The sequence below is a fragment of the Xenopus laevis genome, chromosome 1L, assembly GCF_017654675.1.
Source record: "Xenopus laevis strain J_2021 chromosome 1L, Xenopus_laevis_v10.1, whole genome shotgun sequence".
NCBI classification, from domain to species: domain Eukaryota; kingdom Metazoa; phylum Chordata; class Amphibia; order Anura; family Pipidae; genus Xenopus; species Xenopus laevis.
The window spans coordinates 11,114,878-11,259,056 of record NC_054371.1 but is presented as its reverse complement, the minus strand read 5'-3'; the positions used below and the strand labels follow the sequence as shown (position 1 = coordinate 11,259,056).

At 41.9% G+C, this 144,179-nt stretch overlaps 3 protein-coding genes and 2 long non-coding RNA genes across 18 annotated transcripts in view; 1 reads left to right on the top strand and 4 right to left on the bottom strand.

Moving 5' to 3' along the window:
• Positions 1 to 21,015, bottom strand: part of LOC108697270 (dysferlin) — a 179,708-nt gene extending 158,693 nt beyond the window's left edge. For 3 of the 8 annotated variants that reach the window (XM_041586944.1, XM_041586953.1, XM_041586971.1), the window contains exons 1-3: positions 20,811 to 21,015; positions 4,992 to 5,047; positions 1,705 to 1,796 (exon numbers count right to left, since the gene is read on the bottom strand). In XM_041586944.1, coding sequence (XP_041442878.1) covers positions 1,705 to 1,796; positions 4,992 to 5,047; positions 20,811 to 20,898 — 236 coding nt within the window. In that variant the 5' untranslated portion in view covers positions 20,899 to 21,015. Of the gene's footprint in view, positions 1 to 1,704; positions 1,797 to 4,991; positions 5,048 to 8,454; positions 9,506 to 20,810 lie in introns of those variants that run through there. The other 5 variants (XM_041586949.1, XM_041586967.1, XM_041586956.1 and 2 more) reach the window with 3 other exon arrangements.
• Positions 5,180 to 6,058, top strand: LOC121401575. The gene is made up of 2 exons (XR_005966373.1): positions 5,180 to 5,513; positions 5,862 to 6,058. It is a non-coding gene; the product is annotated as an uncharacterized LOC121401575 (long non-coding RNA).
• A 5,395-nt stretch (positions 21,016 to 26,410) lies between the features above and the next one.
• Positions 26,411 to 104,382, bottom strand: znf638.L (zinc finger protein 638 L homeolog). 6 transcript variants are annotated; one of them, XM_041586923.1, is made up of 27 exons: positions 104,241 to 104,382; positions 60,402 to 60,876; positions 58,917 to 60,371; positions 57,318 to 57,379; positions 55,611 to 55,649; positions 54,511 to 54,797; positions 53,761 to 54,203; positions 53,058 to 53,198; positions 50,502 to 50,615; positions 50,368 to 50,402; positions 50,038 to 50,075; positions 45,594 to 45,668; positions 44,894 to 44,938; positions 44,401 to 44,453; positions 43,641 to 43,769; positions 42,623 to 42,754; positions 41,768 to 41,809; positions 41,491 to 41,628; positions 39,826 to 39,951; positions 38,729 to 38,766; positions 35,095 to 37,471; positions 34,326 to 34,388; positions 32,768 to 33,647; positions 30,543 to 30,815; positions 29,942 to 30,013; positions 27,505 to 27,623; positions 26,411 to 27,428 (listed from the first exon to the last, which is right to left on the bottom strand). In XM_041586923.1, the coding sequence occupies exons 1-27, from the start codon at positions 104,330 to 104,332 to the stop codon at positions 27,384 to 27,386; spliced, it is 7,788 nt and encodes a 2,595-aa protein (XP_041442857.1). In that variant the 5' UTR covers positions 104,333 to 104,382; the 3' UTR covers positions 26,411 to 27,383. The 6 variants fall into 6 exon arrangements, with proteins under 6 accessions (XP_041442857.1, XP_041442864.1, XP_041442867.1 ...); XM_041586930.1 differs by lacking the exon at positions 104,241 to 104,382 and adding exons at positions 66,283 to 66,391; positions 71,146 to 71,384 and having other exon boundaries at positions 58,917 to 60,876; XM_041586933.1 differs by lacking the exon at positions 104,241 to 104,382 and adding exons at positions 66,283 to 66,379; positions 71,146 to 71,384 and having other exon boundaries at positions 58,917 to 60,876.
• A 20,148-nt stretch (positions 104,383 to 124,530) lies between these two features.
• cdc25b.L (cell division cycle 25B L homeolog) lies at positions 124,531 to 139,867 on the bottom strand. Of its 2 annotated transcripts, NM_001127884.1 has the most exon segments (16): positions 126,234 to 126,444; positions 126,564 to 126,675; positions 126,785 to 126,918; positions 127,336 to 127,434; positions 127,607 to 127,669; positions 127,871 to 127,966; positions 128,205 to 128,387; positions 128,516 to 128,587; positions 128,734 to 128,877; positions 128,963 to 129,079; positions 129,892 to 130,002; positions 130,262 to 130,298; positions 132,102 to 132,143; positions 135,779 to 135,830; positions 137,171 to 137,265; positions 139,116 to 139,402. In NM_001127884.1, coding segments are annotated over 16 exon segments (1,689 nt in total). In that variant the 5' UTR covers positions 139,307 to 139,402; the 3' UTR covers positions 126,234 to 126,303.
• LOC108697345 lies at positions 135,831 to 137,164 on the bottom strand. The gene is made up of 2 exons (XR_001932416.1): positions 137,062 to 137,164; positions 135,831 to 136,928 (listed from the first exon to the last, which is right to left on the bottom strand). It is a non-coding gene; the product is annotated as an uncharacterized LOC108697345 (long non-coding RNA).
• Positions 139,868 to 144,179: the final 4,312 nt, after the last annotated feature.

Sequence of the window (144,179 nt, the reverse complement as noted above, 5' to 3'; positions counted from 1 at the left end):
CATTACACCATCACCCCACAAATGTGCCATAAACATCTTGTTGCCCCTTGGTAGTATTGGTTTTTTTTGTTATTAGCACTAGTCCTATACATACATAAGATTATGCCATACAATCGCTAGCCAGAGCATTTGGCCTCACATCAGGACGCCAGTATTGCACTGATCTGATTGGCTGACCCATTTGGAGTACTTGGCACTTCTGAGCTGTCCACTGACCTCCCAAGAGCTCTCATTACAGGCCATCCGAGAAGACTATGGAACAATAATAGCTACTAATGGATTTATTTTCACATTTCCATGTTCAGTTAATTAGACAAAGTCAGGAAACAACGAGCTGACACTTTTACCATTAAAGCCCCACGGTAATGATCTTGTTTTGCAGGTCGATACAGGAACAAGTTAACAAAACAGCAGAGAACAATGGTGTCCCCCTATCGGCTGAGACATCTGGGACAAGAAGCTGGACAGAAGGAAAAACCCAAGTGACAGAGAAAGAGAGAGCGAGAGGAAGTAGAATTTGAGATAAAATTCCTGAGCTCAGAATGAGATACTGATCACCCATTGCTTAGTGGTTCCAGCCCATTGTATTTTAGCTGGAGGGCATCCTTGGGTAGGACTTAAATAATATGCTGTCCCTACTGCATCCTTCTGGCCTGTTGTGTGGAAACCATTACCAGTTAGAGTTAGTGTTTTCCTGGTTTAGGAATATGGGAACGATCAGCAAAGATCTATGTTTTGCATCAGGTGACACTTCCTAATGGATAGACTGTTTAGGAATCAGAAAGTCCCATTATGCCCGGTAAAATTGGAGAGTGGCACCTATAGGTCTAATGGCATTAAAGATCTGTTGATGATGTTCATCTTGAGTTGCACACTTTGTAAGGTGAATAAATGACTGTAACTTGCCCTCAGGTTGCTTTAATTCTATATAAAGGATGGAGCAATCTCTGGCGACTGTATTTCTTAATTATTTATAGTCGTCACACGCCTTACATCTTTAGGGATAAATCTATAGGTTGATGGTGTTATTTGTGGTCTCAACCACAAGGAGAAATTGAAGCAGACTCACAAAAATGAGGCTTCTCTTATTTGCATTTTATAATGCCCCAAAGGAGAGATGAAGAAAGGCAGCCATTTCTGTAGAGTAAGTTCCGTCAGGCTCCTGTTCTGTCATATCAAACCCTTATTCCTAAACCAAACCTCAGTGCAGATAGTTAACCCCACTATCACTTACCCCTGAGCAGAGCTGACATCAACTTTATGGATCACCTGGTGACCCAGGAAATATTTTCCAAAGACCCAACGCTGAGAGGATACAGTTTAGATTCAATGTATACAGTAAAACACAGACCAAACAAGATGTCCATCAAAAGGTGCCAGAAGTTCTCTAGATCAGTGGACTTCAAACTTCATGAGTTGAACCCCCTTTTGAGGCCCAACATTGGTCCAGGGTCCCACTTCGCCAATAAACAGGTTACAGCAATTGGGGTAACAGATATTAAGCTCCAAGATTATCTAATGTCAAATATTTGTTCAACCAAAATCTTGGTAATGGCCTTCCACAGGTATCTAGTGCAGAAAGGCATTCTACCCAAATTTGTCTCTTAGAGACTCCCAACTAAGGCTGTTGGATGCCTAGTGGAACCAGCCGACAGTTATATATGACAGCTGTAACATTACAGATATGTTATTATTGTGCATTACCTGTTCCTTCCCATAGTTTCATGGTCTTTCACTACTGCGACAAGCTCGGAGCTGTTGTCCAAGGGAATTCCCTTTAAATCCCACTCAAATCCCTGGAGAAAGATAAAAATGCAGCACAATTAATACACACATAGATTTACATTTTATTTATCAATAAAATGAATCATTTTCAGGTTTTTCAATGAAGAATGTGAGGGTGCGTGGGGGGGGGCAAAGACACAGACATTTTTCTATGAGTCTTCAAAACATTAAAGATTTTTATAATCCAGAGCCAACACTCAGGAACAGCTGCAGTGACTCTAACTGGGACCAGTCTCATGTGTCATAACAACCACTGGGATATAAACAGGGAAGATTCTCAAGCCTGGGACGACTACACAGAGGCGCCGGAGGTGGGTTTCATTTATGTGCACTCGGGGGAGGGCGGTGGCCCCTGTAGGGGGGTGTGGGGGCCCCTGGTGGGTCCTGCACCCACCAGTCTGACCCTGGATATTGGGGTGAGGGCCAGATAATCCTATAGAACGAGCTAATTATTATACCGACCGATAAGTCTTCATTTGAGTATAATACTATATGTATTAATACACCATACTCAAACCTATAGTGAAATGTATATATTATGTTCTTCGACCTCTTCATTAAGTATGAAACTGGAGAAGAACTCTTTTTACATCTCTGTGCTATTAATTGTTTAATATAAAATTTACTGCATAATCTTCATTGTAATTCTTTATTAACTTGTTCATTCACTTATTTTTTTCACTTATAAATATTTTTATTTTCACCCATTTATTTATTTATGTATTTATTTATTTATTGCCTTTTTCAATTTTTTTGCTTATTTCTTCCGTTAATCCTTTCATCATTCCTATCAAGTTTTGTATTGATTTTTTCATTGCTTTAATTTTTCCATTTTTTTCCTTTCAAATTTTGTGACTATCTAACATCCTTAATCTATCGGCTAAATTAGCCTTTACTATGTAACCTTGTTAGGAATATATAGTAGTCTAATGAACCTGTATGTTAATAATAATAACGGATTGTGTTAAGTGGTAACATGTGTTACCTTTTGTGATTGGTCACAGCCCCTTTATATTCTGTGTACAGGGGTGTGCCATTTCGCCTATGAGTAAGTGCCCCAACAGGCACAAAACGCGTTGTCCCAGTAAATTTTTAATTTTTTAAATTCATTGGCCCTTTATTTTTGGAGGCACTCACAATCATTGGAATGTTAGTGAGGGACCAATGGCAGATTCATCCTCGTAGGGGACCCAGGTACTTCTGATTGTCTGTACTTCCTGCTCCTGAGCTGCTCTCTTTCCCATGGTCAGGCAGGGGGAGGGGCTAATTCATCGATCGCTATGGGTAGTGTTAAGCGGTAGCTCTGTAGGGATTAGTGCAATGGAAAAAGAACCAGGAATTTATTTGGGAACAAGCAGCACTGCCATGTCCAGTGAGCACAGGGTATGTACAGGGTATCAGAGCCGTGTAGCTGGAGGGGAAAATACATTTAGAGGGTATGGTGGGTATGTGCATAGGTCACAAATAAACTTACCTGTAAGTAAAATCACCGGTATTTACACTCAGTAGTGCCCCCCACCCCCAATGGGACCAGTCTCTTCCCATTAACAGTCGGCAGATGTTCCCCAACGTTGTATTTGTGACTGTAGTTTATGGGAACTTTATTATTATTATTGTAGAGCTGCACTGCCCAACAGAACTAATGTGCATTAAAGGGGTGGTTCACCTTCAAACAACTAGTTGTTTGTTTTTTAGACAGTTCACCAGAAATTACAACATTGTAGAAATGTCAGTTTCCACTGGAGAATATTCACTTAAAGGGTGGTTCACCTTTAAACAAATAGCTGTTTTCAGATAGATCACCAGAAATGACAACTTTTTCCAATTACTTCCTATTACTTTATCTGTCACCGTTTTTCTAATATTGAAGTGTAAAGTGTCCTTTTTCACCTTCTAAATGCTCTGTAAGGCTACAAATGTATTGTGTATTTTTATTCCTCATCTTTCTATTCAGGCCTCTCCTATTCAAATTCCAATCTCTTATTCAAATCAGTGCATGGTTGCTAGGGGAATTTGGACCCTAGCAACCAGATGGCTGAAATTGCAAACTGGAGAGCTGCTAAATAAAAAACGAAATAAGTCAAAAACCACAAATAATAAAAAATGAAAACCAATTGTAAATTGTCTCAGAATATACCCTCTCTACATCAGGGGTCACCAACCTTGAGCCACATTCAAAAATAAAAAGTTTGGAAAGCAACACAGGCATGCAGAAATTTCCTGGGGTGCCAAATAAGGGCTGTGATTGACTATTTGGTGGCCCCTATGTGAAGTGGCAGACTACAAGAGACTCTATATAGCAGGACACCTGGTTTTATACAATCAAAACTTGCCTCCAAGCCTGGAATTCCAAACTAGGCATTTGCTTTGAGGCAACTGGGAGAAACATCCAAGGCTCGCGAGCAACTGGTTGGGGATCACTGCTCTACATCATACTAAAAGTTAACTCAAAGGTGAAAACTCCTTTAAGGTTTTTCAGTACTTTAGCTTTGCAGATTGGTATTTAAGCAGCTATCAGGTTGCTGGGATCTTTTTTACCCTAGTAACCAGGCAGTGGTTTTAATGAGAAATGAGACTGTGAATAGGAGAGGGTCAGCATTAAAAGAGAATAAGTAACAATAACTATAAATTAAAGCCTTATAGAGCAATCGTGCTTAGCTGCTAGGGTCAGTGACCCTCATTGGAAAGCTGAAAAGAGGCAGAAGAGGAAGTCAAATAATCGCTAGGAATAGGGCATTCTATAACATGCTAAAAGTTACTAACGGTCAGTCCACACAAGCAGATTCGGGGAGATTTAGTCGCCTGGCGACTAATCGCCTCTTCTTTACTGCCTTCACGTGTCTTCCCATTTGCTATAATGAAAAGCCGCCTGGGTTAAAGCACACGCTTAAGCACACACTGCGCTTCATTTTCCCGAAAGTCGCCTGTAGTTTCCACGTGAGTCAACTTCGGGCGACTTTGGAAAACGAAGCGCTGCGTGTGCTTTAGCGCAGGCGACTTTTTATTATAGCGGATGGGAAGACACACGAAGGCTTGGATTGTAGCCCAGAAGAAAAGGCGATTAGTCGCCAAGCGACTAAATCCCCCCCCCCTGAATCTGCTCGTGTGGACTGACCCTAAAGGTGAACCATCCCTTTAATCACAGGCCAGGCTGATCCAGTATCTGAGGCCCCACCATTATAACGTGTCCCCAGTGAGCCTCTTACCTCATTCCAAATGGGATTCAGATTGTTCTTTATCACTTTCGTTTTCTTCTTAACCCCTAGAGGAGAGGAGAGAAGACCCATGAGATTCTTTCCCCCATACAATAAACACAAAGAGGAGAAATAAAGATAAGTTGTGATGATTTGCTTGAACATATTGATTGCTACCTCGCAGCCAAGGTGTCGGCTAATTTGGTTAATACAGTTGGTCCCTATGCAGAATAAATTGTGAATAAATCGTGGTTTCTTGGCACAATATTCCACCGTTTCTCCGTCAGTTGTGTGTTCTGCTCATACTTTTCCTTTGCTTTATCTCCTAGTGCTGGGACACAACTACCCCTGAATTTTCTGGTTAAAAGCAACAAGCGCAAGTGAATGAGCCAAAAGTGTCGTACAAAATCCTCTGGATGTTTTTTCCATTCACTGAAGCTGATCCCTGTGCAGCCAAATGTAAAGCCCAGAAGCCTCAGCATGAAGGAAGAAACGAGACTTTTTGTTGTTGTTGGGCCTGGTGTTTATAAAGAGGTAAAAAGTTATTGCGCTTCAAGTCCTGAATGTCAATTAACTTCTCCAAAGCCTCACTTTACAGCAGCGCTAGTCCCAATGCCTAGAATTGATACCCCATTCCAACACAAAGCAATGGATTTAGTTGGACCATTAGAGAAGTTCACTAAGAAGAACCAACGCATACTAGTAATAGTAGATAGTAATAGTAGAATGATAGTAGTAGATTAATAGTAGAGTGCTCGTCCCAAGGTACACCCTGTCCACATTAAAACACAGGCCTGTCATATCAACCAATAAGAGGGACTCTACCTTTAACTACAAGCCAATCAAATTGAACTGGCTAATTACTTTGCCTTTTATCCACAGGTTATTGGTATGCATCTGAACCTGTTGCACTTGGTCATATGTTTCTTGGTTTATCATTTGCGTCTCCTCTCACCCGACCCAGGTGCAATACACACCCAGAGATTGCCTATGACTAAGCATGAAACGTGTTAGGCTCCATGTGGGGAGTTTTTGAAATTTTAAAATGACTCAATAAAATCACATCTTTTATCTTTTAAGCATGCATTTGGGATATTTTTTGGGAAACAATGCAATACACACCCAGCCAATCAGACAATAACTGCCTGACTTAATCTGGAAACGCAGACCAATATAATGGGATGGGGATTTTCAGTGTCAACAAGGCCAGGGGCAAGGACCTAGTGCTTTAGGACCCAGCGTGAGCCTTGTTCAGTATTAATTATCCTCATTGCTGGGATTGACGTGAACGTAAACTGGACACACAGGACCATGATACTTCTCTTCTGCAAAGGACATTGCTAATTATCCATCAAGAGAAATCAATGCGTAAGTGCTGCTCACGGGGAGGGGGAAGGATACAGCCCACAAGAGCACTGGCGATAGATGATGGGAGAACATTAATGGGGTAAGGGATGGACAAGCTGAGTCTATAACAGAAGTTAGCAGGGTATATATATATTCAGAAGTGGGTTGTGGGTTGGGGGATGTGCCTCAAGTATAAATGGGAATGGGGTGCAGTTGCATGGGGAGCAATAGAGATCTAGAAGGAGTAGTGGCCTCCATGCAGACATTGTCCCAGTGCCCCAGCATCAGAGTGATTAGTTCGAGAGGGGGACATATTGTATAACAGCTGCACATACATGAGAGATGTCTAACCTGACAGGGCATGCTGGGAGTAGTAGTTCAACACTGGCTAGTTGCACACTCTTAATATAATACACATTTCTTCCAGACTTCCTGGGCCTCCTGTAACCCTCATCATGTAACCAGCATAATGGAGACTCCTTGTAATGCACCAACGGCACCCACTGTTCATTCTCTTGTGATAACGAAATACTGGAAAATACCCAGATCTGATAATAAAGTGACTTTTTTAATCATACAGGATAGAGCCCATTAGTTCTGTCCTTCACTCCCCAGAGGCGGGGGGTCCGGTTTCTGAGAAGGGGGCACCTCCTAGTTGTGAAGGTTTCCTGGATGCCCACTCCTTACTGAGAGGAAGAGGAAAAGGAAGGGGCCAGTGTTGTAGGAATAACAATAGCAGTGGCAATGACTCACTCACTTTACACATTGAGCAGCTCCGGCCCAAACTATATATGGACATGTAGAGACGCTCACCGGCTCCTGCTAACCAGCACCTCAAATAAAGTGGATTCTGTTTAAAGGGGCTGTTACAAGTCAATTTCCAGCATTTTTAGGCAGAAGGAATGTGAGCAAAGTCACTGGTTTCCAAAAACATCAGCTGTAAAGTGGTAGGATAATATATACATGCATATATATGACCTCACTCGTTTTGTGCACATTTTAACTTCCCCTTTACAGCGGGCGCTAATTCAGAAGTGTATCATTGTATATCATTGTTTATCACTGGGCCCTTCTCCTTTATAAAAGCTTTTACTTCTGCTAAATGCCCTGACAAGGGAGAAGCAAGAACTCCTAGAGAGAAGTGCGGCCGACCCTCATTCCGGACACAAGAGCTCGTTCCTTTGGTTTCAGTTTTCTTGGGTTTTGGGTTTATGTGCCACCGTCATGGGACAATAAAAAAAAGCCACAAATATCCAATTAAAGGGATAACCCAAAGAACCATCAGAAAAAAATTGAACTGAAGGCCTTGGCCAAAAATGGTTCCTGGGTCTACGGAATTATGATTGGTTCATTCTTTTGCAGGCTGCCATATTGGTTATGTCAATGCCCCTTATAAATGTGGCAGCCACTCCCAGCATGCATTGCACTTCTCTGTCTGCTGTGAGTCCATAATGTCGTAAAGTTCAGCTCTTGGGGTGCAGAACTAGGATTACTGATTGCTATAGTCATGCACTGACCCAAAAAGAGGGGGTTCAGCAAATGACAACAGGGAGGTTAAGGTTCTTTTTGTGCTTTTATACTTAAATAAATCGACTTGAAGAAGAAAGTACTGAGTTGATTGGAAATGATGGGATACAGGTTTAATGGGTCCAGCTTGGCCTGAGGGCATTATGGGAGGTGCTCTGAGTTCCTATTACTTCTGTCCACTTAATGATATTGTTAATGATTAATACGCAGTTCATTAGGAATGCAATGATTCCAGTAAGCCTGGGATACTCTGCCAGCAGCTGCTTATGTTGCTGTTGCTGAACTAAAACTCCCATCCCCAATATATGTGCTAAAGAGCCCAAACTAGATCTACAACACATCCTTCTACCTGTTGAACTACAAATCCCAGCATGCTTTAGGCTCTGCATCCTACAGGTCACAAAGGACCATGTATAACTGGTACACAGCATTCCCAGCCAGCCTGAATCCAACACCCAGTGGTTACTAAACTATCCCATAATAACATGTAGAAAGATCATGATGATATAAAGGAACACATAGGAATCAGCATGGCTTGAGAGCACAGGCAGCATGGTATGTATAACAATATATACACCTGGTTAGCAGCTGTTGCACTCACCTCTGAAGGTTAAACTGGTAACGGGGTCGCTGTACCTGACCCCTTTCTCAACATTGGGGAGGTTGCTGGCCCTTTGTACCAAACAGCGCAACATTTTGTCAACAGGCAGAGGGTCTTGGGGCAGAAAACTGTTCTGTCAATCCTAGTGTTATCCCCAGGTCACAGTAAAAGTCCAAAGTGCTCAGCAGAACCCTGCATCACCCAGCGAAGAACTGCTCTGCAGATCCCAGTATAATCAGTCTCAGTGCTCTGCAGATCCCAGTATAATCAGTCACAGTGTTCTGCAGATCCCAGTATAACCAGCCACAGTGCTCTGAAGATCCCAGTATAACCAGCCACAGTGCTCTGCAGATCCCAGTATAATCAGTCACAGTGTTCTGCAGATCCCAGTATAACCAGCCACAGTGCTCTGCAGATCCCAGTATAACCAGCCACAGTGCTCTGCAGATCCCAGTATAATCAGTCACAGTGCTCTACAGATCCCAGTATAATCAGCCACAGTGCTCTGCAGATCCCAGTATAATCAGTCACAGTGCTCTGCAGATCCCAGTATAATCAGTCACAATGCTCTGCAGATCCCAGTATAATCAGTCACAGTGCTCTGCAGATCCCAGTGCAATCCCCTTATCACAGTAAAGGAATAAATAGCTCTGCAGAAACCAGCATTGCCCAGCACAGTACTGCTACAGAGGAGGGTATCAACCCCAACACAGCTTGGCAATTCCCAGTATTAGCCGGCACAGCTCCACAGATCAGAGTGTAACACCAGAGACAGCTCTGCAGTTCCCAGTATATCCCAGTACAATTTTGCAGATCCCAGTATATCCTGGCAGGGCTTGGCAGATGCCAGTATAGTTCCCTGTAGAGCACAGTCCTGTATCCCACTGCTCTGGTCCTGCACATCAGGATGGAAGTACCAGGGACCTAGGGGCGGGGTCTGAGTGTTCAGGACATGAAACTGGGGTCCCAGTCTGAGCCAAATGCATTGAGCAGGGGCCCTCCCCCATGTGCGGTGCCTAGGAATGCTTCATACAGGGGCTGTCCTACACAAGCCTCAGCCTGCACCAGCACATCCTCAAGCCTTCCCTACACTACAGACAATATACACTATATATACAGTATATATCCCTCCACCGGGCTGTATGGGGAGCAGAGCCCAAGCACTGACACATCTGTCTGTAATTATAGGTCAGCCATGAAACTGGGGGAGCCCTGGCACCCATACCTTCTGCCCTGTACCCCAGAAATGCTGCAGTGCAACAACAAACTGACTTGTCTTTGTCATTAGAAAGCAGTAGACATGTACAGTCCCTCTTATACTCTCTCAATATCATCAATGTATCAGTCAGTTCATTATGAATTGTACTAAACTGCCTGTAACAGTCACGTTGACACTACCATTTAAAATGCAAAGTATATTCCAGCCGGAAGAACGATAAAACGGGAAAAATATCATGCAAGGTTTATTAAATGCATGTCTCACTTGTGTGTGTGCCTTTAAATATCACACCTCTGAATATCCTAATTATTTACAATAGGGGGTACATTATCCCTTATAATACATGAGTGATACTCAGAGTTCCCTGTATAACTCAGCCTGCAGCCTTGTGTCTTTATATGGTCACAGAACAATCCCTCAGTGACTTCTAATATCCTTATCATTTACAGTAGGGGGTACATTATCCCTTATAATACATGAGTGATACTCAGAGTTCCCTGTATAACTCAGCCTGCAGCCTTGTGCCTTTATATGGTCACAGAACAACCCCACAGTGACTTCTAATATCCTTATCATTTACAGTAGGGGGTACATTATCCCTTATAATACATGAGTGATACTCAGAGTTCCCTGTATAACTCAGCCTGCAGCCTTGTGTCTTTATATGGTCACAGAACAACCCCTCAGTGACTTCTAATATCCTTATCATTTACAGTAGGGGGTACATTATCCCTTATAATACATGAGTGATACTCAGAGTTCCCTGTATAACTCAGCCTGCAGCCTTGTGCCTTTATATGGTCACAGAACAACCCCTCAGTGACTTCTAATATCCTTATCATTTACAGTAGGGGGTACATTATCCCTTATAATACACAAGTGATACTCAGAGTTCCCTGTATAACTCAGAATGTACTGGTACCATTATTTCTGTTCGAACGTCAAATGACATGTTTTAGTTGTATAGTTGTGAAATTGTTAATAATGAGTTTCCTATGATCCCCTCTGCTGTTCTAATTATCCTCTGCATGGATTTTTGTTCAGCTGCGGAATTATTTCCATACCATACTGTTATATAACAGCTCAAGACAGTCTCAATGATGCCACGATACAGAGATGTAAGAACGGAGGGAGGAAGACGAGCTTTCTTTGACTTCTGCAAAAAGTACAGCCGCTGATTTGCTTTCTTAGTAATCAAAGTAATAAATGACTCAGGCAACAAGGACTCACTGTAGTTAACAATATGGCCATTTCCAACAGTCTTTATAAGCAGAAATATACAGAGAAGGAATGCACCCAATACTCTGGAAATGGAATAAAAGTTACACACGTCCATATAAGGGCGCAGGGGGCACTGCCTTTCCCAACATGTAGCCAACATGCGCCATCTAGCTGCACTGGGGTGTAAGTGCTATTGATAAGCTGCTGGTTGCTGCCTGCATTTAGCTGAAACCTCAGGATATTTGTGGCGTAATATGGATTCTGCACAATTTCCCGACTTTGTTGGGTCAGAACCAGCAGCTGAAGACTCGGAAGCCACTAATGTATGAGCCACTCTCTGCTTTAAAGCAGAACTAAAGCCTAACTAAAGAAGTAGGAAGAAATGTTGTACATGATGTTTTGTGCTTCTGTACCAGCCCAAGGCAACCACAGCCCTTTAGCAGTAAAGATCTGTGTCTCCAAAGATGCCCCAGTAGCTCCCCAACTTCTTTTCTGCTGATTCACTGCACATGCTCTGTGCTGCTGTCAGTTACTGAGCTTAGGGACCCACTCACAATATACAGTACACATAGAATAGAAATGTCACAATATAAGGCTGATTAGTAATTAATACAGATAATTACTACTTGGCAGCACAGAAACCAGTGCAATTAGCATCAGAATTGAATAATCAGCAAACCTGTAGCATCAGCTTATATTACAGCCAGGGAAGCTCATTTTCTGCTGGATAATTAGTGACGAGCCCTAAGCTTAGCTTCTCAACAGCCAATCAGAGCCCACTGAGCATGTGAGTGTCACAGACACTTTCCAAGATGGTGACCCCCTGTGACAAGTTTGAAGTCCTGGATCATTGCTGCTATTGACAAGCTGAAACTTCAGCCTCGTGAAATAAGTTCACTATATAAAATAGGCCATTTTTAGCCACATTTATATTAAGGGTTTAGTTCTCCTTTAAGAGAGGTAGCCTTGCCTTCTGCCCAGTAATGTGCCAGTCTGGCTGGTGAAAATGATGCCAATAGTAGTAAAGGGGTTGTTCACCTTTAAACAAACGTTTAGTATGATGTAAAGAGTTATATTCTGAGATAATTTGCAATTGATTGTTATTTTTTATTATTTGTGATTTTTGAGTTATTTAGCTTTTTATTCAGCAGCTCTCCAGTTTGCAATTTCAGCCATTGGGTTGCTAGAGTTCAAATTCCCCTAGCAACCATGAACTGATTTGAATAAGAGACTGGAATATGAATAGGAGAGGCCTGAATAGAAAGAGGAGTAATAAAAAGTAGCAATAACAAAAAATGTGTAGCCTTACGGAGCATGTGTTTCTATTTGATGGGGTCAGTGACCCCCATTTGAAATCTGGAAATAGTCATAAGAAGAAGGCGGATAATTCAAAAACTATAGAAAATAAATAATGAAGACCAATTGAAAAGTTACCTAGAACTGGCCATTCTATAACATAATAAAAGTTCACTTAAAAGTGAACCACCCCTTTCAAAGGGAAACAAGATAAAAAAATATATATGAAATTCAGATGTGAATAGTGCATTCCTGGCCATGCAGTAAATGACCATGTAAATGTCACCCTTTCCTGGGCTTGTAAGGCAGAATTCCCCTCTAGTATATATCCTAGGCACTAAACTGCTATTATTGGGGAGCACTAGGAGACCTGAGAGCTACACCTCGTGCCTCCAGTTAATGGGTCCCCAGGAATACTCACTGTGGAGTCCCACTAGGAATAGAAATCCACACAATTGTAACAGAGAATGAGTATGGGCATCTAATGCAGGAGCTACGGATATTATTATCTCCTGTAATAACGCCAGGTGCAAATTAAAGGCACAGTTCAGTCTTAAAACTCTAGCACTTGCACCCTGGGGATTAATATTTATAAATGAGCCCTAGTTGCTCTCCTCTCTAGGGATCACACTCTTCTTCCTGGGTTGGACCATTGAGACAAGGTCCCTATGATAAAACTATGGACAACAAAGGGCTTTCCACTGGCTTAGACCGGGGATCCCCAACTTTTTTTGGGAGAGCAACACAAGCATGAGAAATGTTCCTGGGTGGTGCAAAATAAGGTCTGTGATTGGCCATTTAGCAGCCCCTTTGTGAAGTATCAGCCAAGTGTTACTCTTGCACCAACAATAAATCCATTGATCTGGAACTGAATGAAATCTGAGAGGCGGCACAAACACACGTCTAACCTTGAGCCAAGGCTGAAAAACACCCTGAAAATAATCATAATATTTGGTTCTTCGGCCATTTACGCTGCACTGGCTTTAGATTAAGGGGCTGATTCACTAACGGTCAAATATCGAGGGTTAATTAACCCTCGATATTCGACTAGGAATTAAAATCCTTCGACTTCAAATATCGAAGTCGAAGGTTTTAGCGCAAATACTGCGATCGTACGATCAAAGAATTATTCCTTCGATCGAACGATTAAATCCTTTGAATCGAACGATTCGAAGGATTTTAATCCAACGATCGAAGGAATATCCTTCGATCAAAAAAACTTAGGAAAGCCTATGGGGACCTTCCCCATAGGCTAACATTGACTTCGGTAGCTTTTAGCTGCCGAAGTAGGTGGTGAAAGTTTTTTTTAAAGAGACAGTACTTCGACTATCGAATGGTCGAATAGTCGAACGATTTATAGTTCGAATCCTTCGATTCGAAGTCGTAGTCGTAGTCGAAGGTCGAAGTAGCCCATTCGATGGTCGAAGTAGCCCAAAAAATACTTCTAAATTCGAAGTTTTTTTACTTCGAATCCTTCACTCAAATTTAGTGAATCGGCCCCTGGATGAGGGCCATTTAAATAAAATATAAGTTACAAAAAAAATATAGGCCATTTATATAAAATATAAGTTACAAATAAATATGGTGCATTTGTAGGTGCGAGTGCTAGAGCATGAATGGGTGCCACAGCATGTCTCCTTGGTGCTCATTTATCCACTACTTGGGGCAGTGACCCGCTCTGTATCTCATGTCAGGGGGACAGGGCTACTTTGGATTTCCCTAACATTTGCACCTCTCTATACATGCCACATCATACCTCCCAACTGTCCCTTTCTTCGGAGGGACAGTCCCTCTTTTGACAGCTCAACCCGCAGTCCCTCATTTGTACTGGAAAGTCCCTCTTTTCTCTGCACTGAACAGCCAGAAAAAGAAACAAAGTTTCTCACTTAATTGGCTTTTAGCAGAGAGCCCAGAACAGCTAACAGGTGCAAATAAGATAACAATTTTGAGACACAAAAACACAGTTTAGATAAGGAGAAATATTTTCAGACTTTCATAACCTGCCAAATTTTGTAAAACAAACATGGTAATTAGGGGGTGTGGCCACAGAAAGGGTGTGGTCAAAAAATTGCTGCGCTACGTGCGGAAATTTTTTTTTTGTCCCTCTTTTTACTTCCAAAATGTTGGGAGGTATGGCCACATGGGTGTAACTATAATGGGTGCAGTCCCCATGGCTGCAGGAGGGGGTCTGGTGGTGCAACATTACTGATAGAATGTATCGGTGCAGGTATTTCATAAAAGGAGCTTTAGTGAAGCTGAAAATATACAGTCAATATCCGGAGACAAGGGGGTCTTTCTGGGGATTATGAAGTGGAGCCCCCAACCTATTCCTAAATAAACACACGGCGAGAATAATTCCCATTCAGCTCTAAAGGAAATGTGTGTCCATGCTCTGGGCAGTAACGACTGACATACCAGTGTAACGATGTGTAATTATTGCTCATGCAATACAGACCCCCAGCTGGTATTACACTGAGTGTGAGACATTGTGCAGGAATTCCAGCTGGTGGGAATGGCATCTCACTGACCCCCCTACTCATTTGCTTCCATACAAAGAAGTGGGCAGAGGGCGGGGCTAATAGCAGTGATGTCATAGGTCAGCACCAGGCTGGGCACATGATAAAGAAGAAGGCATTACACGTACATAGCAGCTGAGGTTGAAATAAAACACAGGTTTAACCTTTCAGTAAATGCAAGAGCTGGAGGGCCCCACCCAAAGACTGACCTTTAAGCTTAGTGAGTGAATTAAGAGATGAGTTTACCCTTTACCCGGGGGGAATGTTCTGTATGTCCAACAGGGGGACTCTGGATTCATGGGTTTCTCTCTGACCATGGGGAATAGAGCAGCCCAGGAGCAGGAAGTACAGAGAATCAGAGCTGCCCGGGGAAGTACTGGGGAAAGATGGGATTCACTTAACCAGAGGGAGATTCCTGGGATCTCTCAGTCACTGGGGGAAGATTGGATTAATTTGCCAAGATCAAGGTTCCTGTCTGACCATGGGAAAGAGAGCAACCCAAAAGTAAGAAGTACAGAAAGTCACATCTCTTTGTATCTAAGTACTGAGGGGAAATTGGAATCAGTTATCCAGAGGGTGGTTCCTGTTTGACCATGGGAAAGAGAGCAACCCAGAAGTACAGGGAATTTGAGCTCTGTGGGTAAGTATTGGAGATGGGATTCACTTACCCAGTGGGAAGTTAATAATGGGACTCAAGAGGGGATTTAGAGGTGTGTCCATGATAATTAAACATAAATAATCACTAGTTAACATGAGAAGCAATGGTGTCAATTGCATTGCAATGGGTCTGACGATATATTAGTCCTATATGTTATATGTTGTACTACATCTCCCAGCATCCACACCTGGATTCCAGCATGTGCCCCACCCCAGCAAGTGTACATGAAGGCTGGTTTGACAGTGGGGAAGCTTTTAGCCCAGCAGATACATTACATGCCATATGGAGACCACAGATGAGACTCACGGGTGACTAATGCGCTGTAATACGACTCCCCAATCCCAAACAGCTGATTCTATTTCCAGTATCAACAAATAACCTGTGCCTGCCTGTCAGTTGCCGCAATTAATGTGCAAAAACAGACCAATATTTATATACAGCCATATTGGTAGAGGCACCAGCATAGTCAGCTTCTCCCTTTTGGAGAAGACTTTGTGCTGTCCATCTCTTTTGACAGCAGGAATGATGGGTGAGGAAATGACGCTAGCTATGGATGGAGAGAAGAAGAAGACGATGGGTCACGGGTTGGGTTGACAGCTGAATTCTATAGGGATTTTTAAGGGTAAGCTAGAAGCTGACCTCATGGAGAAGCATAACACCACCGTCAAAAAGTCTCCCTTAGTTCTGTTGGGGAAAGAATTCAAGGAGAACTTAAACAGTAAAGGCAAATGGCCCATAAAAGATTCTGATTCCTTGAGTAGGGACATAGTCTTCTTGGGGTAGTTCTTACAATAAGGGAAGCCATGGAGAAATGGATGGTGGGGAAGAACTTGCTCCTCTTGGATCAAGGTAAGACTTTTCATGGAGTTCACCATGAGTTACTATTGATGACCTCAGTAGATGGACAAAAGTTTTCTATAGGGGCAAAGAGCATTCCATTAACAAATGGCTGTCTGGATGAGGAATTCTAGGAGGGGACAGTAGGAAGACACCTCTACGCCTCATGGTTTTGGGTCAGCCAGGAGAAAACATGTTGGGTTTTGGAAACTGAACCAAGCTTTCTGCTCAAGAACCTTTTTGTAGTCCCAGAACCAAGTCTGGACTGAGAATTAAAATAGGCCCTGGCATTTCAGGTACACAGAGGCCCAATCAGCCCACGTAGAGGCCCAAACAGCCCCCACCAGCCCACTAAATACTGACTTTCTATGGCACTTTATAGCAGCCCCTCTGGCATTTGCCAGAACCCAGTGTCGGACTGGCCCGGTGGGAAACCGGGAAATAACACGGTAGGCCCTGACCCTCGTGAGCCCCCGCCGGGCCAGACCCCCTCTCCCCATATCTAAATTTTGTGGGGGATAAAGTTTTCGGTGATGCAGCTTGCACATACGCGCTGAGCGACGCCCTCACACAGTAACTCCAAGCTTGGCGCATCACAGTAGGGGGCCAGTGGGGCCCTGGACCAGAAGTCCCGGTGGGCCCCCCAGTCCGACCCTGCCAGAACCCACAGATTGCCAGTCCGGGCCTGCCCAGAACAGATGAAGGTCCTTGGCATAAGGAAGTTGGACGGTGGCTTGGAAATAGTTCAGAGATGGAAGGGGTGGGATCTACCCTATAGAGATTTCACATTTCGGGGGCAGGCCCCTTCGCCTTTGTATTGGCCTGTCCCTTGCAAGTTACATTTGATGTAATAAACGTGCAGGGGTCTCACCCCACTTTAATTACCTTTGTGCGCTTGGTATATTGTGTTGCCTTACTAGTGGGAGAGGTGCCGAACTCTGTAACCAGCACCAGGCATTGTTTCTTATGAGCCTGGGTGGAAGATGACATTGGTTGTTTCAAGTCATGTTTTTGTTTATCATGTGTTTGTTTTGTATCTAGAGCCTGTTTTTCCAGATGTTATAGGGAGACAGGGGAACCACAGTGGAAAGGGGAATAGCTGTGGTAGGAGAAGACAAGATTGTGATAATGCTTGGTTTATTATTTTAGGGGCAACATGAAATATACAGAAAAGGAATGTTCTGGGCACACAATAAGCTATACCCTCATACTGTACTGTCTAAGGGAATCAATATGGCACCTCCTTTCTCCCATATGTATAAATACAAATATACAGAGAAGGAATGTTCTGGGCACACAATAAGCTATACCCTCATACTGTACTGTCTAAGGGAATCAATATGGCACCTCCTCCCATATGTATAAATTCAAATATACAGAGAAGGAATGTTCTGGGCACACAATAAGCTATACCCTCATACTGTACTGTCTAAGGGAATCAATATGGCACCTCCTCCTCCCATATGTATAAATACAAATATACAGAGAAGGAATGTTCTGGGCACACAATAAGCTATACCCTCATACTGTACTGTCTAAGGGAATCAATATGGCACCTCCTTCCTCCCATATGTATAAATACAAATATACAGAGAAGGAATGTTCTGGGCACAATAAGCTATACCCTCATACTGTACTGTCTAAGGGAATCAATATGACACCTACTCCCATATGTATAAATACAAATATACAGAGAAGGAATGTTCTGGGCAAACAATAAGCTATACCCTCATACTGTACTGTCTAAGAGAATCAATATGGCACCTCCTCCCATATGTATAAATACAAATATACAGAGAAGGAATGTTCTGGGCACACAATAAGCTATACCCTCATACTGTACTGTCTAAGGGAATCAATATGGCACCTCCTCCTCCTATATGTATAAATACAAATATACAGAGAAGGAATGTTCTGGGCACAATAAGCTATACCCTCATACTGTACTGTCTAAGGGAATCAATATGACACCTACTCCCATACGTATAAATACAAATATACAGAGAAGGAATGTTCTGGGCACACAATAAGCTATACCCTCATACTGTACTGTCTAAGAGAATCAATATGGCACCTCCTCCCATATGTATAAATACAAATATACAGAGAAGGAATGTTCTGGGCACACAATAAGCTATACCCTCATACTGTACTGTCTAAGGGAATCAATATGGCACCTCCTCCCATATGTATAAATACAAATATACAGAGAAGGAATGTTCTGGGCACAATAAGCTATACCCTCATACTGTACTGTCTAAGGGAATCAATATGACACCTACTCCCATATGTATAAATACAAATATACAGAGAAGGAATGTTCTGGGCACACAATAAGCTATACCCTCATACTGTACTGTCTAAGAGAATCAATATGGCACCTCCTCCCATATGTATAAATACAAATATACAGAGAAGGAATGTTCTGGGCACACAATAAGCTATACCCTCATACTGTACTGTCTAAGGGAATCAATATGGCACCTCCTTCCTCCCATATGTATAAATACAAATATACAGAGAAGGAATGTTCTGGGCACACAATAAGCTATACCCTTATACTGTACTGTCTAAGGGAATCAATATGACACCTACTCCCATATGTATAAATACAAATATACAGAGAAGGAATATTCTGGGCACACAAAAAGCTATACCCTCATACTGTACTGTCTAAGGGAATCAATATGGCACCTCCTCCTCCTATATGTATAAATACAAATATACAGAAAAGGAATGTTCTGGGCACACAATAAGCTATACCCTCATACTGTACTGTAGAAGGGAATCAGTATGGCACCTCCTCCTCCCATATGTATAAATACAAATATACAGAGAAGGAATGTTCTGGGCACACAATAAGCTATACCCTCATACTGTACTGTCTAAGGGAATCAATATGACACCTACTCCCATATGTATAAATACAAATATACAGAGAAGGAATGTTCTGGGCACACAATAAGCTATACCCTCATACTGTACTGTCTAAGGGAATCAATATGGCACCTCCTCCTCCCATATGTATAAATACAAATATACAGAGAAGGAATGTTCTGGGCACACAATAAGCTATACCCTCATACTGTACTGTCTAAGGGAATCAATATGGCACCTCCTTCCTCCCATATGTATAAATACAAATATACAGAGAAAGAATGTTCTGGGCACACAATAAGCTATACCCTCATACTGTACTGTCTAAGGGAATCAATATGGCACCTCCTCCCATATGTATAAATACAAATATACAGAGAAGGAAGGAATGTTCTGGGCACACAATAAGCTATACCCTTATACTGTGCTGTCTAAGGGAATCAATATGGCACCTCCTCCTCCCATATCTATAAATACAAATATACAGAGAAGGAATGTTCTGGGCACACAATAAGCTATACCCTCATACTGTACTGTCTAAGGGAATCAGTATGGCACCTCCTCCTCCTATATGTATAAATACAAATATACAGAAAAGGAATGTTCTGGGCACACAATAAGCTATACCCTCATACTGTACTGTCTAAGGGAATCAATATGGCACCTCCTCCTCCCATATGTATAAATACAAATATACAGAGAAGGAATGTTCTGGGCACACAATAAGCTATACCCTCATACTGTACTGTCTAAGGGAATCAATATGGCACCTCCTTCCTCCCATATGTATAAATACAAATATACAGAGAAAGAATGTTCTGGGCACACAATAAGCTATACCCTCATACTGTACTGTCTAAGGGAATCAATATGGCACCTCCTCCCATATGTATAAATACAAATATACAGAGAAGGAAGGAATGTTCTGGGCACACAATAAGCTATACCCTTATACTGTGCTGTCTAAGGGAATCAATATGGCACCTCCTCCTCCCATATCTATAAATACAAATATACAGAGAAGGAATGTTCTGGGCACACAATAAGCTATACCCTCATACTGTACTGTCTAAGGGAATCAGTATGGCACCTCCTCCTCCTATATGTATAAATACAAATATACAGAAAAGGAATGTTCTGGGCACACAATAAGCTATACCCTCATACTGTACTGTCTAAGGGAATCAATATGGCACCTCCTCCTCCCATATGTATAAATACAAATATACAGAGAAGGAATGTTCTGGGCACACAATAAGCTATACCCTCATACTGTACTGTAGAAGGGAATCAGTATGGCACCACTTATGTATGCAGGTCAGTATACAGAGAAGGAATGTTCGGGGCACTGAAGGAGCTATATTCTCCTTACTGCCTACTTTTAGGAAATAAATGGAATTCACTTATCAAATAAGTTTATTTGCATCTGTTTTCCAAAGCCCCATGTCAGTGACGGGGATGTAGCAGCCAGGTTATATATATATAATATATATATACATATATTAGCCATAAAGCTACATGCCCTGGTAGGCTCTGCTGTTTAGCACAGTCATTCCTTATGCTGGGACACATGGTTTGGCTGTATGGCCTGGGTGGCAGTTATGCATGGGGCTGGTTGGGGGGAAGGTAAACCTCCTAAAATCCCAGCAGCTGCTGCTGCATAGCCATGCGTGAGTGTGTGGCAGCCCCTCTGTAGATTAGCTCTATAGCTGCCCCAGGGCACAGTACTTACCTTGGAACACCACTGAGCAATAGGAGTCACTGATGTCTGTGTCCGGGGTTTGTACATTTTCAGCATGAAGGATAAAGACCCTCAGCATTGTCACTGGCCACTCAGCTCCGGCTGATTTAGCTCCCTCTGTACTGGATGCTGTCAGCTCCCGTCCCCTCTCTGCCTCCCTCCCAGACTCACTAGCACAGTCAGCTGCTGGCAGACTCCCCCAGTCACATAGTCGGCCTGTTAAAGTGCCACTGCCCCTATTCTGCAACACCCCCTGCACTGCTAAATGTCATCTCATGCACCAAGCTAAGCACATCAAAAGGCTTGAAATATCTTTACTGATTGCTTCCAGAGACAAATAATGTTTAGAAGAGCAATAAAAAAACAACTTGCTACATTCTCTTTAAATTTCATATTATTTTATCATGTTTTAATAGCACCGATGTATTCCCTAGCGCTGCACAGAGACTATATATCATTCCCATCAGTCCCTGCCCCAGAGGAGCTTACAATCTTATGTCTTATATCACACACACTATGGTCAGTTTTATCTGGAGCCAATTAACCTGCCTGTATCTTTTTTGGAGTGTGGGAGGACATTTATTGTTACAGGAAAGTGTAATAAGGTTTTAAAGGAAAACTATACCCCCCCAACAATGTAGGTCTCTATAAAAAGATATTGCATAAAACATATGTAAAATCTTGTTTCATGTAAATAAACCATTTTCATAATAATATACTTTTCTAGTAGTATGTGCCATTGGGTAATAAAAAATAGAAAACTGCCATTTTAAAAAATAAGGGCCGCCCCGAGATCGTAGGATTCACTGTGTACACAAATAAACTATACATGAGCCAATTAACAGACAGAGTTGTTGTCTTTCACTCTTCTTCCTGTTACAGTTAGAGCTGCAGTATTTCTGGTCAGGTGATCTCTTCCTGTTACAGTTAGAGCTGCAGTATTTCTGGTCAGGTGATCTCTTCCTGTTACAGTTAGAGCTGCAGTATTTCTGGTCAGGTGATCTCTTCCTGTTACAGTTAGAGCTGCAGTATTTCTGGTCAGGTGATCTCTTCCTGTTACAGTTAGAGCTGCAGTATTTCTGGTCAGGTGATCTCTTCCTGTTACAGTTAGAGCTGCAGTATTTCTGGTCAGGTGATCTCTGAGGCAGCACACAGACCATCACGAAATGGGGGTTCATGGCAAGAGATGTAAAAGGGCAATTTTTACTTAAATATATATACCAGTTTGGTAAGATTCTTTAATATGCCACTTAATATGATATAAACTATCTGTTGCTTAAGTATTCATTTTGGGGGTATAAGTTTCCTTATTTTCTTTCATAAAGCAGCAGTCCTGCCCTACTTTATGGCAGCTGAGATTCTATCTATCTGTATAACAGAACATTCTGTCCCAGTGGCTGCACAGATCCTATCTGATCCCCATTGTAAGCAGCAGTCCTGTCCTGCTTTATGGCAGCTGAGATTCTAGATATCTGTATAACAGAGCATTCTGTCCCAGTGGCTGCACAGATCCTATCTGATCTCCATTGTAAGCAGCAGTCCTGTCCTGCTTTATGGCAGCTGAGATTCTAGCTATCTGTATAACAGAACATTCTGTCCCAGTGGCTGCACAGATCCTATCTGATCCCCATTGTAAGCAGCAGTCCTGTCCTGCTTTATGGCAGCTGAGATTCTAGATATCTGTATAACAGAGCATTCTGTCCCAGTGGCTGCACAGATCCTATCTGATCCCCATTGTAAGCAGCAGTCCTGCCCTGCTTTATGGCAGCTGAGATTCTAGCTATCTGTATAACAGAGCATTTTGTCCCAGTGGCTACACAGAGCCTATCTGATAGCGACTGTAAGGAACAGTTGGTATGCATGTTTTGTGCAAATAGCATTCCTTGAAACCATGTAACATGCAGGGTTCTTGAGTATGACTATATATTGTGCATTATGCATAAAGGAAAGTATGCAGTGGGTAACCTGACATCTAGTGGTCATTCTAAGGCATTGCACCATTGCTTACCGCTGAGTTGATCGTAGACAATCTGTAATTAATTGTGCTGGGTGCCACATAATGCAGACGTTTAGAATACCTATTTTTGCCTACCACTAACATTATGGACATACAGACTGAGCCTGCAGTAATTGGGACAAGACAGCTGCATAAAAGAAACATAATGGCTACTTGGAATTTCAGTCAATAATCTTGCAGGGCATTTGTGAATTTGGACATTGGGCAGGTACACTGGCAGCAGTGATATACATAATGCCCCCTGTTATAAAACTTCCCAGGCCAGTTCCTTGTGATTAATGGGCAGCTGGCATAGAAACTGAGCAGAGACTGTGGACAACTACAAGTGCCTTATTGGTGGCCTACATTACATGATTTGTATTCAGGATCTTGAACAAGCTCTGCGCAAGGTTGTAAAGGTGGCCATACATGTAGAGATCCACTTGTTTGGGGACCTCGCCAAATAGGAGGATTTCCCCCCCGATATGCCCACTTTGAGGTGGGCAATATTGGGCTGTGGGTCCACGATCAGATCGCAAAGTTGAGTATTCGTGGTCGGATCGAGGACAATACTGATATGTTCCTCATTCGGAGGGATTTTTAACCCTGTCCGATCGACATCTGGCCGACTCAATCGGGGGAGTCCGTCAGAGGGCCCCATACACTTAATCTGTCATGAGTTTATATCTGCCCGTGAATGGGGACCTTTACTTCGGTACTTGGATCTTCTTTTATCCTTCCACAGCTTCCAAGGCTTTACAAGCATTTCCACCTAAAGCCACTGCCGGCTCTCTTCCCTTCATTCTCTGGATCAATGATCCCCAACCAGTGGCACTTAAGCAGCCATTTGATGTTGCTCCCAGTGGCCTCAAAGCAGTAGCTTATTTTTGAATTCCTGGCTTGGAGGCAAGTTTTGGTTGAATAAAAAGAAGACGCACTGCCCAATAGAACCCCCTGTAGGCTGCCAGTCCACATAGGGGCTATGGAATTGCCAATCACAGACCCAGAGGGACTTTTTCATGCTTGTGTTGCTTCCCCATTCTTTCTACATTTGAATATGCCTCATGGGTAAAAAAAAAAAAAAGGTTGGGGGACCTGCTGTTCTAAATGGACAAGCCAACTGTAATACCATTTACAGCCTCTTTATATCCAATCCTATACTTCTTACTGTTCCAATAACATAGCTAAGGTCTATTCTCACTTGCTACACCCGTTACCAACCAATGGAAGCTTCTCATTTAGTTAAACACTTTGTGTTGGAGATGGTCATGTGGTAAAGCTGGTAATCCTCTCATGTGGGTTTCAGTCCCAAAACGCCCCTGCACATCTCTTCTTCATTTATTTTGAAGACATCATCTCTCCATGTTTTAGGGAACATATTTAATATAATACTATTGGCTTTACTCCAATGAATCCAGAAACACATGGATCACAAGCTAGGGTTGGCACTGCACATAGATTGCTAATATTTCACTGCCACCCTGAAGCAAATTCCTAATCCTTATTTATGTAAATTTACCAAAACACATCAGGTAATGCAAAGCTGTCATATTATTCCACTTTGTAAACGTAACCTTTAATTTATGATAGAGGTGGGTGACCATATACCCACAGCTGCCTGTATAAAACAAAACGTCCATTACTTTGCATCCATTGTTATTTGTAAAATCTCAGCAAGTTGTTTGTATTGTAGATCATGTCAAGAGTCAGGCTGCTCATTAAAATCGCACCTGTTTGGGTTGACCCGAGTGTATTGCAGGACTTCTTCATCTACAGAGCACTTATTCAATTTCAATCAGCTGTTCTTCCTGTGGTGACAAGCATGGGGATGGGCTTGGTCCTAACAGATACAGTCACAGTTTTCCTTGTTCAGGCTTTTCGTGTTCTTGGTCAGCTATCAGAACTGTGGATAGGACATGGCCAACCATGGAGCTGGTACAGGAGCCTCTTCTCAGGAGTCTAGTGATGTGGTTGGCTGCTGGGTGACCTTTTTCAGGCGTCTGAGGAAGTCGCAGACGAAACGTGTAAGGCTAAGTGATGTCAGAGCAGAGCGCCCCATTGACGAACACAAGGAAAAGACGATAAAAGGCGATTTTCATTAAAAAAAGTGTGTTTTCCGGTCATATGCCAAAGCGGAGCTTGAATGGAACATCTACATAGACATGCTTTATATTATGGATATTTTTATATTAAGGGAAGCTAATCTTATTTTTATCTGATGGTGGCGTTGCAACTGGAAGAGGATTAACACATTTGTGGTGCACATAGTAATCTCCATAAAGCACAATACGGGGTGTTACTTACCAAACAATATTACTCTATAATTATTTCTTGTTTGTTCCTGTGCCATTGGAGCTGGCTTTGTTTTTAGATATTGTGACCTGTGCAGAGGCACTCTTGCATAAAACAAGTTTACTTCTCCTTTAAGTATCACAATACTGTTTTCTCAATGGAAATAATGGATGAGCATGCGGGTAGGCAGGGCCACCACCTGTGAGAAACAGATAAAGGAACCCTGGGGAATTGAAGCTCCAGCATTGGTGCACATTGGCTGTCACCATCCAATCTGTGAAGAGCATTAGATTATGTTGTCACAACGCATTAGAGGCTGTATTTGAGCTTTATGATAGTTCTTGTTTAACTACAAACCTCTATATGGTATTGCATTATCTTATTGTGAAAATGCCCCTAATAGCATTTAAATGACCAACTTTTCAGTACTTTGATTGGACTTTGTGAATAAAGGTGGCCATACACGGGCCGATAAAAGCTGCCGACAGACCGTGTCGGTAGCTTATTGGCCCGTGTATGGGGCCCCCCAACGGGCTTCACCGATCGAGATCTGGCCGAAAGTCGGCCAGATCTCGATCGGATGGGACGAAAAATCCCGTTGGATCGCAGCCGCATCTTTTCGTTGATGCGGTCCTGCGATTCGACTGCCCGTTACTATTCGTTAGGATCCGATCGTTGGGCCCTAGGGCCCACGATCGGATCAGCCCAATATTGCCCACCTCAAGGTGGGCATATTGGAGAGAGATCTGCTCGTTTGGCGACATCGCCAAAGGAACGGATCTCTCCGTGTATGGCCAAATTAAGAAAGCTTTTCCTCTTTTTATTTTTTAGGATTCGGACTATAAGGACTTCAAACTTTATTTTTGGAACCTTATGTTTGGACTTTATTTTTTGAACTTAATGTGAATTTACATAATTGGAGGTGGGGGATACTTGTGTGTAACACATTTAAGGATGGTGGTGGGGAAGGGGCACGCCCCCGAAACGTTCTATTGTTGGCTTAACATTAAACACGGGAGGAATCCCTAAAGCAATCTACGTGTGCTGGAGTTAATTGCATTTAATGAAGTGTGGAGGGGCCGTCTTCCTATACCCCAAGCACCGTACAGAATTAGTGGAGAGGCCAGGTGTGCAGGTGCAATCTACTGCCTAAATCATGTGAAACTCAGAGTAGTCATGACACATCAGTAGTGAGCAGTGGTTACGGAATAAATCCCTCGGACGACTGATGGCAGCCCAGTGAGCAAACGCCACAGAATTTCCAATCACACACAAAGCACAACATTAATAACAACTGTTACAATTTGGTGAAGAACTAGTTTTATTTAGAAACATACTTTTTCTTTCTACACAAGTCGGTGAAAGGGCTATTTACAAAACAATGCAAAGTAATCGCAAGCAAGAACATTCATTAAGAATGTTAAATTAACTTTTCATAAAGCAAACGTGTCCCAAAACGGAAATGCGCGGCTGCCCTTGAATTTGTAAGCAATCCCGGGCAGGCCTAGCTGGTGCTCTCAGAATGGAATTCCTCCCTGTGCTCAATATGAGTTTCACAGCGACAACTCCCAGCCAGAGGCACCAGAACTCGCGAAACAAAATGGATCATCTTAAAATTATATCATAAAAATGTCGATAATATTTTCCAACAAAGTACACAAGACACTGTACAGTTACAGTAAGTACACGTGATGACATCATGAAATGGCAACAACATTAATCAGAGAAGGATACGGTAAGTGAAAACAATCAGATACGTGTAGACCCGCTGTTTCAACACACACCATCCATCATGTGATAAGCATTCAATTAATAGAAAATAGAAACAGACTAGCACCCGAAACATGTCGTGAGTGAGAATACACCAATAAAGGGTGATTGCAGACTAAGTACTGCTGGTTCCTGGTCTGTTTCTAATTTCTATAAATTGAAATGGCAACATCATCATGTATTTGGAAAAGAGAAAATAAGACTAGTAGTCTTGAATCTCTCTGACGTACCATGTCTGACAGGTGACTAGAGCCACCAACACTCACCATCTTAACTCCCAAGGGTACAGGGAATATTTATTGATCACTAGAAACGTCAGATAATTAAAAAAAAAAAAAAATCAGATTATCATTTCAGTTCCTATTTACTTCGGTCTACAACCAGTGCAACTATTTTTTATGTACAATATTAACAAGTGTTCTGAAAACAGGTTGGTGAGAAATGAAAGCAAAATGCACCGTGGGCCCAAAATGCTTCTATTTCCGTCATTGTGAATTGCACATTCTTCATTGTTTTGCATCTGTGGATTCTTCTGCTTTGGCCATATGTTTCTGCAGAGGAAGAAAGCCGAGTTAGCCAGCATTCACAACCAGGCATCCTATGAAGGAAGCAAGATACAAAACCTACCTCTACAGACTGATAATGTCGGAGGCTTTTACAGTGTTTTATCTTGGTTGGCTCATTAATGTAAAACAGAGAGCACAGTTCACAGAAGAAACCTGTCTGAGGGATGAGAAATTCCATTCCTGGGGGAAAAAAAAGAAAAATGTTTTAGTGTCGATTATACCAGTTTTAAATCTATACAATAAATTGCATTTTCCAGTCTCAGTACATTTCGTGGAACATTTTATATGCACACCTGAATTCTTCTATGTATAGTCTGTAACTTTATTTACAAAGAAGGCCCAAAACAAGTACAATGAACAGATAGTTCCAGGTGATTACTCAGTGTCAGACAAGTCACTATTTGGAATTGGTTATGTTTTGAAAAGACGAAAGGCCCTTTAAGGAATAATGCCCTCCAGTGGCCAACGCGGGTATAGCACCATGGCTACTAAACACAGGGAAATACTTAAAGGACCAGTAACATCAAAAATTTTTATATAAAAAATCCATTCTATATTCTTAAAATAATGGGCATGACCTAATAAATTAATATAACACACCTAGCGTGTTTTTTAAAAAAAATTCAAAACACCTTTTCTCAATTACATTGGAAAACGGCGATCTGTTCACCATGGCATGCGCACTCCCGACGCTGTTCCTGTACACAGAACCGGAAGTAAGGAGCCGGAAGTCAGAACACAGGCTGCGGGGGACAGAACGGATGCCGGCAGATGAGAGGGAAAGGCTGCGGGGGACAGAACGGATGCCAGCAGAAGGGAGGGAAAGGCTGCGGGGGACAGTATGGATGCTGGCAGAGGAGAGGGAAAGGCTGCGGGGGACAGTATGAATGCCGGCAGAGGAGAGGGAAAGGCTGCGGGGCACAGAACGGATGCCGGCAGAGGGGAGGGAAAGGCTGCGGGGGACAGTATGGATGCTGGCAGAGGAGAGGGAAAGGCTGCGGGGGCACAGAACGGATGCCAGCAGAAGGGAGGGAAAGGCTGCGGGGGACAGTATGGATGCTGGCAGAGGAGAGGGAAAGGCTGCGGGGCACAGAACGGATGCCGGCAGAGGGGAGGGAAAGGATGCGGGGGACAGTATGGATGCCGGCAGAGGAGAGGGAAAGGATGCGGGGGACAGTATGGATGCCGGCAGAGGAGAGGGAAAGGATGCGGGAAAGAGCGATAAATTGAGAAAGGCTTGACAAAAAATCCTGGGGGGTGAGAGAGAGACATGCTGGGGGAGGGAACATAACTGCTGGGCAAAAGAGTGGGGAGAGAACGTAACGGAATAGCAGAGTTTCTGTCAGCGTGAGCAGAGAAAAGCATCCAGAAGTGATGTCACAAACCCGGAAGTCAGTCCCGGAAGAGACACACAGCAGCACGCACGTAGGGGAGAAGAGGGAAACAAGCGAGAAGATCGCGGCGACCCCTTGGACTCCGTGGGACAGTGCCAGTTTGAGTTTTCTCCTATGTCTTATCCAAACAGCAGGAAAGATCAGCATTTTGGATGTAAGTAATGTTACTGGTCCTTTAATTCAGAAAAAAAGCCACATGCATTTTTCCAGTTAATGAAATTGATCTTAAGAGCTCAACAGTGGTTTTATTTAGTTTCTTTATATTATCCTGCCTCAGCTACTGATGTTACTATAATTGTACAACTCCTTTGTCCAGCCAACTTGTATCCCAGAAAACCATTTGAAAGCACTAGGGTACAGTCCTGCAGCGGGTCGGGTACCCGTCAGTTAGCCGCAAAAAAGCGGGCACCCTGCGGAATAAGGGGAGGATTTTCAGGTGCGGATATAGCCGCGGGTCTGCGGGTCCCATCTAAATTTCTTATCTTATGTAATATTGTCTATATTTTACTCCTTTTAAAGTTTTACAAAACTTGTTTCTGTCCTGCCCACTTTTGATGACGTCACTTCCGGTTTGCAGCAGCACCACTTTCTGTTTGACGGTGGTCGGCGGGTGGCGGATAAGGCAGTTGCGGGTCTGGGTTGTGTAGCGGATCAAAGTGGGTAAATATTCAAAGTGGGTAAATATTCGGGTTGTGGGCTACAGGTTTGGGTTGCACGCAGGACTCTACACTAGGGATGTACAGAATCCACTATTGTTGAAATCTGGAATCCTTTCTGAAAGATTTGTCAGCAAACCGAATCCGGACCCTAATTTATATATGTAAATCAGGCAAACGAGGGGGATAGGAAACCGTGCACGCAGCACGTGGTTAACATTGTTTTGACTTCCTGGTTTTTGAGACAAAGTCACATGATTTTTTGGATTTGCTTCGGCCAGGCACTTGGATTTGACTGAATCCTGCTGAAATAGGTCAAATCCCAAACTGAATCCTGAATTTGTTGCATTCCTATAAAGCACATTACGTCAGGCAATAGATATATTCAGTGTAATTAAAACATGCCCTCAATCAATGAGCAAAGATAAATATGTTAGTGTTCCCTTACCTATCGGAACAGATGGATTATATGGGGCTAATTTTGGCCTCTTTGTTTCAGATGCGGTTTCTTTAGATTCACCTGCAAAAACAACTATGTTAGCTTAACGCTTTCAAATAATTCTCACAGACTTAATAGCCAGTAAAAGGAAGATCTATCAAGCAGAGAATATAAACAGCAAGACAAATACTGGATGTATATGCAGTTACATTTATATATAACTTTAAAAACCACTGGAAATCTTTTTACTGCTTTTTGACTTGATGGAAGCCTGATCCTGAGAGGGCATTAGCACATGTTCCTTGCACCAACACAGACAAATTGATGGAATAAAATCAAAAAATAATTATTATGGTAATAAATATAAAAATCTAAATTGAATTTAGTGGCCCATGTTAAACACAACCCACAATTCAATAGCTTCTTATTGGGGGAATGTAAAGGCGAATGTAAATGGAGGCAAATAGCTTGAAAGCAATGGTGGCTTAGGCACGCTTAGATAGCACAACCTATAGAGAAGTTAGGCAAGAAAAGCAATAGATATATGTAATAGAGAAATTCCCTTACAGTATTTATGGCACTTGATGGTGCTGAAAACCCTAGGGCTCACCTGCACTGGCTGCTGCCTTCTCTGAATCTGCCTTTTCTGGACCAGAACCAGCAGTGTTTTTTCCTTTGCCTGGACTCTCTTTAGAGGCCTTTGCTTTTGACTCCACAGGGCTCTTTGTAGCATCTGTTCCCCAGGATGCAGTAGAGGAAGGATCATCTGTAGAATCCTGGGTCTCTTTCTTGTCTTTTTTATTCTTACTGCTGTCTGAGGGTCCTGTGGGACTGTCTTTGGGCAGAGTCCTTTTTCTGGGTCTACCTCTTTTTGGGGTAGGCTCTTCAGTGAAGAAGAAAAATACACACTGTTAAAACTGATTCGAAAGAGAGGTGCAAAAATAAAATCAGATCTCTCTCCCATCTCTTTCCCAAGAACTGCTGTTGTCACAAAATGTATTATATTAGCAGCTAACAGCTTAATTGCTTTTGAAATAATAATAAAAAATAATAATAATGTCAAATGCAAAATGGCTCTTGTATATTGGATGTATATGCATATATTTTTTAATAAAAAATTTACATTATTTCATCTCAAATATATTTGTAAACTAAACATAATAGAAGATTGTATGCCTCAGAAGATTCCCCAGTAGCTCCCATCTTTTTTTCAGTAGATGCTTTGGGTTGCCGTCACTTACCTGAGCTCTTGGATTCACAATATATAGTACATAAACAGTAATGCAGTAAGCAGTGCATTGTGTAACAGCACTTACTAATCATATACAGATTTAACCATTTTCTACTAGATTTCTGACAATTTCTAAGATTCTCAACAGCAGCTCAAGAGCACGCTGAGCATGTACAATGCCACTGACACAACAGATGGCCTAAAAAGATTCAAGATGGCAAGAACGTGTGAGCCCTTTACTGTTATAGGGTTGCTGAGCCTCCATGATGAAGATTATTTTTACATGGACATGGGATCTGTTATCCAGAAAGCTCAGAATTATGAGACGGCCATCTTCCATAGACTGCATTTCAGTAAAAGTAATTTAAGTAATTAAAATTATAAAATGATTTCCTTTTTCCCTGTAATAAGAAGACAGTACCCTGTGCTTAATTTAAACGAAGATATTATTATTATTCCTTATTTGAAGCAAAACAATTCTTTTGGGTTTAATTAATATTGAAATAATCTTTTTTTAGTAGACTTAAAGGGATACTGTCATGGGGGAAAAAAAATCAAAATGAATCAGTTAATATTGCTGCTCCAGCAGAATTCTGCACTGACATCCATTTTTCAAAAGAGCAAACAGATTTTTTACTGTATATTCAATTTTGAAATCTGACATGGGGCTAGACATTTTGTCACAGCAGCAGATAAGATACTTTTGTAACAATTTCTAGATAAGCAAATAAGTAATTGTAACAATATAAGATAACAGGTAAACATGTTTTTTTGAAAACGCATCAGTTAATAGTGCTACTCCAGCAGAATTCTGCACTGAAATCCATTTCTCAAAAGCGCAAACAGATTTTTTTATATTCAATTTTGAAATCTGACATGGGGCTAGACATATTGTCAATTTCCCAGCTGCCCCAAGTCATGTGACTTGTGCCCTGATAAACTTCAATCACTCTTTACTGCTGTACTGCAAGTTGGAGTGATTTCAGCCCCCTCCCCTTTTCCCCCCAGCAGCCTAACAACAGAACAATGGGAAGGTAACCAGATAGCAGCTCCCTAACACAAGATAACAGATGCCTGGTAGATCTAAGAACAACACTCAATAGTAAAAACCCATGTCCCACTGAGACACATCCAGTTACATTGAGAAGGAAAAACAGCAGCCTGCCAAAAAGCATCTCTCCTAAAGTGCAGGCACAAGTCACATGACATGGGGAAGCTGGGAAATTGACAAAATGTCTAGCCCCATGTCAGATTTCAAAATTGAATATAAAAAAATCTGTTTGCTCTTTTGAGAAATGGATTTCAGTGCAGAATTCTGCCGGAGCAGCACTATTAACTGATTCATTTTGAAAAAAATTTTTTTTCCCATGACAGTATCCCTTTAAGGTATGGAGATTACAGAAAGATCCCTTATCTAGAAAACCCCAGGCCCCGAGCATTCTGGATAACACGTCCCATACCTGTACTTTGTAAATAAATAGAAATATTTCTTGTAATTCACACATTTCCTTTTTTCATGGGACACAAGGGAACAACTGAAGTGTTATTAGGATAAAGTATCAGAATTTCTTCTTATGAAAGTTTCGCAGCACGTGGTAACTTACTTGGGTTAGTAACTTTACTTGCACTTTTGCCTTTTGCTTTTCCTCCTGATTCAATATTCACCTCTGAAACAAATGTGGAATCTTCCTCCTCTTCCCCAATTTCATCTACAGTGACAAACTGGTTTCCTTCACTAAAGCTAATGTCTACTATAGATTCTGTGTCGTCATCTCCTTTGACTTCATCCAGGGTTAACAGAGGCTGCTCTTTTGGGTCAACTGTCACTTGGTCCTCAACTTGTGGATCTTCCAAGATTTTAGAAAGGTCAATTTCTTTATCATCCAAGTCATTAAGTTCAGCTTTATTCTCTTCATCTTTTGGGTTTGTGGCCTGCAAAGATAAGGATTCTGAAGTGATTGGTTCCTCCTCTTCCCCCCCAACTTCATCGAGAGTAAGAAGTTGTTCTTTTACAAAGTCCTCTGGAGTTTCTAATGGAGCACGAGTTGTGGCAGAATCACGAGTTCCATCTTCCTCTTCACTGATCTCATCTAAAGTCATAAGCCCTTGGGGGACTTTAGCAGAAGGCTGATCAACTTCTGCATGGACTTCATCTACTGTTAGCAGGGACTTTGATTCTTTTGCAAGGCCCAAAGAATCATTTGATTGAGGTCCAACAGTGCCATCTTCTTCATCTACAATTTCGTCAAGGGTTACATAGGAAAGGTCCTGCTTCGTTACATGTGGATCCGGACTCCTTCCTTTTGCTTTTTTAGCTTCTAGAGGAGATGGCTCATTATCTTTTCTTTTCCCTTTCCTAGAGGCATTTATTCCATAAGTAGCATCGGTCTGCTCTTCTGCTTTTTTTGCATCTCCATGCTCCTCAACAATCTCGTCTACAGTAACAAACTCATCTAAATTAAATGGGAACTCATCCTCCTGTTCCTAAAATAAAACACATTGAGAATGATAGCTTTTGCTCTTTATAAGACAACAAACTGTTTATAAGCAGCGTTTACAAACAAAAAAAACGGAGGGGTAATTAACAATACCCACATAAAAAAGGCTGCCATTAGGCTTTTTTTTTTTATTTATTTTCTTTGCAATTTGCCAACTACATGGGGCATTGTTCAAATAGCTACAGGCTATTTTGGAGTTCAGAGAGCTACGGACTGTGCCTTGAATAAAGTGCCGTTGCAACTCCTTCAGTTAAATGGAGTAGGAGAAACAACAAAAGTGCTGGCTCTTTCTGACCAGGCAATAAATAATAACCCAAGATGACGCCTACACACCAATATTACAACTAAAAAAAAATACACTTGTTGGTTCAGGAATACAATTTCATATTGTTGAGTGAATTATTTGGAGTGTAATCAGTGTCATTGAGAAATAAAAACTACACCACAAAAATCATGACAGCATCCCTTTAAAATGGATATTATCAGAACTGTTCAGTACTCAAACTGAAAAAAAAAGTTTATTACTCTGTAAAATATAGGGTTGTTTTGAGAAGCACATTTGATTGCTCATTTGACCATATGACAGGGAGATATTATTTTGATGCTTGGTTGATGTAATTGGATTTTCAATGTGATAAAGGCTCATTTTAGAAGAGATTCTCACCTTTTCAGATTTTTTTCCATGACTAGCACTTCTGGAGCTCCTCTGTTGTTTTGTTAAAGAACTCTGCCAAAAAAAAGTTAAACAATTCAAGCACAGTACATGGTTTGCAGAGTGTACAGCTTAGCTTAGCCTGGAATCATCACTAAACTGCATTAATCAAGGAATAACCAAAGTGACCAAGTCATTCCACACTATGCGTTTTCCACCTTTTACATTTGATTCATGCTCTTTTACTATTGCCTTTCTTGTCTCCAATTTACTTATCTTCTATGTCTTTCCCTAACTTCTTATTTGCCACCTTTTTCTCTCTTCTGTGCCACTTACTCTTTCCTCTACTTTTCATTCCTCATCCTGTTTTTTCTACTGATCTTTTCAACTATATTCTCTTTTTTTTTTTGGACCAGGAGTTTCTTTTTGGATAGTCAGACCTCCCTTGTTGCACATCACTATTGTAGCTTGAAAACTACAGGAAAGATTCCCAGCCCTCCCAGTTATGGGTATGCAGATTGCCTTCTTTCTTGTGTTTTGGTTCTGGACCCTGTAGCCTACTGGAATGAGATTAGCTGTGCACAGATAAGGAAGGTAGAGGTTGGGAGGCATTGGAGTAGAGGTGTGAATAATGCACACAATTTAAAAAAAAAACAGTTACATGCATTGTTAATTAAGATAAAAGCTCTATAGGATGGTCCAAATTTTGAGCACACAGGGAGCAGAAGTGATCAAAAACTCAAATTTGGAAAAAATTGAACAGCCAAAAATTTCTACCCACCTTAAATCGATCCTCCCGAGCACGGTCATCCCTAGTGCGTTCCTCTTTGGAGCGGTCATCCCGAGGGCGGTCCTCTTTGGATCGCTCATCCCGAGGACGGTCCTCTTTGGATCGCTCATCCCGAGGACGGTCCTCTTTGGATCGCTCATCCCGAGGACGGTCCTCTTTGGATCGCTCATCCCGAGGACGGTCCTCTTTGGAACGGTCATCCCGAGGACGGTCCTCTTTGGAACGGTCATCCCGAGGACGGTCCTCTTTGGAACGGTCATCCCGAGGACGGTCCTCTTTGGAGCGGTCATCCCGAGGGCGGTCCTCTTTGGAGCGGTCATCCCGAGGGCGGTCCTCTTTGGAGCGGTCATCCCGAGGGCGGTCCTCTTTGGAGCGGTCATCCCGAGGGCGGTCCTCTTTGGAGCGGTCATCCCGAGGGCGGTTCTCTTTGGAGAGGTCATCCCGAGGACGGTCCTCTTTGGAGAGGTCATCCCGAGGACGGTCCTCTTTAGAGCGGTCATCTCGAGGACGGTCCTCTTTGGAGTGTTCATCCCGTGGACGGTCCTCTTTGGATCGGTCATCCCGGGGACGGTCTTCTTTAGAGCGATCATCACGAGGACGTTCCTCTTTGGAGCGATCATCCAGAGGACGGTCCTCTTTGAATCGGTCAGCCCGAGGACGGTCTTCTTTAGATCGATCATCACGAGGACGTTCCTCTTTGGAGCGATCATCCCGAGGACGGTCCTCTTTGGAGCGATCATCCCTAAAACGATTGTCCTTTTTGTTGCTTGATCTCGTTTCTCTTTCCCAAGACCTCTGAGTAAATTTTGATTCCTTATCTGACCCGGATGACACATTTCTGCTACCGCCTTTCTTTTGAGAAGAACCTGCACTTGATTTGAGGTTGTTTGATGATTCTGAAGGGCTAGAACGATTACTATTTGATTTTGGCGTACTACTTTCTCTGCCAGTAGACCCCCTATCAGCAGATGGCTTTTTCCTTGTGTCTAACTTTGAACCTTTCTGACTGTCCAATGTTAACGTTACAGAGAGTTCTCCTTTCTGTGGATTGTACTTGGTTGTCCTGCCCGAGTTGCGTTTATCCAAAGATTCTTTTGTATCAGTTGATGAATCTCTACTTTTTTCACTGGCTGACTTGACCCTTGAAGTGCTTGTTTGTTTGCTAGAACTTGACTTTTCCACAGAGGAATCTTTGCCTCTTCCATGGGAATGATCACCTTTGGAACTCTTTAAACTAGTCTCTTGGCTTTCAAACTCATGAGTACCACATGTTTCACTTATTTTTGCATGGACCTCTGATGGCTCATTTTGAGTTGTTGTAATGTGAGAAGGGCTGTCAGAAAATATTTCTGGTGCAACAGCTGCATCATCAGTTTCCGGTTCTTCTGTTTCTTCAGATGCAGTAAAAAGTTTCACCATATTTGCCTCTGGTTCATGGAATACTTGAACATGGTCCCTAAGGCTCACTTGTTCAGACATCTCTTCTTCTTCACATTCGGACTCTACTGATACCATAACATCAAAGTCCTCAGCTATATGAGGCTTTGCTTGGATTTCAGGTTGGCCATCTCCCTCCATTGGGTCTGTTGCAGTGCTAGATATTGGTGAGGTCACATCAAGGTCAGGTGCTTCTGCAGCCTCCTCCTCCTCATCATCATCCTCGGTTGCTTGAATACCAAAGCCAAGAGAGAGAAATGTACTACCTGTGAATGTCCTAGCGGACTCAGGCCGAGCAACAGCCTCTTCAAATGAACCAGGATTTTTGGAAGTAGACAGTTTCTCTAGTTTTGCTTCAGAAGCATCCTGTACACCTTGCTGTATTTCAGATTCATATATAGCTAGGTCAGTCTCTTTTTCAAAAGTTGGAGTTTCTTCCTTGGGAATTGTGTAAATCTCTTCCTCATTAGCTTCCTTTTCAACTTGGTCAGTCTCCTCCTTATCAGTCAAGAAAGTCTCTTCTTTATTAGTCAAGGTCATGTCTTCCTTACTGGCCAAGCCAGTCTCTTCCTCATTAGTCAACCGAGTTGCTTCCTCGTTTGGAATCTGAGCCTCTTCCATATTTACAGGAGCCTCTTCCATAATTGCAGGAGCCTCTTCCATAATTGCAGGAGCCTCTTCCATAATTGCAGGAGCCTCTTCATCAACAGCTGAAGGCTGTTCCACAACAGTCAGAGACTCTTCCTCAATAGCTGAAGACTGTTCCTCAAGACATGTTACTACTGGCTCAATCACAGCAACAACTGGAATGGACGTTGAAATGAATGTGTTGTGGGCAGCAGAATCAGCATTACTTGCCAGAGTTTTCAAGGCCATTTCGTCAGCAGTCTGGGCCTCTTCTGTTTCATCCACATTACTTTCAGTCTCAGAGCTTTTAGAGAGAGAATCAGTATTTCTTTAAAACTTACACTGCAGTAAATTATAATCCCAATTTTTACACTAAACTCAGGTTTATAATATATATTGTTCATAGGAAACACATAGATCTCTGCTGCATGGGCAAATATCGTAAAGGGGAAACTCAGCAATTAAATATAGTCATAACATTTAAGGCACAATAATTCACGAAGGGGGAAAAAGAGTGAGAATACAGTCATATCCCCCTACATTTGTTCATTGACTGTATAAAGATAATTGAAATCCAGACTAAATTAAGATTGTATGCCTTAAAAATTGTAATACATTTTGATAGCAATAAAATAATGTTTTCCTTTTAATGGGAGGTAGAGAACATCAGAAATTAATTTTGAAATACTTTTGAAGTACTGTTTTGGCTGTATTTATTCAATCTGCATAAAGCAGAACAGGACTGCTGCTTACAATGGGATCAGATAGGATCTGTGCAGTCACTGGGACAGAATGTTCTGTTATACAGATAGCTAGAATCTCAGCTGCCATAAAGCAGGACAGGACTGCTGCTTACAATGGGGATCAGATAGGATCTGTGCAGCCACTTGGACAGAATGCTCTGTTATAAAGACAGCTGTCCTGCCCTGCTTTATGACTGAGGTTCTGATTATTCTGAGTTTCAGCACAGCAAGCAATACCTTTCACACAGGATCTGTGTCCATTGTAACACAATGCTGTTAGAGCGGTAGAGTCTCCGTTAAAAAGCAAGACAGGACAGCAATTTTTTTTACAACAGACATTACACAATACTTTAAAACACAAGCAAATGTTTAGTTTGCTGCCAGAGTCCCTTTAAAGGGATTGTTCAGTAAGAAAATAAAAATTGTCTAAATAGATAGCCCATGCGAAACAAAAAATGTATCTAATATAGTTAGTCAAAAATGTAATATATAAAGGCTGGAGTGACTGGATGTGTAACATAATAGCCAGAACACTACTTCCTGCTTTTCAGCTCTCTTGCTTTCCACTGATTGGTTATTAGTTATGTCCCAAGCGGTACCCCTTAAATTCACTGACTAACTCGGTTATAGAGCTGAAAAGCAGAAAGTAGTGTTCTGGCTATTATGTGACACATCCAGTCACTCCAGCCTTTATACAATATATTTTTGGCTAACTATATTAGAAACAGCCTATTTAGTCAGTTTTTGTTTTGACACTGAACTGCTCCTTTAAGTTTCACACTTTTCAATATATGCACACTGTAAAATGGATGGCTTACCATGCTTTTTCTTCTTCCACAACAACTTCATATTCATCCTGCAATAAAAAAAACAGGTCAGGGCACAGTCTTCACTAAAGCAGTAGGTTTCTTACCTATTAGGTTAAAGCTTCTGTGTGAACAACATTAGGTCAGGCCTCATAACTGCTCATGATAAGATCACAATTGTATGAAAACTTTAGTATATCAGCAATTCAGCCATCACCTGGCTGGTCTTTAAGATGGACTTCCAGTATGTTTCCTGGCCCCTCTATGGGTGGAAGTAGCCCCAAATTTTGGAAATCACTATTCTAAGGCAGTCCAACTTCTGTGGTAACGAGGGCCACAATTCTACTGACCTATGTGGTGGAGGGCCGATAATAGAAGTCAGTGTTGGCCACTCCCCCTTTTAAACCACACCCACTGTAAACCGCACCCATGTTACCACAAGAACTTTTAAGATCATATCCACATTAACGGTTGTAGCACACCAAAAAAACAAATGGTTGGTGCTCACTGCAGGGAAATCCCTCATCACTCATATGTGAAAAGTTGAAGTTATGTTAAAAACGTCCCCTTAAATCCATATGCCTCATCCTCCCCTGTGGATAATTCAACAACCCCCCAACACATGATTAAATACCTTAGGGGCCCTTAACAACAATTTCCAAATGCTAACAAACCCCAAGAACAAACCCCTAACAGGCTTACATTCCACAGGTAGCATAGGGCAAGACCTGCTACCTAGTATTAGGTATAGCCATAATTATTTTTTAACAAAAACTAGGATTATCACAAGTTGCAAAGTACATTTTCAGCAAACTGACTATTGAGATTCCATTAGCAAAAGCAAAGTCGACAATGTTAATTTGAAAGATTCCCCCCACCAAATGCCGTATATTTATACAATTGAATCAGAACTTGATTTGACAAATAAAGAACTTTCTTAAACGCATATGTATTTTATACAGAAAATCTGCTTAGGTTAATTAAAGTAATAAGAGTTGCTACTGCTGCTTCTTATACAAGAAGCAAGATGGCCGCCACATGCTAACACAAGGCAGTTAAGTTAAAAGGAGTTTAGAACATAAGCAGTGGCATTCATATCATGAACTTACCTCTGAAAGTTGTTTCTTTGAGGGCAGAACAGACTTCACTGTATTTTCACCAATGGTGCAAGGGTACTGAGTCAGAAAACTGTGCATTGCTTTAGCAGCACTTGCGCTGCACATGTGTAGAATCGCCTGTTAAATTTACAAGACAAATTTTTAGAATGTGTTCTCTTCATGTCATTGATCTTGCTCTGCCAGAGGACTGATGGCCAATGGCTTTGAAAGGCTGGTGCATAAACTGTCTGGCTATATTGAGAATATAGAAAGACTTTTGCCGGTATCATTATTACGGCATCTATTTGTACAGTCTATGAGCCTACCAGCAGGCTGTTCCTAATAGAAATACCTGTGGTATATGTGCAATTGAGCTGTCTATACAGGCTATATGCAAACACTTGTTCTCTACTGCTACATCTGCATAGACAATTATGGCTGACTGTGCCTTCAGTAGCATCAGACAAAGGCCCCTGTGCTGATAGGCCATGTCCCCTGCTGGCTGCTTATAAGATTACTGCACTAGTGGAAAACTATGCATATTGATAAGGATTATATATATATATATATATATATATATATATATATATATATATACACATATACATATATATATACATATATATATATAAAGATATAAAGATCATGGAGGTTTATAAAAGACTTTCAATATTAACAAATAACATAACTCCATGTAGACGGCACTTCTGGACAAAATTTAATATAGCAGGTTGCGCGTTTCGGGATCAAATCCCTTAATCATAGGTTATGTCCAGAAGAGACGTCAAGTCTTGTTATTGGATACAGTGGGGACACTGAAGACTTAGTACGTGGCAAAGAGGAATGAGCGGTGAGCTTGAGCTGTCTCCCCTTTTTGTTTTTTACTATTAATATTAACAGACAATTCTCATCAGCTGTTTATGCTCATATTTCAATTTACTGTTGCTGTCACTAAACACATACGAAGATGTTTACTTAAAGTGATACCGACACATTCCTATAAAAATCATAGAAACTTGTCCATATCAAGGAGGTGCTGCACACTGAATATTTTCCTATAAGGGCAGGGACACACGGGCAGATTCGGGGAGATTTATCACCTGTTCTTCAGGGGTACAATCTCCCCAAACTGCCTTCCCCTACCTTGCCGCCGGCTATAATGAGAAAACGAGGAAACTTCAGGTGACTTTGGAAATCGAAGTGCTGCAAGTGCATTGCCGCAAGCTTTTTTTCATTTTAGCAGGCGGAAGGCAGCCAGGCGACTAAATCTCCCCCCGAATCTGCTTATTTGCCCCTGCCTTTAAAGGCCCACCAAAGTTGCCCCCAGCCCCACGAAACTTCATTAAGCTGACCCTCTGGCACTGCTAATAGATCTTCTGTGTTTTCAGCAACGCTGGGCTGGGGAGGGCACGATCCTTCCATAGGCTATTTAAAAAAATTAAAACAGGACTTCAGCCGATGGAAGGATCACATCGCCCCCAGCCCAGCGTCACTGAAAAAACGTAAAAGACCCGATAGCTGTGTCAGAGGGTCGGCTTCACAAAGGTTCGCAGGGATGGGGGAAGCTTTGAGGGGGGCTTTTAGAGAAAAATATTTGGCGATTTTTATAGGAACGTGACGGTATCACTTTAAAAGAAAATTCAGTACACAATGTCAGATTGGACTGCTCAATCTTACCTTTCTCTTGTTACTGAAAATGGCATAGTGATCGACTTTTCCAAAGCGGAGACCTACACACACAACGGAAGACTCGGTGTATCCTTTCTCTGGTAGATCAACAAGGTAAACAAATTCTTCATAAACTGATGGTGTTATCTGCAATCATAAATAAATATCGCAGTGAATTTAGAATTAAAGCACATTAGAACAGTGTGAATGACAATTTAAAAGAATTAACATGAAGCAGAGAAAGACAAGAAGCAACTGTATTATGAGACAGGATAGGAAGCGTTACCTTGCATGGAGATTGCTCTATGAGATAAGCAAAGATTCGTTCCTAGAGAGATGGGTGATAAAAAAAAATATTCAATATTGTATTATGACTGATTTTTTGGGTGCATTTGTTTATTGTTTAATGCATCATGACTAGGGATGCATCGAATCCAGAATTCGGCCTTTTTCAGCAGGATTTGGCCGAATTCTTCTGCCTGGCCGATTTGCATATGCAAATTAGGGGCAGGAGGGAAATCGCACAACTTTTTGTCACAAAGCAAGAAAGTAAAAAAATAGGAATGCACCGAATCCACTTTTTTTTTTGGATTTGGCCGAACCCCCGAATCCTTTGTGAAAGATCTGGGCGAATACAGAACCAAATCCAAACCCTAATTTGCATATTCAAATCAGTGAGGGGGAAATAGAGCCACGCATGTAATGCGCGTCTAAAAAATTTTTTTACTTCCTTTTGTGACGAAAAGTCACATGATTTTAAGGATTTGGATTCTGTTCGGCCAGACACAAGGATTCGGCCGAATCCTGCTGAAAATGGCCGAATCCTGGCCGAATACCGAACCGAAACCTGGATTCGGTGCATCCCTAATAAAAAATGTTTTTCCCTTCCCATCCCTAATTTGCATATGCAAATTAGGATCAGGTAATCGGTCGAATCTTTTGGGAAGGATTCAGGGTTCTGCCGAATCCCAAATAGTGGATTCGGTGCATCCCTAATAATGACAAAGTAGTCAAGAGATTCACATTTACAGACCTTGAAGCTCATTCCTTATTTGCAGTCAGCAAAAAGTTTTCATATTTCACTAATTAAACATTCAGCATTATAAACATTCAAGGTTTTCATCTTGAAAAAAAAGCTCACCTCGTCTTTTAAATCCTTAAACTTTGAAGCCAGAGATATTGACAGCACATTTCCACCCATGTTTGATGGGAAGACATCATAAAATTTTATCATGGAATCCACAGAGTTTTTGCTTGAAAGCTCCAAGAGTGCCTTTATTAATAGAAAATGATGTAATTTAAATATAGAAGTCCAATAAAAAGCTTAGCCTATGCAATACAACTGTACTTGTGTTGTTAACTATGAATTCCTTCATTCAGCAATAGAACAGAAGTTTAAAGGATAAGGAAACCTTTAAAATAAGTGAATGTAAAATCAATAAGGGTGCTATTCGAAGAACTTTTGTAATTTACATTCATTATTGTTTTTTAATTCCAAGATATTACAAGATACATGTGCTGTTAATGTGAATGCATTTTGTTACAACAGCGCCACCTGCTGGTCATTTTCCCACCAGTCTGACCAGCAAGTAGTCAAGGAAGTTGTCAGGAGAAAGAAAAAGGCTGCTCTGATGTTCTTTTGGTTAGAAAAAAAATAGAAACCTTTCTTACATCTTTCCTAAGCAGAAAAACTTCAGAACAGCCTCTTTCTTCCTCCAGACAAATTCCTGGACTACTTGGTGGTCAGACTGGTGGAAAAATGACCAACAGGTGGCGCTGTTTTAATTAAATTCATTTATATTATTAGTACATATATCCTTTAATATCTTGGAATTAAAAAACAATAAATAATGAATGTACATAGTAAAAGTGCTTAGAATAGCACTCTCGTCAATTTTACATTCACTTATTTTAAAGGTTTACTTATCCTTTAAGTGAGTGGCACCAGGCAAACACAGGAGCTTGTGCTTAATAGCAGTGAAAGGATGACAGTTTTGAGCAAACAGGGCCAAACAAAATCGGGAGCAGTATGACAGCACCACTACTTACTGGTAGGCTACACAGTTTCCCTAGTTTGTACCTGAGATTATGAATGATACTCTGGCAAAGAAAAATGTTAAAAAGAAAAAAAAATATCTGTACACAAGAGAATTACTTACTTTTCTGTGGGTAGAGATGATGATGATATCATTTACGCCACCAAAGGGTTTAGCCAGGTTTGAAAGCTCTTCCACAGTCATGGGTCCCTCAGGCAGATTGGAAATAAGGACTACACATTTCTCAGCATCCTGAAAATGGTCCAGTTGTCATTAATATACATTTATATATCCCCACTGAAATCACTTCAATTGTCACACTTTTAAGCACACACACAAAATGAAAACATAGTCAGCGTGTCTGGCAGTTAACATATACTTGTGTTAAAGGAGAAGGAAAGGCAAAATGTAAGTAATCTTTATCAGAAAGGTCTATATAAATACACCAGTAAACCCTCAAAGTAATGTTGCTCTGAGTCCTCTGTCAAAAGAAACTCCACATTTCTTTCCTTCTATTGTGTACTCATGGGCTTCTGTATCAGACTTCCTGTTTTCATCTTAAACCTCCAGGGCTTGGTCTTGAGCATGCTCAGTTTGTTCCTCTCTCCCCCTTCCTATCCCCCTCCCTGTTGTAACCTGAGCCAAGAGCTATGAGCGAGGAGGGAGAGACTGGGGCAGGAAGTGACGTCACACCAAGCTAATATGGCAGCTGCTATCCTAAACAAGCAGAGCGAGCTTCTAGAGCTGTTTACTCAGGTATGGTAAAGCTTTCTACAGAATAAATTTAGCATTCTAGCTTGTACTATTGTGGCTAATCTATTGGCAATAAACTGCTTCGGTAGCTTTTTTTTTTTTTTTTTTTTTTTAAAGGATAGAAACACACCTTCATTGGGGGTTCTGTAAGCTTATAGCGTTTTACGAATCCAGGGGGTATCACTAAAAAGAAAGAAAAATAAATGCAGACCAAATTAAATCACAGCAAGACTTTTTACAAAAATTAAATACAAAATACATAAAGTTCCTGATGCCAGTGAATATTGGCAAGGACAAGGCACCAGGTTATCAGTGGCCCATCAGTAACCTTCCCTCAGCTAAGTGAATTCAACCACAGCCCAGTACAGAGAGCTTCTCAGACAGAGCCCGAAGGAAAAAAAGCTCTGTGAACTTGTTGGGTGTAGGTTTAACCCAAAAAAAAAAAAAAAAAAAAACACACTAGGGGGCAGTGGCGGACGCGGAGATTTGTCGAAATTATTTTATTTTTTATTAATTTTCCCTGCGCCCAGATCTATCACACCACCGTGGTCTAGGTGTTTACTTTACTGTGCACTGGGTACAGTATAAACAATTACAGAATATTCATTTTTAAAATCACATACCATCTGGTACTTTAGCTTTTCTTGCAGCTTTTGTATTTGCGGATCCTTTTCCGACAAAAGATATAAAGAAAAGAGACATGTTTAGTTAAGCTAAAAGGAAATGTCAGAACATTTCAAAATTGCAATTTTGATACCGTGCTGTAGAAGAAAAATAGTAAAACCGTCACCTATAAAGGCAGAAGGTGTGTGGATGATGAGACTAGACCTTATGTTAACAAGAGAAACTTTATTGCCCTGTTTTAACAAAAATTATACTGCTGCTGTTGGTATTATTGGGGGGGGGGGGCTTTATAACCCGCCAGCTGTATTTCTTCTTTGATAATCCCAAATGTTATTTTATCAAGATTTTCTAAACTATTTTGTGGCAATACAAGAAAATTAAACACACTTGTTTTATTTTACATTTTCTTGGTTTACTGGTTAATACTAGACTTTTCACTGAACAACAAACTATACATTTTTTGTATCTTGCAGAAAAGCTCTTGAAAGGTATGTTAATGCATAATAAAATCCAATAGAAGCACGCACCCAATGCAATGTCTAAAGGCTTACAACTTTCATCTCCGTAAAGACACATATGTAGTTTGGCAGCTCAGATAATGGTGCTGGTATTTACACCAAAGTAGCACTAATTATTAATGGCCCCTGAGCCCTGCCTGCTGTGGTAATATGAGGTTAAAAAAAAAAGCCACAAACTTGCCTTTCTTTGGATCTAGTTTTGGTGTAGTCTTTGCTTCTGCTTTCGTAGTCTTTGCTTCAGCTTTTGCGGTGTTCACTAAAAAGAAAGAAAATTTACATCATGTTGCAAAGTCTATTGTGAAATACCGACAGCGGATATATATGGTAAAACAAAAGTACCCCAATGTTTCTATATATCTTTAACAATTTTATGAGCTAAGGGGGCCCAGTCTGAAGGTCAGTTAGGGAGAGATTTGGGGTGAGAGCTTATTTGTACCCTGGGTACCCCTGGAACTATAGCAGGGTGACACCCCAATGTTTCTATATATCTGTAACCTTGTTATGAGCTAAGGGGGCAAACAAAGGAAAGTTGTGCTCAGCACTATTTTTTAAAACCATTTGGCGGGGGTGCAATGAGGCTGTGACCACAAAATACATATAGTCAAATACAAGAGTCCTCTGCACTCAACCCATTATCAATATATTTAAGACAGCGACATTTTGTGCTACTGCTACTGAAAAATGCCTTACCCTTTAAACAAAACAGGGATTGTTTGTCCATATATTGCAATATATTTAAGCTGAACAACTACATCAAAGTCATCCCATATCTGGCCAGTCCTACGCTTAATTTTCATCTGATTCATTAAGAATTCTATTGCTTCATTATACATTTTACAAAGGGACTAGGTTTTACCTGCAATTTACTAGCTGCTTTTCAAAGTAAACTGGCCTGAAGGCCAGTTAGGGGGAGATTTGGGGTAAGTGTTTATTTGTGCCCTGGGTACCCCTGGAACTATAGCAGGGTGACACCCCAATGTTTCTATATATCTGTAACTTTGTTATGAGCTAAGGGGGCCCAGTCTGAAGGCCAGTTAGGGGGAGATTTGGGGTGAGTGTTTATTTGTGCCCTGGGTACCCCTGGAACCATAGCAGGGTGACACCCCAATGTTTCTATATATCTGTAACCTTGTTATGAGCTAAGGGGGCCCAGTCTGAAGGTCAGTTAGGGGGAGATTTGGGGTGAGTGCTTATTTGTGCCCTGGGTACCCCTGGAACTATAGCAGGGTGACACCCCAATGTTTCTATATATCTGTAACCTTGTTATGAGCTAAGGGGGCCCAGTCTGAAGGTCAGTTAGGGGGAGATTTGGGGTGAGTATTTGTACCCTGGGTACCCCTGGAACTATAGCAGGGTGACTGTTAACCCAATGTTTCTATATATCTGTAACCTTGTTCAGTGAGCTCAGGTCATGGCTGTCATGGCAACACTAATGGCTACATAGCATATCAAACACACCACCCATGGAGCTCTAGGAGGAATACCTGTGCAGTGTCTTTCTTATTCCACACAAGAGCACTGCTGTCAATAACAGAATACTCACTGTTAAATCCGTTTCTCTGTCATTAATAACACAGGCAACCACTGGCTTTAAGCTACACCCTCCAGGACGCAGGACAATTGGAATTGGAATAATTAATTAAGGGGAGTGCCAGAGGGTCAAGCTTAACCCCGCACCAAGCCAACCTATTCAGTTTGTACCAAAGAGACTGCTAAACAGATATTCTGAGATGAGAGATTTATTCCCTCATGGACCAACATGGAGCCACTTGTCAGATATGGTCCCCAGGGGCTCGAAGGGAGGATCCAATAGTGACTCCAGCACCAGATTAAGATCCCATCCAGGGATCGGAGGGCGAGCTATTCCCTGCAGAAAGATACGGACAGAGTTATCCAGAGCAAGTGCCGACACCTGTACCTTTAAGGAACTCCGTTTGAGACCCAACTGTAGGCCCCGTTGCAGAAAGGACAAAATTCTTGGAATGTTGCACTCAAAAAAGGGAAAATCTGCATCCTTGCACCAGTTCCAATAGCTGCGCCAAACTCTGATAGGCCTTAGATGATGCGACTTTAACATTGTGACAATGACTTCTTCAACTATACCTCGACGTCTCCATAAGGCTGCTTCAACAACCATCCCGTCAAAGCGAATAGGCTCGGATTGTGGTGGGCTATGGGTCCCTGAAGGAGAAGATCCTGGGTGCTAAACGAACTGGTTGAGCTATGGATAATTCCAGCAGGTCCGAGAACCAGGTTCTTGTGGGCCAATACGGTGCTATTACAATCACCTTGATACGCGATTGTTTGATCTTCTTCAGAAACCGAGGCAACATGGGGAGGGGGGAACAGATACAGGCCAGGTCGAAGCTCCAATTCTGGGTCATGGCATCCACTCCCAGAGCCACTGGATCCCTTGAGCAAGCGAAGAATCTGGTCACATTTCGATTGGTTTTGGATGCCTTGAGGTCAATCTGTGGATGCCCCCAGTGTCTCTCAAGTTCTGCAAATGCCCTCCCGGAATTAAAGCAACCTGTCCCCTATCGGTTGCTGTGACTCCAGAGGGAGTGCCTTGTCAACCTGAAGTGGACTTATCGGCTAGGAGCTTGTTGTTGAACTTATTGGTTTTCCATGCTGGCTGCTTGTCACTTGGCTTTGATCGAAAGACATCTGTTAGATGGGTCTTTAAACAATGCCGTGTCTGTGACTGGTAAGGCTGTGGTCTTGGACGGTCTGGATACGTGCGCATCGACCACTTGTCCACCACCTCCCTGGGGAAAGGGTAAAACTTTGAGAATTTTTGTGTAGGCTAAAACTTCTGTTCTGATGATATTGAGGAGCTGTTCGCGTGATGGGAATAAACCCGCAGTTTGTATTTGCTGATCCTTGGAGTGAGTGATTTTAGGACCTCTAACTCCTTTGATGATACTGTCGATATCATGCTGTACCTTGCGGCCCTTGGTCTCCTCGTTATCCACCTTTCCCCCGAGGAAACCACAGACGGCGGAAGCTCGCCCTCCAATTGAGAGGCATCCACTCTGGGTGAGGAGCCCTCTGAGGGGGTACGGTTTGAAGTATCCCCTTTAAAGGTTTCCGGTCGTTTGTGTTTCGCACTGGGCTTCTGAACGAGCCTGGCTAGAACTTTGCCCAGGTTGTCTGCTATGGATGGTAAGCTCTGCAATGACGCTAGTGATTGCGAGAGCTAGACTGCCCAGAGGGGGGCTGGTGGCTCTGAGGAAGTGCCAGCAACACTCTCCGGTGACGAGCCCTCTTGATTGGAGTTCCCTCACTGAGCCGTTATGGGAGCGGGAGTACTAGATGGGATGGCTGCCACACTTAAAAAATAGTCTGCAGAGTGGCTCACTCTGACCCCTGGGATCTTAGAAAGGCATTAAGTGCACACAAAATATGTGACTTGTGCCGCAGCTGGTGTTGGAGCTCTCCCACCCCCGCCCTGGGGGAATAGTCCCCCTGACTTACTAGCTGAGCAGGTGGGTATCCTTATCAGGTGCCCTGGTAAAGCACTTGCTCTGCTCGTTTATTTATATATTTATTATTTAATTATGCCCAATAGGAGCCTCCTTCACCTCAGGGTGAAACTGCGGGGTCGCCTCAGTGATTCTGGTGGCTGCAGTGTGAAAGAGAGCGCACTGTTGAAACTCCTGTGTCTGTCTGTGCTGCGCTCCCCGAGAGACTAAACTAAAATGTCGGCTGGAATGCACTGTGTGTTCTACTTCTGGCGCAAAAGGGAGTATGGAACGTCCAGCTCTACCTACTTGCGGCCGTGTCTGTCCTCCAGGCTCCCTAGAGACAATCCAGCGGTAGGGAAGGAAGCCAGAGGACCCTGTAGAGGTAGGGAGCAGGGAGAAGCGGCGTGGTAGCTGGCTTAACCCCACGGCTCTGAAGGGAGGGAGAAACCGGAGGGAAGGAAGGGGGGGGAGAAGAAGGCAGAGGCAGTCTGAGGCAGCAGCGAACACCAGGGCATGAGAGGGGGAGACACCATTCATTCCACGTATAAGGCATAGAATGTCTACTTGTATTTTATTCCTTAGCGGCCAAGGCATCTGCTGTCCGGAAACTAGGAGCAAGAATATCTGGATGGTGGTTATGGCCCTTAAGGCTAGAGGTGACCCCTGTAGGGTTTCCCACGATGGGGAGCCCCCCCCCCACCAATGGAATACAGGTATCCCTGCTCCTGGGCAACCCTCTTGTGCCAGCACATTGCCGGCTATGAGAAAGCCTATGAGAAAGGCTGTCTATCCTCCTAGGAAGCAGGACACTTAAGCCAGACCCTCTGGCACAACCCTTAATTAATTATTCCAAGTGTCCTGCCTCCTGGAGGGTGGAGCTTAACCCCAGTGGTTCCCTGTGTCCCCTATTGATGACAGAGAAATATATAATAAGCCTTTAGGTCAGTGCTTTAGTCCAATAAAGTGCCTTTAAGTTGTTTCCCTAAAAATCTCACAGTTAGCCCAGAATTCAATAGCAAACGCTATCAAAAAAAAAAAATTCCACAAACGTTAACTTTTTAAATGCACAAAAATTACTTGAGGCACAAGGACACAAGAGGCATAGTATAAGGGCAATGGAATTTCAATGCAATTACACATAAAGGCAAAATGACTTACCTGGTGGTGTTGTAGTTTTAACAGGAGTTTTAGCAACACTGTGAGGGGGGAAAAAAGTTTTTTTACCAATTCACACAGAAAAACTTATCAGTGAAGAATGCTTTTTAATTTTTCTTTTGTATTTCTGTATAGTGAGGTGTAGCTATGATTTTCCTTTGCTTGCTTTATTTCCGCTAGAAACAGACAACAGGAACTACAGGTATAGCTGTACCAGTGACACCACCCTTCACATACATCCTGCACAGTACTACATCATAGAAATACTATCAGTTAGGCTTTGCCCTACTGGGAGCAAGCAATGCACAAACAAAGCTGAAGTGACACACTTACCTTGCAGGTGTAACATCCTTCTTTTCACATTCTACCTATAAGAAAACCCATAAATTTTAGTACATTTTCCCAAAAAATAGCACTCAACCCCAACCCCACTGGTGCTTATTACATGACACCCAGTGACTACTTACTTTCTGCCCAGCCAAGCACAGGTTAATTCTGGTGTTGTTGATCATCACAGGTGTGGTTTCACTGAACTTTACTGCTGCTGCAGCAGCCTCCTTGAAATTGGTTTCTAAAAATGCCTGGAAGACAGAGCAGAAGAACCTGTAACATCTGTCATACAAAGTCTGAGACCTTGATAACACCCATAGCTATTTAGGTCAGGGCATTTGACCACTGAAGTATGTAGCAGTGAATGTAGCAACACGTTATCCTCCATCACTCACTTCCAATTTGAATGAACGAAAAACAGAAGTGACAAACTGTGAGCAGTTCCCTTTTCCGTTTTGCAATTTATCACCACCTGTTAGCATTTGTGAGCAGCTCCATGGGAAAATGGTTAGCACGGTATTGCAGCATTGGATGCTTAAAGGACTAGTAACATCAAAAAAAAAAAAATGTTAGTATACTTTGAAAAATAAACACCAAGAAAAATTAAACTTTAAAATTGCAATGCTTATTAAAAAACTTACCGAAACTTTCAGAAAAGGTGACAGGGCAGCGATCCACCCTGCGGTGCTCTATTTCTCCTCCCTTGTTAGCTCTCATTCTACTGACAGCATGTGAAGCTGCGGATCAGGGAGCGCTATATTGTACAGATCAACCCGGCCTTCAAGTGCACTGGAATCTGGCCTCACAGAGCAGCGCAGTGGCCCCTACCCCACATGCCGTGGCCAGAACCCAACAGAGTGTTAGAAGTGAAGGCGGAACGCTTCACCCTACTATCCCTGAACGGCAAGCAGAGCTCTGCAGAGAGGGACGCCCGGGTTGTACATTTCGCAGAGGCTACAAGGAATCAAAGTGCTGGGGAGGCTGCTCGAGGACGTGGCTTTGGAGAAGTTGCAGCTGAGATTGACTGTGCCCCTTTAAAGAGATCCCATGATCCTGGGCTGTTGCAGAAGATTCTTGGCTCGGTGGAGCAATGTGGCTGTATCTATAGCCGGCTTCGGGGTAACTACACACTTTCAAGTACAGAGTCTCGGGAAGAGCCTCGAACCTGGGCTCCCTCGGTCGCTCGTAATATTCTGGGAACTGGCTGTGCCCGTTGTCCCTCTGGCAGAGATTCCCCATTGATGATCCCAGGCTCTGGGGTAATTAATAGACATGAGTTCTGATAAACTCCAACTACATTGAGCCCAAATTCCCACCCTGCGAGGAGTACTATCAAAATAACTACTCGGGAGCGGGTATTTACCCCGAAGCCAGCTATAGATACAGCCACATTGCTCCGCTGAGCCAAGAATCGTTTGCAACAGTCCAGGATCATGGGATCTCCAGGGTGGGAATTTGAGGTCATCAGTGGGGAATCTCTGCCAGAGGGACAACGGGCTCAGCCAGTCCCCAGAATACTACAAGCGACTGAAGGGAGCTTGGGTTTGAGGCTCCTCAAGAGACTCGGGAGCGGGAAGTTAACCCGAAGTCAGCTATAGATACAGCCACATTGCTCCGCCGAGCCAATAATCTCCTGCAACAGTTCAGGATCATTGGATATCTCCAAAGGGGCACAGTCAATCTCAGCCGTAACTTCTCCAAAGCCACGTCCTCAGATAGCCTTCACAGCACTGCGATTCCTCCGAGCCTCTGCGAAATGCACAACCAGGTGTCGCTCTCCACTGAGCCCTGATTGCCGGTCAGGGATAGTAGGGTGAAGCATTCTGCCTTCACTTCTGACACTCAGTTGGGCTCTGGCCAGGGGATGTGTGGTAGGGGCTACTGCGACACTCTGTGAGGCCAGATTCCAGTGCACTTGAAGGCCGGGGTGATCTGTACAATATAGCGCTTCCTGATCCGCAGCTTCACATGCTGTCAGTAGAATATGAGAGATAGCCAGGGAGGAGAAATAGAGCGCCACAGGATTGATTGTTGCCCTGTCGCCTTTTCTGAACACTAGTGGAAGTGGAGTTTCGGTAAGTTATTTCCTAATAAAGGCTTTGTAATTTTAAAGTTTAATTTGTCTCAGTGTTTATTTTTCGATGTATATGAACTATTTTTTTTTTTATGTTACTGGTCCTTTAATTGTGCCTGTCAGGGCACTATCTGCAAGGAATTTGATCCTATGTTTTCCCATACGTGTAGGTTTGGCTTCCAATAAAAGTGTATGTTGGCATACTTAAATTGAAAGTTACACTGTGTACGTTTGGCTTCTGATAAAAGTGACCATTATGGGGAGATGCTTAGATTATAAGCTCCACGTGATCAATGACTGTTGTGAATAATATGTCTTTAAAAGCCCTGTGGAATATGTTTGCACTATATAAAGAATTAGAATTTACCATACAGTGCAGTTTCCATTAACTAATTAATTAAGCAAAGTCAAGGAACATTCTGATCACTGTGGCCCATAATGGTTACAACTGCTTCTGCAATGAGTCTGGGGCTAAACAAGAGTGAGTAGTGGGACAAGCTTGTACTGGGCCCACTAGAGGACCTGACATTCCCCATTCCAAGAACCATCAGCAATAATATGTGCTAAAATGAATTAGTGTGCTATATCAAAAAAAATGTGCATGTGTACACTCCCACACCTCATTTTTAGACCGTATGATGAGGATGTCACAGACTTTTCCAAACGGTTGAACGATTTTGAGGATGTCTTGATCAGTATACCCGGAATCTGGCAGATTGGTAACATGAATCATTGTTCCTGGATTTGATTTGTTTTTGAACTGCAAACAAAATAAAAACTGGTGAACAAAAATTCAACCTAGAGGGCCATATAAGGGCTTCTTTCTGGTATCTCACAGATAGCTGTGCTCTTATTTCGTAATATACCTACAGGAATCCTTATAATCCTTGGCTAATTAAAGCAGACAAAAAAATGACATTTTGACATACCCTGGTGTCTGCAGTAGAGATCTCTAATGGACTGGGCATTGAAAAACTATGATACGTCAAGATGTCAAATAATTTTTATTAGAGTGGATACACATTTAAAGAGCAACTGTAAGCTTCTATTTTAATCCTTACAAATGCTGGCAAACAACCTTATGACATCTCTTTGCATATCTATGGCTAAACAGAGGGGGCTAACTAAATAACATTCAGCTCTAAATATTTCTATTAAACACATACAAAGTGAAGACAAAACCAATGGGTCATAAATTGCTATTTAATTCAACAGCACTTAAATCAGTATATAGAATTCAACAGCACTTAAATCAGCATATAGAATATATTGCCCTACTGATCCGCAATGTATTTCATGCTAGTTAGGTTTTGAAAGCTTACCTTTAGGAGGGGAGTGTATGGTTCTTTAGCTGGTGGAGGCTTAGTGGAGCCCTTGGAATTCTTAGCAGCACCACTATATTTGCTCTGTGAGGGTTTCTTTCCAGTCAAGGCTGAAGAGCTAGTTTTCTTTGCAGCAGTGCTTACAACTGGCTTTTTAGCTGCTGAGCTGGAGGAGCCATGAGAGGAACTGCTACTACTAGTGCTCTTTTTGGAGTCGCTAATACTGGAGACACTGCTGGGTTTCTTTGACACACTGCTGGATGAGCCAGGGTTTTTTGCGGATGAAGAAGGTTGTTTCTTAGTTTTCGAGCTGTTGGAGGAGCTCCTCTGAAGCGGTCTCTTTCCATTGCTTGGTGCCTTTGCAAGTTTGTTTTTGGTGTGCACAGTTTTTTGTCCAGTTTTGTCAATGAAATCCCTCACTGCTGCATCAACAGCTCTTTTATCTGCAAATAAATTTGGCCAAGACTGATATCATAAAAATGGCTCAATATTAAAGCTGTGGTATGGTCCAAGACATGAAAAATATGTTTGCATTACAAATGTTTGCTTTGAGTTGTGGTGGCATCAAAAGAAAGACAAGAAAAAGGTGGGCACAAAACTTATTGCTTCTAATCTCTGTGGCTGGATTGCCTAGGCTACGGGAAAAGTACCCAAATATGGTCTGGCAAATGCTGCATAGAGAACAGTTCCCACTGTTCTCAACAACACTATTAACACATTGAATGAATAGAAAAATGAGTCCACACCCACCTGGAGAAGTACTGACTGATCTTGAAGAACGTGGTCGACGGGTTCTTCTAGGAGAAAGAGAACGGCGTGGAGACCTGGACCGCCGACGGGGGCTCCGAGAACGTCTTGGACTACGTACAGGTCGTTTTGGACTACGACTTCTAGTTCTTACCCTCCCAGAAAGTCTTGGACTCCTGGATCGTGACCTGCGTGCTCTGTGCCCAGATCCAGACCTTCTAGACCGTCTGGGGCTGTTGCTGCTAGACTTTGATCTCTTAGAAGATGCATCACCTTTATCTTTATCATCTCTGTGGGAATACAAAAGGATACAGATCAGTACATATGAGTTACATATTGCCTTTATGAATCCGCAAATCTTTAAAGGGATACTGTCATGGGAAAAAAATTTCCTTCAAAACACATCAGTTAATTGTGCTGCTCCAGCAGAATTCTGCACTGAATCCGTTTCTCAAAAGAGCAAACAGATTTTTTCACATTTAATTTTGAAATCTGATACAGGGATAGACATATTGTCAGTTTCCCAGCTGCCCCCAGTCATGTGACTTGTGCTCTGATAAACTTTAGTCACTCTTTACTGCTGTACTGCAAGTTGGAGTGATATCATCCCCCTCCCTTTCCTCCCCAGCAGCCTAACAACAGAACAATGGGAAGGTAACCAGATAGCAGTTCCCTAACACAAGATAACAGCTGCCTGGTAGATCTAAGAACAGCACAGTAAAATCCAGGTCCCATCACTACACATTCAGTTACATTGAGTAGGAGAAACAACAGCCTGCCAGAAAGCAGTTTCATCCCAAAGTGCTGGCTCTTTCTGAAAGCACATGACCAAGCAAAATGACCTGAGATGCACCCACACACCAATATTACAACTAAAAAGAAAAAAAACACTTGTTGGATTATGAATGAAATCGTATATGGTAGTGAATTATTTGCAGTGTAAACAGTGTAATTTAGAAATAGAAAAGACATCATAAAAATCACGAGAATCCCTTAAAGAAAACAAAATATGTAAGAAGTAGATCAATATACCAGTTACTAAGCCACATATATATAGTACACTGCCCCTTCAAAAAAAAAATAAAGAACATCGTAAAACTTACCTTAAAGGTGCAAGTTCATGCGGGTTCCAGTCAGGATGCCTAAGGAAAATTGGGAAGTGGAAGATATCTATATTAATGCCTCATCAGATAAATACTTTGTACATTTTGTTACTTGCCATTAAACTGTTATCTTTCAGTGGGGAGTGAAGAAGCAAAAAAAAGCTTATGGAAGACTATATTAGGAAGTAAATGTCAAACATCTGAAAAACTAACCAAGCTTATAAAGCTAAAATAGGCTAGACATTCTCAGATGAGCCCTTCCTAATGCAAAGCTATTTATTTTTGCAAAATTCAGATTTAGTCAAATTCAAAGTGTTTGACCAAACCAAACTGGAATTTTTAAAGGGGTAGCTCACCTTAAGAGTTAACTTTTCGTATGTTGTAAAACAGTGATCCTAAACCAGTGGCTCACTAGCAACATGTTGCTCGGAAACCCCTTGGATGTTGCCTCCAGTTTTGGTTGCATGAGAACCAGATGTACTGCCAAACAGAGTCTCCTGTAGGATGCCAGTCCACATAGGGGCTACCAAATACCCTATCACAGCCCTTATTTGGCACCCCCAAGAACTTTTTTCATGCTTGTGCTGCTCCCCAACTCTTCTCACATTTGAATGTGGCTCACAGGTAAAAAAAAAAAAAAAAAAAAAAAAAAAAAAAAAGGTTGGGGATTCCTGTTATAGAATGTCCTATTTTGGTTTTGGTCTTCATTTCTTATAGTTTTTTTTTTCAATTACATGTCCATTGCTGCATCCAGCTTGCATTTTAAAATTTGATGCTGGATCCTCGAGGGGGAAGGAGTCACAGACCCCAGCAGCCAATACTCAACTGATCTGTGAGGCCACAATTTTATAGTTAGTTACTTTTTATTAATTATCTTTCCATGTAGGCCCTCTTCTATTTATATTTCAAATCACAGCCCAGGTGCTAAGGTAAACAAGACCCTAGCAACCAGTCTCAAATTGTTTGAATGTAGAGAATATATAATGTTTAAACAAATCCCTCCCTGCCCCATCTGGAGCCTTTGAGATAAAGAGTAGCACATTAAACAGATGGTTTGTGGACATGTAATCAGTTATTTCTTAATTAAAGCCCTATACTCTAAGCTCATGTTGAAAATATCAGCCTGCCCCTTTCATGTCATGTGACTGTAAAGCTCTGCACTAGAGTTCTGCGCGGGTCCATTTTTTGGAACCCGTACCAAACCTGTACCTGCAACCTGCAACCCGGACCCGCATTCTTACAAGCTTGGACCCGCTACCCGACCCGCAAGTACCTTATCCGCAACCTGGACCCGCTGGCCATCAAGAATCAGGAAGTGCTGTCATTGTAAACCGGAAGTGACCGGAATCACTATTGAGAAAACCCGCAGCCCGACCGGTGACCCGCAGAACCGCTTCTATACCCGCACCAAGAACTTCTACCCGCAACCTGGGGTTTTTTGCGGGTAACCTGCGGGTACCCACTCTGCTGCTACCCATGCTACTCTGCACAACTCACTGCAATTATTTACTTTCCAAAATGTGCCAAGATTTGGACAAAATCAAAATGAAATCCTGGATTTGGTGCAACCCTAAAAAAATGTTGTTTTGCCTTGGGACCTTCAGTTCAGGAATAATCAAAAAATGGGCTTAGATCAAAGTCTGGGCTAGTTGCATACATAATGATAAAACAAGCATTATTCACTTGTGCACGCATCAAGGCTCTTACCGTAGACGCAACTGCCGGCAGCTTTCAATGTGAGCTTCTGTATTCTGATGCTTAATCCAGTCCTATTAAAGAATAAGCAGGGAGTAGCGAGTTAGGAATCAGACTGACTGAGCACATTGGTAATCATTGTATAGTTGCTTCATTATGTCTGTGATAACTAATCACCATTATTACAATTACAATATAATACTATAGTTACTCAATTTACTGTGGAGAACAAATAAAACAAAATACTTTGTATACAAAAACTAAAAGAAAACAAACCATAAAAGACTGAGAGAAACTTCTATAATTTAAACTGTTTTAGATGCAAATATTTTAACCACCAATTTGTCCTCGTTTTCTTGACAACCCTCATGTTAAATTAGCGGTTATGAGACAGGGTGGAAAAACCGCACTTTGCATTTCAACTCAAATTTTTGTTGTATCAGTTCACAGGTCATATATTCCCAACCAACACAAAAATAGATCTGTTTAAAACATTGTGTATACGTTTAGAGGATCTAAAATCTTAATTTGCGTGAAGATCAGAGAAATTCAGAAGGCTAGTATATATGCCAACCCCAATGCCAAGCCTAAAAGCCCCTCTTCCCCATATTCTGCATACGCTTTGAAGAAGTATAGTGGGAAAGGATATTAAAGATTGATGCTACGTAGCAGAAATTCTGATCTTCCCCTTTGAAATCTTGTCTAGGGAGGACGTTTCTTGCAGTCTTCCAGAACACATTCAGCCAAAATGTCTGGGAGTTCGCTTCTGTTCTTGAGGTTTTACTGTTCTTTTCATCATGAATTCCAAATCTTCAGAACCTAAACTAGGATTGCTTTCCTTTACAATATCTAATCTACTTAAAAAGTAACAAAACCTATTAAAATGAAGTGTCTCGAAGGGGTAAAAACAATCATATTGGACAGATGACCGCAAGCAGGCTTCTTGTACTGCAAGCCAAGTGCCATTTTAAAAATGCACTTAAAGTAGAAGGTGCAACTGCAATAAAGATTAGCTGTTACGGTATTGGTCATTCGAGAGGGGTGGAACAGTCCTAAAGATTATCTCACTTTTAAGAAACTATCTACCCCATTAATAAATGCAAAATATAGATCTATTTGAGTATTAAAATAAGCTGTGATAGCATTAGTCGCTTGCATGTGATAAAAATAAGGTTTATTCATAATCAGGCCAGTCATGGCATGCATTTATGTTATAAATACAATAGTATGTTGCACCATTTATCCCAGACTAATTTTTGCATTGAATACTGGAGTTTTTTTTTTGCAGTTTGCAGAAGAGACAAAAAGGACTACTTCTAGGTTAAAAAAATAAATAAAAAGTGCAGCGTTTCCTACAGCATTGAGTGGGTTGTTAAGGAGCAGCCCTGTATTTAATACATACCACCAGAAGCTTTTTAGTTGATCCTGTTTGAATTAAAATGAACATCCTTCATGTTTTAACACACACAATTGTTTAAAACCCTCCTAGGTGCTGTTTGCGTTACATAAACCCGCGATTTAATTATGTTCCATTTAAGAAACTGTAGGACATGCATGTCTTAAGACTTATACAATGCATCGGAAATCACAAACAAACATAAAAACACTCACCTTTAAAACTCTACATTGCAAGTTACACAGAGAACAAATATGAGGAAATATTCTGGGCGATGCAGCGTAATAATCATTCATCATGGATGGAGTTGGCAGCCTCTTCATTTTCTCCGTTTCTGCCAGAGATAATCCTGGTGACCACTTTGGCTGAAATCTAGCTGCATCACCAGGAGTTTCAGATGGCGGCTGGTAATTTCCCCTGCTGACCAAAGTAGGAATATGATCAGCCCGAGCCTCTGTATAACTAGCCACCTGTGTATCAGAATGACCAATGGCTGGAACTTCAGGCTGGTTGGCAGTCATTACGGGCGGGTGTTCAACACGTGGAACCTCAGACTTGATAGCAGACTGCATTACAGGTTGCTCAACAACTATATTTGTGCTTTGTGGTCTCTCTTGCTTTGATGGACGCTGGTTCTGGCGAGTCACAGATATAGTCGGTATTTTATTATCCATTAGGTTACTACTGGGCTTGTCGGGTTGTTTTTTCACCGAGGATGCAGGCAGATTAAATTTCGGAGAACCCATTTTTTTGGGGGCAGCTGCAGGCTTAAAGTTTTTTCCTTTTTTGCGGGAGTCAAAAGTGCGTACTGGAACAGAGTCCTCCTTAAATGGATATTTGCTTGAATGTCCGTAGTCAATAACTTTACTTGGTAACCCATCACTTGCAGGTCTTCTTCCACCGCTCTGATCTGGAGCAACAGGTTGACTAATTTTGCGCATTCTTATGTCTCTCAGGATTACTGGCATGTTTGCAGGTGTCAGCTGATCATCTGGATAACGGCTCAGTTCCTCTAAATCTTCATTAGACAGTCCGAAGCTCTCCAGGATACTTGAAGCGCTTTCAGTCGTGTATCTGTTCTGGTGATCAGAGATTTGCGAAGAGGGCACTGGTTTCATTCCAGTTGGCTGAGGGATATGGCCAAAAGTACCACGTGGTTCCCACTGTTTTTCATTTCCTACGTGACGTGAAGGTTCATGCAATGGAATATCTTTTCCTAACAGGAGATCTGATGGGGACTGCTTCATCAGCAAATTCATACCTGGAGCAACATCTGAATTGTGAGACTGCATTCTTTGAGGGCCAGGTCTTACCGGGCTAGGACCACCAAATCGTTGTTGCTGAAAAGCTTGTGGACCCAAGGGTCTTTCAGGTGTTCCATGCATTGGTGCTCTGAGTGGCATTCCTTTCATTCCCATTGGTTCTGGTGCTCCTCTTAGAAATGGCCCAGGTGGATCCATTCCATGGGGCCTTATTGCAAAGCCAGGACCTTTTATCTCACAATGGAAGCCCATGTCACCTTGATTCATGCCGCCCTGGTTCATGCCGCCGGGGTTGATTCCGCCCTGGTTCATGCCGCCCTGGTTCATGCCGCCCTGGTTCATGCCGCCCTGGTTCATGCCGCCCTGGTTCATGCCGCCCTGGTTCATGCCGCCCTGGTTCATGCCGCCCTGGTTCATGCCGCCCTGGTTCATGCCGCCCTGGTTCATGCCAGGGTGTGCCATTCGGTTGAAGTTCATTCCAGGCTGATTAATACCAGAATGTCCCATTCCTGGGTGATTCATTCCAGAAGGTGCCATGCCAGGATGGGTCAATGAAGGGTTGTTCATGTTTGGAAGATTCATTCCAGGATGGTTTAAGCCAGTAAGATTCATCCCTGGATGGTTCATGTTTGGCTGGTTTAACAAAGGATGCCCTGGCTGTTGTTGCCTTTGAACTGGGAAACCTCCTCTTGGGTTAAACATTGTGCAAGCAGTACTTATCTTCAACAAAGCTTGATTTAACAAAGCATAAATTGGGGCAGTATTGCTCGAAGCGACAGAGGTCAAGTGATGAAGAGCCAATTGAGTCTTAATCTGAGCAAGCTGTAAATGGGGGCTCAACAGGACGGGGCTAGAAATGCCCAAGTTCAAGGTATTCACAATCGGTGCGCAATTTTCCAAGAACAACACAAAGCTGAAATTTAAAACAGAAGTATTAGATTTTCATTATTTATTCTACAAACAGTGGCTAAAACCAGAGATGGAAATACTTAAAAGGAAAAGTATGCAAGTTTAATTATATCTTACACAACCTATGATTTGAGGAAGAGTGGCAATCAAACCACTTCTTAATATTTATTCTTAACATTTCTTAATATTCTACAAATAAATTGACTTAAGCACCAAAAATGTAGTTTTTAGCATTGTCGGCATTCGCAAGCTGTAAAAAGGAACAGCGTAAAAGTTACACAAAAATATTTCTTTATCATGTTGCAGTTTTTACTTACTTAAAAGTAACATAAGGTCATATAAATAATACATTATCAATACAAAATGAAAATCTAATGAAGTCAGAAGTAATTCACAGCACAACTAATTCCTCTGTGTATATATGAAAAATTTATGATCACACCAAATAGGAAGTGCTAGGCTTGCTTATGGATGGGTAGGTTTCATTTTATATATTTAAAATTTCTACTGTACTCTCAAATTTTTTTGAACATCAGTTGGTGTAAAATAACCAGAACTATGGAGTCACAGTCGTAAGCAATTCTGGAGTCACACAAAAAAATGTTTAAATACAAGCAGAGAAAATAATCAAATCAGATTTAAGAGCTTCTATGAAGGAGGCTATGGCAGAAGAAATTATGTTTCTAAGAAAAATATTGTAATTAACGGCTATTCTACAGCTATATGCCAGGTTCAATTAATATAGAAGTTCTTTTAGGTTTTCCAGTTGTGCTTGGTTTATGTAGTTTAACTACTGATTTTGGTTTAGAATTAACAAAGGATGTGGTTTATATATTTGAGCTTTGGCAGGGATAAAATGCCTTGTGTATTTAACTTCTTTCAATCAACATGGAAATAACATTAAGAACATTACCACCAAAAAATAAGTGTTCTAAAGTTATTAACATATAATATACTGTTAGCGTGCATTGGTAAAATCTGGGCTTGAAAGACTACTATAGTTTATATAAATCAGATGCTGTGTAGCCATGGGGCAGCCATTCAAGCTGCTGGAAAAAAGGAGAAAGGCACAGGTTACACAGAACATAAGCAGATAAGCCCTGTCCAATACAAAGGTGTTTTATCTGTTATCTGCTATGTAACCTGTTCTTTTATCCTTTTTTCCCAGCAGCTTGAATGGCCGCCCCCATGGCTAAACAGCAGCTTGTTTATATAAACTATAGTAGTCTTCTGAAGCAAACACACCGTGCAGAGCAACAGTACATTATATTTTAATTACTTTGATACACTTTTGGTTTTTGGTGTTACTGTTCCTTTAAAAACAGGAGTCTGAGTATAAGGATTTATGACCTCCACAGCCCTGAAAATAACTACTAAGTAAAGTACGCATAGATTGGGTGGGAAATCAAATCTTATAATATTGGAAGGCTTCAGCATAGCTTGAGTATCTCTATTGCATTAGGGTAAGGGCACACGGGTAAATTTGGGGAGATTAGTCGCCCCGTCTACAAATCACCTCTTCTTCAGGGCGACAATCTCCCTGAACTGCCTTCCCCTATCTTCCCACCGGCTATAACGAAAAATTGCCAGCTGGATGGCACTCGCGGCGTGCGACTAATCTCCCCGAATCTGCCCTTTCCCTTAAAGGGGTTGTTCACCTTCCAACATTTTGTTCAGTTAGTTTAAAATTGTTCACTTTTTTTTTGCAATTACTTTCTATTTTCTATATGTGACTGTTTTGCTAATATTGAAGTGTAAAATGTCATTTTCCACCTGCTAAAGCAGCTCTGGGAGGGAGAGAGGTCGCTGACCCTGTAAACTGTTCTAAATTGATACATTTATTTGATACATTTCTTATCTTTGTCCCTGCTGAGCAGAATCCGTGTTTAAAGGGATTGTTCCCCTTCCAAATAAACACTTTTTTTCAATTACTTTTCCATTATTTATTTTGGTTACTGTTTTTCCAAAATGTAAGTGTAAAGTTGAATGTTGGTGTCTCTGGTGTTTAAGTCTGACAGCTCAGTAATTCAGATACAGACTCTAAACTGTTACAATTTTACAACATTGAGTTGATCCATTTCTCAGCAGCATCTCTGGAGTATCAGTAACTATTGTATCAAGTCTAACAGCTGCCTGTAATGAAACTCAGGGATTCTGCTCAGCAGGGACAAAGATAAGAAATGTATCAACTAAATGTATTCAATTAGAACAGTTTACAGCAGGGGTCCCCAACCTTTTTTACCCGTGAGCTACATTCAAATGTTAAAAGAGTTGGGGAGCAACGCAAGCATGAAAAAGTCCCTTGGGGTGCCACATAAGGGCTGTGATTGGCTATTGGTAGCCCCTATGTGGCCTGGCAACCTACAAGAGGCTCTACCTGGCAGTACATCTTGTTTTTATGCAATTAAAACTCACTTCCAAGTCTGGAATTCAAAAATAAGCACCTACTTTGAGGCCACTGAGAGCAACATCCAAGGGGTTGGAGAGCAACATGTTGCTCACGAGCTACTGGTTGGGGATCACTGGTTTACAGGGTCGGCGACCCCACCTTCTCAGAGCTGCTTCAGAAGGTGAAAAATTACACTTTACACTTCAATATTATAAAAACAGTCACACATGGAAAATAGAAAGTCATTGGAAAATGTCGTTATTTCTGGTGATCTGTCTGAAAACAACTAGTTGAAGGTGAACAACCCCTGTAATTAAATTCATCTGTTATAATTGATACAACAGTCTGCACCTGGATCAACGAGTTGCCAGACTGAATCACCAGAGGCAGGAAAAACTGGAAAAAAATCTATTTCTGGAGAACAAACTGAAAACAATTGAACTGAAAAATGTGTGGAAGGTGAACAACCCTTTTAATGGCTTCTTTTTGAAAACCTGATCAAACTAGGGTATGGAAATAATAATTTTGGATCTTACACAATCAGGCAAAGATACAGGCACTCAAACATGTTCCCTATTACCCTCCAGAAGAATCCTATTATGTTTATAATCTCAGAGACCTGGAAAAGGTGAATGTTGTGCCTTAAGGTGGCCATAAATGGAGAGATCCGCGATGTCGCCAAACGAGCGGATCTCCCTCCGATATGCCCACCTTGAGGTGGGCAATATCGGGCTGATCCGATCGTGGGCCCTAGGGCCCAACGATCAGATCCTAACGATGCCTAACGGGCGGTCGGATCGCGGGACCGCATCAACGAATAGATGCGGGCGCGATCCGACGGGATTTTTTGTCCCATCCGATCGAGATCTGGCCGACTTTCGCCCAGATCTCGATCGGTGAAGCCCGTCGGGGGGCCCCATACATGGGCCAATAAGCTGCCGACACTGTCTGTCGGCAGCTTTTATCGGCCTGTGTATGGCCACCTTTAGTATATCACATGGGGAGTGTGGCCATTTGAAGTGGGCCATAAAGAGCTCTCTGTATACCTGTTAGAAGCCGTCTGCAAGGCAGGCATGGGCTAAATTACATTCGGGTCTGACATCCAATCCTCTGCGAGGGGGGAGGCTTTTTATAGCCCATGGTCACCTGATTTCCCCGCCTGAGCTACAGGTTTTGGGAATTGGTTTGGTTCAGTCGGTGTTTGAGAGATTGGGAAATATCTGTTAAGTGTCTAGGACTTATTCAGTAGAATTGGGTGTTGGACTTTAATTTCAGCAAGTGTTGTTATTTCAGTTGAATTGTTTCCAGGGGTTCACAGAAACTTTCTGTTCTCAGTATGGAGATTGGATAGAGACATTGTTTCGCTCGTGCAGCTGCAGGATTGCTAACTGTGCCCTGCATTCAGGCCCCGCAGCCATTCTGTTGCTGATTATACAGCCGGCAGGGGTTCCCAGTACGTCCCTTACTGGCTTCCTTCCTCCCAGTCATATCAGTGAACCTGCTCCCTGCAAACGGATCCAGCGGAGCTCGCGGTCTGAGCCGTCCGGCCCTAACAATACCACTGACAACTACATGGGTTATCTTATGGGCTGTAAAGCAGAACAAATGCTTAAAAAGTTTCCATTTTGCTGAAATACCCTATAGGCTAAAACTCACCAACTGAGCGCTGAAGCATACCAGGGCCGTTGCAGAGCCTGTGCACACTATCCAACTTTTTCATGCACCGTGCATTTCATTTGACACCACATTATGGAAGGTAAATGAATTAAAATAATCATGTCATAAAAAGAAATCCATAGAGCAGGTTTGTCCATAAAAATCATACGTAGGAAAGAAGCCCTTTCCACTTTACCCAAAGCAAGATGCTATACCTTGGCACTGAGTGAGAAATGATTAAAAACTGGATTTAAACTCACCAACCAACGTTACAGCGTTTCAACAGATCTACCAAAGGGTGCCAACAAAGTTTTTAAAATAAAATTTTTTTATGTAACCCCCCGTGCACAATATCCTATACAAAGTATAATTGTATGCTGATTTTGCAGGTCTTTCTGTTGCCATGTACCGTTCCACAAAATCTAATTCAACACCCATGACAGGGTAACTTTTCTGTTTTCCAGGTAGACTTTAACGAATAACTTTACAAGAATCGACTATTACGTTTCCCCCACAAAACTACAATACTATTGATACTACAAGAGTTTCCCCTGTATTTTGGCACACCACATACCAGTGTCATTGGGGTTCCAATCCAGACAGGTTGCAACAAGCAGATGAGAGTCACGATCATATTAACAAAACAAATTTCAGAAATACATACAGCCTACACTACCAATGCATTAACAGATTTTATGAACCAGTTATTTTGCTCAGTAAAATAGTTTATACATTAAAATAGAATACTTTTTCTTTACACGCAAATGTAAACATGACGGGAGCTGCCATATTGTTTACCTCGACACGTTGGGAGGAACAGGATCATAATCTGCAGTGTGAAAATAGTAGATGACTTCTTACCGGCTTGAACACTTCAACCAAAAAAAGTTTGCCTCCAATTATTTTCTCTCCTTGAGATTTTTTAAAATGCTGTTCTGTAAAGATAACTTTTTGTTCAAAAATATTCCCAGTGCATATTCAGGTCTCCATGTATCTTTCCAACAATCTGTCTGGAGACCTTTGCCATTATTATACTGCTTAACAGCGGATATGCAGGTGTTCCAAAATATCAAACCAGTCTTCTGTGAAGATTTAAAGGCGCTTTCTTAGCATACATTATAGAAGCACAATAATCCCATCCTGTACATAAAGATAGCGAACCCTCAAACATGGATGCAAGGTAACTGGGTAAGTGGAAATTCCAGCATCACTAACAAGAACGCGTCAGAGCCATGATTCTACAAAGTGATCTGATCCATGTATGGTGGTCATGCAAATCTGACAGATTCATAACTGTCAACTCATTAAATGTCCATAGCACTTCTGAGTTGCTTCTGATGAAACGAATAAGATCTCCCTACTTACCATATGAACTCAGCATTGTGTTGGAGTAGAGTATTGCTTATTCCTGCACTGCATACACTTTTCAGATGGTCATGTTCAGTCTTCTGTGAGTTCTATTCTGCAAAAGAACCTGTGCAACTTTCAGGTAGTCTGGTTTGTTGTCGCGATGTTGCCTTGCATTCAGTACATCCACTTCTTAACAATGCTGTGACTGTTGTCTTTTTCAAATCATTAAGGCTTTTTTTGTCTCATTTGGGGCAAACTGGCTTCAATGGGGGTGTTTTGGAATTCCTCTGTATACATTAAACAGTTTGGCAGATTTACATAAATTCAAAGTTGGTTGGTATGTGGGCGATCTCCTCTTCCTCCAGTTTTACACAGAGAAAATGATTCTAAAATTGTGATTGTGCCAGGGAGAAACAGTATTGTGTTGCACAAGCACACTGTCTATTTTATACATCTATCAAACTCTCAAAGCTGTGACAGAGCAAATCATTTTTTTTGGCAAATACTAAAAATTTTCAATAATGCTTCAAGAAAAATGAAAACAATGCAACTGAATATTTGCCATTTATGATTGTGCGGATTTAAGCAGGGCACTTGCAAGGCAAACAATATGGCAGGTCCTATTCATCTGCACAAACAGATCATCTCTATGGTGCGATGTAAAAAAAGAAAAAATTTTAATTCCTTTTTTCCCAGTAGCACATTCACCTTGGTACTTTTGTTTGTTATACCTTTTTATTGCGCATTATTGCGTGTAGCACTGTTGCTAAATAAATGCAATACACAATCACGTTATAAAAGTATCCCCTGCGGTTACAGTATGTGCCCAGATGCTGAGATTAGACTATTTGGACCTTACAAAATCTGTCATTAGCTGCCATTTGCTGAACAGAATACATTTGCATTATTCATATATATATATATATATATATATATATATATATATATATATATATATATATATATATATATATATATATATATATATATATATATGTCAATCAAGAGAATTAACTTTCTGCATAAAAATATAAAACAATAGAAATGACATTGAATGTTTCAGCAAGAGTAAACCGCCACATATCATCAACAGCTGGAACGTAACATCAGTTGGATCAGACTGTCAAAGCACATGATTGGGCTTTAGTTCCTTCACAAAATAATTCAAGTAGTTACCATGATTAATGTAATTCCATGATTCTAAAATTAAAAAAAAAATGTCTACATAATACAAAGCATCAGGCATTTGATAAAAAAATAAACAAGCACAGGGACAAACCAGTATCTGTCATTGATATTTCCCTAAATATTATAATTAAAATCGGTGAATTGTGAGGCTGCAGTATCATGGCCTCACCAAGACATTAGTAGGGTGCCGATTGCCTACTGGAATTGCTTTTAACACAACATGGAAAGAAATATTTGCATTTAACTCCCTTGTTAACTTTTCTCATGGAGCTAAATTGAGCCAGTGAATCAAAAGCAATAAACTGGTTTGCAATATGCTTTAATTAATATTTTCTATTGTAGAAGGGGAGGTGTAATATATGCAGAGGACTCATTACAGCACTTGTGAAAGCTTCTGTAAATAAATTGCCAGAAAAAATATAAGCCGGTTTAGGGCTTGCTGAAAATACTTTCACTTAATGAGCTGGATTCCATGGTATCGGAACACCAACCCTAAGGGAGTCCACATGGATCCCAACTGCAAGTGAGACAGACAGACAGAGGACTGATGTATATCACATGCCAGTATATAGAAGACTGATGTATAACACATGTCAGTATATAGAGGACTGATGTATAACACGTCAGTATATAGAGGACTGATGTATAACACGTCAGTATATAGAGGACTGATGTATAACACATGTCAGTATATAGAGGACTGGTGTATAACACATGTCAGTATATAGAGGACTGATGTGTAACACATGTCAGTATATAGAGGACTGATGTATAACACATGTCAGTATATAGAGGACTGATGTGTAAGACATGTCAGTATATAGAGGACTGATGTGTAAGACATGTCAGTATATAGAGGACTGATGTATAACACATGTCACTATATAGAGGACTGATGTATAACACATGTCAGTATATAGAGGACTGGTGTATAACACATGTCAGTATATAGAGGACTGATGTATAACACGTCAGTATATAGAGGACTGATGTATAACACATGTCAGTATATAGAGGACTGATGTATAACACATGTCAGTATATAGAGGACTGATGTATAACACATGTCAGTATATAGAGGACTGATGTATAACACATGTCAGTATATAGAGGACTGATGTATAACACATGTCAGTATATAGAGGACTGATGTATAACATTCAGTATATAGAGGACTGATGTATAACACATGTCAGTATATAGAGGACTGATGTATAACACATGTCAGTATATAGAGGACTGATGTATAACACATGTCAGTATATAGAGGACTGATGTATAACACGTCAGTATATAGAGGACTGATGTATAACACATGTCAGTATATAGAGGACTGATGTATAACACATGTCAGTATATAGAGGACTGATGTATAACACATGTCAGTATATAGAGGACTGATGTATAACACATGTCAGTATATAGAGGACTGATGTATAACACATGTCAGTATATAGAGGACTGATGTTATAACACATGTCAGTATATAGAGGACTGATGTATAACACATGTCAGTATATAGAGGACTGATGTATAACACATGTCAGTATATAGAGGACTGATGTATAACACATGTCAGTATATAGAGGACTGATGGTATAACACATGTCAGTATATAGAGGACTGATGTATAACACATGTCAGTATATAGAGGACTGATGTATAACACATGTCAGTATATAGAGGACTGATGTATAACACATGTCAGTATATAGAGGACTGATGTATAACACATGTCAGTATATAGAGGACTGATGTATAACACATGTCAGTATATAGAGGACTGATGTATAACACATGTCAGTATATAGAGGACTGATGTATAACACATGTCAGTATATAGAGGACTGATGTATAACACATGTCAGTATATAGAGGACTGATGTATAACACATGTCAGTATATAGAGGACTTGATGTATAACACATGTCAGTATATAGAGGACTGTGTATAACACATGTCAGTATATAGAGGACTGATGTATAACACATGTCAGTATATAGAGGACTGATGTATAACACATGTCAGTATATAGAGGACTGATGTATAACACATGTCAGTATATAGAGGACTGGTGTATAACACATGTCAGTATATAGAGGACTGATGTATAACACATGTCAGTATATAGAGGACTGATGTATAACACATGTCAGTATATAGAGGACTGATGTATAACACATGTCAGTATATAGAGGACTGGTGTATAACACATGTCAGTATATAGAGGACTGATGTATAACACATGTCAGTATATAGAGGACTGTATAACACATGTCAGTATATAGAGGACTGATGTATAACACATGTCAGTATATAGAGGACTGATGTATAACACATGTCAGTATATAGAGGACTGATGTATAACACATGTCAGTATATAGAGGACTGATGCTATAACACATGTCAGTATATAGAGGACTGGTGTATAACACATGTCAGTATATAGAGGACTGATGTATAACACATGTCAGTATATAGAGGACTGGGTATAACATGTCAGTATATAGAGGACTGATGTATAACACATGTCAGTATATAGAGGACTGATGTATAACACATGTCAGTATATAGAGGACTGATGTATATCACATGTCAGTATATAGAGGACTGGTGTATAACACATGTCAGTATATAGAGGACTGGTGTATAACACATGTCAGTATATAGAGGACTGATGTATAACACATGTCAGTATATAGAGGACTGATGTATAACACATGTCAGTATATAGAGGACTGATGTTATAACCACATGTCAGTATATAGAGGACTGATGTATAACACATGTCAGTATATAGAGGACTGATGTATAACACATGTCAGTATATAGAGGACTGGTGTATAACACATGTCAGTATATAGAGGACTGATGTATAAACACATGTCAGTATATAGAGGACTGATGTATAACACATGTCAGTATATAGAGGACTGATGTATAACACATGTCAGTATATAGAGGACTGATGTATAACACATGTCAGTATATAGAGGACTGATGTATAACACATGTCAGTATATAGAGGACTGATGTATAACACATGTCAGTATATAGAGGACTGGTGTATAACACATGTCAGTATATAGAGGACTGATGTATAACACATGTCAGTATATAGAGGACTGATGTATAACACATGTCAGTATATAGAGGACTGATGTATAACACATGTCAGTATATAGAGGACTGATGTATAACACATGTCAGTATATAGAGGACTGGTGTATAACACATGTCAGTATATAGAGGACTGATGTATAACACATGTCAGTATATAGAGGACTGATGTATAACACATGTCAGTATATAGAGGACTGATGTATAACACATGTCAGTATATAGAGGACTGATGTATAACACATGTCAGTATATAGAGGACTGATGTATAACACATGTCAGTATATAGAGGACTGATGTATAACACATGTCAGTATATAGAGGACTGGTGTATAACACATGTCAGTATATAGTGTCCCTGAGATAGAGCTAAATCTAGTGAGTACATAACAGGTACAGCTGGTGAGCAGACAAAGGCTGAGGAGCCAATAACAAGCAACTAACTCAAGACACGGTGCCGTTAATAGGCCTTGTTTGGGCCTAGCGGCCGCCATTTTGTCCCGGGCCTCCCATACGCACTTACTGTGCGATTCTTTCGGACCCGCAGCCACTCAGATATTTCTCTATTACCTGCTCAATCCTGGCCCGGCGTTCTCCTTCTGTAGCGACTGAACTATCCCGAGCCTCTTTCCGCCTTGTCAGCCGTCGCCTCTCCTTCTCCTGGAACCAAACAGCGGCGCCTCACGCAGTGCCCTTCTCCTCCTCACACACGAGCATTCGCGCCGCCGCCACCGCAGCAACAGCCCGGCTTCAGATGTACGTGCGCGCACCCGCAACTCTCTTCCTTCGCCGTTACGTGCGCGCCTCCCGCACTTTCCTCCGCCTTGCGCGTCTAAAGTCTCGGCGCATGCGCATATCGAGTCTGTGTGTGTGGAAAGCCCAAGCATTACCCCTCAGGTACCATAAGGGGAAGCCAGTGGGTTGGTTTTGTACTTGCAGCCTCTTAGAACAGGGAATTCACTGTGGAAAATGCTTTGGTCAATCAAAAATACAAAAGGTAATGGGGACCCTGTTCAATAGAGCTTACAATCTAATTCCAGCAAAGATGAAGGGATGGTTGTCCGCCCAGTTGCACAAATACAAGTACTGGCCAATACTTTCCCATCCAGACATGGAGTGGATGTTAAGAGGAAACCTGTGACTAGACCTGTGGTAATAAATTGGCTTCCTGTAGTAAATGTGCCTTTCCTTGTCCTTTAATCCCTTCCCTCATGCTACTAATTGACACAGGTTTCCTTCTTAGTGACTACATGTTCTCTGTGGGACTTTGACAACCCAGAGGGAGACGAGCTGATCCTTCCATTGGAACTTACATTGATGACGACAAGAATAATCTCATCCTTGCAGTTCAGGGAATGTTGTGAGGACCGACAATCCCATTGGCCTGACCTCACCATGATGTTTGGTCCCTTGCGACACCTCTAGACTCTGGGCCATTTATTTGGCTACTTTTCTCCTCTATTCGGGCCGATGGTATCTGCACTGCCACCAGGGCCGCCATTAGAAATCACAGGGCCCCGTTAGGGTTGCCACCTGGCCAGTATTTTACAGGCCTGGCCGGTAAAAATGATGGTTGCTCTCAATGTTATTAATAGGAAAAAAAGATAAATATATAGAAAGGCCGGTATTTTTTTCCAGAAAAGGTGGCAACCCTAGGCCCCGTACAACAACATTTTCTGGGCCCCCAAGCCCCACCCAAGATCCCGCCCACACCACAGTTAAAAAACCAGACAGACATCAGCTCTTAAAAAGGTAACCCCCCCATACACACACACAAGTTATAAAAACAGGGCCGTATTTACATAGCGGGTGCCCCTAGGCCCACTGCTGTTCGTTGCCCCTGTCCCCTCTCCTTTATTCATGCAAATTTTCATCAGCTGGACTGGAGCAATGGGGATTTAAAAAAAGATTGTATCTCCAGCGCATCCCCAGTGTTTTTGAACCAATGTGGGTGTGGATGGACAACATGCCGCTCCCCTAAAATCCTGCCACCATAGGCCCAGGCCTTGGTGGCCTTTCCACAAATACGGGCCTTTATAAAAGCTATTGATGGTCAGGGCCCCCCATAAAAACATTTTATTAAATAATTGGTGGTCAGGGCCCTCCTACAAGTTAGAAAAAAAAATTTGTGACCAGGGCCCCCCTACAAGTTAAAAAAAAAAAACATTGGCGCTAGGGCCCCCCATAAAAGTTTTTTTTAATAAAACATTGGCGCCAGGGCCCCCCTTACAAGTTAAAAAAAAATTGGGGAACAAGAGAATATTTTTTAAGAAACATTGGTGGCAGGGGCCTATAGATTATTAAAATAATACATTGGTGGCCAGGGGATTAAAAAAATAAAAAACACACATTGGTGTTCAGTAGAATTGAATTTGTGGCTTCAGGACTTCAACTTTGCCTCCTTCAGTGAATTTGGGTCTTTTCTCCGCTTCAGGACTTCAATTCCGGCAGTTTTTTTGACTTCGGGTCTTTTTGCTGCTGCTCTAGCAGAATCCTGCATTGAAGTCTGACATGGGGCTAGACGTTGTCAGTTTCCCAGGTGCCCTCAGGCATATGACTTGTGCTCTGATAAACTTCAGTCACTCTTTTCTGCTGTACTGCAAGTTGGAGTGATATCACTCCCTCCCTCCCCCTCCCCCAGCAACCTAACAATAGAACAACGGGAATATAACCATATAACAGCTCCCTAACACAAGATAAAAGCTCCCTGGTAGATCTAAGAACAGCACTCAATAGTAAAAATCCAAGTCCCACTGTGACTCCTTCAGTTACTTGAGTAGGAGTAACAATAGCTTATCTGAAAGCAGTTCTGGCTCTTTCTGAAAGCACAGGATCAGGCAAAATGACCTAAGATGGCACCTACACATCAATATTACAAGTGATAAAAATACACTTGCTGGTTCAGGAATGATTTTTTACAGTATAAACAATGTCATTTAGAGATAAAAACCACACCATAAAAATCACGACAGAATCCCTTTAAAGTTAAAAATATATATTTATTTCAGTACATAAAAAATTACATAAAACACCCTCATGCGTTTCATGCTTACCCTGCATTTAATCATAGGCTACAATTATGAGATCATATCATTAAGTGCAGGTTTAGCATGAAACACGTTAGGCTGTCCATATGGGGGTTTTTTTTTGTCATTTTTAATGTACTGAAATAAATATACATTTTAACTTTAAATTGTGTAAGAGCATATTTCTCATCTGTTTATTTGCCCTTATACCAATAGACATTCAAGACAGTGCAGCGTTGCATTTCCAATTCAGTTACATACCATTGATGGATGGATGAAGCGCGGCAGCATTTGATATCCCCTTGCAGTTGTTGGGACTCACCACATGCAGAGTAAACATGGACTGACACACGTATCTCCCACCAGGTATGTTATAGTAGAATACTCTGTGTGTCTGTCCCTGTGTGTGCATGTGGCAAAACCAGTTAGACTTCTTGCTCCACGATTAACATTCCAAGTGCACATACTGTAGGTGCCTGCACTACTGGTTGGCAGCTCATGTTGAGAGTAAGAGCACCAAATCGTACCACCAAGCTTTGTGATGGGGTCATTGTTGATAGGCCAATAGCTCTTCTATTGGGTGTCCCCATCCTGTGCCCTTGCTGGAGTTACTATACCACATGGGCTATGCTGGGCAACTTCAAAACAATAGTTTTGTGAATGAAATATGTATGGAACTGCATCAACAAGGATGTATTCAATTAGATTTCTCAATAAGAGATAAAAACATGGAAAAGTCTTAAAGGAGAACTAAACCCTAAAAATGAATATGATTAGGAATGCCATATTTTATATACTGAATTTATTGCACCATCCTAAAGTTTGAGCTTGTCAATAGCAGCAATGATCCAGGACTTCAAACTTGTCACAGGGGGTCACCATCTTGGAAAGTGTCTGTGACACTCACATGCTCAGTGGGCTCTGATTGGCTGTTGAGAAGCTAAGCTTAGGGCTCGTCACTAATTATCCAGCAGAAAATGAGCTTCCCTGGCTATAATATAAGCTGATGCTACAGGTTTGCTGATTATTCAATTCTGATGCTAATTGCACTGGTTTCTGTGCTGCCATGTAGTAATTATGTGTATTAATTACTAATCAGCCTTATATTGTGACATTTCTATTCTATGTGTACTGTATATTGTGAGTGGCTCCCTAAGCTCAGTAAGTGACAGCAGCACAGAGCATGTGCAGTGAATCAGCAGAAAAGAAGATGGGGAGATACTAAATGGTTGCCTTGGGCTGGTATAGAATGTACAATATTTCTAGCTACTTCTTAAGTTAAGCTTTAGTTCTTCTTTAAGGCCTCATCAGCGATTTCCCAATTTCGCATAGTTCTGTAACTCTTCACTTAGTATGTTTCTGCAGGAAATGTGTGGCTACAATGACTTTATAATCCATTTTTCCACTCCCCTCATACTACTAATTTGTTCAAAGGCTCTACTAATCTGACAGCTTTGTTCTTACCCATCATACTTAAAGGACCTGTATAAGAATTTCTTTATTGGAATATATCCTACAGAATTGTGCTTAGTACAGGGAATACCTATGCTTTCATAGTTTTATGGGATCTCTCTGTACAGGCTATGAGCAAACTTAGGGACTGTTCCTGCTGAATTGTGCTTAGTACAGGGAATACCTATGCTTTCATAGTTTTATGGGATCTCTCTGTACAGGCTATGAGCAAACTTAGGGACTGTTCCTGCTGAATTGTGCTTAGTACAGGGAATACCTATGCTGCCATAGTTTTATGGGATCTCTCTGTACAGACTATAAGCAAACTTAGGGGACTGTTCCTGCTGAATTGTGCTTAGTACAGGGAATACCTATGCTGCCATAGTTTTATGGGATCTCTCTGTACAGACTATGAGCAAACTTAGGGACTGTTCCTGCTGAATTGTGTCTAGTACAGGGAATACCTATGTTGCCATAGTTTTATGGGATCTCTCTGTACAGACTATGAGCAAATTCAGGGGACTGTTCCTACTGAATTGTGCTTAGTACAGGGAATCCCTATGCTGACATAGTTTTATGGGATCTCTCTGTACAGACTATGAGCAAACTTAGGGGCTGTTCCTGCTGAATTGTGCTTAGTACAGGGAACTGCCTTGACTGGCTTTGCAGATAACCCTTTCCCTCTTCATATCTCCTTCTCTATTGCAGTTCATTAGAGATTTAAATCAACATTGCCTTTGAAGTGTCCAACACATACCTACAGGAATGTTCAGTAAATCCAACATTCATCATGGTTAAAGGGGATGTTCACCTTCCAACACTTTTTTCAGTTCAGTTGGTTTCAGACAGTTCACCAGAAATAAAGACTTCCAATTCGTTTCTATTTTCTATGTGTGACCGTTTTTCTGATATTGAAGTGTGTCTACTTTTACACCTTTCTAAAGCAGCTCTGGGGGGGGTTGGGTCGCTGACCCTCTAAACTGTACTAAATTGATACATACATTTCTTATCTTTGTCCCTGCTGAGCAGAATCCTTGGGTTTCATTAATAGAATTGATACAATAGTTGCTGATACTCCAGAGATGCTGCTGAGAAATGGATCAACTCAATGTTGCAAAATTGTAACAGTTTATTTAGCGTCTGCGCCTGAATTACTGAGCTGTCAGACTCAAACACCAGAGACAGGGACGTTCAACTTTAAACTTAGATTTTGAAAATAAATAATGGAAAGTAATTTAAAAAGTCTTTATTTTTGGAGAACAATCTGAAAACAACTCAACTGAAAAAGTTTTTGGAAGGCAAACAACCCCTTAAAACAGTGATCCCCAACCAGTAGCTCCTGAGCAACATGTTGCTCTCCAACAACTTGGATGTTGCTCCCAGTGGCCTCAAAGCAGGAGCTTATTTTTCAATTCCAGCTTTGGAGGCAAGTTTTGGTTGTATAAAAACCAGGTGCACTGCCAAACAGAGCCTCAATATAGGTTGACAATCCACATAGGGGCTACCAAATGGCCAATCACAGCCCTTATTTGGCACCCAAGAACATTTTTATAGTGTTGCTCCCCAACTCCTTTTACTTCTGAATGTTGCTCATGGATTCAAAAGGTTGGGGATCCCTGCCTTAAAAGAACCACTGATTACCAAATCACTTCCGTAGCCTCTTTATTGCTTATCATTGCTGATTCCAGCAGGTGGCGCACTGGAGCTTTTATTTGCAACCTGGGAATCGCTTGTACAAAAACGTTCTCACCGAATATTTCTATTTTCTCTATCTTAACTTGCACTTAATAATCTCTCTCAGCCGGAGCCGTGGAACACTTGCACTTGAAACAAAGTATAGTAAACTCCTCTAATAGTAAATACCCAAAAAACAACATTTTTTACTGGTGAAAAAAAATTTGAAAAATCTAGTTCCCCCCGTGGCTTGAAACTGAAAAGATGGAATGAGGTCAATGCTAAGTGTCTGTCTCTTGTTACATTTGTGCTTAATAACGGCATGTAGGATGTAAGCCTTTTAAGTTCAAGTGCTCACAAGGACTATAAGATCTCCCAGTAGATGCAGACTTCATATAGTCCTCTTAACTACTCAGAGTGCTGATCCAAATCCCATCCAAATCCAAATCACGAGGAAATTTCGGGCGACTTTGGAAAACGAAGCACTCCGAGTGCCATTCTAGCCGGCGGGAGGCAGTTCGGGGAGATTAGTCGCCCCGAAGAAGAGGAGATTTATCGCCGGGCGACTAATCTTCCTGAATCTGAGTGTGTGCCCTGATCCTAAAAGAAGCTTTGCCCTCCTTTATGTCCGGACTGCTATCATGACTGCAAATAAGCAGTGATTCAAATTCCAATCCTTAAAACTTGTTACATTTTACCCACTTGTCAAAGTTGGGTACGTGGTCCCTGCTGTGCCGGCAACTTGATTACGATAACAATCTAATGTTGTACTGAGATGCTACACGGCTACATCATTCCAGCCAGCAACCATAGTTAAATCCCCAACAGGTGAAGACTCTTCTAGGGAATGAATGGATCGGTGCCAAAAGCCCAAGAGGGAAATACTATCTGCATCAATGGAGTCAAGCAAATGCTTAAGGTGCAATGTAACACACAGCAATGTGGCAGTGGCCAAGTGTGCCAAGCACTGGAGAGTGTTATCATCCAGAACATAGGTTTAATGCTCTGATTGGTTACCAGCTTGTCTAATCCTGTAAATGTCCAAGCACTTCAATTGGATAAATATTCGAATGCTCTGATCTGCAGATTGCTCTAGCCTAGCAACATTAATCATAAACTGGCAAGGAAACAAATTTATAGATCTTCTATGGTCATCCTGACTGACACATGGCTTGATATTTCTTTCTGGGGAAGGATTTTGTTAGTGAAATGCTGGTTTGTTGTTTATTGTGCTCGTAGGAGTCAGGAAATGGGATGCAACGTTGTTCTCAGTTTTAGATTTTGTCCAGTTTAGTACAAGTAATAACAAAAAAACAGATATTTCTCAAAGAAAGGAAAAGGCAAAAAGTATGTTCAGCACAAACCCTGTTCCTGAGCTCATGTTGGAAGGGGTGTATACTGTCCCTTTAGGTCCTCTTGATATTGTTTTCACCACACCAGAGACCACCCCTTTAGACTAAAGTAACTTTCATTTGAAGCAGTGTTCTTCATAGTGAGGACAGCGAGGTTGTGGAATGCACTGCGGGGGGACGTTGTGATGGCTAATTCTGTTAATACTTTTAAGAGAGGCTTGGATGATTTCTTGGACAAGCATAATATCATAGGCTATTTTGATACAGGTATGGGATTCATTATCTGGAAACCTGTTATCAAGAAAGCTCAGAACTACGGAATGGCCATCTCCCATGGGCTCCATTTTATCCAAATAATCCAAATATTTATTAAATGATTTCTGTGTAATAATAAAACAGTAACTTGTACTTGATCCCAACTAAGATATAATCCTTATTGGAAGCAAAACCAGCCTATTGGGTTTATTTAATGTTTACATGATTTTCTAGTAGACTAAAAGTATGAAGATTCAAATTATGGAAAGATCCGTTATACAGAAAACCCCAAGTCCCAAGCATTCTGGACATTGGTATATATAGTTTTTTGGGAGTGTATGGAGGGTTTGGTGTGAGTGTGTGTATGTATGGTCACTGGTTTTCATTTGGAGGGGTTGAACTTAATGAACTTTGGTCTTTTTTCAACCCGATTTAACTAAGTAACTACCCATTTGTACAAGGATTTGTTCTTGCGCCATAGAGACTGGTCTCAGATTTGTACAAACCCCTCGTATTATACTTTAGAACAAGGATCCCCAACTTTTTGGAGCTGTGAGCAACATTCAGAAGAAAAGGGTGTCGGGGAGCAACACTAGCATGAAAAATGTTCTTGGGGTGCCAAATAAGTGCTGTGATTGGCTATTTGGTAGCCCCTATGTGGATTATCAACCTACATTGAGACTCTGTTTGGCAGTACATCTGGTTTTTATACAACCAAAACTTGCCTCCAAGCCTGGAATTCAAAAATAAGCTCCTGCTTTGAGACCACTGGGAGCAACATCCAAGGGGTTGGGGAGCAACATGTTACTCATGAGCTACTGGTTGGGGATCACTGCTGTAGAAATACAGTATGTCTCATTCTTCTGCAAGCCGTTATACCATTGGATTATGGCATCACTTCTACTAATTTGAACCAATTGCATCATGTCATGGCAATATGTCATCTCCTAGTATGAAACAAATTTTGCTGCAGTTCTTTTGGCATCAGCACCAGTCATTAAGGTACTTGCATCATAAACATCACACACAATATGCAGGAAAACCTCCTATTTATAGATGCCTATAAGGCATGACACTCAGTTAGACGTAGACACAGATTAACGCCACATATTTCAACCTACTTAACATGGATAGGAAACAAGAATTTCCTCCGTCTGTACACTACGCAACACAACTTTCAAGGAAACTCACAAAGATAATGCAAATCTCATACATAACCTTTGATCCAATCATTCTGGCAAGAAGTAGCATCACACTGGACACAGATGACCGGAAACCACTTCAAATACACATAGGGCTAAATTTATCAAAGAGTGAAGTTCCGCCACTAGAGTGAAATTCCGCAGCTCTCAATTAATTTCTATGGGATTTTGAAAGGCCTATTTATCAATGGGTGAAAGTGAAAGTTCACCCTTTGATAAATACGCCTATAAAAATCCCATAGAAATGAATGGAGAGTGGCGGAATTTCACTCTAGTGGCGGAACTTCACTATTAACTTCACTCTTTGATAAATATACCACCTAGAATGGTCATGACATGGTAACTCTGCTCCTTGTTCTCAGCTCACAAAAATCTAAAAGCGCTTGGTTTTTACATCAATACCACAACTATAAAGAAACTATACCACATCTTCCATGTTGGAAACACAGACCAAAAAAGAACGATACATAGAAACATTTTTAAATACATGGCTCTGATATATACCCTCCCACACACCCAATCCAACACCTCACAATTCACAAACCACATGGTACAACACAAAAATCCTAAAAAGACATCCATTTCACATGGAAGCATCCCATTCCCACACCTAGAAAGTAGACAACCAGACTACTCACCCCTGATTATTGGCAACTCATCTACACTAAACGCATAAAATCTTGATACCTTTCTTGATAGAATTGGGCAGACCTACATGTTATGAACATTATTGTTTATTTCTAAATTAAATTGTTTATTAAACTGTTGTTTTCATACTTGACAACTAAAGCCACTCTTTCCACTTGCACTTTTTGGCACTCATGCAACCTGCCAGTCTGTTCAGATGTATCACATGCAGTGCACCTATTGACACAGGAGGGCCTGGAGCTTCCACCATCTTGAAGTTGGTGGTAACTTCAGGGATCCCACATCATCCTGTGTCAGTTGATGGAGTGTACTTATTCTAAAAGAAACAGGTGCAAGCTCCATCAACCGGTATACTGAATTTATGGGAAAAGGGTTGCATTGTGGGTAAAAAACAAGACAACTTACTCATGAAATGGCAAATCCCACAATGTACTTGTACTTGGAACTAAGGCCTTTTATCTTCTTTGAGTATGAACCACCCTCACCCTATGTCACAGCAATATGTTGTCTACTAGTATGACACCATTCTGTCAGCACAGCTGACAGAGAACCAGGAGAGCAGGGATTACCCACTGATAAAGAAAAGGTAGATGACTTGATCATTAATTTATCTCCCAAAAAACCTTCCCCGGATGAAGTAACTGTCCTTAAAGGGATCCTGTCATGGGAAAACATGTTTTTTTCAAAACGCATCTGTTAATAGTGCTACTCCAGCAGGATTCTGCACTGAAATCCATTTCTCAAAAGAGCAAACAGATTTTTTTTATATTCAATTTTGAAATCTGACATGGGGCTAGACATTTTGTCAATTTCTCAGCTGCCCCTGGTCATGTGACTTGTGCCTGGTATATGGTATCCAAAGGAAATAATCTTACCATTAAAGAAAGAGAGGCCTTGTGCAGGTTACAGCAGGACAAAGAGATCACAATAAAAAGAGCAGATAAAGGAGGGCGTATCGTGATTCTTAATACTGGGGATTATCTATCTGAGGTGAAGCGCCAACTCTCTAATACTGACCATTATCGGGAATTGGAAAGGGATCCAACAGAAAGACTGAAAACTGACATCAGAGTGTTCCTCAATGATGCATGTTTAGCGGGAAGCATCACACCAGAGTTGGAAGACCTTTTAATAAAGGGGAACCCTAGGGTGCCAGTTTTCTACCTCCTACCCAAGGTCCACAAAACCTTAGTGAATCCTCGTGGAAGGCCCATCGTGTCAGGGGTTGATTCACTATTGCAGCCATTGGCTATTTTTGTCGATACATATTTACAGGAAATTCTTCCAAAATTAGACACACGTTTAAAAGATACTATCCAATTTTTAAATTTTCTGAATGATGCAACGCTGATAACACAATCAGCAATTATCTGCACTATCGATGTTAAGGATCTCTATACATCGATTAAACACAATGGAGGGATAGAGTGTTGCAGAGTATACATTTTGGAGGAAAAATTGCCAGTACAAGAGGTAGATTTTTTATGCAATTGTCTAGAATTTATACTTAAACACAACTATTTCCGTTGTGATTCATATTTTTATGAGGGCACAGGTATGGGGGCCAATATGGCACCGGCATACGCAAATATTTATATGCACCGATTTGAGCATATGTTTGTTTTAGACCATCCTGTATTTAAACAATATATAGCAATGTGGCGTCGGTATGTGGACGATATGTTCATGGTATGGACAGGGTCTTCGGAACTACTCTCTGAATTTTATACATATTTAAATTCAGTACATGAGACAATTAAATTTACCATGAGCATAGGTCCACTAACGGTAAATTATCTTGATGTAAAGGTAACTTTAAGAGATGGAGTTTTTATCACCGACTTGTACAAAAAATCAACAGACAGGAATAATGAAAGGATAGCTTTCATCCAACAGGGGTCACTAAGGGACTACCAAAAAGTCTGAGAAGGATCACCTCATCTGATGATTTATATACAAGCCAAGCGGACGATTTGGTCAATACATTTAGGATATAAAAGGAGTGAGCTAAATGTGATTAAGGATGAGGGTCTAAATATGGAGAGGAGAGAATTTTTAAAAGAAAAAGAGAAAAGAAGTAGGTTGAGAAAACAAAATTCGGTATGGGTAACTACCTATGGCCCCCATTCAGCTTTTCTTAAGAAAGTGGTGCTACAGCACTGGCCCATACTACAAAAAGATAGATAATATGGTAAATTCTTTATTGAAAAACCCCTTTTCAGCTATAGAAGGGGTAGGACAATATCTGATGGGATCATGAGAAAGGATTTTAAGGAGAAACCCATCCCAAGTATAAGGTCTAATAAACTAGGAACCTTTCCCTGCTACAATTGTGGCCATTGTAATAATGCTATCAAGGGAGATATCTGTAAACATCCTGTCACGGTCGGCACCCAACACCAGAACGAATGCCAAGCACCCTGGTCTTGGCTCGTAATTCACCTGTAGTGTGACCGCCTTTGGCCTCGGAGGAGCCCTCAGTTACTTGGATGCCACCAGGACTTAAATGAAAGGTGCAAGGCTAGGAGTTCTGGATAGGCCGAAGGTCGCAGTACAAGCAATAGAGTAGTCAGATCGGGTCGGGGCAGGCAGAGAATAAACATAGTCAGGCAGGCAAGGGTCAAACCAGGAAGTCAATCAGAAGGGTTAAGCAGTATCAAAGTCAGTAATCAGGCAAGGGGTTAGAAAACAGAATGTAGAATCGTCAAAAAGCCAGGCAGGGGTCAAAACAGGTAATCAGGATCAGGTTCAAACAGAATAGCAACAGGAAACAGCACCAGGAAACAAATACAATAACGGCAGTGTGAAAATGAAAAATGTCCCTTTAAGTACATTTGAATTTTCACGCCAAATCACTTTTTGGATATGGCAACTCCAAACGCTGTTTCTGAAAGGCCTCAAAGAGAATTTTAGTTTAGCTTGTTTTTTATACTATAACAATGCTTTTAATGTAACAGAGTTCAAAACTGATTTTGATTTTGACCCCCTTCCCCTTCTTTTGTTTTCCCCTTGTTTTCCAGATACGAAATGTCAGGGGATAGAGAATACCATTATCAACAATAAAGGTAGTGAATGACAATGTTGCATATTATATATATTATGTGAAAATAATTTGTTTTGATATAATTTTAAACAAGGACTTTGAATTCTACTAAACACGTTTTGGCTTTTGGAGTTGTTGGACTTTTATATATTTTATTCACTATTTATTCACTATTTATGTGGGACTTTCTAATTGGAAATATTGTATGACAAGAAGGTGTTAATTAAGATATGGGCCACATGTGGTCATGGGAGTATGAGGGGGTTATGCCTATAAAGGTGTTTTGTCACATTTGCTATAATATATATCCTGATGAAAGGAGGTTGTAACCCCCCAAAAAATGTTGATTTGATTCCCCTCTGCAGAGATCTGTGTGAGTGCGGATCCGTGAATAAAAAGTTGCTGCCTACTAGTATGAACCAATGGCAATCTATCTGCTGCCAGTACCATCTCATTATGCCATGAGGATGTGTCTTCCATTACTAGGAACTACTCTCTAATGCAGGGATCTGGAACCTTGGCTCTCCAGCTGTTAAGGAACTACAAGTCCCACAATGCAATGAAGGAGCCTTTTGAATGAGTCTAAAGGCAAATGCATTGTGGGACTTGTAGTTCCTTAACAGCTATGCCATAGGAGAATGTCTTGTAATAGTATAGGCCGATCCGATAATGCCATGAGGATAGGTCTTCTACTAGCAGAACCATTTTAATTATGACTTGGGAATGTCTTCTAATAGTGTGAACCAATCACATTTTTACATAGAAATCTTCTACTAGAATCTCATTATTTGACGAAAGCTTATACATGATCCCATTGTATTATGTATTCAACATTCAGTTTCTAATGCAGATGAGTAGTCAACAACCCCAAGGTAAATTGCAATTCCTGATTTTCTGGACTTTGACTGAAAAGCCTGTAGAAACTTCTGTAACACTGACTTTTGCAGAAGAACATCCCTTTAGGAGTGCCATTGGTAATCTCTCTTAGTTATCAGTTCTTGAGACAGGAGGGCTGGGGGCAGGTCCAGACTGAGAATTAAAATAGGCCCTGGCATTTCAGGTACACAGAGGCCCAATCAGCCCACACAGAGGCCCAAAAATCCCCCACCAGCCCACTAAATGGTAACTTTCTATGGGACCTTATAGCAGCCCCTCTCGCATTTGCCAGAACCCACATATTGCCAGTCCAGGCATGGCTGGGGGCTTTTCCATACTATAAAGCAGAACTTTGACCACCATAGGAAGTTCTTTTTTTCATGTGATTTAAAACTGCTACCCCAGCCATGGGCTTTAGGGGGTTGCAGTATAGCAGAAGGTGGAGAGCCATAGGTTTGAGATCACTGTTTGTGAGGAAGCCATATACAACTAGCAATGTCCTACTAAGCTTGGGCAACATAGATGCAAAATGCTTATATTTTTGGGACAGCAGTAAACAAGTTGAGTCCTACACAAAACTTGATTTGATCCAGTGTTTCCAGACATCTGTTGGTCTATATTTAGGAAGGGGTGTCACAAGGGATGCGCACAGGGTTTGTGATCTAATTAAATGCTCATCATAATAAGGAATGTCCTGTTTATAAGCATCAGCACAGCATTCCAGCCACCCTAGCCTAAGCCCTTTGACTGTGACTTTATGAGCTCTACTAGATCAGTGAGTTATTGGGGATGTTTTTATCGGGATAGATGTGAACATGAGAATTCTAGTTGGAATAGTTGGAACTGGGATGTATGAAGTAGTCATGGAAGGCTTCAATAACACATGGCATTGAAGAATTTATAAAAGGATGGCATTCATAGTCTCATCATCATCAGGGAGTTAGGGATCAAGCAGCTAGGGTGTGCCAGTGACCATAGAAATCTAGAACCCTGAAGAGGAACATAGCCTGGGATAGACACAGGGCACCCATGAGCATGACATAAGATGGGTCATTTATAGTCTCATTTTAAGGTGATGGAAATGGAGAACCCAGATGGACCAGTAACCATAGAAGAGTAGAGAGCTGCATTATAAAGTCTAGGACAGACACTTGGCTCCTCTGAGCATGAGGTAAGGTACAGCACTACATGTTCTGATCTCAGGCAGTCAGGGAATGGGCAACCTAGTTTTGTTCAGGTAAAAGAGTGGAGCATTGTTGGTGAAACAGCAAGGTGCAGAGACCTGTTTCTTTTCTAGTCATCAGGAGAGCAGATATAGTAAGCACACGTGTGTACTAGTGTGTGTAGGCAACATTGTGTATCTGTATGAGTTTTCATTGCCTCTCCCACTTCATTAGCCAGCAGAACCTCAAGGATACTCAGGCCATTGGAATGTTGAAGGAGTGTTGATGCGAAGTGTTGACAGGATGTTTGGAATCTGATCACAGTGTCAATAAGTTCTGATCTTGCAAATGGCTCTGCACTCAAGCAAGAGAACCAATGACGGCAGGACAGGATTCATTCCAGGGCCAAGACTATGCTTATCACCTGATTTCTGTCTAAAGCTCTTTTTGGAGCTGGAGTAGTGGAAGTCAATGATAGTAGGGTCTGAGCCACAGAATATGTACTTTTGGAACCTATAAAATCCAGGATAAAACCAAATTTGAAATTCAGATGGTCAACTCATACACTCAGGGCAATAAAACCTAGAACACCAGCTACCATATATTCCAGTGACAGGGTTACAGGGGGAGATAAAAGAAGCAGACATGACTCTCCCATAGCGAGGAGGGTTGGCGTGACACTGGCATACCACCTAATTAATTCTCTCTCATGTTACCGGATCCTCCACTAAAAATGTTCTCAGTGGAAACTGCCGGCTCAAATTTAGTATGCCAGAGATTGCTCTGGCGCTGAAGAGATTAAAGGTGTGCTCTATCATTGGTTTCCTTTTATAGTTGGCTCTGATTCTCTTTAAATCCCCAGCTGAACTACAAGTCCCAGAATACTTAGCTTACTTAATTTTATTCTCTTCCAATGCGGACAAAAAAATAAACTTTTTTATTTCTATTCATTCTTTGCATGTTAAATCTGTAAGTTAATTCTTAAAGGGGAACAAACTTTTGGTACAATGAAACAAAATTTCATTCTTAGTAACTTTCCGTTATACATCAAAAACTAAAAGTTATTTGTAAATGTAACTGCTATTGAAGGCTGCATCTCTCTGACTTTTTATATTCTCTGCACTGCTGCTTTTGAAACAAAATAGCTGAAGTCAATTTATTAACCAACTTCGGGGTCATTACCATTGGCAGGGCAGGGTGTGAAGTGCATAGAATGTCACCATGTTTCACACTTTGCACCCTTCCCTGTCAATAGCACCCACAGGTACAGGTCTGGGGTGAAAGGACCTGTGCTTCCTCCATGAATAATCATAAGGAGTGGCTGGAAGGAGGCACTAATGATGCACGGACTGGTCCATGACCCGTCAATTTTTCGGGTTGGGTGTGAGTTGCAAGGGAGCTTTGCATTGCACCAACAAGCACTGCACCCACCCTAAACCTTGGATTTTTAATCAGACAAGCTAAAAAAATGGAAAGGGGCATTGCAGCAAAGAGTAAAATGAAACCAAAATATGTAAATAGTAAAAAAAAAAAAATGAAGCTGGGTGGGGTGAGAACATTGTTGTCAGAGGGGGGTCAGTTGATTCATGAGAACAGAGATAACGCAGAGATTCTGAACTGTTATTTTTAATTTCTCTACACAAATGAGGAACCAAGGGTTCCTTCTAAATAGTCCCAATTTTATAAATTCAACAAATGATGCATGGTTCACACAAGGGGAAATTCAAAAGAGACTAGAATGTGTAAAAATAAACAAAGGGCCAGCACTAGATGGTATTCATCCTAGGGTACTAAACAAGCTTAGCTCAGTGATTGCCAAACCTCTTTAATTAATTTTTCAGGATTCATTGAGGTCTGGCATGGTGCCGAGAGACTAGTGAATTGCTAATGTGGTGCAGCTATTCAAAAATGGATCCCATTCTCAGCCTCAAAACTATAGGCCGGTTAGTCGGATGTCAGTGGTAGGAAAGCAGTATTAAGGTAGCAAAGGAGTATTAAGGGATAAAAAACTTGACTGCATTGCAAATCATAATACTATGAGTTTGTGCCAGCATGGTTTAATGCGTAATAGATCTTGCCAGACTAATTTAACTGCCTTTTATGAGGAGGTGAGCAGAAACCTCGACTCTGCAATGGCAGTGGACGTGATTTAGCATTTGATACAGTGAAACACAGAAGGTCACTGGTTAAATTAAGGAATGTTGGCTTGGAACATAGTATTTGTACCTGGATAGAGAACAGGTTAAAAGATAGACTACAAAGAATGGTGGTAAATGGAACATTTTTTAATTGGACCAGTATTGTTAGTGGAGTACCGCAGGGCTCTGTACTTTCATCTTTAACTTGTTAATTAATGACTTGGAGGTGGGCATTGAAAGTACTGTTTCTATTTTTGCTGATGATACAAAATTGTGCAGAACTATAGGTTCCATGCAGGATGCTGCCACTTTGCAGAGTGATTTAACAAAGTTGGAAAACTGGGCAGCAAACTGGAAAATGAGGTTCAATGTTGATAAATGCAGGTTATGCACTTTGGCCGAAATAATATAAATGCAAGTTATACACTAAATGGCAGTGTGTTGGGAGTTTCCTTAAATGAGAAGATTCTTGGGGTTCTTGTGGATAACAAGTTGTCTAATTCTGGGCAGTGTCATTCTGTGGCTACTAAAGCAAATAAAGTCCTGTCTTGCATAAAAAAGGGCATTAACTCAAGGAATGAAAACATAATTCTGCCTCTTTATAGGTCCCTGGTGAGGCCTCATCTGGAGTATGGGGGCAGTTTTGGACTCCAGTCCTTAAGAGGGATATAAATGAGCTGGAGAGAGTGCAGAGACTAAGTGCAACTAAACTGGTTAGAGGGAGGGAAGAGTTAAATTATGAGGGAGACTGACAAGGTTGGGGTTGTTTTCTCTGGAAAAAAGGCGCTTGTGAGGGGACATGATTAGACTTTACAAGTACATTAGAGGACATTATAGACAAATAGCAGGGGACCTTTTTTACCTATAAAGAGAATCACGTACCAGAGGCCTCCCCTTCAGACTAGAAGAAAAGAAGTTTCATTTAAAGGAACAGAGTAGGGGGTTCATCACAGTGAGGACAGTGAGGTTGGGGAATGCACTGCCGGGTGATGTTGTGATGCTGATTTTGTTAATGACTATAAGAGGGGCTTGGATAATTTCTGGGACAAGCATAATATGCAAGGCTATTGTGATACTAAAATATACAATTAATATAGATATTGGTATACCCTATATAGTTTCAGTGAGTGTGTGTAGGTATGTGTGCTGGGTTGGAGGGGTTGAACTTGATGGACTTTGGTCTTTTTTCAACCCAACTTAACTATATAACTAAGGGGTGTGATTTTGTGGACCAGTCATGGAAATTGACCCCCTTTGAGCAGACATAATGTCTGCTACATTGTTTCAAGAGTCAGAACCAGAGAATAGAAAGGGATCAACAAATACTGCTTTGAACTGCATTGGGCTTGGCATGTAGAGATGATGAGCGTGTGTAACATTCCAGGCAGCTGGTGTTTACAAATTCATTGTGCCCATATAATTACTGGTCACATCCATGGGCCCTTCTACTAAGATGTAATCTTCCTTTATTGGCCTCTGGCAGCGCCACAAAGGGATTGTGAGCATTGCTGAGATAGCAGCCTCCCCTGATGATGGAAACATATAGCTGCCTGACACCGGATCCAACCCCCTGTCATCAGCACCCGTCTCACGAGAAGCCTCCATGGGCTCCCTATTGACCAAGATTCCAACTTGTTACCTTCTGATAGATTTATGCTCTATTTATGCTGCTCTATTTACTCTTATTTCCCCTGTACTTGGTGATAATGAAAAGTTCAGCAATGGAAAGTCAGAAGAAGCTCAGGTGACAGGCTCTTGGCAGTTAATTAGAAACACAGCAAGGGGGTATCATGATTTTCAGCTTGGCAGAATGAGTGTCATATCATGAGGATAGGTCAGGGCAGGGGTGAGTATATCTCCAGAGTGTGGAGTGTGTACCTTTAAAAGGATATCAACACTATTCTGAGGCCTTCTGATATCTTTGTTCTGTGGGTGCGTGCTGTACTTTCTAATCCACTCAGGCCAGGAATTTGGTTTGCGGTAACCCCCAAGAAAATAAATTAGAAAAAGAAGAATATCTGGTCCTGAGCATAAGCATGGCAGCAATTACAAAATAGTGTTGGCTGGGATTTGGCTAATGATAGAAGGGCTATGCTTTAGGGCATTACAAGAAGGCTGTGTGCTAAGTTATTATGGGGAGACTGGGCTCCATGGTCTTATCTGAATATTGGACACTGGGCTTTGGTGCATTAAAAGGAGCCAAGGCTATGGGGCATTATGGGCTGGATGGGCAGTAGGGCATTACAGAGAGCTTGGCACTGGAGGTGGTGGAATTTTTGTTTGGGGAGAGCTAAGATCATCTACTTATATAGGGCTGTTGCACTCTTTCTGGGGAGGTTGTTGGGGTAATTCACGACTGTAATTGAAGCTGCTACAACAACAATGGAATTGTAAGAAAAAATTATGAATTTTGGGTAAAAACATGACAATTTGCAACCAAAATCTCACTTTGTACACTGCACTTGCTTAAGTGAATGACCCCTGAAGCATTCTTAAACCTTCCAAAGGTGGATACTGGGACATTATGTGGAAATCTGAGTTCTGAGACATTATGGCAAGGATAGGCTCTGAGCTTTGTTGCATTATGGGGAGTCGAGCCACTGGAGAATTATGGGAAGGTTGGGCACAGGGCATTTTGGAAAGAGGTGCAAAGGCTGTGCAATTCCCTCTGCTAAATGAAAATTGCATTGCAGCAGAGGTACTGTACCCCCAGTCTTTACTCTATCGTGATTCTTAATCCAGAATTGCAAGTCTGACTATATTTTGGGCCAATATTTTGAGTCTCTTATGGGCATTAGCAGAAAAATATATGCAGCTCGAGGAAGGGCCAGGAAGGAGCCTGGGACTTAATTATTCAGTAGGCTATTGGCAAGTAGATGCACAAAGCAATAGCTAAATAAAAGTAAGTTGAATCCCAGATGCAATTAAATGTAGGTCTCTCCCCTTTGCTCTTACGGATGTAACAGACATGAAGCCAGTTAGTTACCCAGTTCCCAGAAAAGGTGGCCCAGGGCTACGAATAGCTCCTTTATTGGGAAACACAACACTCAGGATTAGCCCCCTGGTGGTACAGGAATGAGGATCTGATATACATTGAAACCAATAGGCACATGCTGATCCCATCAAAAGGCGCCTTCTCTGAGAATGCCTGGGCTGATCCATAACCCAGATGATTTAGCTCACCCATAGACAAACCAGGAACCATAAAATTCACTTAAAGAGCTAAACAAACAGTTTTTGCAAATACAACAGCACTATGTGTCCCAACAGTATCAAGGTACAATAAACTGAGTTACAGAACTTGCACCCAGTCCAGCTCCAGCATCTTAAGGTCATATTGTCACGTAGGCTTAAGCTGCTAGGAAGAAGCTGTACCTCTAGTCTATAGATTTGGCTCCTTAAGCTGGTGAGTTTCACTGGGCACTAACCTGGTGGAGCTATAGGCTACTAAATAAATAGCCTTCCTATCTTGTACTCTAGAGTAGCTCATAACCTGACATAGGCCTATCACAGACTGAAGCTTATTCTCTGGATCCCCAGCCTGGACTTTGGCTTTACCAAGACATCACAGCTCAGCATCTGGACATGCATCTTCCATTCCTCCTTAGTGGGGAAACCCAAAGAGACTGATTGTGATTCATTCACTTCCTTTTATTCATTTGTGGGGGGGTCTCGTACTTCAATAGTGGTGCGTTCTTCTAGCTCTCATACAGGTCTAGCCCGGGGAATCATTAATGGAAAGGTTCAATTACATACAGTGAAACCTCGATTTTAAGTCCCCTGATTTTAAGTTTTCCCGCATTTTACAATTTTTATTTTTCGTCCCATCAATTTATAATGCATTTCAATGGGTGCATTTCCCTGATTTTAAGTCATGTTTTCCCGGATTTTACATCTACATTTTGTCCTGATGATCCCAAAAACTGCTTTTTTTTCCCTCTATGAATGTTATTATTTGTGAAATAAAGAGGTTTAAAATACTAAGCAGATGTATATTTTGCCATGGTTCGACCTGTAAATGGTCAATTATAATTAGTCTGCCCCTTATACAGTCCTGCACCAATCACTTATTGCTTTAGGTCAGGGGTGTCCAAACTTTTTGCAACTAAGGCCAGATTTAGTGAGGTGAAAATATGTGGGGGCCGACCATTCAGCCTGACATCCATTCGGAGGTAGCTAGCTTGTGATCAGGATCATTCACTCCTGGAGATGGACGGGTACACCGTGTTTAGCAAGTGGAGCCTGTTTGGACTTATTCTCCGCACCTCATTTAAACAAGAATATTTGAGCAGATGATTAGTGAAATGATGTGCCACTTGGTCTATACCGCTGCCTGTGTGCTGAAGGTGTTAGTAATAGACACGTACTGGCAAGTAGTGATGCACCGCTCTTGGATATGTCTTTAGTTTACTGTACTGGCACGTCAGTACGTCTATTGCACCTTCAGCCCTAAAGTGAGAGTAGGGCGTCACTACCTGCCAGTACGTGTCTTTTACTAACACCTTCAGCACACAGGCAGCAGTATAGACCAAGTGGCAGATCATTTCACTAATGTGCCCCAATATCACTGCTATGGCTACATGATTCCTGATTGCACTGTGCTGGGGGGCCGCATTATTATTCATTTCATCATGGAGGCTGAGGGCCGGTGTAAATTTGAAAACAGGCCGCAATTGCCCCCCGGGCCTGACTTTGGATATGCCTGCTTTAGGTTGTGTTTGTGACTGACAGAGAGTCTTGCACTTGCCCCCCATAGTGTAACATTGACACTGCAATGTTTAACCCTTGTTATTAACACACTAAATATTGTATCTCAAAGTAAAACGGACTCCTGTGCTTATATCCTTTCAGTACTTGAAAAAAAAGTTACTTTTACATTTCCCTGATTTTACATTTTCCCGGATTTTACATAATTTTTTCCTGGTCCCCTGAAAAACGTAAAATGGGGGTTCTACTGTATTCTTCATAAAACTAGCATGGTCCCCACAATATTTGGTGATATTCATTGTGACTGCTAATTACATTACTTGCCGCTGACGCTCCAAAATAGTTTTAACCTGTCCTCATTCACCTCCTTTCTCCCTAAATCCTCACTTCTTCTCTCCTCATTCACCTTCTTATTCTCCATGTCCTCAATTCTCTTCCCATTTCTCCCCTGCCTATTTATTATCTTTCTTTTTGTGTCCTCACTTCTCCTCTACTCAGTCACCTTCTTCCTTCGGTGTCATCACTTCTCTGTTACCCTCATCACATTTCATACTAGCTTCAATACTTATTCTTTAATAAAGGAAGGGCCAATATATGTGTACCAGACACCCATAGTGACAATGAACCATCTTCTCTCTCACTTTCTTACTCTTTTTATGTCCTGACTTTTCCTCTCTCCGTAGGCCTTCTTTCTCCCCATATCCTCACATCTCCTCTTCTCATTAACCTTCTTTCTCCCCATGTCCCCACTTTTGCTCTCCCCACCGCATTCACCATTTTTTCCTTATGTCCTCACTTCTCCTTTCCTCACCTCATTCACATTCTTTCTCTTGCTTCTCGCCTTATTTATCGTCTTTATTTCTGTCTCCTTACCCTTTCCTCATTTACCTTCTTATTTCCGGGTCCTCACTTCTCTGCTCCCTCCTTTTCATCACTTTTCATCCTAGCGTCCTTCTTTATAATTCTTCGCTTCATTGTTTTCCCTTCTATTGTTCTTTTCTTGACTATTTACTTTTCTTTTCCATGAAAGAAGGGGCAATAGATATGTACCACATACACCAGTCAACAAGATGACAGGGAACCAATGGAGTGTGAGAAATGTATAATGATTGTATAGAACTCAATGCCTTTGTGTCTCCTGATTTCTGGCACAAAGTACTTGGAGTACTCGGTACCTATGGAAATAACACAACCCCAACTCTGAACATTTTTACCCAATTTACTTTAAAAACACAAGCAAAATTGCATCTGGTTTGAGGCATCGGTGTCAATTGCAGTAAAAACGATGCACTTTTACTGTAATTACAGGGAAAACACTGCATCATGCACTTTGCACAGCTCACTTGCATTCATAAATACCCCATCTTGGCATCAGATGTCTTTAAATGCTTGAAGTAGTACTTTAATTTGAAGGGAACAGTTAGGGAAAGTGGCCTTTTAATTATGTTTTAGTTAAAGGCTTTTGGTTTAAGGACCTCTATTTACTATAGCAGCCTAGGGCCATGTTAGTTGCATCTCCATGAACCCAATTCATGTAGTGGCATTTCTTATTACAACAGTGAATGAAACTGGTTTAATTCTAAACCAGTTTCTGGGTTAATAAACCCTAGATTAAGTACTCAATCACTTGAGTTATATGGAGAGAATTGGCATCCTAGAGAGAAGTTAAATGGCATCTTGGCAGTTCAGCTAGCAATCCCAGTCCTTGGGTAGGCACAGACACTAGTGATAAGTGACATAATTATGTTTTCCTTGAAACATCTCAGATGGTGCAAGAAGCACTTTGTGCTCAGGACCAAGGGTGGTTCTGCAAGGGACGAGAGCCAGCTGGGCAGAGATTCTATGAAGTACAAACACGTGAGGTGATAAGTGATGTGTTGGCCTAATGTCGGGTGAGTCACTCTGTTGACACTTTTATCGTTGAAACCTAGAGGTGAAATGCCCAAGGAGGCGAGGAGAGAACATGGCTGACACTGCAGATCTGAGGCATCAGATTTCTCCTCTAGAGAATGCCTTATTAAAGACGCAATAAAGACTCATCTACCTTCATCACAAGCCAAATGAACAAGTGTGTTTTTTCATAAACAAATGTATTTTGCCCTTACTCCCTACCATCCTATCTCTGGAATTGTGCAGGTTTACAGATAAGGAGTAGCTCATTACAATTTGGAAAGGAGAATCTGTGTAAATACTGATCTGTGGAACCAGTGAGGGAAGATTAAATTGTTCTGAAATGATACCGTATTTTTTCCCTCAGGATTTGCAACTGGTTTGGGGTTGATCCAGTTGATTGAGGGACAACCAGAGAAATGCTGCATTATGGGAAAGGGGAGACACTGGAGCTGAATGGCAGCAGGTAAGTGCCCAAGTGCTTCCCAGGGGGACACTGTAACCCTAGAGCTGTGGCTTGTGCCAAGGAAAGGCTACACATGCAATCTGTATTTTCTCCAGCAGAGCACATGTTTTAATCACATGAAGTGTTCCAGAAAAAGGTTTTGGCATGTGTTTCATCACTTGGTCACTTAGGTGCCGGTATCAGTTCAACAGACTGTTTACAGTGATGATGAAGTGATAAATAGACACGGTTTAAAACTTCATTAACCTTTCACCACAAAAGGCTGTGCAACTCATCTCACAGAGCTGCTACTTCAAATCTTTATATTTTAATTTCTTATTTATAGCTTTTTCCAAATGTTGATTTTCCCCTCTGTGTCTTTGTTAAATAAACTTCAGTTAATTTAGCTCTGGATCATCATGAGAAGCACAATGATTCCCTAGTACCAGGGGCATCCCGAGCAAATAACCCTAATTCTCCTGATCTCCTTTTAATTCTGTTATCTACTGCATGAGGAATTGCTTTAATAATCGCTTCCTTAATTCAAACAACTGTTACAGAGAACATTAAGTCATTATATTCTAGTTCCAGGGCACAAATAATCATTCACCCCAAATCTCCCCCTAACTGGCCTTCAGACTGGGCCCCTTAGCTCATAATTAGGTTACAGATATATAGAAACATTGGGGTGTCACCCTGCTATAGTTCCAGGGGTACCCAGAGTACAAATAAACACTCACCCCAAATCTCCCCCTAACTGGCCTTCAGACTGGGCCCCCTTAGCTCATAACAAGGTTACAGATATATAGAAACATTGGGGTAACAGTCACCCTGCTATAGTTCCAGGGGTACCCAGGGCACAAATAAACACTCACTCCAAATCTCCCCCTAACTGGCCTTCAGACTGGGCCCCCAAAATGTGAGTGTGAGTAAAGTGTGGGGAAAGCCTGTTGAAAGGCAACATGGGTCTCTGGACTGACACTTGCATTATGGGAGGAAGTTGTATGCATTGCCTGCTTAATCCACTTAGACACATGGCTGCCTATTTTTATTCTTTATTGTCAGTGCTTGCACGGGGTGCCAGACTTCTGCTAATCAGGTAAAGTGGACATTATGCCTGGGATCTTTTCAGCACCATGATTGGGTGCATCCCATGCTTGCGAGTAGAGCTATGTCGGCTCATTCATAGCATGATGTTGAGACCAGTGTGTAATGTGTGAGATCACAGAGTGCTAAGCTCGTCAGGCCTCCCGCTGTTATAACAAGCCCACAACACCTGATTATAGTAACAAGGAGGTTATCACATACAGAGAGGGAACACAAGCACAGAGCCTTCGCATTCATTTAGACCAAATGCCTCTGATCCTTAATGGTGTCCATGTCTGCCCAGTTTGGTGCCTCCTGTCCTTTGCTAACCTGCCCATACTGGTACCTTCTTCCTTTACTGACCTATTTCTTGACTTGGCCAGACTGCAATATTCTCACTTTACTGACCTGATGAGACCAGAACTTTCTATCATAGATTGATTTGCCCAGAATGGCACCTTATGTCCTTTATTTACATGTTGAGAAAATACCCTTCTGTCCTGTACTGAACTGGCCAGACTATAACCTTCTCCCAGACCACCCAGACTTTCTGTAATTTATTGACTTGACCAGCATGGAATCTTCTGCTTTTATTGACCTGGTGAAACTTGAGCCTCATGTTCTTCTACTCATGTTCTACTGACCTACTCATACTAGAACTTATTGCCTTAGTGACCTGTCCCAACTTGAAACTTATTGTCCTGCTCTAATGGAACTGTCTACCTTTTTGACCTACCCAGACTGCAACCCTATGCCTTATTGTCATGCACTTACTAGAACCATCTTTACATTATTGATCCGCACAGAATAGAACCTTATGTCCTTTACCAACCTGCCAGTACTAGAACCTTCTGTATTATGGATTAGTCCATACTAGACTGGAGCCATATTCCTTGTTATCATACCCAAATTAGAACTGATTTGCTCAGACTGGAGCCTTATGCCTTTACTGGCACTGCCCAGACTGAAGCCTTCTTTGATCTGGTGAGACTGGAACCTTCTGTCTTTTACCCGTCTGCCCAGACTGGAACCTTCTTTATTTACTGGCTTAACTTGGTGAACCTGCATTCCATTATGGGATTTTTATCTGTCTTTATATATGAACAGACTATCCTCTTGCAATATGAGCAAGCCGGGCATCTTTCTCACTGTATCGCCAGCTAAACCTGGCCCAACAAGCCCAACTCTCTTACAGGTATCAGTATCTCTTCCTCTACTAATACAATGACCTGCTTTTATTCTACTTTGTATCCCAAGTATCCCCTGATTTCCTTTCTAGCTGGCAGTCCTATTCTGATTTCCCCATTTGCTCTGAATATAACAGTCCTTCCAGAAGGTCATGTACTCATCCTAGATGTTTGAAAAGTCCCTAAGCTGCTAGACAATGTGACCTGTGCATGTGATAGCTTGTGCAGTTGGATGATATCGAGAGCTGGAGCTTTTGTTTCTCATGCTCCCCTACCAGCCATAATAATGTGAAGTTTCTTGGATAAATTAACCCTGTCATCCAATGAGTGAAGGGCACAATGCAAGACAAGACTTGTTCAATATATTCTTTAGCTTCACAGTGCCTGATCCTGTCTCAAGTTTGAAGCCCCATCTGATGCTTTAATACCTGTGATTTATGTACAACATGTGCCTTGTGAGTCATGTCATATGATAACCTCGCGGCGGTGCTTGAATTTGGATCAGGCCTCTTAAAAACAGAAATAAGAAGGTGGTCATATGGTGGCAGATTGCTGATCATTTCCACAGTGTGACATCCAACAGGTATCTTCCACTGAATGTAACATTAGACAGTAAATACATAATTCTTCTTATTTGTGTGATGGCTACTTTCTTTTGTAAACAAATCCAACCAATCAGAGGTTCTCATTTACAACCCCAAGGGTATCCATAATTGGCAGCAGAGTTCAATGGACACACAACCACACTAACACTACAAGTAGGCACTGCAAACTGCCAAATCGGTGCCCTATGTTAAAGACTGGAAAATGTGGGTCCTTATGAAGACGTGCATTAGTTGTCCTCCTAGAAGGGAACTCTTATTGTGTACATAGCATCTTGTCCAAGGTCTGGGGAACGCTAAAACTTCTTGTTTTCATAATTTCCTAAGGGGAAGGTTCAATGCGAGGACTCTGGGAGCCCCTGTAGTTAGACCCCTGATAAAATGCTTTCTGAATTCCGTACTTCACTCTTAGGCTCCTCAACATTGATCAGCTCTATTTAAACTCCCTAACCCAGAAGTCTCCAAGCTAAAGACTCTACACCAAACTTTCCAATAATAACTGGTTGGTACTCCAGTTAAGCCTTTTCACTGCACTACACAAGTATTTGTCAAGAATGTTTCCTGGACCCTTTACTGATTTATAATTACCCTTATTAACTTGCCCAACTAATAATCTCTTAAAGGAGAACTAAGCTCTAAAGTGACTATGCCAAAAAAGGCCATATTTTATATACTGAACTTAATGCACCAACCTACAGGTTCAGCAGCCCTATAACAGTAATGATCCAGACCTTCAAAGTTGTCCATAGTGACTCGCCATCTTGGATTTTGTTAGGAGTTCCAGTGACACTGCACATGCTCAGCGTGCTCTGGGCTGATGTTAAGAGGCTATGCTTAGGGATCGTTGCAAATCATCAAGCGGCTATAGGTTCGACCCTAAGGAGCCCATGTATAAAAACTGCAGATAAATCTTTTAGGGCACATAGAAAGTCAGTGGGATGCTGCAAAAGGAGTATTTGTAGGAAAACAGTATTACTTTACAGTCTTAGAGTTCCTGTATGCTCTTATAATCGCTGATGGCTCGGGCGCCCAGTATGAATGAGCTATTGTTACGCATCACATTACTAGGCAACAGAAATAATTAATGTGTGGGTGCTTGGCACCCGTATCTCTCCAGACTTTGAGGAATCATTATATTGCATTAGTAGGGATCCATGGCCAATTAAAATCTGGATAGACACGGTTTCATGTTACCATTTTAAATGAAATAGACCAATCAATTTAAACAGGCATAAAGTGCTACATGCTATTAATAAGCCATATCAAGCTCCGTACAAGGATGACCTAATGGCGAGACCTTTTAATGCCATAAAGCTATTTGGGGCTACACAATTTGTGTTTGGGAATTGTATTTCTGTGTGAGTATTTTGAAGAATGATCTAAGCCTCGGGCTAGCCATGTGGCTTATCTGAGATAAGTGGCATAACTAGGAGTTACTGGGCCCCACAGCAACATCATTTTAGGGCCCCATTAACATTGAGAATAAGATCTGATGCCATTTATTAAGAATACTTGCATATATTGGTGCCTATAGTAGGTTGCTTTTGATGTTTATTTAATCATGGGGGATTAAAACCAAAAAACATGAATTGAATCGAAGATATTTGCAGTTTTAGACAGCTAATGCCAGGCTTTTGGTTCAACTGTGACTTAGCAAGCCTAGGTGTGAATGAATACAGGAAGTGCATAGACACGGTTGCTGAAACTCTGACTTTCAGAGAGCTGTTAAACTAGTATAAGCGGTCTAAATCTGCTTATATCCCCCAACCACTTAAAACAGAAACTTAGAGTAAATTTGCAAAAACAATTAAAGGATCACTCTTAAATTTACATCTTTTGTTTGGGAGGGGTTAGATTTTTTTTATTGAACTGCCTTCCCTCTTCTTGAATGAAGAATCGCCTGCGCTAATACACTCGCGGAGTTTCAATTTCCGAAGTTTACTCGAGAGGCAACTTCGGAAATCGAACTGCCGCGAGTACATTAGCGCAGGCGATTCTTCGTTCAAGCACACGGAATGCAGACAGAAGGCAGTTCGGGGAGATTGTCGTCACCCAGAAGAGGCGATTAGTCGCCAGACGACTAAATCTCCCCTAATCTGCTTGTCTGCCCCAACCCTTAGAGGAAAAAGAGAGCTCTGTATATTTAAATAAACTAGCATATGACCTTTCATCTGTTGTGGAACATCAGTACCTTTAGCGGCAGGCATAATAGCATGATAACTCCTCTATATTAGTAGGAATAAAAGTACTTAAAATAGCAGGGAAGATAAAAGCACAGTAGTTCCCATAGTAGCATGAGAGATATTAGCACAGTAGTACCTATAGTGGCTGGACACAGCAGAGGAGATAATAGCACAGACGTACCTATAGTAACAGTAAAGATAAGAATTAGCTCAGTAGTACCTATAGAAGCAGGGGAGATAACAGCACAGTAGTACCTATGGTAGCAGGGAGATAATAGCACAGTAGTAGTACCTATAGTAGCTGGACACATTATAGCTATAACAGCAGAGGAGATAATAGCACAGAAGTACCTATAGTAACAGTAAAGATAATAATTAGCTCAGTAGTACCTATAGAAGCAGGGGAAATAACAGCACAGTAGTACCTATGGTAGCAGGGAGATAATAGCACAGTAGTAGTACCTATAGTTGCTGGACGCATTATAGCTAAAACAGCAGAGGAGATAATAGCACAGAAGTACCTATAGTAACAGTAAAGATAATAATTAGCTCAGTAGTACCTATAGAAGCAGGGGAAATAACAGCACAGTAGTACCTATGGTAGCAGGGAGATAATAGCACAGTAGTTGAACCTATAGTAGCTGGACACATTATAGCTATAACAGCAGAGGAGATAATAGCACAGAAGTACCTATAGTAACAGAAAAGATAATAATTAGCTCAGTAGTACCTACAGAAGTAGGGGAGAGAACAGCACAGTAGTACCTATAGTAGCAGGGAGATAATAGCACAGTAGTAGTACCTATAGTAGCTGGACACATTATAGCTATAACCAGGTCCGGACTGAGAATTAAAATAGGCCCTGGCATTTCAGGTACACAGAGGCCCAAACAGCCCTCACCAGCCCACTAAATACTGACTTTCTATGGGACTTTATAGCAGCCCCTCTGGCATTTGCCAGAACCCACAGATTGCCAGTCCGGACCTGGCTATAACAGCAGAGGATATAATAGCACAGCAGTACCTATAGTTACAGTAAATATAAAAATTAGCTCAGTAGTACCTATAGAAGCAGGGGAGATAGCACAGTAGTACCTATGGTAGCAGGGAGATAATAGCACAGTAGTAGTACATATAGTAGCTGGACACATTATAGCTATAGCAGCAGAGGAGATAATACCACAGAAGTACCTATAGTAACAGTAAATATAATAGTAGTACCTATAGAAGCAGGGGAGATAAGTAGTACCTATAGTAGCAGGGAGATAATAGCACAGTAGTACCTCAGTAGCAAGGGAGTTAATAACACAGTAGTATCTATAGTAGCAGGGAAGATAATGAAATAGTAGTAAAAGAAAGTTAATTCAGCCCTATATTGTGATCCAGTTTTCCAGATCCTGCAAGTAAAGTCAACAAATCTGTAGGTAAGTGCAAAAACAAGCCTCTGGTGCAATACCTTCAAATAAAGAACGCCTCAAATCCTTTAGCAAGATGGCCACCGCATTGTACTGAAGCAGAGCAGAACATCAAGCATGATTTTATGCTTTTGTATTCGCATAGGTGAGCAAAAAATATAGTGACTATGGTCATCAATGTGAGGTAGTGCATGAATTTTGCCTTTCCTTCTCAGGAATCATGTAGCCATAGCAGTAATATTTGGGCACATTAGTGAAATGATCTGCCACTTGGTCTATACTGCTGCCTATGTGCTTAGTAAAAGACAAGTACTGGCAGGTAGCGACGCCCTACTCTCACATACTTCTTTAGGGCTGAAGGTGCAATAGACGTACAGACGTGCCAGTACAGTAAACCAAAGACATATCCGAGAGCGGTGCGTCACTACGTTCCAGTAAGTGTCTATTACTAACACCTTCAGCACACAGGCAGCAGTATAGACCAAGTGGCACATCATTTCACTAATCATCTGCTCAAATATTCTTGTTTAAATGAGGTGCGGAGAATAAGTCCAAACAGGCTCCACTTGCTAAACGCTGTGTATGCGTCCATCTCCAGGAGTGAATGATCCTGATCACAAGCTAGCTACCTCCGAATGGATGTCAGGCTGAATGGTCGGCCCCCACACATTTTCACCTCACTAAATCTGGCCCTCGTTGCAAAAAGTTTGGACACCCCTGCCTTAGAAAGTGGGCCCACTTTCCAAACTATTATTCCTCTTCTCCTCATGCAACCTCTTTATTCTCCAAGTCTTTTATATCTATTTATTATACTCTATTGTTCCATTATTAAACCTCTTTTTCCTAAAAAGAAATAGGGAATGACCATAATATATGCCAAATGGTTAGAAGCTAGAGGGCCCACTGACACCTGGGCCCTTAAGCTTACTTGATTGCACCATAATCAAATAGAAGTACCTATAGTAGCAGGGAAGATAATACCACAGTAATACTTATAACAGCAGTGGAGATAATAGCAGAGTAGTACCAAATAATAGCATGGAAAATAATAGCACAGTAGTAACTATAGTAGTAGGGGAGATAATAGCACAGTAGTACCTTTAGTAGTAGGGGAGATAATAGCACAGTAGTACCTATAGTAGTAGAGGAGATAATAGCACAATAGTACCAATAGTAGTAGGGGAGATAATAGCCCAGTAGTACATATAGTAGTAGGGGAGATAATAGCATAGTAGTACCTATAGTAGTAGGGGAGATAGCACATTAGTACCTTTTGTAATATGGTAAATAATAGTACAGTAGTACCTAGTATCAGGGGGATAAACATACATTTCCTAGGTATTTAAACTAATTATAATATGCCATTTGGAATGCCAACTCCAAACTGTATGCCATTGTATTAGGTGTGGAGTGATCTAGGGAAAGCAGAACTCCTTGAATAAAAGTAATTGTAATAGCAGGGGAGTTAATAGCGCTGTAGTTCCTATAGTAGCAGGGGACATAATAGCTCAGTACTAGTGCTACAGTAGCATAGACAATAATAGCACAGTAGTACCTAAAGTAACAGGAGAGTGAATAGCACAGTAGTACCTAAAGTAACAATTGAGTGAATAGCACAACAGTACCTATAGTAGAAAAAAGGTAAATTTCCCTTGTTTCTAAATAGTATGGTGTAGGGAAAACGGGTATTTAAATAAACAAGCAATGTCGAGCCTATGGCCTTGCTTTGGCTACCTTCAGTAGCAGGGATAATAGTATGATAACTCATTTTAGTACTTTAATAAAATGAGACATAATAGCACAGTATCATGGTCAATAATAACACAGTAGTACCTGTAGCACCAGGGTAGTTAATTACACAGTAGTACCTATAGGGGAGGAGAAAAAAGAACATTTCCTTTGGTTATAAACTGATTAGAATATGTTTCGGCCATTTGGAAAGTCAAACAGTATGGTCTAGGGAAAATGTTTTGAATCACAACTGGCAAGCAGTATAGCCATGTAGTTGTGGAGTGATCTAGGGAAAAGGGCTTTGTATATTTAAATAAATTAGCAATGTCCAGCCTATGACCGGGGAGGGGAGTTAATAGCACAGTAGTACCTATAGTGGCAAGAGAGATAATAGCACATTAGTAACTACAGTAGCAGTGGGTATAAAAGTATGGCTGTACCTATATTAACCGGGAGATAATAGCACAGTAGTATGCAATAGCACAGTAGTATGCATAGTAGCGAGAGAGATAATAGCACACGAGTACCTATAGTAGCAGGGGGTAAAAATATGGTTGTAGCTATAGTAACAGGGGAGATAATAGCACAGTAGTATGTATAGTAGCAAGAGAGATAATAGCACAGTAGTACCTATAGTACATGGCGAAATAATAGCATATTAGTATCTATAGTAACAGGAGAGATAATAGCACATTAGTATCTATAGTAACAGGAGAGATAATTGCACAGTAGTACCTTTAGTAACCGGAGAGATGATAGCACAGTAGTACCTATAGTTACAGGAGAGATAATAGCACAGTAGTACCTATAGTAACAGGAGAGATAATAGCACAGAAGTACCTATAGATGCAGGAGAGATAATAGCACAGAAGTACCTATAGTAGCAAGAGAGATAATGGCACATTAGTACCTATAGTAGCAGGGGGGATACAATTATGGCTGTACCTAGCGTAACAGGAGAGATAAAAGCACAGTAGTACCTATAGTAACAGGAGAGATAATAGCACAGAAGTACCTGTAGTAACAGGAGATATAATAGCATAGTAGTACCTAAAGTAATAGGAGAGATAATAGCACAGTAGTACCTATAGTAACAGGAGAGATAATAGCACAGAAGTACCTATAGTAGCAGGAGAGATAATAGCACAGTAGTACCTATAGTAGCAGGAGAGATAATAGCACAGTAGTACCTAAAGTAACAAGAGAGATAATAGCACAGAAGTACCTATAGTAGCAAGATAGATAATAGCACAGGAGTACCTATAGTAGCAGGGGGATAAACGTATGGCTGTACCTATAGTAGTAGGGAAGCTAATAGCACATTAGTATAAGGGAAATATTGGCACAGGAGAACCACCAGAAGTGCAGGTTTCTGAACACAAGGCACGGCATGATACAACAATCATAGACACACCTTTATTACATAATAAAAGAGATGTAACAGTCTTAAAGCAAAGTGCAGGTACCTGGATTCAATCACCTTCAGCCCTCCTGATCTCCCAATGTTCCAGCGACCTGCTGGCCCCTCTCAGGCAGACTCTCATACATGATAATAAATACAGTTACTGAGATTTAGTAAAGGACTTGTACCTTGGATCCAGTGGGGACTTGCTCTGCCCATTTACTCCATTGCGCTGAACAACACACTCTTTTCCTCCGGTGCCCTCATTGTGAGATTTCATTGTATCATTGGCACAAGCCAGTCCTTGGCTCCCCTCGGCCAGCCCAATCGGCCCCAAAATACATGGGTTATGGGGCGCCAGTCAGCAGCATAGTGGATCTTATCTGTATACCAGTCACACACAGGAATCAGAGACTGACAGTTAGTTGAATGAGATTAAGCCCTACGCTCTTCTCCCCATCCACAGAGTTATGTGGCACAAGCTGTAGCCCCTGGAAGCAGAAGTTTCTAAAAGAACCCGGACAGATTAGCAGCCTGACCGCAGGACGACAGACATGTACACTCTCATCAGTGGGACTGAATCTGCTGGGGGCACTGGCCAGCTGGGTGACAGTTAGCAAGGGAGGCGGGACTTACACCCAGGCACTGCTGCAGCTTTCCAAACATTACCTACAGAGGAAAGGGACGTTCCTCTCAGAGTAGAACAGGTGCTTGGGTTCCGTCCCTCTCTTTATATTCATTTACACTCATGTATTTATATATATATATATATATATATATATATATATATATATATATATATATATATATATATATATATATATATATATATATATATACGACCAAACCAGATCCGCACTCCGTTAGTATAGATGATGCAATAACCCGGGTGCTGCTCCGAAGGAAAAAATGCATAAGAACGTAGAATCGGATATAACACTCCTGGGATTTTTTTAAAAAGTTCAATTTTATTTCATGCTTAAAAATAATCAATATATATATATATATATATATATATACACACACATACATTATTTGGACTGCAATCTCTACTAAAAAGAATTCAGGATACAGGGTTCCTATGTCCTCTGAGATGCAACCTGGAAATGATCCGGAAAATTACACGGAAATATTCATTTTTGTTTTACAATTTCAATGAACTTGAAAACATTTTTGTCCACTGAGAAGCCTGTGTATCATAAGCTTCTCCTTATCTCACAGCCTAACAGGCTGCGGCAGGGGGGAAGGAAAGGGTTCATTTATGCAGAGGGTTCTCAGGGCATTCCTGATTTGTTTCAATTGTGCTCACTGGGATTAAGATATAGAATCAGGCTGAACTTTCAGTTTGAGATGTTGCCCTGTTCAGTGCACGAAATAACAAAGCCCGTACTTAAACAATAGGCAGAAATTATGTCCATTGAACCCATATTGAACAAGGGGGTGTACAGCACCTTTAATAATTTGGAGTGTTGTGAAGCAATCAGGCTTGCATATTGCTTATAGCACAAGGAATGTTATGCAGTCCTATGCAGGATATAGAAATAATAAAATCTGTGCCAGCTAATATACAGCTAAAGAGTCACACAGTCCCTGAATATAACCTAACTCTTGGCTACCATTAATTGAATGGGCCTCTCTGGGCTCCAGACTCCCACATGGTCCCAATGTTCTCTGCTCACACATGTTTTTCTCTAGACTGCCCTGTCAGTGCAGACATATAGGGGGTTGAACCTGGACACAAAGTCACAACATATTCCCATCAAATCTTTCTGAACACAGTATTGAGCTAGCACAAAGGGTGTCCACAGAAGGGGCAAGAGGGGGCAGTTGCCCCAGGGTGACTTCTTCAGTTACTTCCATAAAATTGTTTGCAAAGTGGGTGAAGGGGTTGTACCCCCGCGCATTAGCCCTTATGTACAGCTCTACACCTTTGTACTAGGCGCTGTCCTTATGTATATGTATTGTATGTAGGTATTACGGTTACCACCTGTCCAATCAACCCGCCCCGTCAATTCATGGTCCCATCTAGATTTACCCACGGGGAAAGGTGGCAACCCTAATAGGTATGTATAGAGCCCTCTATATTAGGTGCTATACAACTTTTTCTTAATTAGCCCGAGGTATATAGAGCTCTCTAGAATAGGTGCACCTTTTTGTTCAATAACCCTGAGATATATGGAGACCTCTTTACTAGGGGCTATACACTTTCTTTATATTGGCCCTTATATAGTCTATGTTATTATTATATTAGAGATGCTCCGAATCCAGGATTCAGTTCAGGATTCGGCCTTTTCCAGCAGGATTTGGATTCAGTCGAATCCTTGTGCCTAGCCGAACAGAATCCGAATCCTAATTGCATATGCCAATTAGGGGCGGAAAGGGAAATCACTTAACTTTTTGTCACAAAACAAGGAAGTAAAAAAATTTTCCACTTTTTACCTTCCTGTCACTAATTTGTATATGCAAATTAGGATTTGGTTCGGTATTCAGCCGAATCTTTCATGAAGGATTCAGGGCCCTTCCTGATGACGGCTCGAGTTAAGAGCCCAAACGTTGAATAAACCCATTTTTTTCTTCACAAAAGACCTATGAGTGCGGATTTCTTTGCTCTATAGATTTTGATATATGTTCCAGCACCGGTGCCCGATCCCAAAACAACCCATAACCTTGTTATTTTAGCCCTGACCTGCTACCACATTCATTTAAAGTGTATCTGTCACCCAGACATAAAAAGCTGTAAAATAAAAAACATGAAATCCAAATTGTTTTTTTATTAAAGCATTCATAGCTGCTGTGAACTCATTTAAAAATCTCAGCTGTCAATCAAATATTGTCTGCCCCTCCTCTATGCCTTAGGCAGTCGATTACTTTCACTTTCCATTCAGCACTTCCTACATGTCACTGCTCTCCCCACATTCCCCCAGTTCTCTTCACCATTTAATTGTGTAACCAGGACATGGGGATGGACATCAGGTCCCCCATTCTGGTGCACAAACAAGATTCTGAGATGATACAAGACTTGTCTTAATAACAGTGTCCTCAATATGGCTCCTGCCTGCTTGTTATAATTATGAATTCCCAGACTGGAGGAAACAAGATTCAAATAATTTATACAGTGTAATTAAAATCCATTTGGCTTGACTAATGTGATAAAATAGGATTTGGAATAATTTTTTTGGGTGACGGGTCCCCTTTAAGGGTTGCAGATGTATTTAGGGTTAACATGTCTTATGCTGGTCAGTGTCTTGTGTAAGGGTTAATACCAGTGCTACTGAGAGGAGACACATACAATGGCCTTTAAAACGCGTGATGGGCATTTTGAGCATTTAGTAATGAGCTTTGGTTTATGTGATGCCCCGACCTTCTTCCAAGAATTCGTAAACAATGTCTTCTGTGATCTTTTGGGTCGCTATGCAGTAATGTACCTGGATGATATTCTAATGTATTCCTCTAATTTAACAGACCATTGTGCCCATGTTCAGGAGGTGTCACATAGATTAAAGGTGACCATACACGGGCAGATAAAGCTGCCGATATCGGTCGATTTGACAGCTTATCTGCCCGTGTATGGGGGCTTCCGACGGGTCTTCCCGATCGATATCTGGCCACGATATTGATCGGGAAGGTTTGATTTTAAACCGACCGGCCCGTAGGAGCCCCTTGGCGCATCGTAATTCGATTGTTCGGCCATACGGCCGAACGTTCGAATTACCCCCAATATAGCCATGCCGTTAGTGGCATATCGGGGAAAGATCCACATCGCCAAACGAGCGGATCTTTGAGTCTATGGCCACCTTAAGGCAAAATCAGCTTTATGCCAAGTTTGAAAAATGTATTTTCGAAGTCTACTCTATACATTTTTTGGGCTGTATTATTTCACAAAAGGGTCTAGAGATGGAGCCATCATAGGGTCAGGCCATTTTGGATTGGGCGCAATCCCTTTCTTTACAGGACATTGAAAGATTCCTTGGGTTTCCAATTATTACAGGAAATGTATTAAAGATGTTTCTACTCTGGTGGCTCCAATCACTGCTCTCTAATCTGACGATCCTTGTATGAAGTCTGAAGTAGGGATACACCGAATCCAGGACTCAGTTTGGGATTCGGCCAGGATTCAGCCTTTTTCAGCAGGATTCCTAATTTGCATACGCAAAAGTCACGTGATTTCCCTTCCAGACCAGAAGGGAAAATCACGTGACTTTTCGTCACAAAACAAGGAAGTAAAAAAATGTCCACTTTTTCCTTACCCACCCCTGATTTGCATATGCAAATTATGATTCAAATTTGGTTCGGTATTCGGCCGAATCTTTCACAAAGGATTCAGGGATATGGCCAAATCCCAAAATCCCTAGTCTGAAGAGGCTGTGAGGGCCTTTGAACATATGAAGGAAGCATTAACTTCTTCTCCAGTGCTTCAGCATCCAAATTCTAGTCTTCCTTTCTTAAGTGGGTGCTTCTGAGATTGGTGCAGGAGCAGTTCTATCACAGCGACACCCTGTTATCAGTAAAATTCATCCTTGCACTTTCCTTTCTCCTACGGAGGCTATTTATGATGTTGGTAACAGGGAATTGCTAGCCATTAAGTGGGTATTTGAAGAGTTGAGACATCTTTTGGAAGGTGCTAAACATGTGGTTACGGTGTTTACCAACCATAAAAATCCGTTGTACATTGTTGTCTGCGAAGTGCTTGAATCCCAGGCTGGCCAGGTGGGCATTATTTCCTACCCACTTTATCATCATCTACAGGCCCAGGGAAAGCAATGCTAAGGCCCTTTCCAGAAGTTTTGTCTCTAATCCTCGAGAGAAGTCTAAACCTGATCCTTTTGTCTCCTATTGAATTGATTGTGGCAGCACTGGGCCCAGATCTGTACTTTCTAATGTACCTCCAGGCAAACTCTATGTTCCAGAAAACCTTTGTGAGGCAGTTTTGGTGGAGACTCACGATACTAATGTAGCCGGGCATCCATGCCCAGTTGTTGCCATTGTGCTCAGTTGTCACTATCTTTTCCTACTGTCTCAATCTTGACCTTCTATCCCCATCTTGCCCTACTGTCACCACTTTATTCTACTGTTGCTTCTTACCCTCTTGTCTCCAACATCTTGCCCTACTGTCTCCATCTTGCCCTACTGTCTCCATCTTGCCCTAATGTCTCCAACATCTTGCCCTACTGTCTCCATCTTGTCCTAATGTCTCCAACATCTTGCCCTACTGTCTCCATCTTGCCCTACTGTCTCCATCTTGCCCTACTGTCTCCATCTTGCCCTACTGTCTCCATCTTGCCCTACTGTCTCCATCTTGTCCTACTGTCTCCATCTTGCCCTACTGTCTCCATCTTGTCCTAGTATCTCCATCTTGCCCTACTGTCTCCATCTTGCCCTACTGTCTCCATTTTGTACTACTGTCTCCATCTTGTCTTACTGTCTCCATTTTGCCCTACTGTCTCCATCTTGTCCTAGTATCTCCATCTTGCCCTACTGTCTCCATCTTGCCCTACTGTCTCCATCTTGTCCTAATGTCTCCATTTTGCCCTTCTGTCTCCATCTTGCCCTTCTGTCTCCATCTTGCCCTACTGTCTCCATCTTGCCCTACTGTCGCCATCTTGTCCTACTGTCGCCATCTTGTCCTAGTGTGTCAATCTTGGCCTTCTATCTCCTCCTTTTGCAATTGTGCCCAGTTGTATCTTTCCCTGTTGTCGCTATCGTTTCCTACTGTCTCAATCTTGTCCTTATGTGGCCATCTTGCCCTAGTGACACCAGTTTATTTTCCTATTTGCCATTTTGCCAAATTGTCTCCATCTTGCCCTATGATCACCAGACGTCTTGGTCCTACTCTTGGTCAGTTGTGTGATGTGATTGATGATGTAAGTTAGGATCTGGATGAATAAGATCTATGGGAGATCACACACACCATGACTTTTAGCTGCACAGTAGGGAAGGTACAACACAATAAGTGATAACAATTGGGGCTGATTTACTAACATAAGTGCTAAATTGCTGCAATGCAATTACCAGTAGCAATGAATCAGCAATACGTTTTGCTCATACTATTCAAAGGAAATGGAAACAAACATCTGACTTGTTGCTATGGGTTACTGCCCTGTTGCTACTGAGCACCTTTGTTAATAAATGAGCCCAGGAGTTTATCTGTCATGTGAGGACAAGGCAGGTAGTGAGGGCCCATCAGTCTGGCAGAGAATGAATCTGTGGCTGCTGGGAATGTGTAGTGGGGGGACGAAGCATCTCATGGGACAGAAACTAAAGCTGCAGCTGTCGGCTCACACATACAGTATATTTAGATAGAGAGGGACAGATAATTATATGGTGCAGCTAATTATACTCAGAGCTATACACATGCTTATTAAACTTATTCATAGGGTCCACTTGGAATGGAACATGGTCCATTAGCATTAGTCCAATTAGCAGCCTCCCCCTGGGTAGAATGATTGCTCGATACCCAGTACATACACATGTACAGAGCTCCGATGCTCTCTTCCAGCCTGTTCTCTTTTTCCTGGTTAGGCAGGAACCTTCTGCTGAGTAAATAAATCCAATGACACCGTAAATCTCGGTAATTATTTCCTGCTCCTGTGCTGCTCTCTTTCCTTTGGTCAGACAGGAACTGCCCCCTGCGTAAGTGAATACATTTACCATTATCACTTACCAAGGTAGAGAGGTCTGCTTCTCTCTACTTCCTGCTCATGGGCTGCTCTCTTTCCCATGGTCAAGCAGGAACTGTCCCCTGTGTAATCGAATCCATTTACCTGTAGCACAGAGGTGCTTTCTCATGGTCAGGACCTCCTCCTGGGTGAGTTGACCCTGATGTCCTTAAGTATTTTCCCAGCTACAGAAAAATGAGTCTTCGTAATTTCTGCTTCTAGGCTGCTCTCTTTCCCATGATCAAACATGGTCTGACAGGGTGTTCCCTTTGCTTTCCTTTGTAGGAAACCAATACATTAGCATCAAGTGGCAGCATATGGGTGCAACAAAATGGGCTTCAGAAACATTATGGATTGTGCCCGTTTATCGCACTTTGCACCCTGCCCTCCCCATAGTAAATAACTCCTAATGACTCTACTTTCCAGGGAGCCGTGGATAAAAGCGATGCATCATTTGCTAAGGGAATTACTGACCCCTGGTGGTGTTACATATGTAAGACAGGCAGTACACTATATCGTAAATAAATTCACATTTGTCCTGTTCTTTATAATGAACTCTGTATTATTGTATATAATGTATTTAACATCCTGGAAGGAGTGGGGTTAATGAAATGCTGAGTTTAAGTAGATCACATGATCCTCTTGCTCAGCCGAGCCCTTGCTGGAATGTTAGATGGAACGGCCGAACTATAACTCCCATGAGCTGTGTCACTAGTGATAGTTAAACAAAGACTTTCCCAAGGGTCAATAAAATAAAGAAAACAAAACAAACAGCAGACTATCTGCTGTTAATAGCTTATAAATCTAAGAAACTGCCCCAAGTCTTTATTATATGTGCTTTCTGGTTACTGGGGGTCACCCTCCCTAGCAACCAGAGTACATGTTCAATTTCAGGCAGGCTCCTTTGAGAAGAAAATGATTTAAATGAGAACAGCAGACTGGATCCTGCTTGTGCACATGTTACTGCATGCTCATTCCACGGTGGGTACAATAAACACTTCCCAGGTGCTGCTCCTGCCATTTTGGTTTCATTTAAGGGAAAGTAAATGCCTTTCACTGCTGCTACTTTCATTCCTGCCTCCAGATGAAGCTGTGGCACTCACAATGACAGGAGAATAAGGATAGTGCCCAGTACAGAATCCCATGCTTCCTAGTTGCCCATGCCTGGATCCCTCCCTAGCACCACTTACAATATACAACAGGGCTCATTTACTAAAGAAGGGCAAAGTGAACAAGCCATGTTTATTTTTACCCACAGGGCAACATTCTTTCTCAGAATTCCATCCTATTTTGTGCATGATACCAGAGCGTAAAAATTTACTCCAGGTAGTAACTTGCACCACACAGTAGGAAGATGAGAATACTGAACAGTGGGTGATTTATTGCATGGAGTAACCAGGACTGCCATCGGGGGGGCAGGGGGTACTCCAGTCAGGGGGCCCATAGAAGAGTGAGCCCCAAGTTTGAGTCATATGTTACAAATGGGGTGAGATTTGCAGGGAGTGGGAGTTTGAGTGAACCTTGGGCATGGCTTAGGCATAATGGGCATGGCTGGGGCAGATCAAATTTGGGGTCTTATTCTACATAGTGGCAGGGTCCTCTGCCCCAGGGGTCCGGGTGATCAATGAGCTAATATCTGGGCCCCCCTGGGTGGAGGACCTTTCTGTGGGCCCCATGGGCAACAAATAACCACCCATGGCAAATTTCAGACAAATAGAAACCTCAAATTCATCTCTTTTAGTGCAACCCCTCAACCTGGCATCATCAGCCCCAGGATCACCCCTGAGAGCAACATTGGAACCTGTACTTGGCTCCTGAAGAAGGCTGGTGTTGGGTTCAGCATCAGCCCCAGGATCACCCCTTAGAGCATTGGAATCCTGTACTTGGTTCCTGAAGAAGGCTGGTGTTGGCTTCAGCATCAGCCCCAGGATCACCCCTGAGAGCAACATTGGAACCTGTACTTGGCTCCTGGAGAAGGCTGGTGTTGGCTTCAGCATCAGCCCTAAGATCACCATTGAGTTCAACATTGGAACCCTGTAGTTGGCTCCTGAAGAAGGCTGGTGTCAGGTTCAGCATCAGCCCCAGGATCACCCCTGAGAGCAACACTGGAAACCTGTCGTTGACTCCTGAAGAAGGCTGGTGTTGGCTTCAGGACTTGATTGAGCCAGATAATGCACCAAAGTGTGCATCATGCACCAAAGTGGGTGCAACAGACAAACTGGGGAACAATGTATGGACAAGCACCGCTATTTATTGCAACTGTGCTGCTAGGGTTGGTAAATGTGCCCTCATATCTTTATTATCTCTGTAACCCAGTGAAGGAGTTAACCCCCCCCCCCCCCATTGTCGTTCCTTTGGGCTGAGAGACTGCAGAAAACAGGAAGGGCAGCTCCTCTTTCTGTGGCTTTTCAAGTTCTTATTTTAGCCGGAGATGTTTGTTGTTTTACTGGAGGAAGGAAGATCTTGTGTTCACTGTTGAGACATGAATAGCATGTGGCACGGGAGTCTTTATTCCGTTATAAACAACCAGCCCTGAGCACTCTTGTTCTGGCTCCAAGGGGGGGAGCAATAACTGGATTCATATAACCAGGTGGAGGTTCTGAGAGGGTCTAAATCAACCACCGTGATGGCATCAAAGCCCCCTGAGTGCTGGCACAGTGCCACTTACAAACAGCTGTCCCCAAAGTGTGTATTTAGTCAGCCTCTCATTAGGCCTAAGTTATGCTAGAAATGTACTTGCCCTGGGATAGGGGACATAATTCCACCCATTAAATGTATTATTACTCTGAGTTAAGGTGGCCTTACAAAGGACGATAAACGTTATTGACTTGCATTGGACAGGCCGTGTATAGGGTCCCTTCCAAAGGCTTGCCCCAACTATTTGGGCAGGTTACAAAGGTACAAGAAAGGATATCACTGTGGTTTCCTTGGTGGCCATAGCCACTCCGTCATTACAGATATTGTCTAACTGGGGAATTGTCTGGTGATACCATGGGTACATTACCTGCCATGTTCTCAGTCCCTGCTAACTGTGGTCTGTCTGCAGCACAAGGACTGCTGATAACACCCAGCAAAGGATCCATAAGCTAATGAAAATAAATTAAAGGGGATGAACAGGAATATCAAGGTGTCAGTGGGGTCACTGACCCTAGCAACCATGTGACATTGGAATATTTATAGGAGAGTAGAGCAGATTTGGGCATAAGGCAGAGAGGTTATTAACCCTTGGCCTTCCAACCTGAGAGGGCCCCTGACCAGAAAGTGCCACAGGTGAACTAACATACCATTCTATTGTTCTGATATTGTCTTAGGTTTCATCAAAGGAATGTCCCACCTGTGTCCCCCCCTTCTGTGCCAGCAATTTATGCAGTGCTTTACATTCATTTATAACAAACCGTCTCTGATCACAAGAGCTTACAGTCTATAGTCCCACTGACAAAACTGAGGGCCCTAAATGTCCTCACAGTCCATCTGCTTTCCGGTTGCTAAGGTCACTCACTTTATGTTTTGGTGTTAAATTCCCTTTGCAAACTTTTTTTTCATCCCCTGTTGACTGGCCCCTAAACTCTAGAGACCTGCAGTCGGTCCCTTTATTTCATGCCCAATGCTAAGCCTTTCTTTTGTTCTTCAAGAATGTGAGGCCGTTAGACAAAAAGCCAGATAATTGGGCCAATGAAAGGAAATGAGCTCCCTATCTCCTACCTACAACCTTGGTGTCCACATGTGCGTAATTAGCCCCCGATTGTGATGTTAAACATATGGGCCTGTCATCAGCAAGTTCTGATTATCATTTAAAAACATGTGAAGGGGCAGATGGAATTCTAGGGGGGTACTTGCAGCTGTCTGGCTTTCTCATTTGCTATAAATTGAAACATATGATCAGAAAAAAGAGAGAGTTGGTTTGTTGACCATAAATGTTGGTCTTTTCACCCTGCAGGCCTGTTCTGTCACCATCTGGGTCTTGAGCTTCTTGGATCTCCTCGGGTCCATCAGAGACTGCTATCCCTTCTAACCAACATGGCTCAATGTACTAGCTTGTAAAGAGTTTTGGTCAAATCAATACCTGAGGCTCATGAATTAAGACTTCTCCAGAGCTTTATGCCCTACTCCCATAAAAGACACCCAGCCACTAGGGGTGCCTTACTATATCTTTCATAAGTTCCCCATTCAGAAGAAGCCCTATGGTTTCCAGGAGTACTCTACCTGTGACAAAGTCACTCTTAGTGTAGGGCCTCTCAATATTAGAAGGTTTCCAAAGGAATATCTGAAGGTCATGAATTAAGTCTTCTCCAGAGCTTTACACCCACAAAAGACACCCAGCCACTAGATGCACCAGGGCCACCATCAGAAATCACAGGACCCTATTTGAGAAAATAGGCCCCACCATAGAGACCCCACATACCAAAAAGACATACAAATATGGGTGCTAAAAACCCATTGGTGGCCAGGGTCCCCCCTACAAGATAAAAAAAAATTGGTGGTTGGGGCCCCAAATAAAAGTTTAAAAAAAACTTCACTGGTGGCCAGCCTCCCCCCCCCACAAGTTAAAAAAACGCATTGGTGGCCAGGGCCCCCCCCCACCCACAAGGTAAAAAACCATTGGTGGCTCCATAGAAGATTTTCTTTAAAAAAATGGTGGCTAGGCACGCACTTGCAAGTTAAACGTACAATTTGTGGTTAGGGGCCCATAGAAAAAAAAACAATGGTGGCCAGACCCCCCCCCACATTACAAGTTAAAAAAAAACATTGGTGGTCAGGGACCCCATAGAATATTAAAAAAAAACATTGGTGACTAGGGGCCTATAGAGTATTAAAATAATACATTGGTGGCCAGGGGTTTAATAAAATAAAAAAACAGATTGGTGTTCAGTGGAAATTATTAGGTTCTTCTTCCTTGTCCTCCGTGATGACAACTTCTTCGGTTTCCTTCAGGTCTTTCCGCAGCTTCATGGCTTTAGCTTCGGCTCCTTTCTGGCTTCGGCTCCTTTCTGGCTTCGGGTCTTGTTCCAGCTTCAGGACTTCATCTTCAGGTTTATTCATGGCTTCGGGTCTTTTTGCGGCTTCGGCTCTGTTCACAGTCTTTGGTGCTTCGGATTTTCAGCTCTTCCGACTTCACCACTGTTGAGGGGGGTTGGCTATGCTGCACTTTTTGAATTAGTTGACATCGCTAAAAAAATTTCAAAAGACCCGAAAACCAGAAGGGTCATAGACCCCTTTTAGACCCGGTCCTGGTACGACTGTGCACCCTTAGGGAACCTGACTTACTGCCGAGTGATTTTGTTGCCAGCCAGTGGAGATGTCACAGGACTAAGTCACCAGACAGGGAGAGATCCAATTGGGCTGTTGGGTGAAAGGAACTAGAACCAACAGAGGATAGAAGAGGAGTTTCTTACTCCCCTATGAGTAGTTAAGTGTGCCATTTGCCATTCACAGAGTACTGGCACAAGTACAGGTTTATGCATAACCAAGGAATGTGGTCCTGTCCCCTTTTTGGTTTCCATAGACCTAGTGATGTCTGAGCTTTCTTGATTTTTATATGAACATCTGAACAATAGAAAGGAGGCAATACTGTGGGTTGTCCATCATTTGCTCTCATTGTGTTCATGCCCACCTTAACATCATTTGGTTCGTCCATGCCCCAAATGATGAAACCCTTACATTTTCAGCCCAATTTCCAAGCCAATTTAATGTATGGGACTATTACACAATGTTGGATTCACAAAAGAGCTTTATTATGAGAGAGAACAATGAATTTTCTAGCCAAGTGAGAATCCACCTCTGTAGAAGCAAGAGGGAAAAGGCGGCACCAGGAATAATATAGTCCCACATTCTTTCCTTTATCTCTCAATTACAATAGAAAGATTCATTTGCCTTGATGTCCACCTGGTTTTGGAACAGAGAGTTCTGCAAATTAAAACCTTTGCTAAAGCCATGATGAAGTGGTCAGACTTGTCTCACCTGCTGAGCTCACTTCCGCACTGGACTCCATTCCATGTCAAATAGTTTGTCTTTCTTCAGTTATGTCAACACCTGCATTAAGTGCCCCCTGTTATCCACCATATATCATGTCACTCCTCTAATCTTCCCCATGCCGTTTGCTCTCCTGACTGTACATATTGTTATGCCCCAAGCAAAACTGAACAGTTACCTAAGCTCCACGTCTCCTCATTCTGGAACCACCAGCTGTTCTGCACTCTCTACATTCTCTGACTCTCTTGTTACACCTCTGTCTCTCGCCTTTCTCTCTGAACTCAGTTGTCCACTTCTCTCGGTTTCCCATCTCTCTTGGTGTAACACACAAGGCCAAACATGGGCGGATATTGCTAAACTATCTGGTCTCCTGTCCATAAATGTGAGCCCAAAGTGATATCATATTCCAGTGGGAACAAACTTGGACAGATTTAGATCTGACATGTTGGAAGTTCCATGTAAACCCGAATCCACTGAACAAGGTACCATGGTTCTTCATGGATATCATTCTTTGACCACTGATAAAAATTGGACCAGGGCAGTGTGACAAACAAAATAAGGCACCCAAGGCTACCGAAGAACTAGGAGCTGGTGAAGTATTGATAAGGCAGAATTTTATGTACTACCCAATGATTTTCTTTTTGGACCATGGGATGTGGTCAGTGTGGTCACCTAAACACCTTCCTCCATTCTTTCTACCAAAAACAAAAAAATGTGAAGGTCGTTGTGCATGAGGTTGCATTGTTGTTATAGTGTGCCATACACAGGCTGGGGGTTTGGTCATGTTGGTACATTTCTCTCAGTGTGTTGCCTAAAACTTGGCCTATATGATAGGACCAGGGCAGTGTGACAAACAAAATAAGGCACCCAAGGCTACTAAAGAACTAGGAGGCCCAAAAAATAGTTTTCATAGTTTGGTGTTGAAATAGGCCATGTCCTATTTCCTATGTCCCCACTGGCACTTGCTCCAGCAATAATGACAAAGACATGTCAGTAAGATCACTGAGGAAGATCGATTCAGAGTATTGCATTGTCCCAATATACTGTATATAAGTAAAATCAATGCAGAAGATGGATTCAGAGCATTGCATTGTCCCAAAACATGCCAGTAAATCACTGCAGAATATGGATTCAGAGCATTACATTGTCCCAGTACATGCCAGTGAAATCACTGCAGAAGATAGATTCAGAGCATTGCATTGTCCCAACACATTAACAAGATGGATTTGGGGCATTGCATTAACTCCATAGATGCCAGTAACTTCACTGCAGAAAATTGATTTTGAGGATTTATTTAGCCTTAAGTTTTCTCTAACTTCTCTAATTCCCCTTTGCGCTATTCTCTCTTTTTCTCCCTGCCCTAAGGTGCACCTCCCACTAGAGACTGGTCTGGCCTGACCCTGACCTGCTGATCTGCAACCCAACCCGCACCTGCCACTGAAAATGTTCTCTACCCAGACCACTTCCCTAAGCGGCCCACACACAGGTAATTTACCTTCCGACCCAGGACTTATGAACCCTGAAGTGATGTCACCATGGACCAGAAGTGATGTCACATCGGATGCAGTTCAGATGGGAAATGGGAAACAAATATCGTAACCTCAGGGGAGGGTGGTACGTAGGGTTGCCACCTTTTCTGGAAAGAAATACCGGCCTTCCTATATATTTATCTTTTTTCCCTATTAATAACATTGGGATCAACCATGATTTTTACCGGCCAGGCCAGTAAAATACCGGCCAGGTGGCAACCCTAGTGGTAGGGTTACCAGTGGAGTGCCCGCACAGTAAGGAATCGGGACTTTCTCCCTGAAGCCCATCTGCTTTGTAGGTATTCCACCTGATGCAGGACTTTGCTCCACAAAAGGGATTGAAGTGGTCCCTTAGTCCTCTCCAGAGAAGTCCCAAAGCACAAGGGCAGTTTTGGGGCCGCTTTACTGAAAGTAGTGAGCTGTTTATTTTGTAACAATATTCCTTTATGGCTTGTTCACTTCAAAAGCCCTGGAACAGGAAAAGCCTATTTCCAGCCCACAGACCCCCATACGCTGTCAGCGAAAATACGGGTGAAATGACCGGCACTCAGCACCCACTTCCCTTTTATTGTTCCAAAAAAATGTTAATAGCAACATAAACATTTCTCCAGGTCGTGCAGTTTGTACCCAGGGGGGCCCCGATGAGATCAGACACCTTACTGTCTGCCCCTCCTGGGAGGAACATTTGCTTAATGAAGTGGAACAGGAAACACTTCCATGAAATGACACGCTCCTCCCCAGCAAAATATGCCATTTGTTTTCTCACTCGCTCCTCTAAAAAAGATATTGTTCAAGGTGAAAAACAATCAAAGTCGCAATTCGCTTTTACAATGCGGAAGGCAGGAGTACAATTCTAGTAGACCATGATATGGCCAGAGGAGCTTACAATCTATCCGGAAAGGGTTTGAAATAGATGAGGTATCAGGACAAAAAAGCAGAGCTGAACCCCACATTATATTGGGGTTGGCATTGTGGGAACCACACTGACTGGGCAAACAAAACATTTTCATTGGCTCATTGTCCAACTTCCTACAGGGAAAGGAATTTTGTTTTGCCTAAGTACAAGAACTTGCGGCATTTCTTCAGAATCTGAAAGTTTTGAAAGAATCCAAATTCTCGTCTTTGCATTATCTGAATGCACGCAGCCTGCAGGGCTCGATGAAGGCTCCAGAGACATTTCAGGGATGGAAAACTTACACCATAAACAGTAGAACAGCTAGATAAAGGAGAACTAAACCCTACAAATGAATATGGCTAAAAATGGCATATTTTATATAGTGAACTTATTGCACGAGGCTAAAGTTTGAGCTTGTCAATAGCAGCAATGATCCAGGACTTCAAACTTGTCACAGGGGGTCACCATCTTGGAAAGTGTCTGTGACACTCACATGCTCAGTGGGCTCTGATTGGCTGTTGAGAAGCTAAGCTTAGGGCTCGTCACTAATTATCCAGCAGAAAATGAGCTTCCCTGGCTGTAATATAAGATGATGCTACAGGTTTGCTGATTATTAAATTCTGATGCTAATTGCACTGGTTTCTGTGCTGCCATGTAGTAATTATCTGTATTAATTACTAATCAGCCTTATATTGTGACATTTCTATTCTATGTGTACTGTATATTGTCACTGACCCCATCTAAAAACAAATCCGATGTAAAGTTTATCGGTATTGCTATTTTTGATTACTCATCTTTCTATTCATAACTCCTATTGAAATCCCAGTCTTTTATTCAAATCAAGGCATGGTTGCTAGGATAATTTGGACCATAGCAACCATATTGCTGAAATTGCAAACTGGAGATCTGCTGAAGAATAACTCAAAAACCACAGATGCAAAAAAACCAATTGCATATTGACTCAGAATATCACTTTCTACATCATACTAAACGTTGAGTGATAGGTGAACAACCCCTTTAAATCTCACTGTGGAACTTTCTGTCTCATTGAATTGAGTTGAGTGTTGGGGCAACAGAATGTTGATTGGTTGATACTAAGCTCGGCCAAAAGCCGGAGTCCATAGCGCCAACCACAATAAGGCTCATTTTGTCAGTGGCACTAGTATAATCCATCGTGCTCTACTCCTTACCTTCCTAATAAAATTTAGGAGAAAAATCCCATAGAAATGATTAGAGAACAGCAGAATTTCACAACTGCAAGAGAAAGAACTAAAGCAAGCCCACTAGTGCTCATCCCAAACCTGGGTCTGGCTGCACTCTGCACCTCATGCACCCTAACTTGAATGATGCCCCTATGAATAAAGCTCTCCCAAACACAGGCAGCACTGTATTCATGAGTTGTGTGTGCTCCATTCTGAAGTGCGAGGTCCTAAGACCACTGAAAAAGATGGATTCACAGCATTGCATTGTCCCAATATAATGTATGCCAGTAAAATCAATGCAGACGATGGATTCAGAGCACTGCATTATCCCAATACATGCCAGTAAAATCACTGCAGAAGATGGATTCAGAGCATTGCCTCAATAGATGCCAGTAAAATCACTGCAGAGGATTGATTCAGAGCATTGCATTGTCCCAAAACATGCCAGTAAAATCACTGCAGAATATGGATTCAGAGCATTGCATTGTCCGAATACATGCCAGTGAAATTACTGCAGAAGATGGATTCAGAGCATTGCATTATCCCAATACATGCCAGTAAAATCACTGGAGAGGATGGATTCAGAGCATTGCATTGTCCCAAAACATGCCAGTAAAATCAATGCAGAAGATGGATTCAGAGCATTGCATTATCCCAATACATGCCAGTAAAATCACTGGAGAGGATGGATTCAGAGCATTGCATTGTCCCAAAACATGCCAGTAAAATCACTGCAGAATATGGATTCAGAGCATTGCATTGTGCGAATACATGCCAGTGAAATTACTGCAGAAGATGAATTCAGAGCATTGCATTGTCCCAATACATGCCAGTAAAATCACTGCAGAATATGGATTCAGAGCATTGCATTGTCCGAATACATGCCAGTGAAATCACTGCAGAAGAGCGATTTAGAGCATTGCATTAACTCCATAGATGCCAGTAACTTCACTGCAGAAAACTGATTTTTGAAGATTTATTTACCCTTAAGTTTTCTCTAACTTCTCTAATTCCCCTTTGCTCTATTTTCTCTTTTTCTCCCTCCCCTAAGGTGTACCTCCCACTAGAGACTGGTCTGGCCCAACCCAGTCCTGATAATGAAGGGCTGGCACATACCAGACCACACTCAGTAAATTGATGTAGTAAAAAAGTATTTATTTAAGCAAAAACATCACAGCAAAGCCTTAAGCGTTTCGTGCCTTAGGGGCACTTAGTCATAGGCTGACTAAACATTATACCATGTAGTCATATTGAAATGAAAAGGGACCAATCAGCAACATGTATTCAACCACCAATCCAAATAGGCAATAATTGGAAATGGACCAATAAGAGACATTTTTTGGGTAAACCCATGAGTTTATGTGCATGGGAATCTGCATAAAGACATTTTTATTTGTATATTAACATTCATGGAGTTATTTATCAAAGTCTGAATGCCAAAAACTCGATAAATTCAAATTTTTCGGGATTTATTAAACCACGAGGCTGAAAAAAGTCTGAATCCAAAAATCCAGTATCTCAGATTTGCCGAGGTTGTATATAAGTCAATGGGAGAGGTCCCTATCCTTTGGGAAGTTTCCGTGGTCTGCGCTGGAATTAGCCGGGAAATCTGACTATTTTAGACTTTTCTGTCAAATTCAGAAAAATTCAGGCTTTCCGGACAAAATCCCTTCAAAAAATTGAGCGATTCGGGAAAAAAACTGTAAAAAAAATTTCATGATCCTATTCTTTACATGATTTTTTCCCCGAACCGATTAATCTGTGCATTTTTAATAATAAATAAGATAAATTCGTAGATTCTAGTTTGGTCTGACTTTTTTCATTTAAATACTCTGATTTAAATTGAAAAATTCCAACTTTGATAAATACGGCCCTTATTGATATGAGTGAGAGCAGAGCTCCTGTTTGCCTTTACTTAAGTGATACTGTCATGGGAAAAAAATTTTTTTCCAAAATGAATCAGTTAATAGTGCTGCTCCAGCAGAATTCTGCACTGAAATCCATTTCTCAAAAGAGCAAACAGATTTTTTTATATTCAATTTTGGAATCTGACATGGGGCTAGACATATTGTCAATTTCCCAGCTGCCTCAAGTCATGTGACTTGTGCTCTGATAAACTTCAATCACTCTTTACTGCTGTACTGCAAGTTGGAGTGATATCACCCCCCTCCCTTTTCCCCCCCAGCAGCCAAACAACAGAACAATGTGAAGGTAACCAGATAGCAGCTCCCTAACACAAGATAACAGCTGCCTGGTAGATCTAAGAACAACACTCAATAGTAAAATCCAGGTCCCACTGAGACACATTCAGTTACATTGAGAAGGAAAAACAGCAGCCTGCCAGAAAGCATTTCTCTCCTAAAGTGCAGGCACAAGTCACATGACCAGGGGCAGCTGGGAAATTGACAAAATGTCTAGCCCCATGTCAGATTTCAAAATTGAATATAAAAAAATCTGTTTGCTCTTTTGAGAAATGGATTTCAGTGCAGAATTCTGCTGGAGTAGCACTATTAACTGATGCATTTTGAAAAAAACATGTTTTCTGATGACAGGATGGGTGTAGCCTTGTGTAGCCTGGGAAAGGCACCTATAGATTTCTATATCCATAAAATGGAAGTGCGCCCCCTATCCTTAAAGACATGCCAGTGATCTTCTCAACTTCAGCTCAGTGTCCTGAGCCATTAAACTGGCCACTCGTGCCCCCATCTGATGATCCAATTAGTTCATTGGAAGAAGCTGGTTGGCTGATCACCACACAAAGGGGCTTATTGGCCAACCAGGAATGAAAATTCACCAGCGACACATCGGGATAATTATGCAGCAAGTTTATCTCATAGCAACTAATCAGCACTTATCTTTGATAAATGTAGGGCATTGGTTGGACTGCTACAAACTAAAAGCAAAGAGCAGCCAAGGAACGGTCTCTGCCCTGGGCCATTTGCATGAGATTATTTGCTCAGCCAACAGAATGGCACTTTCATTCATAGGAAGAGCTGATTTGCCTGTTATTTGCATGTTTTACCTTCACTGCCCCAGTGAATTATTTGTATATTTGTACAGACACCTGCACAAACTGATGTATATTATATACACAGGGAGCTGCTCATTTCTCAGATTCTATGTAAATTGTAACTTTATATAGATCTATGTACTGAAAGATCTTTCGGGCAGGGACCTAATTTTACACTTATGTATTTATTCTGTCTAATGTATATGTTGTGCCCCTATTTCTGTTTATGCCTTGCAAAACTCAGAGAAGACTTCCGGTATATAAATAAATACATGAACTGAAATACAGTAAATGATTGTTGTGACTATTATGAGGCTAGAATCTCAGCTGCCATAAAGCAGGACAGGACTGCTGCTTACAATGGGGATCAGATAGGATCTGTGCAGCCACTGGGACAGAATGTTCTGTTATACAGATAGCTAGAATCTCAGCTGCCATAAAGCAGGACAGGACTGCTGCTTACAATGGGGATCAGACAGGATCTGTGCAGCCACTGGGACAGAATGTTCTGTTATACAGATAGCTAGAATCTCAGCTGCCATAAAGCAGGGCAGGACTGCTGCTTACAATGGGGATCAGTGCAGCCACTGGGACAGAATGTTCTGTTATACAGATAGCTAGAATCTCAGCTGCCATAAAGCAGGACAGGACTGCTGCTTACAATGGGGATCAGATAGGATCTGTGCAGCCACTGGGACAGAATGTTCTGTTATACAGATAGCTAGAATCTCAGCTGCCATAAAGCAGGACAGGACTGCTGCTTACAATGGGGATCAGTGCAGCCACTGGGACAGAATGTTCTGTTATACAGATAGCTAGAATCTCAGCTGCCATAAAGCAGGACAGGACTGTTGCTTACAATGGGGATCAGATAGGATCTGTGCAGCCACTGGGACAGAATGTTCTGTTATACAGATAGCTAGAATCTCAGCTGCCATAAAGCAGGACAGGACTGTTGCTTACAATGGGGATCAGATAGGATCTGTGCAGCCACTGGGACAGAATGTTCTGTTATACAGATAGCTAGAATCTCAGCTGCCATAAAGCAGGGCAGGACTGTTGCTTACAATGGGGATCAGATAGGATCTGTGCAGCCACTGGGACAGAATGTTCTGTTATACAGATAGCTAGAATCTCAGCTGCCATAAAGCAGGACAGGACTGCTGCTTACACCATCTTAAATTGAAAGTTGAAAAAAAAATTCCACACTTCAATGTACGAAAGAACAAGATTTTAATTTTCCCCTGAATGAATACACAGAACAATGTGCAGACGGGGGGGGGGGGGGGGGTGTACAATAAGCATTACAATCACACATACAATATGGGATAACGCAAATAATAACTGGAGACTCTCCCAATGGAAATACTTCTGTCCCTGGCAGTCATGAATAACTGGCTTCTCATTTTTTAAACTGTGCAAAACCAAAAAAAAAAAAATATATATATATATAAATATAGAATTTTTGTCTCAGTACAAACTTGTTCCAATGAGCAGATTGCCTGGAGATATATTAGAATCTAGAAAAAGGAGAACTCAAGGACAGCGGCCATTTATAGGCAATGTGGGAATAATAACTAAATATATATATATAACAATTTCATATCCTCCTAATACATATGGGAAAGGGATAAATCATATTATACTGGGCTCCCGCACTCACACGGGCTCAAATCATTGCTGAGTAACACTTGTACTCACATAATACAATCCTTATATCATCAAATGAAGGTCTGGGTATAGAATAAACATGGTCAGAGGGGGGTACATATTAATAACTAGGGGGGAGGGTTTAGCAAAACCAGATGAAGTGCTTTTTTTTATTATTTTTAAAATTCAAACATAATGTGATTTTGGTGAAGTGTAACTGCTCTATTAAATATATATAAATATAGGATTGGCTGCTTGCGATTCAGTTCCCAATAGCAAATCAGCCTGGGAATCGGCCTGAAACCCGCTGGCCCTAAATTGCCCTAACCTATTGGAACCTGACCCATCTCTGATGTCAGAGGAGGCGGGGTTAGCGTGAGTATAAAAGTAAGCACCACCCTATTATTAGTGAGGCTGGAACAGCAAAGAGAGGCCAATACGCTGCACCTATTGTGTAAGACACAGGTCCAGATAAACATATTTTTTTCGGTTCCTGGATTTTGTTGTAATTTGCTGTTGATTTTCTACAAAGAAAGAAATCAAGAGATATTACAAAAATATCAATTTAAAGGTATAGGGGGGCTGAATATATAAAATAATATGGCAGCGGGGCACACGCATTTGCACAAATAACACAAAGTAACCTTCAACACATGAATGCAGACAATGCACACACACACACTCACGAGCCGGCCGTTGCTGAAATGCCTCACTGATTGGCCCCTTTCAGAGGCAGAGGGCGGAGCAATGGCGGACAAGCCTCTACGCAACTCAAGAGGCTGGAAGAAAAAAAGTGCAAGTGCAACACACTCAGAACTACAGAAACAACAACCTCAACAACAACTGCAAAGGGGCGACGGAGACGGAGTAGCAGGACAGCAAGGGGGATATTCAAGTGGGTCCCTCCGACAGAAACCAGCCTGCCGGCAGCCGGGGGTCGGAGTCACATACGCAGTCACAGTGATTAGTGTTCCACGTTGGAGATTCACAGCTCCGAAGGCAGAAATCCACTGCGGCCAACCTGATTATCAAGCGTTAATGTCCAGTGATGTCAAACGTAATGCCGTTATTAGGAAAGACCAATGGCAACTTTTACTTTCACAAACGATTCCTCCTTCCAATGAGAAGCAGCTTCTCTTGTGCAGTGAGCCTGAACAGCCACCGTTCTACCGAACCCGTCTCTCCTGTACTGAGCGACTTGGCGGAGCCATACGTGGAAATTCCATTTCCGGACACAATTCCATTCAGAGGCCACATGGATCCAACTGTGCAGCAATTAGGGACAAGCCCTGGCCCCAGTATAAGACGATCAGTGCTTTTATCCTGCCATCTTTGCCCTCTACTGGTTCTTCAGGCGGTTGTACATCTCTCGCTTGCTCTTGTCTCCGGCCCAGGTCCGACTCTTGGAACGGAACATCTTCAGGTGCTCTTTGAAGTCCTCGTGGTGCATCGGCCTGTAGGACTGAGGCTCACAATGGGACTGCAAAAAAACCAGAGAAACGGGTTCAAATTCAAGACTTTAAACAGTATGAAGACCAACTGCAACTGACTTGTCATACCATTCGCTCAGTCTGCCCAATGAAAAGATTGTAAACTCACCTGAAAGGTGGGAAAGAAATCCTTGTAGCCTCCTTTAAGGACATAAAGTTCTGGGTAGTGTAGTTTGGGGTACTCGTTACTATTGCGGTCTTGCTTTCTAACAAATCGGCACCTGTGGATTAAAGAGAAGTCGTTTAAAGTACCTACTTCTTTACAAGTATAAAAACAGCAGTACTGGCTTGCTTTACGGCAGAAACTGAAGTCAGGTCAAAGTAACTTACATCCTGGGGCCCCTCTCTGAGGAGAATTCGCAGTGGAATATTACGATCACTCGCTTGTCGGGGCTCTCCGGTAGTATGGGTTTCTTCAGCAGAAAGTCTTCCACGTCCTGCTCCAGGGGGAGGTTTAAGGCTCCCTGGGAAAATAAGGCAAAAGAATTCAGTTTAAAGTCACTGCTAGAAATGTCCAAACTGCTTTATGGCAGCACCCACCGTGGGTTCTGTTGTTGGTAGGGATGCACCAACTCCACTATTTTGGATTCGGCCGAACCCCTGAATCCTTCGCAATACCGAACCAAATCCTAATTTGCATATGCAAATTAGGGGTGAGAAGGGGAAAACATTTTTTACTTCCTTGTTTTGCGACAAAAAGTCACATGTTTTCCCTCCCCGTCCCAAATTTGCATATGCAAATTAGGATTTGGATTTGGTTCGGCCGGGCAGAATGATTCGGCCGAATCCGAATCCTGCTGAAAAAGGCCGAATCCCAAACCGAATCCAGGATTCGGTGCATCCCTAGTTGTTGAGATAGGAAACAGCTGAGCGCAACTCACCTTGATGTGCCCCCCTTCGTATTCATAAGGGTATCGGCAATCGATAATCACGCAACGGTCAATCACACCGTCGTACCTCCCGCTCAGCACACTGTCCATCTGAGAAAAAAATGTAATACCTGTCATATAACGATGTAATAAAACTCAAGGCAACCAATCGGATATTATATTAAACAAACGCTGTCTGCTGATTGGTTGCTATGAGTTACTAGACCATATCACCCCCTTCCTATGGTATAAGCTCTACAATTGGTTCTTGGTGACCACTCACCGTTTCTGGAGTGATGTATTTCAGATCCTGATGCTTCCCTTCCACTGTTTTCAGTAAAAAGGCCTAGAAAAAAAAGGAATGATGTTAATTTAGCAAATAAATCTTTACGAATACCCTTGATTCGGACCTGAATTCCTATCGTGTACGTCCATAATTTCCCCTTCCCTAGACAGTGCAGTGCTAGCAATTATCCACTATTTCACAAGGACATGAAATATTGTTGACTATAAGCAAGCGATAAAAGGGCAACTTGCTGCTTCTCACCTTTGAGGAGTCACCAATGAGCTCTCTCTCATCATTGTCCAGTATCTTCTCCACAGTAGCAAGACATACAGACTTGGACCTTCCCAACTTCATTTTCTGAAATGAAGAATCATAAATGTTAAAGAACGAGGGTAAAAGAGGTCAACATTTGACATTCTATCAGCTGCCGCTAAAGCAGAAGACATGGATATGGCCGTACGATGGGAGACACTTAACAAGTAGGAAATCTTGAAGGTCAAAGCCAAGTTGGCCAAAGCAGCTGAAGATCTTTTTAATATTTTACTGGCCAGGGCTGTCCCTCAAGTGAGAGAAGGAACGTTATGGTTCTACATACCGGCTCCTCATTCTCTGGCCATTCTTCAGAGTGCGACTGCGGTAAGTTCTTCAGCCTTTTTGACTTCACGGGAGTGTCACCATCTTCTGGTCTGTCCAACCGTTTCAGGATAGGCCTGATGACGCTACTAGGCATAGAGGGCGAACGGAACAGCCGGCGGCATTTGCTTCTAATAATTGTATCCTGTACAAGGGGAAGAAGCAAATAGAGTTCCTAAATAGGAGCAAGGGAACTAGTTCCTCCATACCCTAGGACTAAAGGTCAGCCATAGAACTGAAGTATAAATAGATTCGTTCAACTGCAGTACTTACAGCGTCATTCTTGTCTTCTTTGTTCACAAACGGTGCAGTAAGCAGATTCTGCATTCCAGAGGGGATATCAGTCTGCAAAGAAGGGGAAAGCAAGTGTTAAAAACTGCTAATATCGTGAAAACTGCAACAAAAAAACTATACAGTAAAGTGCAAAAGTTCTCAGAAGAGCATATAGATATAGGTGTCCCCCGTGATAAATAAAAAAAGTCATTTTGTACCTTTATATCTTCATCATCCATAATTTCCATGAATCCATCATCATCGTCATCATCATTGCACAGAGAGAAGGTCAGGGAGGATTTGCGTAAGCGGATGGGACTTTCGTTGTCCAGCTCAGAGTTGATCTTGTCCGGACTGAAAAGCTAACGGAAGAAAAAGGATCCTGTTATCGATCTGATCCCCAAATCTAACGACGGAGGAGCCGCTTGATCAAGGCAATTGACCTACCATGAGAGCTGGGGCGGAGTTGGGCCTTTCGGAAAACGCGTCCCTGTCGTTGAAGCCGTCAAAAGTGCGGAGCCTGGCACGGCAGAACGGGCGCGGCCTCTTGAAGAGGAGTAATTCCTGCAGGGAGAAATAGGAGAAAAGGGTTAACGTGATTGCAATGATAAATAGGGATGCACCGAATCCACTATTTTGGAAAGATTCAGCCGAATACTGAACCGAATCCTAATTTGCATATGCAAATTAGTGGTGGGAAGGGGAAAACGTTTTTTACTTCCTTGTTTTGTGACAAAAAGTCACGCAATTTCCCTCCCCTCCTCTAATTTGCATATGCAAATTAGGATTTGGATTCGGACGGGCAGAAGGATTCGGCCGAATCTGAATCCTGCTGAAAAAGGCCGAATTCTAGCCGAATCCCGAACCCTGGATTCGGTGCCTCCCTAATGGTAAAATCTTGGGAGTTTTTCTTTCCCAATCTAGGGGTTCTTTAAGGGCAGAGACACACGCTCCAATTCTTCTTCAGGGTGACTAATCTCCCCGCCAGCTAGAATGAAAAACGCCGGCGGGATGGCACTCAGAGTGCTTCGTTTTCCAAAGTTGTCTCACGAGGAAACTTCGGGCAACTTCGTAAAACAAAACGCTCCAAGTACCATCCCCCAGCGATTTACATTCTAGCCGCAGGGGAGGCAGTTCGGGGGGAGATTAGTCGCCCCGAAAAAGAGGAGATTTATTGCCGGGCGACTATTCTCCCCGAATCTGCCCTAAATGTTGTGGGTCAGGGGCCACATGTATGCCATAGTCACTTAAAGCAAACCAATTCTATGTTTCCTTAAATACCCCTTCCCCCGGGGCTATAAAGGCGAGACATGGGTTAAAGGGCAAGGCATTACTTCTCCATCATTTAACCAACACAATCTGCAGGTGAGACTTACATTCTCCTTATTGTCCTTCTCCGCTGGGATCTTCTCAAGGGGTTTGGGCAGATCCAGGTCCAAAGTATGGGGGAGTTTTCTTAGAGCAGGGCTGCCCCCCTGGAGAGTCTCCTGTTTGCAAAATACCCGATTATTTCATATACTGCCTATATGTAATCAAATACTCCCCCCCTTCTCATATAGATTCCATATAATTACACTCATACATATGTAGGAGCTGCCATGGTGATTCCCTTAGTACAAGGGTATTGCTTATTTTGTGCCCCGAACATTCTCTCAGTAGATTTATATATAGTTCTATATATTTGTGCTTATACATATCAATAGCCCCACTCATATTAATGCACTGGGCAGGGGGGGGTTAACTTACCGGCAAGGAGTGGATTCTTTTGATTGGCAGCTTGACACTGGAAAGTGAGAAAGAGGAGACTGGTTAAATTTCTATGCCGAAACCTGATTATTATGGCAAAAAGAACTCTGCAGAGCATGGGCCTTATTCACTAACCAAAAAATGCTTTAATAAATGAGTTTAGACTTGGATATTGTATTCCCAGCACCCGTAAGAATGGCCGTGCCCAGTATTATCTTGTATGAAGCAGAAACACCAAAACACGCCCTTAAAGAAACACTGATATCAGTGGCGCATATAGATATAGACAAGCTGTGTATTCTCTCTGCTTTAGGAAACTGAATGAATGGCACACGGTCGTCACAATCCAAAATGTTTATTCAAAGGAACAGTAACATCAAAAAATGAAAGCGTTTTAAACTAATACAAATATAATGCAGTGTTGTGCTGCAATGGTACAACTGGTGTGTTTGCTTCAGAAACACTACTATAGTTTATATAAACAAGCTGCTGTGTAGCCATGGGGGCAGCCATTCAAGCACAGGATACACAGTAGATAACAGATAAGTACTACTATAGTTTATATAAACAAGCTGCTGTGTAGTCATGGGGGCAGCCATTCAAGCACAGGATACACAGTAGATAACAGATAAGTACTACTATAGTTTATATAAACAAGCTGCTGTGTAGCCATGGGGGCAGCCATTCAAGCACAGGATACACAGTAGATAACAGATAAGTACTACTATAGTTTATATAAACAAGCTGCTGTGTAGCCATGGGGGCAGCCATTCAAGCACAGGATACACAGCAGATAACAGATAAGTACTACTATAGTTTATATAAACAAGCTGTTGTGTAGCCATGGGGACAGCCATTCAAGCACAGGATACACAGTAGATAACAGATAAGTATTACTATAGTTTATATAAACAAGCTGCTGTGTAGCAATGGCGGCAGCCATTCAAAGAAGAAAAGGCTCAGGTTACACAGCAGACAGCAGATAAGCTCTGTAGCACATAATGGTGTTTTCTGTTATCCACTATTTCTTGTGTGCCATATAGACTTTTTTCAGTTTCTGCCATTGCTACACAGCAGCTTGTTTATATAAACAATAGTAGTGTTTCTGAAGCAAACACATCAGTTTTACCAGTGCAGGGCAACACTGCATTATATTTGTATTAGTTTAAAACACTTTCATTTTTTTTGTGTTACTGTTCCTTTAAAAATCAATGTGTAGCAGGATGGACAGCGGGGTCATTATAGGAAAAAAATACTTTGTTTGAATTTGCCTTTTAATGAAGAGCCCATTTACAGCACTGCTGCCTGGGGAGGCCTCAGGGGGAGCCATAGGAACTGCATTTTCCACTTGACTCGAATAAAAGTAGGGTAGTGTGCCTTTAAAGGGGTTGTTCACCTTTGAGTTAACGTTTAGTATGACGTAGAGAGGGATATTCTGAGACAATTTGCAATTGGTTTTAATTTTTTATTATTTGTGGTTTTTGAGTTATTTAGCTTTTTATTCAGCAGCTCCCCAGTTTGCAGTTTCAGTAATCTGGTTGATAGGGTCCAAATTACCCTAGCAACCATATATTGATTTGAATGAGAATATGAAGTATTAATAGGGGAGGGTTGGAATAGAAAGATGAGTAATAAAAAGTAGCAATAACAATAAATGTGTAGCTTTAGAGAGGATTTGTTTTTAGAGGGGGTCAGTGACCCCCTTTTGAAAGCTAGAAAGAGTCAGGAGAAGAAGGTAAATAATTCATAAACTATAAAAAAAAAAAATAATGAAGACCAATTGAAAAGTTGCTTATTATATAACATATTACAAGTGAATCTCAGCTGTCGATATACTTACTCATTGGGAAGGATTCTTGATTCAAACATAACCTTTCCAAACCTGAAAAAAAGAAATAAAAAACAAGTATAAATGAGGGTGTCTTGCCCCGCCCACTATTAACTATATATGTAATATAATTGGCCTCATTTACATATATCGGTCTATTTGGTCTCTGTGTGCCAGTAATAAATGGAACAAAAGCAGGAGAAACCCTAGAACAAAAGCGCCCCCCCTCGCCTGATAAAGGGTCTGTGTGTGCAGTGAAGGGGTTAAATGTGGCTGGGTCTTTTCTATAGGGGGGGTCAAGGGTCGCTGCTCCCCACCTGTATGTAAATCTGCGGCTTTGTTTCACTCTGCACCCAAGCCATGTGTCCTGAGGAGGGGGGGGGGACAAGTGTGGCATATCAAAGCCTCTATTCAGTCTATTCATTCAGGAGGCAACAGGCGACCCCACTAAGCACGTGCTGCAAGCCCCCCCCCCCACACTGACAGATGGACACCCAGTGCAGCCCCAATTAACTCAAGCATTGTGCAAGAAAGGGGGGGCTTTGTCTTGGGCGCAGACACGCACCTCCTTCAACCCATTCATATCTCCTTTTCTCCTGGGGTGGGGGGCTTTTATCTAAAGACAATAACTGTCTGCGGGGAGACAAATAACCCCCATAAAATTCAGTCCTACACCTCCCCCCCAAGCCTTTACAAGAGAAATGCAAGCCCACGGGGGTAAGAGACCTCAATATTGATTATATTCCTTATTCCATCCTATTTATTATAAAGGTTAACTTCCCCTTTAATATAAATCACTGCCATTGCATTTAATTAAGACATTTAATTAAGACATATCCGTTTGGAAGTAGGACCAGGAATAAGCGGATGTTGCCCCTCCCCCCGTGCTGTGGATTGCCCTGTGCCACACTACAGGGGGGGGCAGAGTCGATGGAACGAGGGGACAGATGTTTTTTGAGATTCCGACCCAGGGTTTGTGCTTGACCCCACATGTCCCATCACATTCTGATATCAACTGACATGCAACTTCATAAAGAATCATGGCAGATGCCCTATTAGCTGGAGAACAAATACCCAATACAAGGGGCTGGACATTTCAGAAAGGGGTATCCCCCCCATGCATATCATACTTAGCAGATGCTTGGTCTAATATTTGCCAAAGGACAGATCTCTGGCACAAACACACAATATATATATATATATATCTGTTTCACCTGCCGCCTGCCCACCTGTCGCCGCCAATAAAACCATAAATCAAGATAAGAGACATTTCTGCTCCTTTAAATGAATCAGCTATAGACAAGAGCAGGCTCTGTGCATATGAAAGCAGTATGGGCTTGGTCCTTTCTGCACTGCCAGTTCTGACTCTTGCCACAATGTAGCAGATGCCAGCTGTCGATGCCTTAATTCCCAGGTCTGTTGCTCGTACCGCCTTCTGCTGCATTGTTTCAGGAGTCAAGAGGACTGAAAGCGTTAAACTCTGCTTTTCATATTAATGAGAGATACAGGAAAAGCCTAGAATAGCAAATACCCTGCCTTCCCGTTAACAACAACAGGCTCAGGATGTGACTCTGTAGCCCATACTCAGGTTTAACTTCCCCATACTGCTCTTTCCCCTACAAACTCAAACTGGCAGGATTTTACTCATGCAGGATGCCACAAAGAAGGCACAAAGGTGGCAGTTGGAGAGCAACTGGGGGGTGTATATATATATATATATATATATATATATATATATATATATATATATATATATATATATATATATATATATATATATATAGTGAATAAAGTGCAAATATATAGTGGATTATGTACCCCCTACTGTAATTTATAAAGATATTATGTCACCGAGGAGTTATGTGACCATGTTGTGAGGGGGTCGGCGTCCAATTCTGGTCGCCAGTGTCCAAATTGGCTGCGCCGGCGTCCAATTCGGGCTCGTCAGCGTTCAATTTGAACGCGCTGCGTCAAATTCGGCTCCTGGGGACCCCTTTTATAAACGGCCCGTTCTGATGTCAGAACGCACCGTTTATAAGGATATAATTTAGTCTGGTCCCATAGGGAAATGACCAGACTGTAGATTATATAGTGAATAAAGTACCCCCTTTTGTAAAATATAAGGATATTATAAGTTACCGAGGAGTTTCATGACCATATAAAAACACGAGGCCGAAGGTCGAGTGTTTTTATACAGATCATGGAACTCCAAGGTAACTTCTAATATCCTCATATTTTACAACTGGGGGTACTTTATTTATTATAATACACAAGTTTCAGTGAGTCATGTGACAGAAATGACATCAGAACTCACCGTTTATAACTGATGACATCACTGATCACCGTTTATAAGGATATAATTTACAGGATATTCATGGCTTTTGTGTATTATATATATATATATATATATATATATATATAATATATATATCTTTATATATATATATAAAATCAAATATCCCCTCTTGTAAAATACAGTATAAGGATATTATAAGGCTGATGGCAGAGTGTTTTTATATGGTCATGGAACTCCTCGGTAACTTATAATATCCCTATACTTTACAATAGGGGCTACTTTATTCACTATATATACCACCACCCCGGATCTGTGCTTCATCTTCAGCCGCTCACAACACACAGTTTCCAGCTCACGCTCTTTAATGTCAAACCACAGGGGCCGGCCAGAGAGCTGACTGCGCACTTTAAACCCACAGACTCTTGCGCAGGAGATCACACATCACCTGTCTGACAAACCGCAGAATCTTAAAGGGGAAGCTGCCGCTGCGATAAATATTTATCGCACCAAGTGTAAACAAGCCACTTCCCTATATATGTTTGTTATAAAAAACGTCAAGGGTTTTAAAGCTGATTGGAACTGTGATTCCAGCTGAAGGAAGTATCTGTACTCTGTTTGTCTGACTGCAGAAATAAAACTCCCACAATGCCTTGCACGCTTCTGTTATTCTCCAGGCATGAGTGACGGGGGTAAGCCAGCTAGGAATGTATATTTGCATTCCAGAGCCCTCCCATCAGAGCCAGAACCCCCAATACCCCTGCTACCCCCCTCCCTACACTGGATCAGTAACCTGAGTTTGCTCAATGGGGGAATCATATTTCTCTCTCTGGGAGATCTGCCAGTTGGAAGGGGACTTTAAAACAAAAGAGGGCTGTGAAAGAGCCCGAGCGGGGCCCCTCTGCAGTTGTTCAGTTTAAAGGGCCGGCAGCTGTTGGCTTAGAAGCAGCTGCAGTTGCAAATACCAACACAGACTCCTGCACTTAACAACTGTCTGTGTGTCTCCAGTCTGTGCCAATGCTCCCAACCCCCTATCAGAACTAATAAGGATTAAGCGTCAGAATACTTGGGACAATTTGTTGCCCCTGCTAAATTGCCTCCAGCGCAGGCTTTTGCCCTAGGGTTTGGACTAGAAGGGCAGGTAATAAAACATGTTGGGTTCTATGAGCAGTGACGGGGAGAGCACAAGGGGTATTTACTATAGAGAGTGTTTTTTTTTCACAAAAAACTGCCATTTCAGTGGCTAATTATAGAAAGACCAATTTAAGGACCTGACTGGGTTTTTCATTTGACAAACACAGCAGAGTCAACACCCCTTTAATCACCCAGCCCAAAACCAACAAGTAGCAAATTGCAGGATAAACGGGGAGGTAAAAAAAAAAAAAAGGACACTTACGTTTCGTGGGTGACCTCCAATTCTTGGGGGCTGGGGGAATCCAAGCAGAGACCTGATGGTGGAGAGAAGATGGAAATATTTACTGACGTGTGGAAGGGAGGGTGACAGATTCCCCTTACACCTAGGTGGTACAGTCTAGGGAACAGGGATATTACAGGCAGAGCATGTCAAGCCGTGTGAACACGGGGAATCACACTTCACTTTTAAGAAGTGGGGGGGTTGAATTACCTGCAAACAAAAACTCTGGCACCTTCCCTTGTAACAGACAGGTGACAGATGACTGCAACTGTCTGTTGCTATGGCATGTGTGGAATCCCCCAAATACCCTATTATTTACACAGATTCCTCCCTTGACATGCAAGCAACATGGGAATCCAAGACTTGACAGGGAAGATTCCTTCTCTGCACATCTAACTTACCTTCACATCTAACGTCCCTGTACATTTCCTGCACATATAACTTCCCTAGACATGTACCTTCCCTGCACATCTAATTCCCTGTACATGTAACTTTCCTGCACATATAACCTCCCTGTACATGTACCTTCCATGCACATCTAATTCCCTGTACATGTAACTTTCCTGCACATATAACCTCCCTGTACATGTACCTTCCATGAACATCTAATTCCCTGTACATGTACCTTCCATGCACATCTAATTCCCTGTACATGTACCTTCCATGCACATCTTATTCCCTGTACATGTAACTTCCATGCACATGTACCTTCTAATTCCTTGTACATGTAACCTCCCTGCACATATAACCTCCCTGTACATGTACCTTCCCTGCACATGTACCATTTCTGCACATCTAATTCCCTGTACATGTAACCTCCCTGCACATATAACCTCCCTGTACATGTTCCTTCCCTGCACATGTACCTTCCCTGCACATTTAATTCCCTGCACATGTGCCTTCCCTGCAAATGTAATTCCCTGTACATGCACCTTCCCTGCACATATAACCTCCTTGTACATGTACGTTCCCTGCACATCTAATTCCCTGTACATGTGCCTTTCCTGCACATATAACCTCCCTGCACATCTAATTCCCTGTACATGTACTTTCCCTGTACATCTAATTCCCTGTACATGCACCTTCCCTGCACATATAACCTCCCTGCACATCTAATTCCCTGTACATGTACCTTTCCTGCACATATAACCTCCCTGCACATCTAATTCCCTGTACATGTACTTTCCCTGCACATCTAATTCCCTGTACATGCACCTTCCCTGCACATATAACCTCCCTGCACATCTAATTCCCTGTACATGTACCTTTCCTGCACAAGTAACCTCCTGATTTTCCTTTCCCGTAATAGATATACAATCAGTGCAAGACAAAAAAAACATTATCAATAAAAAAACATCATCAATATATCCTTACCGGAATCGGACGAATCAGAAGATGACGTGCGCAACAGGGAGGTGCACTGAGCCTGGAAGGAAATGCCAAGTTTTCTTTTTGGTGTCTCATTTTGGCTACAGAGAAACATAAAGATGTAGATACATTTAATATGATAGAATTATTACCCAGTGCAGAGCTCACTGCAGTCCTACACAGAAAACTGTCATTCCCACGCACTCAGGTGCCCCCTCTGCTCCTCGGCCACAACAACGAGGCCTTTCTCTCCGCAGAATATATTCCGTTTAGTCACCAATTACAAACATTTGCACCTCCCCAGGGAAAGGGGACAAAGCCGTTTGTTGAGGAAGCCAAGCTTCATGGTATCCGTTATCTCCCAAATCTCATTCACTCTAATTAAGCAAATCCTTGGGGGGGGGGAGAGGGCAGATGGTGATGCCACAATCCAGACCACAGCAAATGGCACAGATAATAACCGCAGGTATCGCTACACTCTGCAGTCTGTGGATCTTCTGGGAATGGAGCTCAGGAAGGAAGAATCATTGCTAATAAAGGGGAACTTGTCTGCTTTATAAATGTTCAGATCCTCTTAAAGGGGTACTTCATCTTTAGGTTAACTTTCAGTATGTTAAAGAATGAGTAATTGTAAGCAACTTTTCAACTGCTCTTCATTATTTATTTTTTAGAGTTTTTTTTTAATTACTTCGCTTCTGACTCTTTCCAGCTTTCAAAAGGGGGTCTCTGACTCCACCTAAAACCCAAATGCTCTGTAAGGCTACACATTTATTGTTATCTTTGTATTACTCATCTTTCTATTCAGGCCTCTCCTTATTCATATTCAAATCAATGCATGGTTGCTAGGGTGATTTGGACCCTAGCAACCAGATGGCTGAAATTGGAAACTGCTGAATAAAAAGCTAAATAAGTCAAAAGCCACAAATAATAAAAAATGAAGACCAATTGCAAATTGTCTCAGAATCTCCCTCTCTACATCATACTAACAGTTAACTCAATGGTGAACAGATGCTTTGGGCAGTTTCTGTGAGTTAATGAGGAGTGGGGGCATGGAACAGGCAGGAAATAGCAGAGAAACAGAGAGCCCCTTAGGGACAGATCTATTTACTGCATGAAAACAGACCCCCAAACCACAATTGGTATGCTGCAGCCTGCACTGCATTTCAATGGGGAAAGCAACCCTGTTCCTTGCACCGATTTCAGCCAATGGGGGACAGGATTGTAGCAGAGGGGTGCAGGGTGTGAGAAACGTTTGTTTGAACAATTGTGCAGCCTGACAGCTGATAAACAGCAACTCCCTGCTACCTTGTATTGTAACAAGGAAACCGCAGAAGCATGCAATCAATTGTATAAGTTGCTGCAGCTAAAGGGGCTACAATGTGAGCAATGATAGGGAGATACATTCTGTGGCATCTGCTCTGTGCTGCCATGTTTTACCCATAATGCCTAGGAATTGCCCCTAAGGGCTGCCATGCTTTATCCTACACACAACACACACATATATATATTATAGTAAACGTCTTAGAAGAACCGCACTCACCAATGCAATAAAATTGTGATTTATTTCAACTCATGCCGTCCTGATGATGAAACAATGAAATAAATCACAATTTTTGTTGGATCTTTTGAAGTCCTGTGAATATCTTGTAAATTATATCCTTTTAAACGGTGACGTAGTGATGTCATCAGTTATAAACGGTGAGTAGTGAAGTCATTTCTGTCACATGACTCACTAAAACGTGTGTATTATAATAAATTAAGTCCCCCTTATTGGAAAGTATGAGGATATTGGAAGTGACCTCGGAGTTCCATGACCTGTATAAAAACAGCCTCGTACTTTTATATGGTCATGGAACTCCTATAATACAACTCCTATAATATCCTTATAATTTACAATAGGGGGTTCTTTATTCACTATATAATATATAGACCATATAAAAGACATTCTCACCTTCCCAGGCCGGCCAGTTTGTTCATGGTGAAAGCCAGGCTGGTGACAGGGGACAAGACCCCAGATTCTTGGCACAGTAGCCCCCTGGTAGCCACAATGGCACAGGGCAAGCCTGGCAGGCGGGTGGGTCTGGGCACAGGGAGGTCACTCCGGCTGGGACTGAAATCATTCAGCAGCTTCTCCAACTCCATTGTGTGAGGCTCTGGCCTGGGAAACAGCAGTGCAAATGGGGGGCAGAGACAAAAAGTGCAGAGCTTTGGGCCTTTGTAGATCCTGGGGCGCAGAGCAGAGAGTGCAGAGTCTTCAGGCTTGCTGCAGAGCGGATTGAGGGGTGCAGAGCGGATTGTGGGGTGCAGAGTCTTCAGGCTTGCTGCTGAGCGGATTGTGGGGTGCAGAGTCTTCAGGCTTGCTGCTGAGCGGATTGTGGGGTGCAGAGTCTTCAGGCTTGCTGCTGAGCGGATTGTGGGGTGCAGAGTCTTCAGGCTTGCTGCTGAGCGGATTGTGGGGTGCAGAGCGGATTGTGGGGTGCAAAGCGGATAGCAGATCCCGGGGTGCAGCAGCAGCAAAAGGCGGGGGGCAGAAGCAAAAAGCAGCAAAGAAGAAACAGCGATGGGATCGGGGTTTTCCCTCTGCCCAGTCCCCTACATGGAGCTCCCTATCTCAGGCTGATCATGGGCAGGACAAGAAATCAGAGGCGCGAGGGCCCGACAATTACTTCTCCTCCAGATTCTGCCCGAAGTCCCGGCGCTCCGAACTTATATTCGAAAAATAACACTGCCAGGCGGCACGGAGCAGCCAATGGGAGGGGAGGGGCGTGACCAGCGACTGTCATAGACCTAAGGCGGGAGTCCGGGCTGTCAGTCAGAGCTGCACGTGCCTATTGTGCTATACAGTGATGCTGACTCTGGGCTCAAGGCTTGGCCTTTATTGTGCCACTGGGGCTTGCTACCACTGTGTCTTACTCTCATCATGTCTCTGTACTGGGACATACACACACACATATATATATATACTGTAATAAAACCCAGGCTCCTGCTTGTCTTTCAGCTGGAAGGGATGGGAATTTGTCTGCATTCTATTTTTATTCCTCCTCCCAACACATGAGGAAAGAGACTGAATTCTGTAAAATAAAATAAAAATACTATCAAGTCAGGCCTTTAAAGCCCCAAAATCTTACTGGGGGGCAGGGCCTGATTTACATAGCTGGCGCCCCTAGTCCCGCTGCCGTTTGTCACCCCTGTCCCCTCCCCCTTCATTTGTGCACATGCCCAAATTGTCATCATCAGGTATCGAGCACTGGGATTGGTAACCTATTGTATCTCATGCTCAGCCCCAGACTTTCTGAAACAATACGGGTGTGGTTAGCTTTATGCCTCCACCCTAAAATCCTGCCGCCCTAGGCCCGGGCCTTGGTGTCCTTTCCACAAATCTGGGCCTGCTGGAGGGAACAATCCAGAACCCCAAATATTTATAGGGAAATAACTTGCTAAATGTTTGCTAGATTGTCTAGAAAGAAGGCCTCCTCCCTTTATATAGTCATGGAACTCCTCGTGACTTCAACATTCCTGTGTTTTACATTATTCACTAAGTAATACACAAGAGCCGTGAATATTCTCTAAATGATATCCTTATAAACGGTCCTTGGTGATGTCATCGGTTATAATTGGAGCTTAGTGATGTCATTTCTGTCACATGACTCACTGAAACTTCTGTATAATAATAAATAAAGTACCCCCCGTTCAATAACGTAACTACAGGGCGCAGGGCCCAGGTGCAGGCTATTCAGCCCCCCACCCTCCTCCAGAAGAGGATTCACATTCGTGCCTTCGGCCTTGTGCTTTTATATGGTCATGGTCTGGAACTCCCCGGTAACTTATATTATCCGTATATTTTACAATAGGGGACACTTTATTCACTATATAATTTTTTTAAAAAAACATGTTACATTAGGCTGTGCAAGTAATTTTTTTTGTTTTTTGGAACTGACCAACCGTAGAATTGTAACAATACAATGGGTTCTTGCAAATGAGATTAGAGTGAAACAACCCTGACAAAGGTTACAGCCCCCCCTTCCCCCTTCTAGATCTTCTCACTAAACCAATGGATTTATCAAAAAACAGCCGTAGTAAGGGCAGAGACACACACTCAGATTTGGGGAGATTTAGTCGCTCGGCGATTAATCGTTTCTTCTTTCGGCGACTAATCTCCCCGAACTGCCTTCCCACCTAGAATAGCTAGAATCTTCGGCGAGATGGCACTCGGAGCGATTCGTTTCCTTGTCAGGCAACTTTGGGCGACTTCGCAAAAAGAAGCGATCCGAGTGCCATCCCCCCACAGATTTACATTCTAGCTGGCGGGAAGGCAGTTCGGAGAGATTAGTCGCCCCGAAGAAGAGGAGATTTGTAGCTGGGCGACTAATCTCCCCGAATCTGAGCGTGTGTCTCTGCCCTTATGGGCAAAATGACCGGTGCTGATTATCTACAATAGATTCCAGTGCAATGTTTAGAAGACAAACGTATAGACATATCTGATATCTGGTTTATAAACACTGGTGCACAGATAAAGCCTTCCCCCGCACTGCAGGAAATGTGTAAAAACACCTCAGAAAATCCCACTGGGAATGTGTAGCTATGAATGTGCAAACACCATGTACGTAACAATTAAGGATTCTTTCACTGCCCTTCCCATAAGGAATTCTGTGTAAAACTATTATTATTACTATAATCATATATAAAGTGCCACCGATACTACAATTCCCATCATCCTCTTCCAGAACCATAGTATGGCTTTTGATTAAAACCTTGTATAAAAAAATGAACTGCTAAATACTTCTATTTAAAGTTCTATTTATAAACCCTTTCTCCCACCCCACCCCCTTGCTGAAATACCCTTATTCTGAAACACAAGTCTGTTAAAATAAGCTTCTAATTGCTCCCATATGTGGCAACAGGCACAGCAGAGACTGTGGAAGCCACCCAGGCCTAAAGCTGGACAAAATGGTTCCTGTTTAAGCTTCGGGCCTAGTGCTAATGCTCTATTTTCTCCCTCCCCAAATCTGTTCCTGATACTAGCACTACTACAAATAGGGTTGCCACCTGGACCAGTATTTTACTGGCCTGGCCAGTAAAAATGATCTTTGATGCACACCTGTATCAGAGGTGTTTACACAAACACAACCCGGGCGCAAAATATCTCTCTTTTATAAGGCACTACAGCACAGTATTTATCAAAAAACCTCTCTGAAGGCCAGGGACAGGTGGGAACAGGATGTGGCCCCACTGACTGATGACCAATGGCAACTAGTTCTCCAGTCCCCGCTGGTTATTTCCCCCGTATACAAGTTTAGAATTCAACAGTTATATTTTGTACATAGGGCCTATTATACTAGAACTCTCCTTCACAGGCTTAATCCGATGCTCCCGAATACATGTTTGCGGTGTGAGAGGGATGAGGGTACTTTCATGCACACGTTTTGGTCTTGTTGCAAACTGCATTCCTTCTGGGTGGCCATTCAGGCTCGGATAACGAAACTACTAGGGTTTGAGCTCCCACTTGACCCTAAATGGTACTTATTATGTATGGACCCACCTACCCCACTGGCATCCCCAGCCCGTAAAATGGTTAACAATTTACTTTTCCTGGCCCGAAAGCTCATAGCGCTTCATTGGAGGGCATCTCTCCCCCCTACATACCAGGCATGGGAAAAAGCGGTCCAAGACTTGCAAAAGGTAGAAGATCTCATAGCTAGAAGGAATGGTACTTCCAAACAGTATCTTAAGATTTGGCAATTATGGATTTTGGAAGATGTATAACTGTCTGTTTGACCTTTTTTCTGTAATTTAACCTTGTGTTTAGACTGTTTTGTACGTCTGACTGTTATGCATATATGAAAGAAGATTTTCCGTACAGCACAAAATGGGTGCTGTACGGAAAATCTTCTTTCTTAACTAACGGTGGATGATGGACCACTAATGGTACGTGCACCTGATATCGCTTTTTGATTAAGGAATCCAGCTGACTCAAGCACACAAACACTGTTATGCATATATGCACATCTACTGCTGTAAAACTGCTAACTACCTGTGTAATGTTTGTTCTAATAAACTTACCTGAACCAAAAAAAAAAAAAATGATCTTTGATGCCAATGTTATTAATAGGAACAAATGGCTTGCATATAGGAAGGCCGGTAATTTTTTTCCAGAAAAGGTGGCAACCCTAACTACAAAAAAAGCAGGATTTACTCTTTACAAGCACCTCAGGCCTGGGAAACACTTATAATCAGGCCAGTTTTGTCAAAGGTGACTGAGGGAAAAGTCCTGTGACCTCAGGCTGCCTGAGGCCTACATCTTAACTCATAGAGGACATAACACTGCAATTTTTCTGATCTGTCAAAATAACTCAAAAATAAGTAACCAAATGTACTGATTCTTTTCGACAGGCCCTGTTGGGATGGGGATGCCCAAAGCAGAAAGATTCTGGATAAAAGCGGGAACGTTTACTGTACTCAGGAAGTAGATTTAAACGGACATCTTGTGAGGTAAATAAAGTGACTGCTATTATCTTGATCTGTCAGCGTACAGTAAGTAAAGGGCTGATGAAAGAAAAGAGGGGAGATACTTCAGATAGGATTAGGAGGGAAGTAGAGGCCTTTGGTGGGAGATTCGGCTAAAAATGCAGGAGATGTTGTTATGATAAGGAGGGAGAGGCCATTGAGATGGATTGTGCTGGTAACACGGAGCTCAATTGTCATGAAAATAAGGTGCTGCCGCAACAAAAAGGCAGGCGTGCAAGTCAAAACAGCAGAGATGTTCTGAAATAACTGGTATTGCAGCATCTGTGCGAGGCAGGGCTTTGTTTGTTTGTGTTTGCGCAATGTGACAGGCCCGGGTACTGCATACCACAACCTTGTCAGTTACATTCCATCTTTGCATAATATACACTCGTCTTATTACTGTGCTGTATATATAACACGGCCTGCTTGCGGATAACACGGTATGGTAATGAATTTGCAATCTGTTTTATTACATGCTTCTGCTATGGCATGTTATAATAACCCATGTACT

Excerpts from the sequence above, each read along its gene's own strand:
- znf638.L (XM_041586915.1), bottom strand. The coding sequence starts at position 104,332 with ATGAAATCTCACAATGAGGGCACCGGAGGAAAAGAGTGTGTTGTTCAG. Across the intron at positions 44,939-45,593 it reads AAAACTAGATCCAAAGAAAG|GATCCGCAAATACAAAAGCT; the intron begins GCAAGTTTGTGG and ends TTGTCGGAAAAG. Across the intron at positions 27,429-27,504 it reads GACATTATCAGTCTGTAGAG|AAACATATGGCCAAAGCAGA; the intron begins GTAGGTTTTGTA and ends CTTCCTCTGCAG.
- cdc25b.L (XM_018249172.2), bottom strand. The coding sequence starts at position 139,306 with ATGGAGTTGGAGAAGCTGCTGAATGATTTCAGTCCCAGCCGGAGTGAC. Across the intron at positions 128,878-128,962 it reads ACTCCGCCCCAGCTCTCATG|CTTTTCAGTCCGGACAAGAT; the intron begins GTAGGTCAATTG and ends TTCTTCCGTTAG. Across the intron at positions 127,967-128,204 it reads GGCCAGAGAATGAGGAGCCG|AAAATGAAGTTGGGAAGGTC; the intron begins GTATGTAGAACC and ends TCTTCATTTCAG.